Raw genomic sequence first — 144,179 nt, forward strand, 5'->3', positions numbered from 1 at the left:
GCAAGTTCTAGCAGGCTTCAAAAATTAAGGGGCACGAATATGTACCCCAGAGTGAAATGTGCTGAAACCGTGGTCCTGTGGTTATCTTGTGTCACCTGGAATGTCGACGGCAGCTCGCTCGTGAACGGCAGTGCCGTCACGCAAAGGACTAGGGCGCTAAGCGTCAGCGTCGGTAGGCTCCCTCTCTTCTCCCATCCCTAGCGGGAAGCGCCTATAATAAAAACTTTCCCATCTCCCATCCCTAGCCCGTGGTAAGCGCCGATAATAAAGAGTTTTAGCAGTCCGTCTGTTCCATCGTTTACGTAGTTACTGTGTTGACCGAGACCCGTCTGCGCCTGCGCGCGCAAAAGGGTGAGGAGGAAGGGCAAGGAGGCGCACCTCACCATGGCGAATACACGGGCATGGCGAGGTCCGGCCCGCGTCACTAACACCCTACCACGACTAATGCGCAAGGGCCCAGACGGCTCCCGGTCAGCACGGTAACCACGTACAACACGGAACACACGGACGGCTAAAACTCGCTAATAACTAAGGTTTTCGCCGCCTTTCATGCTTTCATTTCACCGCCTTTCATCTCATGATTTCGCCGCCTTTCGCCCTCTACCGCGGTAATTCCTTCTGCCATTTTCTTTTTCGCCGGCCAGCGCCGCCTGCCATTGGCCAGGGGAAAAGCTACGTGGTATATCTGTCGGTTTTCAAAGCAAACTTCTATACCGCTACCCCCGAAGGGTTCTTTCGCGACCGTTCGTGTCAACAGAAAACTCCCGCGAACAAATAAAAGAATTTACTGGCAACGCCAGGAATCGAACCTGGATCTAATAGCGTAACAAAGCGAGAGCCCGGTTGTCTTACCGATTAAGCTACGAGCCCGCGCGGAGACGGGGAAGACAGATGGTGGACTCACCAAGCGCATCTACGGGTTTACCCCCTGCATTCTCGCTGAACGCCACGTGATAGCTTCACGCGACCTCACGCGCTGCTGTGCGCTCCGTCCACGGCACGTCGAGCGGCCCTGTGCACGCCTTGCGCGTGTGCTAGATGTTACAAAAAAAAATAGCGCCAATCCACCCTGTGAATGTGGTTCGAAAGCAAAGCTGTAAACGGCACCCACAACGATTACCCATGCGACGTCAAATAAATTCACTCACGTCGCTCTACAAATAGTGAAATGCACTTAACCAAAGCCTCTATTACTTCAAAGAGATATTGCTGGTAAGGTTAAATTAATGCATTATGCATGAACGGTGGTTGGTTGAGTTGTATTGCACATGAGTGGAAACTCTGTTTTGTAAAATTCAAGCTTAAACCCGGTGTTAGACGATCTCAGTTCGCCGTCTCTGCCGTCGCGGACGGAGGCGACGAGATCGGCGGCAGAGATGGAGGCGGAGCAGGAGGAAGAGGGGGGGGGGGGAGGAAATACTTCTATTCAGATTACTGAACGGCCCAGAGTGCGGCCCATGGGAGTGGTTCCTTCTTCACTGTAGCCCATATTCAGTCCGCGCCGCCTGTGCTCTGTCCACCAGCTGAAGCTGGGTAGGCAGAGAGGAGCGGGACACCAGCTTCTCCCATTGCTCTTGTTCGGTAGTTGACGGAAAGAGAGGAGGCTGCTCAGGGCTAAAGTCACACACCTCGATTATGTGGCAGCGTGCTCCTACTTCTGAGCAAAATTTACATTCAGCATCGTAGCGATTCGGGTGCATTAGGTGAAGACGCCTGGCGTGTGGGAAGGAGCCGGATTGTATGAGCGGTAGGGTAGTTAGTTGTTCTGTGGAAAGGTCAGGTCAAGGCCAAGGTAGGGTCTGCCTCAGAAGGCGATTATGTCCCTGGGTTATGTGCCTGAACGAGACAAGCGGGTGACTGTCCTCGCGCAGCTCGGTGGCACGGGGGGGTAAAAGTGCAGGCTTGGTGGGCGTATTCGTTGCCCTCCATGGAAGCGTCAGCGGGTGTCCAGAAGAGCTGAATGGCGCCTTTTGGGGAGTGGTTTTTTGGCACACGCAGTGCCGGTCGCGACACTAAACCCGACTGGTAATTCCGGTAGGCTTGTTGGGAATCGATCAGTACCTTACGAACCCCTGGTTGAGTGAGAACCAAGGAGATGGCTGCCTCTTCTGCTACCTTCATGTCTTCAGTCTTGAGTGAGGCACAAGCAAGGTGGTTGGTTCTGGAGGTAGACACGATGATGGCGTACTGCTGCCCTCGATGTTGGGAGGCCTCTGTGTAGATAACTACATGATCCCCACCGAGGGTGGGTGGTATTGAGCGCTTGAGCCCGTGCTTGTCGGCGACCCTCGTCGTGTGAGGGATCATATTTCTAAGCAAAGGGAGCAACTTTAGTTCTTGTCACCAAAAGTCCAGGAGTACATCACGTGGAGTGACATTCTGTGCTACCCAGCATATCTGGTGAAGGATGCGGCGACCCGCCGCAGTTCTGCTCATTCGGAGCTTCTAGATAGAAAGATGGCCCTGTCAGCTCTTCTACCGTGTTGTAGAGCCCCGTACTAAGCAGCCTCTATGTGGACGCACTCATAGGAAAACCAATGGCTTCCTCAACCACATTCCAAATAATTACATAAAGCATCTTTATGTCCTCCTTGCCGAGAAGAAGACAGGGGGTTGACGTACGTGATTCTCGAGAAGACAAAAGCTTGAACTAATCGAAAGGTATCGGATTCCTTGAGGCCTCGCTTCTTGGTGGCAACTCGCCTAATCATGTGTATGATTTTATTGATGCTGTGTTTGAGTCGCTGCAAGGATACGTCACTCTTGGTGTGCGCCTGAAGATGTAGGCCCAGGATATTGATGCTGGTGCTTGGAGTGATGGCCTGGCAATCAAGGAGTATTTGAATGTGTTCCTTGTGATGTCGTTTGGCGTGAGGGTGTACGACAAGGAGCTGACCTCGTGTAGAGTGGAACACAGGCTTTAGCACATTGGTGTACTAGAAGTGAGATGACATGGGTTGGTGTGAGTTTCTTTTAATCGCTATCGCCTGGCATTCAGCGAGAATGCAGGGGTTAAACCCGTAGATGTGCTTGGTGAGTGCACCACTTGACTTACCCGTCTCCAAGTGGGCTCGTAGCTAAATCGGTAAGACAACGGGCTCTGGCTTTGTTACTCTATTAGTTCCAGGTTCGATTCCTGGCGGTACGAGTAAATTCTTTTATTTGTTCGCGGAGTTTTCTGTTGACACCAACGGTCGCGAAAGAACCCTTGGGATGTATGGGCACAAAGCTTTGCTTTAAAAATATAAACGAAAACGGCCCCACTTGAGGCGTGTTGTTAAAACGGGGCTCCAGAAATCCTACAAATGCCACCAAGCAGCGATTGGGGCGCAAAAGGCAAGCGCAGACTACAAAGCACTCCATAGCGCTGCGAGGGCATCTGATCTGAAGAGATCAGCAAATATGGCGGCGGCGTCACGGAGTTTAAGGGAACGCGGCGCCGAGGATGAGGAGAAAGCAAAGATGAGGAGAGCAGCGAGAATGGAGGGAGCAGTTGGCGCTACCTTAGATGTTTTACGGGCCATAGTCCGTCCGAGACCACTGTACCCTGTATCAGTGGGTGTGGGAACGGCCTACTATACCTTCTCGATGCAGGACCTACAACAGACGCACGAAAACTCTCGACCCACAGCAGCTCCGCAGTTGCACTCCAGGAGTGCGCTAATGCCACACTTCTCGCGTGCGATCACTTCTCGGTCATGCGTAGCTCCATTGGCGCCCTCACCTCCGCCGTAGAAGATGAGCATCATTGGAAATTGGACGGAGTTGGCGCTGTCGGCGGTCATCATGAACAGCGTGGCGAGCTTGTGGGCGCGGCTCTGGTAGGTTCCGGGTTGGCCGTACTCTGCTCCTTGGCGGTTCTGCACGGGTAAAATATGCTGCCCGTCAGCTTTCTCTTCAGGTCGGTTTGCATGATGATGTGTGGACATGCGGAAATGCACCAGGCGACTGAACCTGCAAATCCCTCTCTTGCCGGAATTCATTTGTGCACTTAGCTGAATACCAGTGGATACAGCTGTACGGGGACTCTTATCAAATTGCATCAGCAGAAACGCCGGATGTACGAGCCCCTCAAACCGCACCGCTGTATAAATAAAAAGGCGTACACCATGCACCGGTTGGAATCCAAGTAAAGCGATCGTCATTCTTGTGGAGGTTCTGAAGTGCACAGTGAAGATCAAGTAGCATAATGTGAAACGATTGTCCGGGACTCGTAGGACAACATTGGTTTGGAACTAACGTGCGCGTGACATTTTACTGATAATGGTATTGTGCTTGGCACAGCTGATTTTCCAGAAGTGGAGGAGTTGAAGGTGCACAAATAAACATTTTGCTGGCGCGTGTTTTCGTGCTCCGTCGGCATACATGGATAGTACGCTGCTCACATACAAGCTCAAAGCGCACAACAGCGCACACGCTCGGGATCAGCGATGGTGGCCTGTGTTAACTCGTGGCTTTGCAAGAACCAAGAGGTTGAGATGCCCGGATGCCCCTCGTCACTCTGTTTGCTCCGGTGGTGCGCAGGCACAAGCTGGCAAAGGCAGCGCGGCAGTGGCAGGTGGGGTACGAGGAAGTATGCATTTCGTGCAGCGTACCCAGCGGCGCAAGCGGCGTACCAAGCGGAGCAAGATTGCAGCAACAGCAGCACGGATAAAGTAGGTAAAAGAAGCAAAAAAAAGCGTCGCTTTCATGTATGATAAGACTGCGTCACTAGACGCGGGAACTAGAACAGACTCGTCACGCATGAAGAACGCCTAGTGATAACGTGCTAATTTTCTCCTTCCTCGCAGGAAACGCGTTTTACTCCAACAACAGATGCTAATCAGAACTTACCATATTTCGTTGGCCAGGTCGCGTGCTCATTCCACTCCGCCCCGTTTCAAGCTTCTTGGTGAAGGACTCAAGGGCTACGGGAGAACGGAGAAACGTAAACAGGCAGCGATTCGGCTGATTCTTCTTCTGGAGCGCGCTTTGCCACGCTCGAGGACGACTCCTCCTTCTTCTACTTTAGTCTACATGCTACTTCGGCGCTGGAGTCTGTCATTGACCTGCTGGCTTTTCTAGAGCTGCTTAACGGCCCGCAGAGGCGCTTGTGAATAATCTCGTCCTAAATCATGAAGAACACATGCTTTGTGGTTTCATGTGTGACCGAACTTTCCAAGTCACTCGACAGATACACTTTGAGAAGCCATATCCACTCTGACAGACGTTCTCCCGCTGCCTACGCTGCTGAATTTTGAAATTACAGATAACAGAACGGTTAACACAGTCTCTAACACCTTACTGCATTAATTTTTTTTTTTGCGTGAAAAAAATTTAGTAGCCTTGATTTGTAACACGAACACCGAAACTAAGCTTAGTATTTAAAAAGAACGCGTGGTTTTGAGTTATTGTAGCTTTTTTTTTTTTCGGGTATCACAAATGATACGCAATGCAATTACGGGTAATTTTTTTGAACCTGAACAAATTCGGAGACGAAGAGCAAGAGGAAGCGTGATTGAAACACGAATCGAAAGTTGGTGAAAGAATATTTATTGCACCAAGGTACTACAGCTTCCGTGAAACTTTATCACAATAGCAGTTTCAGGGTGATGGTGACAACGTTACTTTATGATGACGATGATGATGATGAAGACGCTGCAGAAGCATGATGATGTCACGTTTCTGTGGTGGCGACCCCTCTTCAGCATCTTGATAACGTTTAGAAGCTACCCCTTTGTAACGGGGGGGAGAGGGGGGGTGGTGGCGTTGCACAGCTACCTTAGTCGTAACGCCACTTTACAGTCACTTCGGCAAAAAAATACCTTTATGGAATTTCAGCATCCTCATGATGATGATAATGAGGATGATTAAAGGCCCTCTCTTGGTATAGAGACGTCGGTTGTCACCAACCATGGAGGAAAGAAAAGTTTAGGAGGGAGCGTCACGTGACAATCGTGAAGCATAGTCATAAAAAATAATAAGGAAAGACTGATGGGAGGTGTTCTATTCACGTGACAGGTAAGCGGTAGTTCTTTGCGCCTCATGTGGCCCTTCGCCGACGCTGCGTGCGTGCGTGCGTCTATCCGTTTGGTTGCCGGGCCGTCCGCGTATTCGAGTTTTGGCGACGAGTCGTTGCGCGCAGCTCTGCCTGCAACCCGAAACGCGCAGCGACCTGATCGTGCGGGCAAAGTGGTCGGACGGGAGAGGCAGAGAACATCTTTGTTTACTGAGCTTTCGGACCCGTCGAAGTTCACGCCGCAGTCGGAGAGTTGTGCCGCCGCGTGCAGAAGTGGAAATGATCTTTTCAACTTTGCCGCTCAGGCAAAGTTGAAAAGATCAACCATTTCAACCGTTTCTTTAACCATTTATTGGCAAGGCGCAGTCAGTCCACAATTCAGCAAGGTCCCTCCCAGGCGTAATCTAGTATTCGTTTTTTTTTTTTTTTTTCGTATACGTATTGCACTGATCGAGCGGTCCTCAGCGGATAAACAGCCGGAGTACTGCTTGCGACGCGAGGTGGTCACACCCAACATAAGGGTTCTGAACCCTTTGTTTTCCAGTGCACTGAAGTAGATAAAAACGTACCATCACGCCGGAGCACCGGAAAGGCGAACGTATGCAAAAGCGCGCGCGAAACCAAAGCTAGTCTCACCACCTCCCCGCCAACACGACACTCGTTACGCGCGATAACTCAGCAGAATGCCAAACGCAATCGTCACAGCACACCTGGCAAACACCGCGCAGCTGTAGGCCGCTCCATGCTTCTGAATATTTACGGCGGCGCGTTCGAGCGATCCAACGTCAGAAGTGAAATTCGGCTTGCAGCTCGTGAGGGTGCTTCGTAAGAAGGCGATCGAAGTCTCGCCTTGCTTTGAACAGCGACAGCGGCAGTACTTCCACGATACGAAGCTTGGAGCGCAACGCTGGCGAACAATCTTGTACGGCGCCTTCGGCGACGGCGCTCGCCTCCATCTTCACCGGCAGCCAGCCCTAGTCACTAAATGCTACCGCGGGCCTGAGAGTGGTGCTTTTTCCATAATGCATTGCGCGGGAGGAGCCCGAGGAGAGGAGAATGCGGCGTCAGAGGAGGTTGGCTTGCCAAAGCTGTGCCGCCTGACGTCATGCTCCCTCCTAACATTTTCTTCCTCCATGTCACCAACCCACTTGCCTGTGTTATTCTACTTGTTTGCCCTACCCTTCCCTAACTTATTCCCACGATGCTGAACCGCCATCTGTTGGGAACTTCTGGTACCGTTGTGATACCATTTTCATTTTTTTCCACAACGTGGCCCTGGGGTTTTCGATTCGGGGCGTCAACCGCATACCCTTAACTGCATAGTGTATCTTATGTGGTACCGGTCTAAATGCAGTGCTCACAACTCCTTTCAAAGGGGTTGGGCGCTCAAATTGTCACAAGAGGAAGGCAAAGAACAATTTACCACGCTAATATTTTTGGAACGATAGTATACATGTCAAAAGTACAAAAAAATGAATTCACCAACAAGTCCGGAGCATTCAGAACGCGACAGTGCCTCCACGTGTTGTTGAATACAAATGGGGTTCCAAATAGCTACGGAAGATGGAACCAGTGCGGGTAAAGTTGCAGACAGGATATCAATCTAAGCAAAACGTGGCAGACTGTATTCTTTTCACTCGCGCTCCGCGAGAGACAGACTTTGATGCATGTCACATATTATCGCTATGTAGTAAGGGGTTAAGGGGATAGTACAAAAAAAGCGGCTGGCGATTACGATCGTCCCTAATGCGAAATTTGAGCACAGCTGTTTAGCTGTTTCTGTTGTAAAGAACAAGGTGAGGCAACAAATTTCAGACAGACATGTGTGTATGGTTACGGACCACTTTTATTTTTCACATTTTACTCCTTCAAGACTGTAATGAAGGAGGCCTTGTGGTCGAAGAAATGGACGAATATATGTTAAGATTGCTGGACGAATGTCTGCTTCTCAAAAGTGACGTCTATGCAAGTATTTCACGAGATGGTGATAGTCTTGGCAGGCGTTACCACAGAGAGGAATGGGATGTTCTCTAACTAACGTGGTAGGAAATTACTGTTTGTCCTGATATCTACCTTAAACTCCTCCTCTACTAGCATTGGTGTAGATCGGTGCAGGGTTAACTCGAGGCGCAGGAAGTGCAGTTCGTCTTTGGTGAGCGCGGTCGGTGAGAAAATAGCCACTACCAACTACCCGCTGTAGAAGTTTTAAAAGTTTGCGGCACACAGATCGCCAACTTCATCAGACGCACAAAAGATATTGATGGGCTTTGCAGACCGACCCATATACGCCAGCAGATAGCCACTCCCACCGCTCTGTTGCGATCTCTTCGAGGCGTAGAACTGCTGCTTCAGCGACATGTACTTCTGGATCCTGGAATCCCCGGCGCTATGCCTCCGCTCGGGCGGCTCGTTTTGCTGCACCGGCAGACGGGGGCGTTTCCGATCGCGTGATTGGTGTTGCTATTTTTGTTGTTGTTGTAGTGTGTCTCATCATGACACATAACCGCGCGTGGGATTTTCAAGAAATCAGGCGTAGAGGGCTAATGCACCCTCATAAAAGAAGTGACAATTCGAAAAAATAACTACTTATAATAAAAAAATCAGATCTACATGTGTGAAAAAAAAATAGTTTCTACCAATCTACTTGGCTGTATTAGCGCGCTCATACTTGATATTGTAACTTGTGTTCTAGAGGGGATTACAACGAGTTTGTTACTTGTTTTTCCTACATTATTCCCTACATATTCCCTTATTCCCGTTCGTTATTTTCCCCCACATTTGTATAGTAATAAAACAGGTAAAGTGTGGTAGTTAAAATTATACACCACAAGCTTTTCTGCTGTTCCCGCGCACTTTCACTCATACCGATAGTTGTACTTCAAGCGGGTCAATCGTTGGGACGAACGTTGCGAACAAACATTCCTTCAAAGACAAACAAAATTAAAAAGCGGCGTTGTCAGCGCCTTGGTCACCAGGATGTGCCTATTTAATGCGTTTTTCGTTTGAGGCAGCTGATTATTTCAAGGGTCAGAAATAAAACTTCAGCTGGAATCAGTCACGTTTATGCCACACTTGCAAGCCTCAATGTTTCTCCTATATATAAAGTCCGGACGTTCGAAGTGCGGAACGTGAAGGAGCTAGCAAGCACAAAGGAAAATGCGCTGTGACAAACTGAACAGCTCTCGCCTTGCTGACGAAGAGACGGCATCCGACGACCGCCCAACAACGCTTCATCCCGTGAATCAGCCGGGACATTCGGGCTGTCGAGTGTCACGTAGCAGACGACGACCCTCTAGCCGACGACAAGACAACCGCCCGCAAAAACAACTCAATTGCTACTCTACGAGTAAACCGAACTTGCTGTACATGGGCTAACAGCTATGGTGTCATAAACCGAAAGAAAATTTTACCCGGCCCTGATCTTCGCCCGATAAATGCAGCAAGCGCGCAGCGACAAAACCACGCGCCAAAGCGGCGGCAGCACCCGCATACTCCCGGAGAGCGTAGAGTTCCTCTACTATACTCGGTTACAACTCAAGAACGGCACCACCTCATGTAGAGTATCACTCCGCCAAAGCGCCGGACCCGTGACGTCAGTGCGCGTGCGTTTTGAAAGGGGTTTGCTATGAATGCGTGATATCGTCTGCCTTGTCTCACGCAGTTTGTTTGTCATCACTGGAGTCGTTTATAAGTATATTAAGCCTAAAAAATCACGGGAACGACTCACGCCATGTTCAAAATATTCCCAGTAACGCCCTACTTGCGCCGCGCGGAGAAACATCCGGCTACGGTGATAAGGCACAGCGACAACTTCCGGTGCCGTTCTTAAAGGAGTACTGACACGAAATTTCAAAGCTGAGATAACTATGTAAAATGCTTCCTTTTTATCAGGAGATATCTCCCAGCAAGTTTCAACAGCAACCGTTCAGCGAAACATATTTAAAATCCATTTTAATCTTCGCCCGCACGAGAAAGCCCAGAGCGGGCCGACGTGACATCATCTGCTACGTGCCCCAAACTGCCGACGTCGGGGCTCCCGTGACGAAGCTGACGCGCTGGCTGTGGTTGGCACGCGCTGCTCGGGCGTGTGTACACGTCATGGTTTTGGGACTGACGTCATGCTGCCCGGGCCTGTGGGGACGGCGAAAACCTCGGCCGGTCTGGGCGCGCGCGTGCGCTCGCTAGCGCGCGCTTCCAGAGAGGCAGCGATACGGCAAGAATGGTGACGCCATGTCATACATGCTGTCATGGCGGCCGCTCGGCGTTTTTTTGTCGAAACCGAAACTGGCAAGAATAAACGACGCCGTAAATGAATGTTTACGCTGCGCTCGACCGTCTAATCTGTCATTCTATGCTTAGTGGGCTGGTAGGCACGCATAGCAGCGAAAAAAACGTAACATAAAAATTTCGTGTCAGTACTCCTTTAAGTTGTCACCGAGTATAGCTCGCTGCGGGAGCTATATACAGGGGAAGTCTAGGAGAGGGGGGACTGCAGCGCTCTCCGGCGAACTACCGGTACGCGTGCACCACGTGCCAGAAAAATTACCTGAAGTGTATGAGGCCTGAAGTTTTAATGGCATTAATTCGCTGCTACGCACAAAAATGTAATGTCATTCGCTTTAATGCCATTTTTGGATTAACCAGTTCCGCACAACTCATTCGCCTTCACGATCGCCTTACATCTGCCTACTCTCGAACGCGATGGGCACCCAATGAAACCAACGCAAGTCTCGGCAACAGTGTTGACGCAGAAACGTAGCCGAAGCAAGCCGATTTTTTGGCTTTGTGGTGGCGACCAACGTTTTCTTATACAAAAAAACGTTTTAACCCTTCCAAGACGTTTTTATTCAACTAATGAGTGCATTTGACATTATCACCATCGTACTACACCCTTAATGCCTTTGCGTATTGGCGCGTAGCACGGCCCACCCAAATAATGTCCTTCGCTCTCTTAAAGCCATAAGCACCTAAAGTCATTTTTCTTGCTTGTGTGGCACAGATATTAGACCACTTCTCAAACATTTTTTGACACGTAGCAACTGAAGATGCTCCGATTGTCTCCCCAGGGGGGTGGGGAAATCCTTCTTGATGAAAAAAACTTCCGATGCGGTTGATTTCTCCTGCCGTTTCACTGATTGGTTGCCCGGGTCGCTTTTCGTGACGTCATTGCCCGCGCAGACGAGCACGTGAGACGCCACGACGAATCAACCCCACCTATGGGGCCTCAATTCCAGCGCCACCGGAGGTGCCCATCGGAGGTTCCCACTCCAGCCCAACCAGAAATTTGGTTGTGCCCGGTAGTATTTGCCCCCTGGAGGGATAACGGGGCGTTCGGCAGTTGCTACGCAATTAAAATATTTAAGAACGTGGGTGGTTGCCATGCTAGACGTAATTACTTCTCTGGAGCACGACGGCTTTGCAATTGCTTACGTTAAAGCCACGGTGAAGACAAAGCACAAGTTTGGCTAATGCAAAGTGTCAGACTAGCAATTGAGATAATCTTAACTAAAACTTCCGTAATAATCAATGTAATAGGCAGATGAAGAGGTAACCATTCCCAAGCCACTTTCCCGCTTACCGATTGGCGGCTGCCCACCAGAGACATCGTAAGAGGCATGAACTGTTCGACATAAACAATGCTTTTAGATGCGACTGCATCTCATTCACTCGCCTTGTCCATGCAGCGTCGGCGTTGTTGTCGTCCGCCCCTCCCCCATTCTCCTCGCCGCGCGAGCTGCGCTCTCCGCCGCTCACCCCCTTTCCTCTCCGATACCCCTCTCTCGTCCACACCCCTCCCCCTACACTATAAAAAAAAATAATAGTTAGCGGCGCCCGGTTTCGATCCCACGACCCTGTGGACGGAACGCGTATTTCCAAACGCTTCGCTGCACAGAGCACCCACGTGACATGTCCGTTCGCGCGATAGAGAACGGTAATTCAACGTGGTTATTGGCTGCGCCCCAAGCCTAAAGCGACCTAAAACATACCAAATCACCATTATTAACAAAAACGACGCATAGATTTCAGTTTTGAAAAAAAAAAATGAAATGTAGAAATAAAATAGGCAATAAAAAAAAAACAAGAGATAGACGTGCTGGGGCTCGAACCCAAGCCGTCAGCGCCAAAACTCAGTGCTCTACGTCAAGGCTACAGAGCCAGAACGGCGGGTTCGTTTTAGCAGGCGCTCAAAAGAATAGCCCGAGCAGTGACATCACACATGACATCCACAAGCGTTTGGAAACACGCGGACGGAACGCGAGGTACATGGTGCTCTTCCCACTGCGCCACAAAACCGAGACAGAATCAAATGCTACGAACGCGCCTTATATCCTTGACTCATTCAAACTATGTCAAGAAGCTACTGATACAACGCATGATGGGGCAATGATTAAAGGGACCCTGCAACACTCTTTGAGCAGGGCAAGTAAACCTGCGCGACGTTTAGATTACACTGCCAGGAATACCTGAGCCAAATATTACACGTGCACGTGAAGCGGTGAGCGCGCAAATCGATGTGAAAGACGCGGAAAAACGAACCGCTCTCTCTTCAGTTGTCCTCATTATGCATGGCCTAAGGGACGTCACATAGGCCATGGCTGCCCGATCGGCTGTCACTGGTCAACTTCGCGGCTAGATTCTCCCATTTCCGTCGTCGTCATTGCTGTGTACGAACCTCTTCTATGCCTGAACCTGTAGGCACAGTTTTGCCGTTTCTTTTGTGTTTTGAGTGCGGTGCGCGCGGAGTTTGAGTGATGAGCTCAATACTTCCCTTTCAACGGGACCACTCGACTACAAACGTTTATTGCTTCAAAAAAATTCCCCCGCATTTCCCCGAGGGCGAGAATGTGAAAGTGCGAATGCACGGTTGTCGGCCCGCTTGCGGCGCTTGCGCTCGGCCCCCGCAGCCCACCGCCTCGCCGCCTTCTCTTCCATCTCTTCCATCGGGTTTGTAGTATCACGTGTACACCACGCAGTTATCAAGCCGCTATAACGCCGCTGAGTCGCCAACGCACGCCGCTGACGACGTAGTTTGAATGCGTTAAAGATATAAGGCGCGTCTAACACTGATATCACCGTCGCGTCCGTGGCTTGGTCGGTAGAGCGTCGCGCTGCGGCCGCAAAGTCCTCGGATCGAAACGTGGCGCCGGATGCTGTTTCTTTTTCAAATATAGAGGAGCACTGCGGACGCCAACGCCGCCGGCGTGGATGGTTTGGGGTCGCTTATAAAGTGCACTTAAAACGCCCTACCAGCCCGAGCGCGCACTTGCGAGCAAGCACCCATGCCTGCTTTTTTGTGGCACCAGACCGGAAATAGGCCCCTCCGCGTTGCGGAGAAAAGGAGAAAACTACCCGGCATGTGATATATCGAAGGCCGCCGAAAAGAACGCCGCGAGCCGCCCCCCTCTCCGGGAGAGAGCGCGCAGCTTTCGTCGCGTTCCGCGGTCGAGTTGAGAGGGAACGATTATGCGCGATTTCTCATCGCGCGTAGTTTCGTTAATTGTGAACGGATTTTCATAATTCTTGCGGGAGGAGATTTCTGGCACAATAGACTTTATCCCAAAACACATTACTAGAAGTCCATGGCAAGTGTGGCAGGGTCCCTTTAACACTTGCAATTAAAGAAAAGAAGCTCCCACTTAGAGCAATATTGATGGAGTAAGGCTGCGTCTGCTGCAACCCGGGGCTTCCGAGCCGATTCCCCCCGAACTGGCTGCTGCGCCCCACGGAAGTGACGTACGTCAACAAAAAAATTGCGTAATTGCATTACACTGCAGTTATTTCAATAGTATTGCATATATTTTTGGCAGTGATACATTATTATTACAATATCAAGATTTATTTTTAGCCTGAGTTTATTGTCTTTTAATATGACGTCACCTAGTCACCGTGACGTCATAGACATGCTTTGTAGATGTTTGCATTATACTTCTCTCGGCGAAACTCGAGTTTGTTATTGTTTTTGACACTCGCGTAGAAGAAGTTGTGTAAACAAAGCACTTTTTATAGATTTACAACGGGTTTTACGGATGACCTACGGACGAGCGGCATGGAGAAGAGGCCGAATTCGATCGAAGAGCGAATTTTGGCGTTTTGGCCCCGTACTGGCATCCGTACGGGCAGAGTTCACTCTAGTGCGGGAATCCTCCCTGTTCTGTGGTGCGGGCTTGTCTGTTCCGTGGTACTAGCCACCTTAGTGGTACGTCTGTTCCGAGTTTGTTCCGTTGGCCTGTTTCAAATATTCCGGCTTCGCGCAGTGCCGAGGCAAGCAAGAATGTACGAGCGTCGGCGTTGTACGGAGTCTCTCACGAGTGGTGCGGTGCTTCGCTGTGTTTTCGTTTCATATGAGGCGTTCAGCTCCAAGCCTGTGTATCTTCTGCAGTAATTCACAGTCGTCAAAGTCCGATGACTATTCGTGGCAGCAACGCGAAGTGCTGGTCAGCGCTTGCGCAGAGCGCAATGATTTCATATCAAATACGTACAGTTACGTATCAGAACCAAATGTTGCCCCAAAATGTGCAGCAAGGTACGAAGCACCGTGTTGCCTTCAAAACGTGACCGATGTGTGTGGTGCGTCATAGTTTTCCAGATGTTTATTGTTTGTGTGAAGCTTCTGGCGCCGCAGTCATCGATGCTATCATCACAGTCATCGTTATACACGGTGTTGTGTCGGTATCACAACGCGAGGCAAATACTTTGATACTGCTCCGTACTCGACTTGCAAGTGTCAAGATTCGGGTCGCAGCAGGAGTGTATACGTGAATAATCTAGAGCCCCATCAGTTAGCAATGGTGCGTCGCCGTGACAGCGAGTTCTCGTTCGTGCGCTTCAACTTGCCGTGATCCCTGTCGTTACAAGCGTGGCCAAAAAATGCGCCGGATATCTGTCGTGAGTTACTGTGGCATTTTCCGTGTGTGTTGTGTTCGTGTGCTCCAAAATTTAGGATGTCACCAAACGTACGTGATCGTGCCCATTTATGACAGGCTGGGTGATGCGTCAGTGGCTTCAGCAATATCAGGTGCTACGTGTTGTGTTGAACTGTTATATCTACAGTCTAAGCATACCATCTAGATAACTCTGCGCAGTTGCTGTTTCTATTTGCTCTAACCTCATTTGCCTTGTTCATCTTTTTTGCCGGGTATTTTTTATTTACGTGTGCATGCAGCATATTAGCACTAAATCAACCTTACACACTTGCCTGTACATGCCATAACCCTCTTTGCAATCACGTGTGCATGTGCTACTGTTACCCTGCAGTATTTCGTCAACTACTGTGCATGCTAGCAAAGATTGTTTACATGTCGTCCTGAACCATTGCTAACGGCCTGAATTTCCTTTAGTATTACTAGCATACCTCTTTCTTTCTCACCTGCTGGCTTCGTGTTGCTTTTAAAAGGAATGAATGATTTAACGCTTATGTCGGACAAACTTGTAAAAAACAATACACGGGAAACACCTGCTAAATTTCTTAATGGCACAAAGCACGTACACTGATCGCACAAGCTAAAAGTATGTCTGACGTGCTCCACACTCTTCGTCTGCCCCTCAACGCAGTCATGCTTGATTTTTACCCAACCGGCAAAACCACTTCTGCTCACTGACGAGCCAGGGTCACTGTCACGCCCACTTCACAACATATAGTGAAAGCAGTCTGTTCTGATTTTTTACCCAACAAACCAAACCACTTCCACACACTGACTAGCCATTTAGAGTCACTGTTAATAATTAATCGTTACTAATAATTCAAAAAATCCAGATGTAACTGTAGCGATGGTGAAGGCGGTAGTGAAAGTCCGGGGTGGGCGACTTTGACGGCGCTTCTGGGTTTCAGTGCATTTGGACTAAGAACGGCTCTCACGGGGTGGAAGCCCTAACATCCTTCTGCTCGCAAATCCATAAAATATTTCTCTGTCTCGTTGTTTAATGCAATGCAAAGTTGAGGCCATATAAAAGCACCATCAGAGAAACATGAGAAAGCGTTGCTTTTGCCTCCGTGGAATGAACCAAGGTGGACCCGCTAGGTATATCTGCATCTAAGCATACATTGGGTGCTACTGCGCAGCTGACTGGTACCCGTTGGCAAACCTGCTTCCCACACAACAACACAAACACATGCCTGATGCATGCGGCCTGTGCGCATTTTGTTTGTCTGCGTGGAATGGAATGGCTGCGCCAGCAGGAAATAATTCATGAAGCACTGCAGAGCAGTGCAACAGTCACCAGAAAAAATTTCCATCGGCAGACTCGCATACTCGAATGGCAACTGGCAGGCTCCATGGTTCAACACAGTGGTAATTCCAGTGTGCCACCAATGCAACAAGTCTCTCCATAGTATCAGGAGATTCGAATATAGGTTAACAAGGGCGGTGTGACAACTGTCGCCGTGCTGAAAAATGCCACAACAGGGCTGTATTGTGCACAGATTTTTGTTGCCACTCCCATCCCACCTAGTTGTGCCAGCTTCCAAGTTTACCCCGTATCATTTCAAATTAACTGACGTTTGCTGGTGTTTGATTGATAGATGCAAGCACCAGTAAAGTGTGTCTGTCATCTTTAGCACTAAAATCATGTTCTCAAGGGGAAACCGAGTTTAACGAGGTTGCGGACATGAAAGCTGGCAGTGCTCATGGGGGTCGTAGCAGAAAAGTTGCAGCATGGCGTCGTGCTGTTTTTGCTATGTTGATGTTATAAAGCGCATGGTATTTATATCGGTCATACGTTTCAAACAAGGCACTAGCTGGAAGTCGTTGCTGTCCCTTCCCTTTGTTACACTTTGTAGTCGTGCTCTTTGTTTGAAAAAATTATTAGAAACTAGCTAGTGTAATTACAATTATAGAACTAATTTTCTGTGAAGGAAATGCTGCCTTGTGCCGGCTAAAGGATATACACTGTTTTGGCTACACACATCATAAGACAAGATAGCAATGCAATACTCTACAGAGCCCGTGTACAAGCTGCTGCCTTGCATTGGTCTGACCCACAGAATTGACAGGAACAGCTCCCCAGGACTGATCCCGAGCAAAGGTTCTGGCTCGCTCATGCCCCTCAACTTCACAGAAGTCAATGAAACCTTGTTACACAGGCTGCGGCTTAAAGTAGCATTGACCTGAAAGTATCTGCACACAATCGGACGCGAGGACAGCCCAGACTGCCTTCTGTGTAAGACTGTACAGAGACAATTGATCATTTGCATAGTTTTTGACCAAGGTATACTAGTGGGTGAAAAGACCTTGAAGCAGCCTTACTACGCTTGAATGCTTACCCTCTGTCTGAACGAAAGATTTTTGGCACGTGGGCTGAGACGAAGAAGCAAGATCGAGCTGTCAAATCGCTGCTTGTCCTGTCAGGACTCTTGGGTCTATGTGGTGAAATTTCACAAACTGCGGAACTTTTTCTTATGGTCGGTAAATAAGTTATGCGAATTATGCAGTGATTAGTCTGTTTCTGCGCCCCATACATGCTTTAAGTGTACAAAGTTCATTGGTTGATTTCACTGTCATTTCTCATACCCTCAGTATTCAGTACCTTCCTTGCCCCAGTGGGATTTAAGTAGCAAGCCCAAGTTCAGTTTCTCAGGCTGGCCTCTTCTCCTTTCAAAAATATTTTACTATCTCTACCTCTCTCTTGCCAGCATGCCAGGTGCTTGTAACGGTTTACTAGGATTCGCAACGGTCACCATACGATAAAAATTTCTTATGACTACTTTCATTGCTGAAGTTCACTGCAATCAGTGTACTAGGGTGTTTGGCGCACAATAGTAATTATGACTGCAGACAGCCTACAGTTCTTAAAGCCCACATCGAAATCCTGCCACGGACTCATTCTTGCCTTCACTTCGATAAGGCTGTCACAAGTGGGTTGATCAGCCGAACATGCTGGAAGGGATGTTTTTCTACACTCTGAATTAATGTTTGATCATTGTGCATACATTAAAGCATCTTTGCTGGTTCTTCCTTTTTATCTCTTGACACCCAGTGCAACCAATGGGCTGGTAAAAGCTGTGGCTTGTCATATGTGTTTCCAGTTCATAATGGTGCATTCTGCTTGTTGCCAAAGCCAACTGCAGAAAAGTTCTTCAGCCATAATGCAGTGCTGGCGATGGTCTTTTGTGGGCTATAAAAGCAAAATGTACTGGTTGTTGGTCAAATAAAGTGATCCAATTTTAAATGTTTCTTCCCAATGCCGGATGTGTTTTCTTGGAGGTTGAGTGTTTGCTTAGTCCTTTTGGGAACAGTTGAGCATGTATGGCTCATGTGTTGGCCATGAGACTAATCAGCATTTGAAGGTTCATGGGGCAGGTACAACTTGTACAGCTGGTGAGCGAAGGGATATAACTATTACATTTCCGATTTTCTTGCAACATGTCACTAGCATACAACAATTAGGATTTATAATTTAGCTGCAGTTCTTTTTTACAACAATACTGCTATGGTGTCCATTATAAAATTCATAGTAATTACGACCAGCCGCCATACGTTGCTGGCCGTAATGTGTGCGGCGTCATCAGAAAACATCAAGTCATAGTTACTCTCGCCGTTTACCCCGCACGTGTGAACGCGTTTTGCGATGAGCGTGCGGCATCAACCTGGCTTGCCCGTGGTGCTCGGAAAAATACCAGGAAAACAGTCACGTACGTCTGCGCCACAAGGATGAGCACAAGACACCTCGCAGACGCCCAGCTCGCGAAGCCGGTTCTACCGCGTGCCGACGCATTTCACTTTAGGAGGAATGGGAAAGCCTGCGGACAAAGCAATCCGGGTCAGCCAGTCATGCATGCGGAAAATGGATATGACGATAATTTTATGGACCTCATGACTACTACTGCCACAGTGAGAAGCGACGACGGAACACGTAAATAAACAAATTTCGCGCAATACGTGGTGGTGTGTCATTCAGTGCTTCAGGAGGATCGAAAAAGAAATCCTCCAGCTCGCCTTGCGTCACTTAGTGCAAGTTTCGCCAGTTTTAAAGACGAAGGTGTAACACAAAACGCGAAATATATGTGGCGTCGGCGGGGCCACCGCTGTATGGACTGGTGTACTTGAACTCATTTCGCCAGAGCAGCAGCCAAATCCTCTCACTACGGCGCTAAACCGGCACCTTGGCAGAATGGAACCTTGCTGCCACGTGCTGCCAGCTGCAGGTGCACGTGGCAGCACGTATACGCGTAAACGGATGCGCACACACAGCTCTGACTGCTGGGGAACTTCAGCGTGATGAGCATCCAGTCTGCTTGTCAGAAAACGAACGCCTGTATGCTTCTTTCTTTTTGGACAACAAACGTCACATGGTTGGCCGGTTCTTCATCACTTGCAGTGGTAGGCTGTTGGACAGCTGCTGCTATGACCAGGAGCAACATGCGCACTACTTACATGACGTTTGTATGCAAATTATGTGCAACAACGCTTTTATCAATTTGGTGTTGAGTATATGTGGGAGACTATATTGGCGCTGCCCTTACCAGCGTGTGGTACAGCGCTGCATGTGCTCACGCTGTTTATTAGTTACCAGCGCAATTTTTACAACAGTGTGTGAAGTTGGTGAAATGTGGATTGGTCGGTGCTTCCTGCTTCGGCTTGATTCTTTCCAGGCCATCACTAACAAGGGTGGCAAAGTTGTGCTTGTGCCAGAAGCCAAATTTTTTGACACTTTAATTGTGATCAGTTCTTGTAGCACTGCAGTGTACCTTGTAACTTTGGAAGCTCGCAAAAGTTGGTACAACATGACCAAATATAGAGTTGTAGGCACGACGAAAAGAGGGTTTACTCCAAACATATTTTGTCACATCTAATACAATTCAGGCCTCTTTTGTCCCAGCTGTGCTGATTTCACTCCCCAAAATAAGGCACCTGCTGGTCTTTTTATGCACAGAAAGTATGGTGAGGTTTCAAAACATTTTAGGCTGCTGTGTTCAGCGGCGCGTACTACAGTGCACCAGAGTCGAAGATCAAGTGCACTGGGCACCAGTAATCTAGACCCAAGATAACTCTTGTCAAATGAGGGCCTTCGAAGGTATTCATTCGGCCTATTCTTCTCCCCACAAAAGCCACAGATTCTATGATCTAAATGGGAGCGCAAGCAGCCTTCGTGCAACACTATTTAGACCTTTGCCGGCAGAGTCTTCAGCCAGTGCCCACGTTTGAGGACACAGACCCAATATTCTTCCCTATTGAGCCACAGCAGATCAAACCTGATGGCGTGATATGGGGCGCGCACACACCTTACAAAATAAAAAGAAAGAAAGAAGTGCGGTTACAAAAGCCTGCGAATTTAAACGTGCAACACAATCCTCCGAATCCTCCACTCGGAGTGGTTTTGCCTTGCCCGCCGGTGCGCCGTAGATACTACAACACGTACCGAACGACAGCCGAAGTACCAAGGAGAAGAGTTATCAGCCTGCGCTTACGGCGCGTATAAAAAGCGCGTAAACAATGAAAAGCACAGCCGACCTCAACATGAGTGCCGGCACGGCCGCTTTGCACGGCCGGCATGGTACTTCGTACTAGTTTCGGCGATCAACGATGACGACCAAAACCAAGAAATAATAACAAAAAACAGGTGACGTCACTTCCGTGGGGCGCTCCAGCCAGCCCCGATCGGGCGAGGCTGGAGCACCCCGGGGGAAAGGATCCCCGGGGTGCAGCAGCCTTTGCCATGGAGGCTAAAGGCCGTTGCGACAAGGCAAAGGCTGCTGCACCCCGGGGATCCTTTCCCCCGGGGTGCTCCAGCCTCGCCCGATCGGGGCTGGCTGGAGCGCCCCACGGAAGTGACGTCACCTGTTTTTTGTTATTATTTCTTGGTTTTGGTCGTCATCGTTGATCGCCGAAACTAGTACGAAGTACCATGCCGGCCGTGCAAAGCGGCCGTGCCGGCACTCATGTTGAGGTCGGCTGTGCTTTTCATTGTTTACGCGCTTTTTATACGCGCCGTAAGCGCAGGCTGATAACTCTTCTCCTTGGTACTTCGGCTGTCGTTCGGTACGTGTTGTAGTATCTACGGCGCACCGGCGGGCAAGGCAAAACCACTCCGAGTGGAGGATTCGGAGGATTGTGTTGCACGTTTAAATTCGCAGGCTTTTGTAACCGCACTTCTTTCTTTCTTTTTATTTTGTAAGGTGTGTGCGCGCCCCATATCACGCCATCAGGTTTGATCTGCTGTGGCTCAATAGGGAAGAATATTGGGTCTGTGTCCTCAAACGTGGGCACTGGCTGAAGACTCTGCCGGCAAAGGTCTAAATAGTGTTGCACGAAGGCTGCTTGCGCTCCCATTTAGATCATAGAATCTGTGGCTTTTGTGGGGAGAAGAATAGGCCGAATGAATACCTTCGAAGGCCCTCATTTGACAAGAGTTATCTTGGGTCTAGATTACTGGTGCCCAGTGCACTTGATCTTCGACTCTGGTGCACTGTAGTACGCGCCGCTGAACACAGCAGCCTAAAATGTTTTGAAACCTCACCATACTTTCTGTGCATAAAAAGACCAGCAGGTGCCTTATTTTGGGGAGTGAAATCAGCACAGCTGGGACAAAAGAGGCCTGAATTGTATTAGATGTGACAAAATATGTTTGGAGTAAACCCTCTTTTCGTCGTGCCTACAACTCTATATTTGGTCATGTTGTACCAACTTTTGCGAGCTTCCAAAGTTACAAGGTACACTGCAGTGCTACAAGAACTGATCACAATTAAAGTGTCAAAAAATTTGGCTTCTGGCACAAGCACAACTTTGCCACCCTTGTTAGTGATGGCCTGGAAAGAATCAAGCCGAAGCAGGAAGCACCGACCAATCCACATTTCACCAACTTCACACACTGTTGTAAAAATTGCGCTGGTAACTAATAAACAGCGTGAGCACATGCAGCGCTGTACCACACGCTGGTAAGGGCAGCGCCAATATAGTCTCCCACATATACTCAACACCAAATTGATAAAAGCGTTGTTGCACATAATTTGCATACAAACGTCATGTAAGTAGTGCGCATGTTGCTCCTGGTCATAGCAGCAGCTGTCCAACAGCCTACCACTGCAAGTGATGAAGAACCGGCCAACCATGTGACGTTTGTTGTCCAAAAAGAAAGAAGCATACAGGCGTTCGTTTTCTGACAAGCAGACTGGATGCTCATCACGCTGAAGTTCCCCAGCAGTCAGAGCTGTGTGTGCGCATCCGTTTACGCGTATACGTGCTGCCACGTGCACCTGCAGCTGGCAGCACGTGGCAGCAAGGTTCCATTCTGCCAAGGTGCCGGTTTAGCGCCGTAGTGAGAGGATTTGGCTGCTGCTCTGGCGAAATGAGTTCAAGTACACCAGTCCATACAGCGGTGGCCCCGCCGACGCCACATATATTTCGCGTTTTGTGTTACACCTTCGTCTTTAAAACTGGCGAAACTTGCACTAAGTGACGCAAGGCGAGCTGGAGGATTTCTTTTTCGATCCTCCTGAAGCACTGAATGACACACCACCACGTATTGCGCGAAATTTGTTTATTTACGTGTTCCGTCGTCGCTTCTCACTGTGGCAGTAGTAGTCATGAGGTCCATAAAATTATCGTCATATCCATTTTCCGCATGCATGACTGGCTGACCCGGATTGCTTTGTCCGCAGGCTTTCCCATTCCTCCTAAAGTGAAATGCGTCGGCACGCGGTAGAACCGGCTTCGCGAGCTGGGCGTCTGCGAGGTGTCTTGTGCTCATCCTTGTGGCGCAGACGTACGTGACTGTTTTCCTGGTATTTTTCCGAGCACCACGGGCAAGCCAGGTTGATGCCGCACGCTCATCGCAAAACGCGTTCACACGTGCGGGGTAAACGGCGAGAGTAACTATGACTTGATGTTTTCTGATGACGCCGCACACATTACGGCCAGCAACGTATGGCGGCTGGTCGTAATTACTATGAATTTTATAATGGACACCATAGCAGTATTGTTGTAAAAAAGAACTGCAGCTAAATTATAAATCCTAATTGTTGTATGCTAGTGACATGTTGCAAGAAAATCGGAAATGTAATAGTTATATCCCTTCGCTCACCAGCTGTACAAGTTGTACCTGCCCCATGAACCTTCAAATGCTGATTAGTCTCATGGCCAACACATGAGCCATACATGCTCAACTGTTCCCAAAAGGACTAAGCAAACACTCAACCTCCAAGAAAACACATCCGGCATTGGGAAGAAACATTTAAAATTGGATCACTTTATTTGACCAACAACCAGTACATTTTGCTTTTATAGCCCACAAAAGACCATCGCCAGCACTGCATTATGGCTGAAGAACTTTTCTGCAGTTGGCTTTGGCAACAAGCAGAATGCACCATTATGAACTGGAAACACATATGACAAGCCACAGCTTTTACCAGCCCATTGGTTGCACTGGGTGTCAAGAGATAAAAAGGAAGAACCAGCAAAGATGCTTTAATGTATGCACAATGATCAAACATTAATTCAGAGTGTAGAAAAACATCCCTTCCAGCATGTTCGGCTGATCAACCCACTTGTGACAGCCTTATCGAAGTGAAGGCAAGAATGAGTCCGTGGCAGGATTTCGATGTGGGCTTTAAGAACTGTAGGCTGTCTGCAGTCATAATTACTATTGTGCGCCAAACACCCTAGTACACTGATTGCAGTGAACTTCAGCAATGAAAGTAGTCATAAGAAATTTTTATCGTATGGTGACCGTTGCGAATCCTAGTAAACCGTTACAAGCACCTGGCATGCTGGCAAGAGAGAGGTAGAGATAGTAAAATATTTTTGAAAGGAGAAGAGGCCAGCCTGAGAAACTGAACTTGGGCTTGCTACTTAAATCCCACTGGGGCAAGGAAGGTACTGAATACTGAGGGTATGAGAAATGACAGTGAAATCAACCAATGAACTTTGTACACTTAAAGCATGTATGGGGCGCAGAAACAGACTAATCACTGCATAATTCGCATAACTTATTTACCGACCATAAGAAAAAGTTCCGCAGTTTGTGAAATTTCACCACATAGACCCAAGAGTCCTGACAGGACAAGCAGCGATTTGACAGCTCGATCTTGCTTCTTCGTCTCAGCCCACGTGCCAAAAATCTTTCGTTCAGACAGAGGGTAAGCATTCAAGCGTAGTAAGGCTGCTTCAAGGTCTTTTCACCCACTAGTATACCTTGGTCAAAAACTATGCAAATGATCAATTGTCTCTGTACAGTCTTACACAGAAGGCAGTCTGGGCTGTCCTCGCGTCCGATTGTGTGCAGATACTTTCAGGTCAATGCTACTTTAAGCCGCAGCCTGTGTAACAAGGTTTCATTGACTTCTGTGAAGTTGAGGGGCATGAGCGAGCCAGAACCTTTGCTCGGGATCAGTCCTGGGGAGCTGTTCCTGTCAATTCTGTGGGTCAGACCAATGCAAGGCAGCAGCTTGTACACGGGCTCTGTAGAGTATTGCATTGCTATCTTGTCTTATGATGTGTGTAGCCAAAACAGTGTATATCCTTTAGCCGGCACAAGGCAGCATTTCCTTCACAGAAAATTAGTTCTATAATTGTAATTACACTAGCTAGTTTCTAATAATTTTTTCAAACAAAGAGCACGACTACAAAGTGTAACAAAGGGAAGGGACAGCAACGACTTCCAGCTAGTGCCTTGTTTGAAACGTATGACCGATATAAATACCATGCGCTTTATAACATCAACATAGCAAAAACAGCACGACGCCATGCTGCAACTTTTCTGCTACGACCCCCATGAGCACTGCCAGCTTTCATGTCCGCAACCTCGTTAAACTCGGTTTCCCCTTGAGAACATGATTTTAGTGCTAAAGATGACAGACACACTTTACTGGTGCTTGCATCTATCAATCAAACACCAGCAAACGTCAGTTAATTTGAAATGATACGGGGTAAACTTGGAAGCTGGCACAACTAGGTGGGATGGGAGTGGCAACAAAAATCTGTGCACAATACAGCCCTGTTGTGGCATTTTTCAGCACGGCGACAGTTGTCACACCGCCCTTGTTAACCTATATTCGAATCTCCTGATACTATGGAGAGACTTGTTGCATTGGTGGCACACTGGAATTACCACTGTGTTGAACCATGGAGCCTGCCAGTTGCCATTCGAGTATGCGAGTCTGCCGATGGAAATTTTTTCTGGTGACTGTTGCACTGCTCTGCAGTGCTTCATGAATTATTTCCTGCTGGCGCAGCCATTCCATTCCACGCAGACAAACAAAATGCGCACAGGCCGCATGCATCAGGCATGTGTTTGTGTTGTTGTGTGGGAAGCAGGTTTGCCAACGGGTACCAGTCAGCTGCGCAGTAGCACCCAATGTATGCTTAGATGCAGATATACCTAGCGGGTCCACCTTGGTTCATTCCACGGAGGCAAAAGCAACGCTTTCTCATGTTTCTCTGATGGTGCTTTTATATGGCCTCAACTTTGCATTGCATTAAACAACGAGACAGAGAAATATTTTATGGATTTGCGAGCAGAAGGATGTTAGGGGTTCCACCCCGTGAGAGCCGTTCTTAGTCCAAATGCACTGAAACCCAGAAGCGCCGTCAAAGTCGCCCACCCCGGACTTTCACTACCGCCTTCACCATCGCTACAGTTACATCTGGATTTTTTGAATTATTAGTAACGATTAATTATTAACAGTGACTCTAAATGGCTAGTCAGTGTGTGGAAGTGGTTTGGTTTGTTGGGTAAAAAATCAGAACAGACTGCTTTCACTATATGTTGTGAAGTGGGCGTGACAGTGACCCTGGCTCGTCAGTGAGCAGAAGTGGTTTTGCCGGTTGGGTAAAAATCAAGCATGACTGCGTTGAGGGGCAGACGAAGAGTGTGGAGCACGTCAGACATACTTTTAGCTTGTGCGATCAGTGTACGTGCTTTGTGCCATTAAGAAATTTAGCAGGTGTTTCCCGTGTATTGTTTTTTACAAGTTTGTCCGACATAAGCGTTAAATCATTCATTCCTTTTAAAAGCAACACGAAGCCAGCAGGTGAGAAAGAAAGAGGTATGCTAGTAATACTAAAGGAAATTCAGGCCGTTAGCAATGGTTCAGGACGACATGTAAACAATCTTTGCTAGCATGCACAGTAGTTGACGAAATACTGCAGGGTAACAGTAGCACATGCACACGTGATTGCAAAGAGGGTTATGGCATGTACAGGCAAGTGTGTAAGGTTGATTTAGTGCTAATATGCTGCATGCACACGTAAATAAAAAATACCCGGCAAAAAAGATGAACAAGGCAAATGAGGTTAGAGCAAATAGAAACAGCAACTGCGCAGAGTTATCTAGATGGTATGCTTAGAATGTAGATATAACAGTTCAACACAACACGTAGCACCTGATATTGCTGAAGCCACTGACGCATCACCCAGCCTGTCATAAATGGGCACGATCACGTACGTTTGGTGACATCCTAAATTTTGGAGCACACGAACACAACACACACGGAAAATGCCACAGTAACTCACGACAGATATCCGGCGCATTTTTTGGCCACGCTTGTAACGACAGGGATCACGGCAAGTTGAAGCGCACGAACGAGAACTCGCTGTCACGGCGACGCACCATTGCTAACTGATGGGGCTCTAGATTATTCACGTATACACTCCTGCTGCGACCCGAATCTTGACACTTGCAAGTCGAGTACGGAGCAGTATCAAAGTATTTGCCTCGCGTTGTGATACCGACACAACACCGTGTATAACGATGACTGTGATGATAGCATCGATGACTGCGGCGCCAGAAGCTTCACACAAACAATAAACATCTGGAAAACTATGACGCACCACACACATCGGTCACGTTTTGAAGGCAACACGGTGCTTCGTACCTTGCTGCACATTTTGGGGCAACATTTGGTTCTGATACGTAACTGTACGTATTTGATATGAAATCATTGCGCTCTGCGCAAGCGCTGACCAGCACTTCGCGTTGCTGCCACGAATAGTCATCGGACTTTGACGACTGTGAATTACTGCAGAAGATACACAGGCTTGGAGCTGAACGCCTCATATGAAACGAAAACACAGCGAAGCACCGCACCACTCGTGAGAGACTCCGTACAACGCCGACGCTCGTACATTCTTGCTTGCCTCGGCACCGCGCGAAGCCGGAATATTTGAAACAGGCCAACGGAACAAACTCGGAACAGACGTACCACTAAGGTGGCTAGTACCACGGAACAGACAAGCCCGCACCACAGAACAGGGAGGATTCCCGCACTAGAGTGAACTCTGCCCGTACGGATGCCAGTACGGGGCCAAAACGCCAAAATTCGCTCTTCGATCGAATTCGGCCTCTTCTCCATGCCGCTCGTCCGTAGGTCATCCGTAAAACCCGTTGTAAATCTATAAAAAGTGCTTTGTTTACACAACTTCTTCTACGCGAGTGTCAAAAACAATAACAAACTCGAGTTTCGCCGAGAGAAGTATAATGCAAACATCTACAAAGCATGTCTATGACGTCACGGTGACTAGGTGACGTCATATTAAAAGACAATAAACTCAGGCTAAAAATAAATCTTGATATTGTAATAATAATGTATCACTGCCAAAAATATATGCAATACTATTGAAATAACTGCAGTGTAATGCAATTACGCAATTTTTTTGTTGACGTACGTCACTTCCGTGGGGCGCAGCAGCCAGTTCGGGGGGAATCGGCTCGGAAGCCCCGGGTTGCAGCAGACGCAGCCTTGCGACAACGAAGCCCCAAGCATACCACTTAGAGAGATTGACCAAGATTGGCCAATAAAACATAATAATAATCATAAAACATAATAATAATACGCGTTCCCGACACGTTTCATGCGATTTCAGAATCAATCCAACGGAAACACCAAGTGAACCCCACGATGCGTCGCATCCGTCGCATCTACGCAGGGTTCCCCTCGCGGGGAGGTGGGCGCAATTTTTTAGTTTCGTTTCCCCTCACCACTTGAATGCTAACAAGAAATTCACACAATGATGACTTCGCTTCTTTTATAACCTCTTTAAGGTCACAGCAGGTGTTTATAGCGCGAGTTTTTTTTTTTTTTTTTTTTCACTGGGGATGTCTGAAAATTTTGTCGTTTTTTCGTAAAAACGTCTTTTTTGGCTGCAATGCACTTGAATGTGGTACCAAAATGCCAGCTATTTCAGATTAAACCATGCCAGATATTGTCTTTGTGGTTCCTTTAGAGCGCAGACATCACAGAGATTTTTGCCTGCGACAACGCTCATTGAGGCTTCTCTCCTCAGTTCGAGTGTGTCGTGCTCCGCATATTCGGTGTAACAGAGCGGGATGCGCTAGCGATCCCGCCTGCGTGCGCCGCAGGATCGTTTGCTGTTGCCTGGTTAACTGCGGGTGTGGTTTGGGAAGTTCGCACCTCGCGTTTCCGCACATCTGAGTAATGTCTTTAAAGCTCGTCACCGGATACGGTAGCTCAGCCGGCTCTTCATCGGCCCGGATTGACAGTTCTCGGGCGTGGTGGTCGGCGAGGGCGTTGCCTTCCACCTTCGGGTGAGCCGGTACCCACACGAGCTCGATGGCTCGTCCCGGAGGCTTGTGCTTGGAGAGAATGGCTCGCGCCGCGGGAGAGATCACTCCCCTTCGGAAGCTTCCGTGGGCTGACTTCGAATCTGTGACCACGGTGTCCACGCTCGGTTGCACGAGTGCGAGTGCCACGGCTGCTTCTTCCGCAACGGCTGGGTCTGTCGTCCTCAGCGACGAGCTCACAATCAGCTTGTCGATGGACGTGGCTACCGCAATTGCTCGGTCGTCGTGTTTTCTGAGCGAGGCGTCCGCGTAAAGTACCCTAGGGTTCTCCTCCAGCTGTCGGGCCAGGGCCCTGGCTCGCGCTGTCCGCCTCCCTTCGTCCTTCCCCGGTTACACGTTCCTGGAGAGTGGCTTGGTTTGAATGGCCTCTTTCCACTGCTCGGGAAGGGCCACCTTGTTTGCCAGTGGTTCTACCTGCCATCCTATTTTCCGTAGTACGACCCGGCCGTGCCCCGTTTGACTTAGCCGTACCCTTTGGTTGGACAGGTGAGCCTCGATCAGCTCCCCCACCGTGTTGTGGGCGCCCATGTCCAGCAGTTTCTGCGAGGAGGAGTAGATCGGCAAGCCCATTGTCTGCTTGGTTGCTTTACACAGCATCGTGTCCAGGGTGTCTCTGTTTGCCTTCGTTAGCTGGAGGTACGGGGCAGAGTAGGTCGCCCTTGACATGACGAACGCCCGCACTAGGCGCATTGCGTCGTCTTCTTTAGGCATCTGTTACGGTTAGAGAACCTTCGGATCATGCTTAATATCTGTTCCGAGGTGTTCTTGATCTTCGTGACGGCCACGTATGCTCGTCCGTCGCTTTGTAGCAGCAGACCCGGGATTCTGATCTGTTGCGTCGGTTTAATGGCCATGCCGTCGAAGGTGATGGTCACTTTCGGTGGCAGTTCCTTCTTGGGTCGTCCCGGCTGAACAATGAGCAGCTCAGCCCGCAGGTCTTTGCATATTCGTGTACGGTCGTTGCCACCCTCTGAAAGGCTTCCTCTGCCCAGGTATCGGACCCGGCTCGGTTCGTCCACATCGTAGTATCGTCGGCGTAGAGCGCGTGGTCCACGCCTTCGATTTGCTTGAGTAGATTGGGCAGGGGCAGGAGAGCCAGATTGAAGAGCCGGGGCGAGAAGACTGTCCCCTGAGGGGTGCCTCTGTCGCCGAACTCGACAGGTTCCGACTTCGCTTCCCCTATCCTGATGGTCGCTTCTCGTACGTCATGCACGTGTTCGTAGCAAGGCCGTGGGGAACAGGCTGCTCGGCGCGTCGCCCGTGAACCCCATAGCCCATCTATATTTATGGGGACACCGGCCTCATGGCCGGGAACGAGTTAAAGCACTTCATGAAGAGTGCTTCGTACAGAATGGCCGAAAAATGCCTGTCCATTTTTAAACTGCACAAGGACAAGAGATGTTTTCATCGTGGACTGTAAACTGCCGCGACGTTTCCCCGGCCACACGGTAATCTATATCGTACGTGCCTTTCACTTCAAAGCGCACGTATCGAGGTATCCCAGCGTTAAGACTGGCGTTGGAACCTTAATCATTGAAACCAGTAAAGATAATTTAAAGTGGTAGAAATGAATACCAATATTAATAGATTTATTCCTACTCAGATCGGGCGGAACGGCGCCCTCACCAGTGAATCAATCAAGACATCTTCAACCTGGGTTGCCGAAGAGTTAGCTATCGCTTTATCCCTCATACATACGAAGTACCCAATATTATCACGGATTCCCATGCTGGCTGCTGAAGCTTCTTAGCCGGGAGGGTGGCCCCTTAAGCTTCTACTTTAAAGTTACTACAACCCCACATCAACCCCACTGGAAAGTTATCATCTGGACTCCTGGCCATTCCTCTCTGACGGGCAACAACTTTGCTCATCAGTAAGCCTGCGCCCTCTCTCTCCAGGCTTCAGAAGAGACCACATCGTCAATCCCGCTCGTAACATATCAAGACAACGCAATATTACGGGTCCGACAGACTACACTTTCCTCCTCTTCACCCTGCAGTACTGAAGGAAGAAGAACCGCTGTTCCGCAGACTACATATTAATACCTTTCCTCACCCAGTTCGCCTGCATCGTATGTTTCCAACTCATTACTCTGCTGAATGCCAGTTTTGTTACCAACCCGGTACTCTACCTCGTATTAGAATACAGTGTGGGCGCAATCCCAAACTTCCCCCTCTCTGATCTCCTCTTCCCATTCCTGATCTGTGGGAGAACCTGGTGACCAGCGGCCATCTGGACGTACAGCAACTACTGGCATCGAGAGCCTTAGCGAAGGCTCTCTGCTCACCTCATGGATTCCGGACTAAGAACTACTCCAACTCCAGAAAGCTCACATAAACGTTACACTCTCTCTCTCTCTCTCTCTCTCTCTCTCTCTCTCTCTCTCTCTCTCTCTCTCTCTCCTATGGTGCAAACAAAGAAGCCCTTGTCTGTGTCTTCTCGGTTAGACTACGGCGTGTCGTGCATGGGCCGGCCTCAAAAATCACACTAAAGAGGCTTGATCCAGTGCTTTACCTGGGGTTTCGCCTTGTGTCTGGTGCTATCCGCACTAGGCCGGCCCGGGTCTGTATGTTGAATGTAACAAACGGTTCCTGGAACATCAACGAATGTGCATAGATTTGTTATATGTTTTTAAGGTTTCATCATTGAATAACCACACTTCTAAACCTGTCCTCAGCGATACATACTCTTTTAAAATTGTCCATCCTCTTCTTTTCTCTTCTTTCTGAGGTTGAGAGAAAAAGCTTCTGATCTTTCATTGGGTTTTTAGATGTACACACACCATTTTTTACTAACATTGTACCACCATGGCAACTGCAGCTTGTTTCTTGTGGTTTATCTTTTATGAAACTTGATAAGAACCGAGTGCTAAGAAGCGATTGTGCAGCACTTCTTGTCCTTACAGTATAAATATCAATGGGCACAGAGCTTTACAGTGACGCATCAAAACTTCCATCATGATGTCTTGCGCTACTCATGGGATAAACTTTGAGGCGTGCAGAACCATGAGCATACACACAACAATTTACTCAACGTAAGCATATGGTATTCTACGCATTGCACAACACATTCTTCAACATAAAATTCCAAATTCCATCGTATATGCAGATTCTTTGAGCGTTGTGCGAGCATTGGCATCACGCACGCCGTGCAAAAACTACATTGTCGGTACGGTTTTTAGCACTATCATGTCTTTATACGCCTCAAAAATTAAAAAATTAAACTGCTCCTGTGCTGGGTTCCGGGCCACGCTGGGATAGCTGGAAATGAGGTTTCTGATGAGAGGGCCGTTGCTGGTATACACTCAGGACTACCCTGGACATAACAACGGTACCCTACATCCACGTCAAGCTCCACATCAGACAGCACATGCATAACATATGGCAAACACAATGGAGTTAGCAGACACATAACCAGCTAAACGTAATAAAACCACAATTCGGACGATACACTACCGACACAAACAACAGACACAGGGACACAGACACAGCCTTCGGCTAGGTTACGGATAGGCCACACCCATGCGACACACTCCCATCTGCTCACTGGATCTCAAAGATCCCTGTGTAGCAGGTGTGGAGAGGTCCTGTCCGTAATTCACGTCCTACTTACATGTAAGGTACTTGACACAACACGACACAAACCCTTCAGAGAACTCTACAGACAACACAGGCCAGCGGACCCAGCCTACTTTGAAGGGACATTCCTATGTTTTCTCTGAAACGTGTTTTTATGTTTTAGCGGAGATAAAATTTCCACAGCTGTTGTCATATCATGCCTAATCATCCGGGCCCTATACACCAGACATCTTCATTGTCGTTTGTCTTATTTCGCTTTTACTTTTGCTCACAAGTTTTACATTTTACGGTTACATATCTCATTAAATAACTCTTGTTTTGGAGCTCTTTGCCGTAGTTGGCCTCGCGCCATTAAACATCAATCCATCATCATCATCACACTTGAGAAAACAAGTAATGACTGTGCTCAAAATTTAGGCATCCCTAACTGCATGAAACTGTTCCGCGCTTAATTAACGTGCATATCGTGAGAGACGCGTATTAAATACGTTGAGCCCATCTCGTGAGGTAAACAAAATAAGGATGGCACGTACGGTTAAAGTGACATCAGAAGGTCCCCCTTGTAGTACTTACTTTGGGACCGCTTTCTGTGTTAACCTCACTTATGCACTGTACACTGTAAGTATTATTGAAGAAAGCTTGAAGCTGCTTGGTCGCAATACTCGCAGCAGCTGAGTGGCCGGGAACGCAAAGCCCCTACTCCAGAAACAGATGGTCTCTTTTTTTTTTGCCGGCTCAAAGCAGCTCGGAGCAGCTCCAAGCAGCTCCGTAGTTTATTTGCCCATTTAACAGTTTTGGGCTGCTTGGAGCTCCTCTGAGCTGCTCTGAGCATGCAAAGAAAAGAGACCTAGAATTTCTCCCAGTGTCCACGAGTCCCATTGCGGTGCGTGTGAGGTGATATAGAATATAGCGTGAGGGTGAATTGGCTGTTCACAGCTCTGTCGTCCATCCAAAGTGGGAAATTGAAAATGCGTGCATTTTATAGTCGATTCCGACGCAGGTCAGGGGCTTGAGCCATCTCAGTCATACGTAACGAGGGCGAGTGAAAAACATTTGTCAATATCATCGGTCATTGCCGTTTAGGCCGAGCCCGCTTCCCACCCGCGCACCCATCCCTCAGTAAACGGCATTCGGTGGTCTGGCGACTGCTACAGACCCACTCGTACCCAAATCCCCTAGTGCATAGCTATTGCTACCCAGAGCGCTATTCCCCCCAGTGTCATAGATGTCAGGAACGAGCGGACCTGGCGCACATGCTATGGCAGTGTCCGCAGGCGATCACAAATGGCCGCACAATCACTAACAGTGAGCAGTGGGAGACCGTGCTGCTCAGCTCCAGCCCGGAAGATCAACTCTGGGCCGTCCAGCTGGCTGAGGACGCTGCCAGAGCCCAAGGGCTCATGGTCGACGACTAAGGTATACACAGCTGGCAAATTGCTTAAAGTTTACTCTCTTTCTCTCTCTCTCTCCCTCAAAAGCGAGTAACCAGTCCAAGAGCGACAGCGTCCCCAGGCCGTTAGAGGATGTCAGGAACCCCTGGGCCCTCGCGGTGTCCTCCGCCAGCTGTATGGCTGCTTCCTGAGCTTGTGACCTGAGCAGCGCGGCCTCCCATTGCTCAAGGCGTGTTAGTGTACTGACGCAGACGTACTTTAAAGAGGATAGTCTTTCTCGGTCTACTTGAACGGGAAAATCTTGGTCTTTTTGTATGTCTGTCTGCCTGTTTGTCCCTCAAATCAGCCAGCCAGCCAAAGTGAAACAGAGGCAGCAGCACAATAGGTTTATTACCCCACGCCAAATCTAAACGTCTAAGTACAGTGACAACGTCATCGCTGTTGAACAACAAAACATTGCGCAAAACATGCGGCAGAAAATCAATCCATTAGTAATATTTGCCGTGTTCCCTTATAAAAAATTTATGCACGCTTGATTTTTGCGATAGCAAATGCATAACTACATCCACTGCAATAAAATTCACTCCGTCTTCTGCTTTCGCGCGCGCCACTATAGCTTCTGGCGGCATTCTAAGAAATCAAACGGCAACAGTTACGAAAGGTTCCACTAGAAATGTTCCAGGTTCCGCTTGGAACGCCCATGGAGTAGGGCAACGTGATTCTATAAACGTTGAAGTAAGGCGCCTCGATTCACGCGCGTCTCCACCGTACGGCAGTGCTGGCATCGAGGAAGCCAACCTGGAGCAGTGGAACGTGGTAAATTTAAATTGACTTGAGCACGACCACGCGCTGCGCTGCGTAGCGCGACTTAGTGACGTCAGCTTAGGGATTCTCGCATTTGCTGTCTGCTTCACTGGGGCTCGCTCGCCGTGCTGCTCCGTTTACCCAACCCTCCCACTGCCTGGAGCTCCTCGCCCGAGCTACAGCTCCTGACCGCCACTAGGGCTCAGGATTACCTGGCGCGCCTCCCTCATCTGAGGGACACTCACTAGGACTGAGCCTCGTCAGAAATAAAGTTATTCTCTCTCTCTCTCTCTCTCTCTCTCTCTCTCGCCGTGCTGTTTCCTTGCGCTCGGTTGACTTTTGTAGCGTGAGCCACACTGGCCGAGGTTGAGCCGTTTCGCGTGACTCCTGGAGAGCCGTACTGCGCATGCGCGAGGAGCAGTGACGTCACACGGTGCACAGAACGTTGCTCGCTATCCGGCGTATCTCACACAACCCACGTGCCTAGCGTCTTCGCCGACCTCCGTTCCGCACGTGGCGGTCCGGTCCACTTGATGATCATGCGTGGGGTGGCCGGGTGTGCAACCGATGGCTCGTGCGTCGCAGCAACACCGGCGTGTGCCTGTAAAACCAGCTTATCTACTGTTAGGATTTTTATCGATGCCTAATTCACTGAAAAAGTCGGTGTTCGTGTACTTGTGATTTGCACCCCAGTCAGCGTATGGGGTTCTTTAAACCAAGCTCGTGTAGCTATTATGGTTTAGTTTGCATAAATAACACACAGCTTCCTATTTTGCTCCTTAAAACTGCCCATTATCAATTACCATCTGGCTTCGATCATTTCGTATCGCATGTTATGGATGCTCGCATTGACATTTTGTAGCCCACACATTTAATATCCGCGAAAAGTTTTTTTTTTACATTGGTATATAAATGAAAAGTACAAAATTGGTCGAAACCAATCGCTCTTGTCGCGCGACAAGGGCGTTGCCGAGCGACAAGAGCGGCAGAAATCACTTTTGGTATCTCCAGTCGCAAGTGTAAACCAGCCTTAATATGGTAACGATGGAAGACATTAATATTATTATAATAACTATATTTCTTGTATTATTATTATTATTATTTGTTTCGTATATGTGAGGCGGTGACAAATTTTCCGGGCCCCGGGTGCAAATGCACCCAGCAACGCCACTAAAGTGTGAAAGCTTTCTCACATCAGAACTGCGTAGGAAGTGCGTCAGACCCTTCGCTGAAAGTGCGCCCAATCAATTATCAAACCTTCAAACGTCCAAATCGCTGACTAAAAACGGACCCATCCGGCGATTTCTCGCACGCTAAGTAAACGCATCCAAGAACGATCCAAATGTACAGTGCTCACGGATTGAAACGCGACACTGTGAGCGCGTGGCCGCCGGCACATGCAGCGCCGCCCGTGGACGCCCGTGGAAGCGAGGTGTTGCATTGTGGTATACCGCGAGGGTGAGGGCGGTTTGACCGTAGGCTTAGTGCTTCCGGTTGCCAATGAGCGGAAGTGTGGTCTCCCAGCGACAGCGGGGGGAAGACGTTCGTTTTGTTCAGATGAGCATGACCGTGCCTTACATGCGCATTATCTGAGCCGAATCGGAAGGGCCCGCCTAACAAGAGCGCGCGAGCAGACGATGTCGCGAAATTGGCTGCGCGCACCGCCGGGCGACTACAGTCGGCGCACAAACGCGGTCCAGTGCTCCGGGCTTACAGCGACCCGCTGTCGCTGCGGGGAACCACACTCCCGCTCATTGGCAACCGGAAGCAGTAAGCCTACGGTCAAACCGCCCTCACCCTCGCGGTATACCACAATGCCACACCTCGCTTCCACGGGCGTCCACGGGCGGCGCTGCATGTGCCGGCGGCCACACGCTCGCAGTGTCGCGTTTCAATCCGTGAGCACTGTACAGTCGAACCTCGTCATAACGAAGTAGTATCGAAGCAGTAAATTAGTTCGTTATATCCGATATTCGTTGTAACCGTAGAGGTTGTTTAGGTCTCCTGTGCCTTGGCCCATGTGCTGGTCAGTACTGGCGGCCCATTCGGCTGAGATAAGGCCGGCATTAATTCTGCAGGGCACTGAACTATGCTATCTGCAATGGGTTCAACGCTAAGGACAAAGACAGCACACCATTCAGACGCAGCTAGGAGGTTGAAAAGTTATCACTGTGTCCCTGTGATTTGTAGAAGGCTTTTGATTTTTCTATAATTATTGAAATGTTACTTCGTGATTTGCTTTGGTGTTTATGTCGTCACCACAAACAATGTATGCATTTCTGCAACTTCCCCATGCAGACATAAAGCAAACTGTGCAAAAGGCCAAATCATTGTCAAAGTGACAAGTAGCAAATATTTGATTGATTGTGGGATTTAATGCGCCGACGCAACGCAGGCGATGAGGCGCGCCGTGGTGGATGGCTCCAGATTAATTTTGACCGCCTGGGGATCGATGTTTAACGTGCGCCGAAATCGCTAACACACGGGCGTTTTCGCTATTCGCTTCCATCAGAAAAGCGGCCGCCGTAGCCGGGAATCGAACCCGCGTCCTTGGGCTCAGTAGCACAACGCCATAGACTGAGCCACCACGGTAAGTAATAAGTAGCAAAAATTTCTCCATACTTTCAACCTATGCAACTAAATAGTATGGCCCTAAACTTAAAGTAAAAAAGATGAGAACATGCACTACCGGTAGACTTTGAGCCGTTATTCTTGCGCCTGTCAGAAGCAGAGCTTGGTTGGGCGTGACAGCTAACATGCATTGCCTTGTACCTGTTATATACAGCTAGTTAGATACTGCGTTGTGCGACTCACAGGATAACCTCTATCCTAATCATGTAGGTATGAATAAACGTCAGCTCAGCATCACCCTCCATTTTCATAGCCTGTTCTTTTCATAGTCCCTGCCAATGTCAGCATGTAGTCGGCTTAGCAAATACACCACAGCTCAGCATTCAAGTGTGCTTTGGAAGCGTTTTGCAGGAGGCACATATGCCAATGATTCCATCAAGAAAGGGAAATATTTAAAGATGACTTCCGAGGCAAGAAAGAAACAGAGAGAGAAGAAAAAAAAACATTCAAGATGCAACAGTCGGCCACAAACATTTTCAGGAGCCAATTTCGCGGGCTTTGGAGGGGGTCACCACTCACAGGTGTGCTTAAAACTAGCGATAGTGTGTGTAGTGCCCTGTTCCCCTTCTCCAAGTCATGATCCAAATATCTGGCCCCCCCTCAGTCCTTCCGAACCTTATCAAAACATCTACATGAATCTGGGTTCAGGAACATGCTTCAACTAATACTAGCAGGGAGCCACAAACCAGGTGCTGCATTCCAGCTGCCTTTCTGTGGCAATGTACAACTAGCGGAAGCAACAGCTGGTCTAGAGACACAATGCAGTACAGGCTATGGTTTAGCCCCGTTTCAGTCTTGAACATGCACCAGAATATTTCACACATGTGCAATATTGTTTTTCGCTTCCACCTGAGAAACAGCCCCCACAGCAAGGTCCCAAGAAGGCTACTGGAAGTGCATGTGTGTGTACGTGGGGGGAATGCAATTGTGGACTTCAAAGAGACAGGCCTGCCACATACCGAAGTCTTGATTTTGGCGCGACACGTTAAAGATCCTTTTAGTCGAAACTATTCCGGAGCCCTCCACTATGCCATGCCTCATAGCTCTGGATGTAGCTTCAGCACATTAAACCCCACAATCAATTAGTCAATCTCCACTTCAATCAATCTTCAATCTCCACTGAGGTTGCAATGCGAACCATGCGTCGACAAAAAAAAAAAGCAGTTTATTTTTCCGACCACAACTGCTGGCTTGTGACAGCAAATGCAATAGCACGCAAACTTTCCCATTAGCTTGCAAATCTACTAAGAATTCAGAGAACAGAAATGCAGGATGAAGAGCAGCCAAACCACTGTGACCTAGCCCACACTTTGGTTTGCCCCTCCACACCTCAGAAAGGCCTGCACATGCAATGCCTGTAAACAGTCACCTATATACATCACCGGTGCAAGCAGCACAACCCTCACCACACCATGTGCAATGCAGGTGGTTCAGTCGCAAGCACACCTTGCCTTATAAAGCACTCTTAAACTCTGATGAAGTGCAATCATCCCGCAATGTGGCGCAAAAGACATGCACACAAAAAAGTTCGCCTTACACTGTGCAGTCCTAGCAGTGGATTCTCAGCAACCAGGCTTCTCATCCATTACTGGTTTCCACTTTACGCACATAGCACGGTACCAAAAATTACCTAAGTATACTAACAGACTGGTACCTCAACTGCAGTGTGAAAAAGAAAAAAAATTGTGGCAATGACAATCAATGAATTTTACTCTTGCAAGGACTAGTCGACATGGAACGAATTGGAAAAGCTTGCCACAGACAAAACTATGTGGTGAGGGTTCTCGCAGCCAGCTATGCAGTACCCCTGCCCCTATGGTACAATATGCTAAGATGAGAGTTAGTTGGGCGATCGGTCGGTCTAGGCTGCTCGATGATATCAATTCCCAGGTAGGCCATATGAACCAAGTGCACCCATGCGCCCAACCAAATACTATATTTAATACTATACTATACCTAATGCTATAATACTATACCTAAATACTATACTTAATGCTGAACAACCGCTCGGTGCCCCTTCAGCAAAGCAACTTGAGCTCAATGCAAAACAACAGGAAATTACGCAGCCTTAAAGGGGCCACCAAGACAGACTACAAGTTCAGTTCGTTAAACGTCCCAATAAAAGTTGTGCTGGTTCAAGGAGAAATTTCAGACAAGTAGCCGAGAAATTAATGAGGACAGATAAGTGGCTACTCCCCACACTGTAAGGAGGTATCTCTACGTCACACAAACTCGTGTGATTGGTGGCTGCTGACCACTACCACCGCCAAGAGGAATTACTGGGCGATTGTAGTGGGAACCATAGTTTTGTTTGATCATGACACTTCAATGTTAACATCCAGTTCACATTGATGACCGCGTCTTTAGTGCAACCCCATATGACGTCACTCCAGCCATAATAGTACGTCACTGCAGCACAAAATTTGCAAGTTTTTCCACATTTCTCGCGTTTTTCCAGTTAAAGAAAATGCCTTTGGTGGCTGGAATGCAGGCGAGTGGGTCGACAAAGGCTGGATCGTGCAAAGTGAACAAACATATCTAATGTCTAATCGCTATATAAGGAATTAACTTCCACACACAGCTCTGACACCTGATACTGATCCAAATCAATCAACTGATTGATTGATTGATTGATTGATTGTAGGGTTTAACGCGCCGACGCAACGCAGGCGATGAGGCGTGCCGTAGTGGAGGGCTCCGGATTAATTTTGACCACCTGGAGATCTTTAACGTGCGCCGGAATCTCGTACACACGGGCGTTTTTGCTTTTCACCTCCATCAAAAAAGCGGCCGCCGTGGCCGGGAATCGAACCCGCGACCTTGTGCTCAGCAGCGCAACGCCTTAGCCACTGAGCCACCGTGGCGGGTAAATCAATCAACTGATGACCAGCTTAGTGGAAGACGTTATGAACGAATGGGACGACCTCTGTGGGGGTTTGGGTGTAATCAAACAGACAGCCCGAGCTCAAAAATCATTTCCACCGATTCGCTCACAAAAATGCCAACATGGTTTGATGTGCTTTTCAGTCAAGCGAGTTTGAAATAGCATTGAGGTGAACAGAAACCAAGGGGCCTGGAATAATATGTGCATTAGGATGAAAAATTTTTGAACCAAAAAGAAACAAAAAAAACAGGTTTCACACAAGGCAGCTTTATCATGCTGAAAAAATTCCTGCCCAAGGTAAGGCAAGCAAGCAAGAAAGGTAAAAGCACGAAAAAAAGCAACTTTTTTTTATTCTCCAATAAAACTGAACTGGACAAGAACGCTTTACTCAACAACCACAAGTGTGATATCTCTCATTCAAATTCAATTTCACATTATACAAACATTATATTTGATTAGGTTTTGATTTACACTGTTTGAACAAGTAAAAGGAACCTGCACTCAGTGTGCAGCTTAAACACTAAAGAGACTTAAGACAGGTGCTCCGCTGTTGATGAAGCATACACCTCATCACACATGCAATGACTGAAACTGATGGAAAAAAAACAGCAGATCAATGAACAAGAGCGAATGAGGCCATGTGCAGTCGTTTTTTGCCCACGGCTCGCCAGCAACAGCTGCGATGTGGTCACCTGACCACGGATGCTGGATCATCTTGGCCAGGATGAATAGTTACGAATACCTGCAAAACAGGAGAAGAGACAAATGACTCAAATCCCCCCCATCTAGCGACAACGGTGGCTGAAATGCACCGCAATCAAAGTCAAGTCGTCAATGTTCAAAGCGCAAACCACCCGCGAGTAAAAGTCCAAACTCTGACGACAGCAAACGAATCCCTCACAAGAAAACTGAGCTCCCCCCCATCGTAGTTCAAAGTGAAGCAATCAAATTCCCTTCCCTTGAAAATCGAAACTGCTTCGACCATGCCGGGAGGTGCAATCAGACAGAGGTCAGCTTCGTAACGCCAGGAACCCAGTTTCGATTCCAACCATCCGAAGTGTTTTTTTTTTTTTGTTTTCTGATTTTTTTTTCTTGGGTCATGGTCGTCATGTGCCCTACCATTGTTTAAAGTTCCTTTCCTGCAGTGCATTCAGCCACGAAAGACGTTTTCTCAACTGAAAAAAAAAAAAAAAAAACATCTAAGAAGTATTACAAAACTTTGCAATCTCGTGCTATAGTCGCGTAACATGGGCCAGCAATGAAAAACAGTTACCAGCGTGATCGTATCACCTCAGTGCTAATGCGCAGCTCACAAACAAAACTAGAGGCCCCACCCCTACAACTGCCCACTGGCGCTTCTTGGCAGTGGCTTTGGTCAGTGGCTGCCCGTCACCCAAACACGATTCCATGACACCATACAGACCTCACTAGACTAGTGGCTGGGAATTCGTCACTACTACGTCTCTCTTCCTCAAAATCTGTAATAATTATCCAAAGTTTGTCATACGATTGGTGTCATTGTTATTGGGGCAACGCAGTCTTACTAATGAACCAAGCTTGGTTTTCGGCTTTGTGGCCCCTTTAAAAACATTGTTGATGGAAGGTATGTATTTCTCACCCTCTATTCACCTGTTGCACTTGTCTATAGCTTCTTTTTCACCTTTGGCAGTTTTTATAATTCATCTAGTTCAGTGCTATGAAGCCAGAACCACTGCCACATCAACTGAACCAACCAGCAGGCTAGTTGTTGGCCTCGCGAAAAAGGGAACTAATCGACAACTTGCAGTGGGAGGAGACAGTTCTTGGTACAAGTTTCCGCAAAGGAGAATTCAACTCCCACCACATTAGTTGCAGTCACACAGCAACAGAAGAAGATAGGAGCTGCGCAACTTTAACAGGAAGACACGGAAGGAATTTTTGGAATTAAGGCAAATGTCAACTGTCTTTCGTTTGCAGAAACTGCTCCACTTTGAGAATTTGGGTTTCAAATGGCGAAACTACACGCAGGCCACACTAGACGGAAGGCAATGGATTAGTTTAGACAACCTGGGCATTTCAATGTGGACTGAAATTTTGTTATGCATATCAGCATCATTGCTGTCAAGCAAATGCACACTCTATAGCAGTGGCACGTGGGATACCAGGAACTGCTTCCCGTCAAGAAAGTGACAACATTGTCACAGGAGTGCTGACACAAAATTTCAAAGCTGAGATAACTATGTGAAACACTTTCTTTGTATATGGAGGTATCTCCCAGGCAGTTTCAACAGTAACCGGTCAGTAGAACACATTTAAAGGCACACTGCACTCAAAATTTCGACCGCGCAAAATCACTGTTCCTGCATAGTATGACTAAAAAGACCGTGATGTACGAAGTATGACGCCTAAAATGTGCGTAATTACGCCGCAAGCGACCAGCAAAAATCGGCAATTTTGAAAACGAAACTGGGAAAAACACTGCCATTACGGGCAGGCGGAAGTGACGTATCAGCCGTCGGCGCGAGCGGCCAGATGGCCTGGCGTGAGGGCGCGAGCTGTGCGGACCGGCTGACACCGCGCCCGGCTCAGCCAGCCAGGAGGAGTGTGAGAGCATGTGCGTGCGGGGGTCAGTGCCTGAAACTGAATAACCACTCATTGCACAGAGCTACCGGTCGCGTCGCAGTAGTTCTCGTGGTACCTACTACGCATGTCGAAGGCATTCAGCCAGGGTGAAATTTGAGTGCAGTTGGCCTTTAAATCAAGTTTAATCATTTTGCGCTTGAGAAAGCACAACAAAGATACACTTTTGACACTGGTATCAGTATGAAGCGATAAGCGCTGCACCAAACTGCTGACGTCACGGCTTGCTCTAGTCCACACGTACAGACTGGCAATATAGAGCGACGGGAGCTGTGACGTCAAGGGAACCCTCCGGTCATAAAGCTGCCTTAGAATTTGTTTCATCCAAACTGAAACTGACATGACTAAACGAAGCTGTAAGCAATCATTTACGTTGCAATCAACCCCCTAATGCGCCATTCTATGATTACCGACCTGGTAGGGACCCATAGCAGGGAAAATCGTTACCACGAAAACTGCGTATCAGAACTCCATCACGGTTCCAAGGAACTAAAAAATTTCTCTCCTGTGCCCAACGCAGCTTTCCGGGCACATCAATACACATCATCACGGCTTTCAAAGCAATTTACCCGAGCCGCGTAGGCCACTCGAGGTCTGCGACTCTGCCGCCCACAAGCAGTAAGCAAAGAAATAAAACAATTCAAACTATTTAGTCACTCAAAACCTTCACGGGGTCGAGGAAGAAGCGAACACGTGCCCACCAACCAGGTAGAGTTTGTTGTAATGAACTTTTCCAGTACTGATCCCCCTAGCGGCCCTCACAGCAAACTAGCAGTCAAGGCAGGGAAGATATCGCTGTCGAAAAACTTGTGCATGGAACATTCTCATTGCCCCCCCTCCTCCCCCATCACTCCTACTTTTCCTGTGAAAGCCACAGAAGCAGGTGCACATTACCGAAATTAACCTGCAGTGGCCGAAGGGCAGTTTTCTTTACTTTTTGGGGCTTTGTAACTCACAAACTGGAAGCCATGTGCTTGCTGTGTGGGTAGGCAGCCTTTCTGTCCTTTGCAACTTTTGTTTTCCTACGTGTGTACATACAACAAAGCCACTGCAAACTGTTGAAAAAGCGGGTATGTACAAAAAGGTTCAGCGCCAGAAAGTAGCAAGCCTTCTCCAGATGTGTCAGGTGTTTATTTTTCCTAGGGCAAGGTGGATAGGCAGCTCGCGCATGTGTGGATTGCTCTGGAAAAAAGGTCTATTGGTTGTCTCGGGCTTAGTGGTATCAAAAGCTTTTTTTTTTTTTTTTTTTCGCAAGCTTGCATTTGGTTTCTCTGGTCGCGAAACCATTTAGCTTGCATGGCCGTAGATGAACCTGTCAGAATCTTCAACTGCCCCTAAACCTGTACGAAAATAAGGGCTGTGCCCTCCTCTTCTGCTGTTCTCGCGAAACCAGTAAGCATTGAGAGAACCAAGTTCATCGAATGTGAGATGAAATGTTCTTCAGCTGGAAGGCTTTCTTGTGAATGCGGTACAGTAGACATTCGGCTGCAATTTCAGTAAACGTCCATTTCCCTTCGCAAAAGCTTCACTTTGAACTTCAGTGCAAGGGGCCCGGGTGCCAGAGAGTTGTGTCAGCCAAACTGCTCAAGCTTGTGGTTGTCAGTTCTTTTTCTGGTGCCGCAAAACAATGCCTTTCTTGCATGCACTTTCTCACGCCTGTTTGACTTCTCCGCATGGCGTGCGCTCTACAGTGGGCTTTCTTGCATGACACTAGAGTTGTGCGGGAAAACCAGGCGGACATAGGTGTGCGGGGCAACTTTAGCTGCAAGAGCAAATTCTTACAGCAAAGCTGTATACCTCTACCCACCAATGGTTTCATCTCCGTGTGCAAGAAGGATCTCCATGGGCAAAAACGCCACGGCCCCAAAGCCTAAGACACTGAGCGCACGCGTCAGTCTAATCAGGCATACAGAATAGAGCTCAGAATTAATCGTTAAAGGAAACCACAAAACAAGCATCGAAACCACATTATGGACGATAAGGTGCTTGCAAACAATGTGACCCCCCCACCATGTCTTCCTGGTAAAGATTATGTTGGCAGATTATGTTTGAAGGCTAGGCAGGACTTGTCACTAGAAAGCACTAGATAGAGCAGTCCTTGCCCAAGACGCCGAGTGCACGCGTCTGGCTAGGCAGGAAACAGTATTTGCAAGCCGATTGTAGTATCAGCAGATAAGGTACTTAATTTTATTAAACGGGCTCATGAACTGAAACCCTTCCCGCTCCACAAAGGTATAAATTAAATACATTGAAAATGGATGTTGGGATTTAAAATTTAAAAAATGTAAAAAGGTAATTAAACAAGATAATTACGCAGAAAGAGTACCATCACTGATATGCAAGTCAGCAATGGTGGCCATTTTGTTTATCAGCGTTGCAAGATTGCTGCATCTACAGCCTTGCCGTCAACTTTGATGGGTCGTTTGTTAAAGGAGCCATGAAGAGAAAATACAACTTCGTTTATTTTGAAAGAACTAGGATTCAGTATCTCACTCAGCTCCATTACAGCCACAAGAGATGTTTTTTTTTAAAGAAAAAAAAGCAAGAAGTATTTAAAAACTTTCAAATTTTGCGCCACAGTGACGTGTTGTGAGCAAGAATGACGTCATACGGGCCAACAATAAAACACAATTTTCAGTGCGTTAACTGCACGTTAGCATTCATGTGATGCGGTCAAATGGAACTAGAGGCCCCATTACAGACGTCCAGTCATGTGTCGTCACGACAGGTCAGTTTAGGCAGCCGCCAATCGCACAAACAAGGTTCGGTGACGTCGTAGAAAAGTTGCGGGAAATTGGCTAGGGGGTCGCGACTGCTTCACACGTTTTCTTCAATATCTCCGTTATTTGTTCGAAGATTGCGAAGATATTGGTATCGTTGTTATCGGGACTAAGCAGTGTTTCTAATAAACCCAACTTGTATTTTGTCGTCATGGCTCCTTTAACACTACCGAAGTGCAGCAAAACAGCCTCTTTGGACACACTTCTGCTGATGAAATGCTGTTACACATGTTATCTTTGATTCGCATTCGGAAAGAACAGGGAGGACAAGCTAAGCCTACCAGAGTTAACCGTATAAAACGCATACACAACAAAAATGGCGACGCGCAAGAACCATCACAGTGTAAACTATGTCACGCAACACTAACTGACCAACGATCACGGTGGCGGCATGGAACAATAGAAGAAAAGAGTGCCGATACTCTGTACCCCTTATCTCGTGACACTAGCCCAGCGCAAGCGACAAGCCCGCTGGGACAACGAGAAACATTTCTTATCTTCCTCCATCACCATTTGTAGTGGCTTACAACAGCTTTGCTGGACATCCACGTTCGCAGGACGGGGTGGCGACATATTTTTTTTTTTTACAATTGGGACGTGAATGATCATTCATTGTGGGGTACCCTGTCAACTGGCGAGCCTTGCGACAAGTGCGACGTGGTCACCTGATGGGGAACTCTGGATCGTCGCGGCCCGGATGAGTAGTTTCGAATACCTGCAAGACAGGAAAGACACAAACAAAACTGGTTGCACATCTGCTCGCGTCGTTGCAAATGTCGTCAAAAGGCGATAATCAACTGCCGCCCCTGCCCGTGGGCTACAGCCTTGCATGCACCATCTGCCCACATTAGAGGTTTGTGGTGCTCAGTTTTGCTGTGCTCACACTGCACCACCCCGTCTGTTGGGACTTAGCCCTCGAACTAGTATAAGCACAATGCTCAGGGACCAGCCTTGTTTGTATCTTGTGGTTAAAAAATAGTCTTCAATACGTTTTTTTCCCCCATTTGCTGTCACAAAAATCGAGCACACATGTTTTATTGACTGATTGATTGTAGGGTTTAACGCACCGACGCAACGCCAGCGATGAGGCGTGCCCACGGAGCAAGATAAACAGGAGCACCGACTTCGCTCTCTCCTGCGGGCTCTTAAAGTCCATCACTCGCGGAGCGCAATGTAGATGGCGCAGCGAATAGTCCGGCGGCTAAGCGGCCGGCGTTCCCCGTGCGCCAGCGGGCGCGTTGGCGGAAAACGCATTTCGTCGGCTTTTGTCGTCTGCTTCGGCGACGGTAGTTTTGGGCACGGAGTGTTTTGGGCCTGCGTTGGCGCCGCTTCGCGTTCATTGCGCTCCTCCTTCACACGGCTTGATTAACTTGTTCGACAGCACCTTCTGGGCAACCCGAACCCGAAGGAATTGAGTGGTCGTACGGCACGGCAAAGATGCGTTAAGGATTGGTTTGCACGGCGGGAAAACAAAATGTAGAGCGCACATATAGACATATGGCTGCTATACAAACACTACCTTTTGCGCAGTGCTTGCCGAAAAAGTGACTCCGTTTTGTAAATTTGTGAACACCAATTCGGCTGTGTTTTAACAGGTTTTACAAAAGGCGAAAGGAGCAACTGGTTCTGATCACTAGCGATTATAAAAGTTGCCGCAGCTTTCTCGCCGTTCTCCAACTTACGTCCAAAACAGAGTGTGCCTAGAACACGGACCGGCACTCACACGCTCATCAGAAAATAACAGAAACGCGATAACATCACCCGCGACTGCCCGCGACGTAGCAATCTGCTCAAGATTGAGGCCCTGACAGTGCGGTCTTTTCACAAGCCTTCATTTCGCGATATTTGAATTCGTCCGGACTCTATATCTCTGTCGTGATGACTCGCCAAAAGAAAAGGTTTGACGAGCCAGTTGTTTTGCTGGTCAGCCGCTTAAAGAAAAAAAAAAAAACGCCGGGAACTCTAGGAGAAGGCCCAAAATTGCAGCCATACAAATCGTAGCATTTTATTTGGAGTCCACGGCGTTATCGACGAGATAACACGACCGTAGAGCGACAGTGAACATCAGGCGGTAAGTTGCGGTATGGGTTACAATGAAGGTTGCGTTTGATATTCTTGGGTGCCTTATCAAGATGACAGTGTTTTTGTACACTTATTACAACAGGGCAGCCGTCCAATTCAGTCACTGGCATAGAAATGTGTGTCTCATTGCCGTTTGCCGATGGAGACTCTGGGCGACCCTTGTAAGCATTGTTCGTGCGCAGAAGCGGCATAAATAATTAAGCAGGCGGCCGGAGAGCGGGCCAACAACAGAGGGTAATATTTGCGCTGCATCGGTTTGTCGTAAGCAGAATCACGCTAGACTGCATGTTGTGGCGTTTCATATTAGGTACTCTTGCTCATTCTTTGGTGATTCTAAAGTCGTCGTCGTTCAGTTGCGTCTTACATCTGCTGGGTTAGTACAATATTTTTAGCGGGTCTTCATAATGTCAGAATAAACGCCCCCCGATAGGGAATAAGCGATCGCCATATATGCGGTGGCGTGCGATTATCTGCGCCGTCTATTCCGGCTGCGCACGGGTGCTTAAATTCCGCGCGTGCAGGCATTCCTCCTGCATAGTAGGACTGGCATACGACAGGCGTCGTTGCGAAAGAAACGACACCTCTGGGGAGAGCGAAGAAGGGAAGAGCGAAGAAGGGAAGGGCCGGGAATCGAACCCGTGACCTCGTGCTCAGCAGCACAACGCCTTAGCCACTGAGCCACCGCGGCGGGTGAGCACACATAATTTAATTAACAGAATACTCTAAACAACAGTTGTGCATTGACGCGCTTCCTCAAATGACCCCAATATCTTTTTTTTTTTTTTTTTGCCGGACAATGTTGACGAATATGGAGCATCTTTCTAGGTTTATTAAATTGAAAGTGCTTTGCCTACACAAATGTCTCACTCAAAAACTAATTTCACCTTTTGACCTAGCAAATGAATCGAGGGACAGAGAAAGAGAGAGAGAGACAGTATTCGCATTTAAGTAGCCCAAGAAGCTCTTAAAAAGCTTCAATAAAAATGTCTTTAACAACCCATCCCTTGAGCAGTGGGAATCTGTGCTGACCAGCTCGGTGCTGGAAGTTCAAGAAGCCCTGGTGCAATGAGCCCTGGATTCAATGTAGGCTCATGGCCTCCTTGACATAGGTGGCTGATCACATCCTTGTCGCTATAGCATCTTGCTCCAATAAATGTCAATTTCTCCTCCTCTCCGTCACCATTATGTTAACACTGTTGTTCCTCTGTTCCCAAATTACAACTCTGTCCCCTTAAACCTGAAACCCCCCAGAAATCAGATTTCGGGGGTTTAATTCTCCAAAGCCGTACTTGGGCTACGAGGTGCGGACGAGTGGAGGGCTTCTCCGTATTAATTTTGACCACCTCAGAATCTTTGTCCTTTTGAGGGTTTTCGCCGCATACGTGGGGCAGTGGTTTCCCGTCCCACAAGGAAGTCTCCGTTTGAAATTACCAGCCATAATGATGACGCACGCTCACTGGGAGGTGCTGCCACCTCCTAGGGCTTACAAGAAGCGTTTGAAATTTGATTGTGCTACCTTCTTGAGTAGATGAACAGAGCCCCCTAGCTTCAGCGTGTCACGCGGTCTGTGTCAACATCCTATAGTGGTTTCGATTGATTGATTGATTGATTGATTGATTGGTTGATTGAATGTGGAACACTTGTGGAACACTTGATTGAAATGGAACACTTGGAGGACAATGATGTCCCAGGTTCCACAAACGGACTGGCGCAGAGAAATCCGTGAGGGGGCGTTACATCCAGTTAGGAATTAAGTGTTATCGTCATCGCAATTGCAGAGACGGTGCACACTAAGCGCAATGGCGCAAGGCAACATCTCTTGTTGCGAAGCAGCAAATTCATCGGGATCTCCGGCAGGGTTTCAAGCGCGGAAGCCTCGCAAAAAACACGGGCTTTCGCAGTCGACAGTTTTGACCATCAGAAAAGCTAAAGATTTATCCAAGAAGGCCGGCACCAGAGGACAGATGACCAGCGAAATAAGGTTAGAGATCCCCTGTACGGTGACGTCGAAGAGTCTCTTTACCAATGGTTCTAGACCACTCGTTACTGGAACATCTGCGACCACCACAACAACTGCCACGTTTTCACAACATGCCCTGCAGTCCACAGAGTCGCTGGTTGGTTTCTTGCATGCCAAAGGACTGCCGCACACAAGCAGGCAACAATTGGAAGCGATGTGAGCAGCAATTGTCAAGCTGGGGCTGCCGCTCAAGCAAGCGCAAATTTCAGACTTCTTTAATCACAGCTAAACAATTTTCTGCTAATTCATGTACCCCTGTAATAAAGTGTTCTTTACCATGTCTCGTGCAGTTTGACTCGATTCACCCCACTTAGCGAGTAACTAAGAACATGCACAGGGAAGTACACGAGCATTTTTTTTTTTGTCAGTACACATAACGATAGTTGGTTTACGATGAGATTTTCCAGTTTTGTTAATATTGTTTTCAGTGGGTTGCACTGCACTGTATTTGTTCAGGTGTGTGCCCAAAAGCTGTGTTTGCTGTACTGCCCAGCGCATTGCCCTTAGACAAAAACAAAATGCAATAACCAGGAGCTAGGACGGGTGAGAAGCGCTGTGATCGAAGCCGCTTTTGTCGTGCTTGTGACAGCGCCTCCGTTAATTTAAAATCAACAGAGGTTCTGGCTTTTTTTAATGCAGTTGGTTTATGCTTATTGAGTGTTTTTTTTTTTCGACCACAGGGAAGAGCACAGGCTTGTGCACGGCGCCTGTAGTGTGAGCTTTGTTTCTGCAACATATCGTTAATGCTTCACGCTCCCCATATGCTTCCGAAGAAGTGCCTTACTCTGCTCCGCAATTGTGGTTGCGCCGTGTTTTCGCGTCATGTTGTTCATGCCTGCAAAGTGCTCGCTTTGGAGTTACAAGGCACTGTCTAGTCATTGCCTATGATTGCAGTACAAAAACTACAGTGCAAGTCATTTTTAAAATGCGTGCCGTGTCCGCTCTGAATTTCTGAAGTGCCGCCTCATAGTTGTTTGGCGAGTGGACTGCTGCGACTGAGTGTCGAAAACTGTGTTCTTTTGGTTTAAAAAGAACACCATGACTCCTAAACATGTGAAGTAGCTTCTGGTTTTGCACAGAAAGCAATGAGAGATTGATGCTGAGAAAAAAAATTGACGTTCAATATTAAATTTGATTTTCGGCTTTCTTTCTCATTCGATTCGAAACCTACTGTTTGGTATTCCCACACCTTTACTATTTTGCTATTTTATGTGAATCCCTTCCAGATGCGAGTTAGTTGAACTAAGCTGTCCATATTGCTTATCAACGAATAGTTTTCATTCCATGAAGTTCGGTAGCCGCATTGAGCGATGAAAAAACGCGACAGATACAAAAACTCATTGCAGTGCTCATCCAGCGCAATTATGTTAGAGTAAAAAAAGAAAGAAAACAGGTGCGACAGCTCAGCAAAATATGTGCACATCAGCACGTAAATGTTGGCCATAAAGTCGTTAGCTTCACAAAGAAACGAAAACCATTATGCCCCCTTCCCTTCCTTCCTCCAAAGGAAAAAAACAAAAATTATTCATGATGCACAAGAGAAAAAGGCAACATTATTATTGTCACGAAGACAAGGACGATGCAGTGGTGTTGAATGAGAAACACGTTTATTGGAGCGAACTTGTGCTCCCCTAACAACTCAAAAGAATACAGAGGCGGCGAAGCAGCGGTCAACAAAGTGACTTGCACAGGCGAGTGTCGTTGAATCGAATGCCCCGGCGTCCGCACTGCAGGCTTTTTATCTTTTGGCGCGCGTGGTTCTCGAAACGTCGATTCGCATCGAGAACATAGTAGATCCAAGAAGATTATTCTGGGCTGTTCACGTTAGATCGGAATGCTCTCCCTATCACAACAGATAACACATGCGGCACAGAAAGAAAGAATGGAACACGCGCTTCCCTTGGCGCAGAGATAACACAGACCGGCGCAGCCGGACGGTAAAAGCAAAACACAAATAAACAAACCCAATGTATGGTTCGCGGCATTACCCCCCCCTCTAAGAGTGCATCGACCCGATGCTAACATAAGCGACAGTCCGAACAAATGAAAATAAAAGTTCGTCATCGTCCGTAGAAAGGTTTTAAGCGAACCACGTGGACGACTTCAGGCCGCGTGCGTCGTCGTGATGTGCCGGAGTCACCATCGGGGATCACTTCGTAGGTAAGTTGGCCAACACGTCGTAGAATCTGGTAGGGTCCGAAATACCGTCGCAGGAGCTTCTCACTGAGTCCGCGTCGTCGGATGGGAGTCCAAACCCACACACGATCCCCTGGTTGGTACTCGGCGTCTCGGCGTCGGAGGTTGTAGCGGCCCGCATCCACCAGCTGCTGGTCCGTTATACGAACTCGAGCGAGCTGGCGGGCCTCCTCCGCACGTTGAAGATATCCGTGGACGTCGGCGTTCAGGTCGTCGTCTTCTACGTGCGGAAGCATGGCGTCGAGCATCGTAGTCGGCCTTCTACCGTAGACAAGCTCGAACGGCGTCAGCTGTGTCGTCTCCTGGATAGCCGTGTTGTACGCAAACGTGACATACGGGAGCACTTCGTCCCAAGTCTTATGTTCAACGTCAACGTACATTGACAGCATATCTGCGATTGTCTTGTTCAGACGTTCTGTTAGTCCGTTCGTTTGGGGGTGGTACGCCGTCGTTCTTCGGTGATCCGTGTTGCTGTAGCGTAATACTCCTTGCATCAGCTCCGCAGTAAATGCCGTTCCGCGGTCTGTGATTAGGACTTCCGGGGCTCCATGTCGCAGCACAACTTGGCTTATAAAGAACTTCGCCACTTCTTGTGCAGTCCCGCTCGGAAGAGCGGCGGTCTCTGCGTAGCGCGTCATGTAGTCTGTCGCTACGACAATCCACTTGTTCTGTGATCGTGACGTAGGGAACGGGCCTAAAAGGTCCATTCCAATCTGTTGAAATGGTCTCGATGGGACGGCGATCGGTTGCAGAAGTCCGGCGGGTCTTGTCGGCGGCGTTTTTCGTCGCTGGCAGTCACGGCAGCTCCGGACGTAGTGGGTGACGTCAGAGGTAAGGCCGGGCCAGTAGTACCTCGCCTTGATTTTTCCAATAGTGCGGGCTGTGCCCAGATGTCCGGAAGACGGGTCGTCGTGGCACGCTTCCAAAATTTCGTCACGAAGGTCCGCGGGGATGACGAGAAGGTAATTCGCTCTTGTTCCGGGGCTGAAATTCTTCTTCACAAGGACGGAGTTTCTTAGGCTGAATGCTGGTAAACTGCGTTTGAAGGTCCTAGGAACGGCAACGTTGCATCCCTCGAGGTACTCGATTATGACGCGTAAGTCGGGGTCGGCACGCTGCTGGGCGGCTAGGTCGCTCTCCGTCACGATCCCGAAGAACGCGCTGTCTTCATCAGAGTCTTGTGGTGGTGGGTCGACGGGGGCGCGGGACAGGCAGTCGGCGTCGGAGTGTTTCCTGCCGGATTTATAAACGACTGTAACGTCGAACTCCTGCAGGCGCAAGCTCCACCGCCCAAGACGGCCAGAGGGGTCCTTCAAATTGGCGAGCCAACACAGCGCATGGTGGTCTGTTACAACCTTGAATGGCCTTCCATACACGTATGGGCGAAATTTTGAAATCGCCCATATAATAGCCAGGCACTCTTTCTCAGAGGCAGAATAGTTTTTCTCCTCCTTCGACAGACCACGGCTAGCATAGGCGATTACCCTTTCGCAGCCGCTTTGCTTTTGGACAAGGACGGCACCCAAGCCTATATCACTGGCGTCCGTATGCATTTCCGTTTCGGCATTTCCGTCGAAATGAGCGAGCACGGGCGGGCTTTGCAGGCGTTTTTGCAGCTCGCCGAATGCTTTTTCTTGGTCGTTTTCCCAGCTGAAAGGGGTGCTATCTTTCGTCAAGCGCGTGAGTGGCTCTGCAATGCGTGCGAAGTTTGCGACGAAGCGCCGGTAGTATGCGCACAGCCCGAGAAATCTCCGCACGCCCTTCTTGTCTTTTGGCCTTGGGAAGTTCGCAATGGCTGAAGTTTTTGCCGGGTCAGGTAGGACTCCCGCGGCGTTGACGACGTGGCCCAAGAACTTGAGTTCCCCGTATGCGAAACGGCACTTTTCAGGCTTCAGCGTCAACCCCGACGTACGAATGGCCTCGAGTACAGACTCCAACCTTGCAAGGTGTTCGTCGAAAGTCCGGGCGAATACCACTACGTCGTCGAGGTATACGAGGCAGGTGTGCCACTTAAGGCCAGCTAGCACAGTGTCCATGACTCTTTGAAACGTCGCTGGTGCTGTGCACAGCCCAAACGGCATCACCTTGAACTCGTATAGGCCGTCTGGGGTTATGAATGCAGTCTTCTCTCGGTCTCTCTCGTCCACTTCAATTTGCCAGTAGCCGGTCTTCAGGTCCATCGATGAGAAGTACTTCGCGTGGCAGAGGTGGTCGAGGGCGTCGTCGATTCGGGGGAGGGGGTACACGTCCTTTTTCGTGATTTTGTTCAGTCGCCGGTAGTCAACGCAAAACCTTAATGTGCCGTCTTTTTTCTTTACGAGTACGACGGGCGCAGCCCAGGGGCTTTTCGATGGCTGTATAATGTCATCGCTCAGCATGTCGTCGACTTGAGTCCGGATGGCTTCCCGTTCGTGTGAAGAGACGCGGTACGGTGACTGTCGGGTAGGTCGGGCTCCATCTTCGGTTATTATTCGGTGCTTCGCTAGAGGGGTCTGACGTAGTTTTGCGCTCGACGAAAAACATTCGCTATAGCGACGCAGCAAAGCCAATAATTTTTTCCGTTGTTCTTGCGGTAGCGCCGGATTCACGTCGAATGGCTGCGGGAGCTTGAATGTTTCTACGGGTGTGCGTTCAAAGTCGGCGACTGCGATCACATCACTTGCTTCTTGCGTTTCTTCGAGGAACGCAATTGCAGCTCCCTTGTTTAAATGCTGGTACTCTTCGGTGAAATTAGTGACCAAAACGTGAGATTGGCGTTGCTTAAAGTGCGCAATGCCTCTTGCGACGGAGACACCGCGGTCGAGAAGCAACCTTCGATCACTCTCTACGATAGCGTCGATGTCAGAAGCAGCATCCTCACAGTAGACGGCGATCATCAAGCTTGCGCGGGGTGGCAGGGTGATGTGATCGTCGGCGATCCTGACAGCAGCACGGTGATCGGGTTTCGGCTGCGGCGTCGTGGAGTGATTGGAGGAAAATGTTATCGACTTGGTCTGCAGATCAATTATTGCGCCGTTGTCCGTCAAAAAGTCCATTCCGAGAATCACGTCGCGGGAGCAGTTAGGCAGAACGACGAACGCTGCAGGGTACGTTGTGCCGTCTATGGTGACGCGCGATGTGCACGTTCCACTTGGCGTCACGAGGTGGCCTCCTGCTGTGCGTATGTGCGGACCGTCCCATCTGGTCATAACTTTCTTCAGTTTAGACGCAAATGGTCCGCTCATTACCGAATAGTCAGCTCCCGTGTCTACGAGGGCGACTACGTCAAAGCCGTCGATGGACACCTTGACGTCAGATGCAGTCGTCCTCGAGTTGCGGGTTCGTCGGGGCGTCGTATCTCTGCTTGTACGTGTTGATGCTCGGGCACTGTGCATCGTCGTTGTCGTCGTCTTCTCAACGGACGTCTTGGTCAGGTCGGGTACGCGTCGCGCCGTGTAGCTGTCGTCGTGTTCAGGAGTCTCGTTAGGGCTAGGTCGGGTCGTCGGGATGAGGGCATGTCGTGAATGATGGTCTTCAGCGAGTCGCTGCGTCGTTGGAGGGTTTTCATTTTTCCGCCGTTGTGCAACTTTACCTCCCGAAGTTGCTGCTTTTAGTTTCCCCCGCGTGGGCTGGGTGACCTTCCACGTGAGAAGTCAGCAGTGCTGCGGCGGTTTGGTGACTGAGACGGGTAGGGCGACGGTGAACGGTTGAAGCGGGCTGGTCCTCCGTTGGTGTTGGAGAGGTATTCTTCGATCTCAGCAGGGCGCTGGCCGTATCGGGGGCGTGGGGCGTCGACGGAGAACCCTCGCAAACCGAGCCTTTTGTAGGGACAGCGACGGTAGATGTGGTCGGCCTCTCCGCAGTGGTAGCACAGCGGGCGATTATCGGGCGTTCGCCACACGTCGGTCTTCCTTGGCGTCTGGTATTGGTCTACAGGGCGTCGGGCGGGCGGCGTTGGACGGCGGTATGGCTCAGCCTCTTGACGACGGGTTGGAGCAGGGCGGGGTTGACGAACAGCCGAGGAGTAGGTCATGGCTTGTGGTTCGCGGGGTGCTTCCGACGGCGTAGAAGTTCCCAGTGCGTTTTGGACTTCTTCTCGGATTACGTCGGTCAGGGAAGCCACTTGAGGTTGCGGCGTCGTTGGAAAAAGCTTCCGAAGCTCCTCCCTGACCACTGCTCGGATGGTCTCTCGCAATGTATCGGAGCTTCCATTTGCAGCACCGATGGTCTCCGAGAACAGCGCGTTGACAGGGCGGTCGTACTGCCTCGTTCGAATTTCTAGCGTCTTCTCCATCGCGGCCGCCTCAGACGCGAATTCGGCCACTGTCTTCGGAGGGTTACGGACTAGACAAGCAAAAAGCTCTTGCTTCACTCCTCGCATTAGAAACCTGAGCTTCTTTTCCTCGGTCATTTCAGGGTCCGCACGACGAAAAAGTCGCTTCATCTCTTCAATGAAAATCACGACTCCTTCGTTGGGGTGCTGCGTTCGAGTTTCAAGCAAAAGCGCAGCTCGCTCTTTTCTCACCACGGTAGTGAAGGTCTTAAGGAACTCCCTCTTGAATTGAGTCCAGTCGGTCAAAGAGCTCTCATGGTTCTCGAACCAAGTTCGAGCAGCATCTTCTAAGTAAAAGAAGACATGCCGGAAAGTTTCTTCGTCGTCCCACCTGTTGAAGATGCGGACGCGCTCCAACTTCTCCAACCATTCTTCTGGGTCTTCTGCGGGGGCTCCTCGGAACGATGGCGGTTCTCGGGGCTGCTGCAGGATGATTGGCGACGTTGTTTCTTGCACCATGGTGTTGGTTGCAGCGTTCCTTCTCTTGGGCCCTTCTGGCAGAAGACCGAACTCGGGCGGTAAATCTTGCAGGCGGGGGCTGGCTCTTGTTGGACTGGCTTGGCGGCTTTTCGAGGTTGTAGTGGGCATGAAGGGTGCGTACCCCGCACCTCCACCAGATGTCACGAAGACAAGGACGATGCAGTGGTGTTGAATGAGAAACACGTTTATTGGAGCGAACTTGTGCTCCCCTAACAACTCAAAAGAATACAGAGGCGGCGAAGCAGCGGTCAACAAAGTGACTTGCACAGGCGAGTGTCGTCGAATCGAATGCCCCGGCGTCCGCACTGCAGGCTTTTTATCTTTTGGCGCGCGTGGTTCTCGAAACGTCGATTCGCATCGAGAACATAGTAGATCCAAGAAGATTATTCTGGGCTGTTCACGTTAGATCGGAATGCTCTCCCTATCACAACAGATAACACATGCGGCACAGAAAGAAAGAATGGAACACGCGCTTCCCTTGGCGCAGAGATAACACAGACCGGCGCAGCCGGACGGTAAAAGCAAAACACAAATAAACAAACCCAATGTATGGTTCGCGGCATTATTAGCAGTTGTCCACAAAATGCTCTCTCATTTCTCCTGCTTGGAATAGCTAACAAGATTTGAGACACGAAAAGGATTTCTTCATAAATAGCAAATACAAACAACAGACTGCCAGTTTATAACTGGATCCCCTGCCTTCAGCTATCCAAGGCATTTGAGTCATACGTCGGTTGGAAAACTGTAGGCACATACAACAGAAATCTCAGATCTGTCAATTGTCTATCACCAATGACACGAGGCTATAACATGATCCTTCATTTTAGATGCGACACTCAGAGCATCTCTTGTCGGCGGCCCTGTCCTTCCTGCGTGCGTCCGTTGTTGTCCGCAGCCACTCTCCCCCTCTCCTCTCCGATAGCAGACACTCTCTCGCGAGGGGCATTGGATTGCATTCAATTGGATTGGCTTGGATTGGCTTGGCTTGGATTGGATTAAAGTGGATTGTGTTGCGCCATAGCCGCGGCACTCTCTCTCTCTGCGGTCTCCTCTTCTTCGGGCGCGCTGCGCATATAACCGGTGTGCCGCTCTCCGGCGGCCTTTCGGTCGACGGTTGCTCTCCGCTTACGCTTGAACCCCCCTCAGCGTCGCATCACACCAGGGTTCCCGCGAGGGGAGGTGGGCGTAATTTTTTCACTTTTCTTCTTTCTTTTCTTTTGGCAATTTCATTGGCTCACTTATTGGCATTGCTACAGGGCACTGAGAAAGTATTCAGACAGCCAATTGCTGGACTTCAATGCAGATCACATTTTATGAAAGTAAACAAGTACGCGAGGCATCAAATATGAGCCTCTTGCGGTGGACACGCTCGTGGTGGTACCTTCAATACCAACGTAAAACAACTCCTAGGCCTTTGCAGCTTGTCTGATGCATGCTCTGGGGTTGCAGTCCAAAGATTTCATTAATAAAAACACCCGACTTACGCCGATAGCAAGGTTGAAAAAGTCGTGTCAAATCATACCTGTCCAGGCACTGAAAGCAAATACCCACAGTCCATAAGCCTGGGGTGAGCAGCTTTCAGCTTACTGGAAAAGTTTTCGCAAAGCGGGCACCAAAATTGTTTGCTATGTCTAGCAACAGCTGCTCTTAGGTACTAATGCTGTTCCAGAAATCGAGAACCTCCTGCACACCTTAAAGCATCGTGCTGAGCCAACCACACCTTCCATTTGATGCTTTGCAACAGTTCCAAGGGCATTTTTGTAAACCTGCTTTTGTAAGAACTGGTTCTCTACTTTATTTCTAATCATTCCTAACAGAAACAGGCTTGTTAGCACGTTTCCGACTGGCTAAAGGTGGTCTACAGTAGCAAGAAAAGAAAGCGAACAAGGAAATGTCACATTTCGGTGAAACATTGGCTGAAGTTGGTGATGACAATTTTTTGACAAAAAAAAAAAAATAAGCAGTAGGCACCGACACCCCCCCCCCCCCCCCCCGCGCACAATGCGAAAAAAAAAAAGAAAAAGAAATGCTTTTATATTGCGAGGCACCCAGGCTCAACTACAACCACAGGAAACATTTTTTTTTTCTTTGCAATTGGCTGCGCATGTTATTGTTCTCCACTGCCACTAACCCCGTACTCCTCGGGCCTTTGGGGTTGTAGCCCAGTGGTTAGGTTTACAGTTTCGCGACGTAAAGATTCCGGGTTCGAGTTCTGTGATTTCCCTAACCACATTTTTTTCTTCAGGCTTCGAGGTTTTTTGGGCCCGTTGGATGAATTTGTGTTGGCCTGAATAGCTCTGCTGTCAAAAAAAACTTACACTGGTGTGCTAAAAGAAACTGCTGGCCTTCAGCACACTCGTACCATGCTCACAACATACGATAAAGCATGGTTCACCCTAATCCCACCGTGTAACAATTTTCTCTTGCACCTGTAGTTGCCCCGTGACCCCACCCCCTCTACCTTGTGCCCGGCTTTCCTGCACAGCTTTAATGTTGTGCAAATAGCTGACTTTTAAGCACACAACAAACGGAGAAATCAAACAGACGCAAGTGCATGCGTGACTTGCGCATGCAATGACGCAGTGATTACCGTTGTGACGTTGAAATAGCACGCACGGCTCTGATGCTAACACCTCCGGAGTCTGTAAGAACATAGTGGGGACCCGCAGCAATGGCTCGGTGGCTAAGGCGTTGTGCTGCTGAGCACGAGGACACCGGATCGATTCCCGGCCGCCGCGGCCGCTTTTCTGATGGAGGCGAAAAGCAAAAACGCCCCCCGTGTGTACGAGATTCCGCCGCACGTTAAAGATCTCCAGGTGATCAAAATTAATCCGAAGCCCTCCAATATGGCGCGTTAAACCCTACAATCAATCAAATCAATGTTCTGCATACTGGACTGTTGGCTTGTTGGATAAAGTAAACCCGTCTGGCCAGTGGTCAAGCCTTGATGAAACCTTCTTTGGACGGTCGTTGTGAGTGAAGATAATTCATCCATCGGCGTGTTAAACCCTACAATCAATCAATCAATAATCAAGAAAATAAGTGGGGCCTCGGCAGTCCAACTGGCGAAGAATCAGTCCCGATGTCAGGAGGAACTTGAGTGGACAGAACGCGGCATGCCGTTTTGTAGTCCAGAGAAGAGGCGCCACCTTTCTAGAGCAGCTGCGGGAGAGGACCACCAATGTCCCCAAATCTCAGAACAAAACGACAGAAATCCAAACAAAGGACCTGAAAACTCGTCAGATACTTGAACAACTGTGGTTCCTCAAAGAAGCCCCTCATAGCCTTAGCCTTCTTCAGGTGTGGTGGCTTGCCTTCTTTGTCGACCAACATTCAAGCGCGAGTGCTTGGAGGTCACTGAACCATCATTTCCTAGAGTTAAGGAGGATGAGGCGAGCCTTTTTTCACACAGTCGAGCACAACCGATAGCAAGACAATGTGTTCAACTAAAGTGTGGCCAAACATCACGGTTTTCCCCGTTTAATTCCTCAGAAAATTGCGTCTGTGCACCACTCAACACTCGCAGGCACACTGCACGGTTCAAAGTGCCCCACATTACATATCCCGTGTAACCAAAAGTACTTCTCTTACTTGCTCAGGGTGCGCTGCAATTTGCCAAAACCCTAACCACAAATCCTCACGTGAAAATCGGAGGCTGAAGGAAATTCGAGAAAGCAAGTACACATCCTTTGCAGCGACTGAATTGAGAGCGTGGCAGTGGACATAAAACCTCCAGGTTCCATCTTTTAGCCTCGTGCGTATTACAGGAGCTGCCCATGGAATGCAATATATTCCCAGGTGACATCTTGTGTCAGCACCTCCTGGACTCAATCAGCTATGCTCTTGAGTTCCTGAGTATAACTCTGAATCCCGGTGGAAATACCCTCTAAGTTTTTTGCTGAATCAGGGTAGTGGACCCAATGCTAAACATGTGATGCAGAAATAAAGAGGGTCGGTTGGCTGTCTTTGGCCGAACTAAAAACTGGGGGGGCACTTGGCAAAGATACCAAGTAATACGCGGTGTTCATCAGGACAAGGCAATTTGTCAATCCTGGCGAGCGGTTGTGAACTATTTGACAGAAGTAGAATTTCTAGACCTAATTTCATACCACGCATAACTACAACCTGGCCCTCTATGCCAGCCACCCTCACTGTCCTCGACTGATTTTACTTTTGCTCTTGCTAACCTATTTTAGTGCTTACGTTTTCATCCTTTTCTCATATATAACCACTGCTTTGGTACTCTTTGCCCAAGTTGGCCTTGCGCCGTTAACATCCAACCATTATCAGTTGTGATTTATCGTGCTCGTCCAAAGCATCAGACAAAGCCGAAATCTTGAGTGAGGGATACTCGTCGAAACTCGTCGAGGGGAACTACACCATCAGAGAAGAGAAGCACAGTAAAACCTTACTATAAGAGACACACTCTCGAGGAAACATATCTTTATGCGATGGGGCTAACATGGCAAACATTGGAAAACCAACCAAACTGTTTCCTTCTGATGTCTCGCAAATACAAGTGTCTCTTGTAACGAGGTCTTACTGTACTTCGGGGTAACATATGCTGCCACAAAGAAGCCGCAGATAAGAGCGATCAGCTCCCTTAGTGTTCTGTCTCTCCGTTGTCGACACCTCGTAACGGTGAAGCAACACCTTTTTTGCTGGTGCCAAAGCCCATCATCATCATCACCACCAGCCTATCTATGCCCACTGCAGGGCAAAGGCCTCTCCCATAGATCTCCAATTATCCCGGACCTGTGCTAACTCCGACCCAATTTATCCCCGCAAACTTCCTGATCTCATCTTGGCCAAAGCCCAACCTGGCTGCTATTCCAAGGTCCCGGGTACCGTAACAATAATATACAAATGCTTGCGGTGTTCCGAATGAGTGGCTGCGCAAGTTTTCACTTCTAAAATAGACGGCGTATTATTTTTATTTATTTATTCATTTTTTTGCAAGCAACGTTTAAACAAGTGGAACAATCCAGAGGAAGTTGTTCATTGGGATGAGGACTTTTCTGCTCCATTTCTACAAGTGGCTGGGGGATAATCCCAAATATTTCACTGAAGCACATCCGTTCCAGCGGCACACACCTGTATAACATAGCACCGGGGTCAATCAGCCACACAACATTAAAGAATCAACACAGGGAAATGTTTCGTACGAAGATGCGAGCCCCGAGCCACTATTCGAACTCCGTCATCACCACCTACTCACACCAAGACCCTGAACACCAAAACTTGGCCTTCATTCTATCCACCATCTTTAGCTCCCCAAAATGTCCTACGTGGAGAAAAAAAAAAAAAAAAGTTGGCATACCAATTCATATGGTTCGGGTTGAGGTGCCGACTCCGCAGGCTCTTCCACATCGGGCGTCGACGTCCGAGCTGCCTCGCACTCGGCCCCAGACTCCAACCGGGCGTCACACTCGGACTTCAAAGGTTCCTCGCACACAGGTGACGACTGCGGGAGCTCCTCACCGCCAGGCATCAACTTCAGAGGCGTCTCGCGCTCAGGCGTGAGCTCCACAGGCACCTCCCCATTGAGGCTGCGGGGCTTCCTCCTGAATATGGCAATCTGACTGCAGTGTCCCACGTCCTTGTACTTTTCGGATGGCGCATCCCCGACGCCGCTGAAGTGGACCTCGTAGCTGGGGTAGCGCTCCACTATGTCAGCACACCTGCGCATGTGTCAACGTCATCACTGTCATCAGTTCCTCCTCCTCCTCCCAATCATCATCATCATCATCATCATCATCATCCTGTCTGCACCCACTGCAGGGCAAAGGCCTCTCCCATATAGGTCTCCAATTAACCCAGTCATGTGCAAGCTGCGATCAATTTATCCCCGCAAACTTCTCGGTCTCATCTGCCCACCTAACTTTCTGCCGCCACCCGCAGCGGTGGCTCAATGGCTAAGGCGTTGTGCTGCTGAGCACGAGGTCGCGGGTTCGATTCCCGGCCGCGGGGGGCTGCTTCTCTGATGGAGGCGAAAAGCAGAAACGCCTGCGTGAACGAATTTTCGGCGCACGTTAAAGAACCCCAGGTGGTCAAAATTAATCTGGAGCCCTCCACTATGGCGCGCCGCATCGCCAGTGTTGCGTCGGCGCGTTAAACCCAACAGCTAATCAAAACGTTCTGCTGCCCCCTGCCACACTTGCCTTCTTTAGGGATCCACTCTGTTGCCCTGTAGTGACCAACGGTTATCATGCCCCGTCCACGCCCATTTCTTAACTTCTACTGATATGTCCTTAACATGCGTTTGTTCCCTGACCCACTCCACTCCCTTCTTGTCCCTTAACGTTACACCTATCATCTCCCATTGCAATGCTCGCTGAGTCGACCTCAACTTCAGTTAGTGCATGAAAATACAGGTCCGGGGCATCATAGCTTTAGTGAGGAAGCCGCCAGGCAACGAATTCTATTTTCGCTTACAATGACCATCCAAAGAAGGTGTCATCAAAGCTTGACCACTGGCCAGACCGGTTCACCGAGTGAATATGCAGAACAGTGGTCAGTCTTTTACGTATTGTTTGCAGAGTAAAGGCACACTGCTTGAGGCCTAGAAATGACCAGTTCGCGATGCTTGAAGCAAATTACTCTAGTTCTTTTCCCACAGACTAGGCGGCAGGTCAGTGCAGGTGGCATTGATCAAGGTCGTCTTTACTGCTACATCGTGTCTGCATCTTTTTCTTCACTTTCACGTCTTTGTCTTTTGGTCCCAATTACTTTGACGGGCAGAGGATGGTGCAACTTCACGCCATCAGAATCGGCAACTCTTGTTCCGCTGCTGACAATGCACTGCTGATGTAACTTGTTGTGAAAACGCCTTTGGCTTTTACTGGGGAGACCAAGGTTAAATTCCCACGTAAAACTCCAGTGCGCCAAACTTCCTTTTGAAACAAATTAATTCACTTTATCGAAATTAACCTATATATGCAGAGAGTTAGAAATTGACATTTTTGGCACTGCTTTCGCTTTTTACAGTGGTGACTGTTTTCTGTACCACACATTACAGGAGCCACAAAGACAAAAGCAAAGTATGGGTCGTTAGAAAGCCCGCTTTGTACTGATGATAACAGCGATATCTATTTTATCGCAAAGTTCGCATCAATACTCTTAACCACACCCACTGGCAAGAAGCATGACTGGGTGGTCACAGTGGGGCCTTTGGTTCCGCTTGATTGCGTCACTTGAATACTCGCATGCAGTGAAAACATTCGTAACTCTGTTTTTAGTGCTGACCTCTATTGCATCGCTGTAGCACCAAATCTGAATTTTTTTCAATATTCGTTACATTCTTTTATCTCAAAAGTGTCTTCAATGGCTGAAATAACGACGACTTGCCACAGGCTACTACTTCTTTCAAATTGAACAAGGTTGCATTTTGTCTTCATGGACCCATTAATGCCACTTTCGCACACAGTGGAACCCTCAAAGCTTCCACATTAAAAAAAAAAAAAAACTTAAGCGACTTAAACACAGTGGTTGCACGCAGCAAGAGTTGTGCTCTTTACCCACCTGCAAGATGCAATCGGTTTCTCAGAGCTAACCCGCACAAGTATTGCTGGCAGTTTAAAGGGATCATAAAGACAACGTACGACTTTGTTCAATTTGAAAGAACTCTCCTCTTGTAACAAACTCCATTAAAACCAATAAAGATGTTACTTGAAGTAAATTGAGAAATATTCAAAAAATTCCCCGCATTTCCCCGAGGGGAAGAATGTGAAAGTGCGAATGCACGAGTTGAATTTGCGCGGTTCGGTAATGTTCGCGAAAGAGAGATCACACACACACACAACTACAAAGAAAGAAAGATGCATTTATTCACAGACACCTATTTGTGTTGTCGTTGTACGCGATTGCTAGAGCGGATCTCAGCTTTGAAATTTCGTGTCAGTACTCCTTTAAGCGGGTGCATTAGCCCTTCTCACGCCCGATTCCTGGCCAATCCCCCACGTGGGTATGTGCCATGTCAGTCAGCGGCCAGGCAGTGCGCGCCCATCTCCCCCCGTTGCCAAGGAAGACGAGGAGATTCCTGGCCAATCCCCCACGTGGGTATGCTATGCGGACATCGCCGGTGGACGCAGGTTCAGGGTCGCTTAAGAAGTGCATCGCACTTAAAACTCCCAAATTTCACACCACAATGACACAATATGGGCAGCAGCGACGATAGACAAGCCAGCATTGCAAAAATAGAAAAATGGAACGCAGTTATGCCCAGAGTGAAACTCGTGAAAACAGTGGAGCTGTGGTTCTTTTGTGTGGGCCCAAGCGTAAGCCAAACTTCATTCAAACGTCAGAGAACAGCAGCCCCATCGCTGTGCAAAAGATTCTGCCAGTTTGACGCCTGCCCATCGAGGTACCCCAGCCCCTGCGAGACCACTGCGGCCCCTATCGGCAGAGTTGGGAACGTGCGTGACGCGCGACATACAGCAGACGGACGAAAAGGTTTGACCTACAATACAACATCTCCGCTGTTCACAGTTACCAGTGCGTTAACGGCACGTTAGCAATTAAGTGGTACAATCAAGCAGACGTAGAGGCCCCACTACAATCCCTCAGCCAAGTTTCTTGGTAGTGACTTTGGCCATTAATGGCACAAGCAAGATTCTGTGACATCAGAGAAATTTCCGCAAAATGGCCGGGCAGTCACCTGTTTTGCTCATCAGATTCACCATTTGCGATAAGATTGCGATAAGATTGGTACCACTGCTATTGAGATCAGTCTTTTCGAAGGACAAAGCTGGCATCTCCTTCAACCACCACCAGCACTCACTCACCACTTCTGGAACTGCTGCCTGGTCCACTCAAACTTGTGGTCCCAGTGGCGCATGCCGTCCATTTTGTCGAAGACCACGTTGAAGTCCTGGTTCGGGGTGGTGATCACGGCCAGCCGCGGTCGAACGAAGCCGAATATGGTCTCGGGCATCTGCTCCAGGGCCTCGCCCTGCAGGTGTTCCACGCTGGACATGCGCAAAAATCAGGGAAATTTTAGACGAATAAAAATTTGCGAAAGTTCCCGGGTTTCCAAAGCACACCTCTGGCAAGAAAGCAGGGAAGAAGCAGTACACACACACACACTGCTTTCAGCTTGCTCGATTAATCCAGCTGAAAGCCACAGTGCACAACAGAGGTGTCAATAACACTGCTCGGAGCTTTTCACCAGCACCGCTCACGAAGAACACCAACTGTAAAAAAAAACACAAACTAGCGGTTACAACTCCCATAATGAAAATCACTCAACAGGGTTCGGGGACTAGCCCTAGCTGAGTGATAGCAGGAATCTGGTGCGAGCTAGTTGGTTCGTGATCTTCAAGTAACTACGAAGCTTTGAGGCATGTAGGAGCTCCTGAAACCGCAGCGCAGTGGATGAGGTATTGTGCTCACACAACAAGGGTTTCCATTTCCAGCTGCTGCTTCTCTGGTCGAGGTCAAAACTGCAAATGCTGGTATGGAGGACGGCAGACGCACATTAGCCAACGAGTGGTCCAAAAATTCAGTGGCCACCCAGTGAGCTACTCAACTATGCATTTAAGTGTGGAATTTCTACTTTTCAACAAGGCATCATTCAAATGTATCGAAGTTTATTAAAACAACTGCCCATATGCATCCGCAGACATCCCAATATTTCGGAAATATATTCAAAATTTGCTTCAAGATAAGTTTTAAGCAGCCCTAACTCCAATCTTAGTACAACTACCATCAATTTGCATTTTCAAACTTCAAAATATTTCGAAAATATGTTCTGAATTTGCTTGAAGATAAACAGTTTTCCAGCACTGAGAGTGGCCACTCATGTCCTTGAAAACGATATTAGTTTTTTTCTAGCAGGCACTGTTCAACGCTAAATAAATTCTTGATTGATTATGAGGCTGAAGGCATCGACACTAGACAGGCGATGAGGTGCGCCGTGGTAAAGGGCTCCGGATTAACTGGGCACCTTCAATGTGCGCCAAAATTCCAAACACATGAGCAAAAGCTAAAGAAGTTCGAAACTGGGCCTAGTGCATCCAGAGCTGCTCACTAGAGGGCTATTGAGTACCGTATTTTCGCGTGTATAACCCGCACCAAAAATGCGAAAATTTCAGTGGCAAAGTAGGGGTGCGGATAATACGCGGGGTTTTTTCCTTTAGTTCAGCTTCATGGCAATGCGCATTGTGCCGCAAAGCGCCTACGCAGTAACACTGACTAAGCCTTCCATGGCAGCGATTGCGCAAAACATACAAGGAAGAAAAAACAAGGACGAGCGCACTCACAATTTCATTAGTGAATTGAGAGTTTCACCTTGCAGTAAGTGGTATCCTACTTGCTAAATATTATACGCTTCTGTCTTCACAGTATGTGATGTGTCGCTTGAGCAGTAGCTTTGGTGCAGCTTTTCCTGCATCAAATGTGCGTGCATTACGCAAATATTTTTTTTCCTTTTCCGGCGGGCTGAAAGTGGGGGTGCGGATTATATGCAGGGGCGGGTTATACGCGCTGAAATACGGTAGTTGAGCCACCTCCTCGTAGTTCCTAATCTGCGTCTACTATCCTCAACAAGAGAAGTTTTCGTTTTCACCTCAGTCACTGAAACACTGGTACGTAGTGGCCAGAAATGGAAGCCCCGATTCTGAGCACCACACCTCAGATACTATGGAATCTTGAAGATGATGATGATGATTTAGGGTTTTATGGCGCAAGGCCGACGAGGGCAAAGAGCGCCATGACCATGGTGGGATGCTGAGGCGATATTAAAATGGAATCTGTAAAGAATCCACTACATCAAAATTAAACTATGGAAGTTGGTGTATAAGGCCATAATTAAAAGTAAGAAATATTGGTATGCAAGTTGTTAAAAACCCCACAATACCGCCATTGTTTGGTGGCGGAACATGAGGACAAGTGAGACCATCGGGAGTATGTTATGTACTTTAAGAATTCAACATCAGCAAGGTAATTAAAGACTCTTCTGTAAGAAAACATGGGACTATCTGATAAAAATAATGAAGGGTGGAATCTTGAAGATGTTGGACTCAGATTCAAAAAATTTTCAGAGTTGGGCAAAGCTGCGGAAAGAAAGCTCAAAAGGTTTGATTCCCCCCCACCTCTCAAGGCTGCGTTTTTCACATGAAGTCTTCACACTGGCTCGAAAAGCCTGGGGTTTGTTCGACACAAGGTGATGCGTTTTGATTGCCTCAGCTAGCAACCGAACGTGCATTCAATGGGACCTAGCTGGAATTGGGACAAATTTATACGCCTGAATAAAAAAGTCTACCGCAAATCAGGTGTAAGACTCCAATAAGCACCAATACGGTGAAAAACATCATTACAAGAGACACTCACGGGACTCGGGAAAATGTATGTGTTGTAACAAAGGCCTCTTGTACGCGACGTTGCTAACATGGGGAACATAGGAAAGCCAAGCAAACTGTTTTCATTCGAATGTCTCCTATAACCAAGCGTCCCTTGTAACGGTGTCTCTTGTAACGAGATTCTACTGTAGCTTGGGTTGTGCAAACAGTGCTTTTCACCTTCGAAGCGAATGCAAAATGAATAATAATTTCCTCTGAACAGTTGCAAATCAAGGCAAATGCTTATGAATTATTATTATTATTATTATTATTATTATTATTATTATTATTATTCAGGTTATTCCTAAAGGCCCTCTAAAAGAGGGTATTATATAGGGGGTGGGGTGGGGGGACAATACAACATGGTGTGACAAAAAAAAAGTACAAGATACAATACAACCTGACAGCCGCAACAAAACGCAAACCATGAATACGGGCAGCAATTGCATGGCAATATACAATAGTTAAAAAATTGGCCAGAATTGGTGCTAAGGTGTGCTAATATCTAGCAATTTCTAATAAGGTAACTCCCAATTTCTCAACCACGCTTCAGTAACTAGCCTGCGGAAAAATAAAAAGCTCACTTACAAGGGTTCGCAAATTTTTTCTGCAGCATCAAATACACTCAGAAGCTAGCGTGTTGCTTTCAGGTTTATTGATGGAATGGCATTTCATAATCATCTCGAGTGGCAACCTCATCTGCAAAGGCTTCGAGGTAGTTGTGTAAATAGGATATAATTGCATATTCTGACAAGCTACATGATTACGACAGTTCGCTTACTAAAAAATAAAAGTACTACAAATGCGGTTCAATGAACTTTTACGCCCGCTATAGGGCAAAACTCTGAGTATAAGGCAACGCAAGGCATAAAAAATTAGCTCAATTTGTAAAGCCTTTTAGGCACATCCTAACGGCTTGACGGTACCCCCACCAGGAAACGTGAGCGAGCGATTGTAGCGGGGCGTCCAGTTTTATTTAACTGTATCAACTGAACGATCATGTGCACTTCCTGCACTGATAAATCTGTGTCCACTGCTGGCCAACATCGCAGCACTCTTGGCCGTACTACATCACTGGACTGCAAAATTTGAAAGTTTTTCAATGTTTCCTCACTTTTTATTGACAAAAAAAAACTTATTTTGTGGCTTGAACGGGGCTGACTGAGCTACAAAAAGCTAGTTCTTTCAATGTGAACAGAACTTTGTTCTATCTTCATAGCCCCCATAGCTGAAATCATCAATAAAGTTATGTCCCAACGTCGTCATCGCTACAGTTAATACGGTTATCTGTATTAATAGTAATTACTAACAGCGACCATGGACAATCAGCGAGCAGAAGCGGTTTGGCCAGTTACATAAAAAAAGCCGACTTGACCTGGGCTGGAACTCGTCGTAACTTCGGCGATGATTATAATTATGTCTAGCCACAGCCTTTCAGAAAAAGTGCTCCAACAAAACAAGCTCACTTCAGTCGTAAAGAACAACTTCAACTGCGGGAATGCTTTGATCAGTGTTTTTTTTTTTTTTTTAAGCCCCAACCACATGGAGCGATTTTGCAAGCGACTTGGGGAGCGACGCGACTAGCGACGAACTACTTTTCGCCGCGGACCAAGTCGCTCATCGAATCGCTCGGTTCTGGGTCGCCAGAAACAGTCGCTCGCCTCCCGGAAGTGGCCTCAGCGACTAGCCAATAGGAGAGCCCCTACGTAAGCACGCAACCTCCGGTTTTGGAAGAGAACGGGGGGAAGACTTTGCAAATCCACGCAGACGACGTTTGCGGTGCAGCGGAAAAGAAAGCTTCGCGTGGTAAAGCTTGTGTACACGCTGAAGCAGGAGCAAGAAGGCTCCCGCACACACTGGGTGAGACCCGTGGGGGAAAAACGACGTCAAGAAAGCGAATTCTTCACGGCGTTCATGTTGGAGCCGAGAAACGAGGCGCAGAAGGAAAAGCGTGCGCTATCGCTAACCCAAACCAGTTTTAGAGATGCAATGAAGTGCAAAAAGCAAGGTAGAAAGGCGTAATACTTTTTAGTCATGCTTTTTATGACAAATGAACAAAAAAAAATGTTTGCAAACATCCAGCGTACCAAGCGCGTTACTATGCGCAGTGCGGTAACATTGAAATCGCCATCCTCAGTCGCATGCTCAGTCGCTCGAGCCGTCGCTGTCATGTGGTTGCCTCGGCGAGCGACTTCGGTTCGGCGACTGCGGATCCTAGTCGCGTCGCTCGTCGCGTCGCTGGAAAAATGGCTCCATGTGGTTAGCGCTTTATTTAACGGCTTCAGCCTGATTGTTCAGTCTAACATGTTAAACTGACAAGTTGATTTTTACGAAATTACAACGCAGGGTAGAAATTGTACTTTTGGTAGGTCGTAGTAGACTATCACATTAAAGGAAAGCATTAAGTGACAGTTATTTTACAAAGGGCTACATATGCTGCGGCACATGAATGCGTTACCTAAGCAGACGTAAATTACGCAACTTCCAGTTTCTTGAACAATAGCTCACAACACAATTGGAACCACGGTATCGTGGCCCCTGCTAAAAACTCGAAAACAGGCTGGGAAACGATAAAATCCGGGGGAAAAAAAGGGTAAAACGATGAACGATAAAAGGCACTCACAGTTCGATGCAGGTGACGGCGTCAAAGCCGAAAAGCCTCGGGTCCCGGTCGGCGACGCTTCCCTTGAAAAACTGGCAGGTGAGCGTGTGATACCGCTTGTGCATTAAATCCCAGGCGAGGGGTCTTGCCTCGCGGTAGGCGCTCTCCAGGCACGAATAGCTGATGTCCACGGCAGCGTAGTGAGTCAGCTGCTGCAGTTGCTTGAGATGAATGAAGAACCTCCCCGTCGAGCAGCCGAAGTCAACCACCTACGAAGGTAAACAACAAGCTCGCACCACGAAGGAAATCAAACAACGGTTGATGAATTGTTAACCGCACCTTTTTCAGCGTGACATCTTTTGCGAGGAGCATAATGACGGCTTCGTACCGTTGAAATGAGACCGGGGGTGAAAATCTAACGACATTGCGCTCTTCGATGTCGGCGTCACCCATTGCGCCGTTTCGAAACCGCAGCGGCGTAGCCCTTCGTTGAAGGGGAAGACTTTACCTAGGAAAATACTAGCGTCAAATGGTACGCGCTTGCTAGCATTCTACGAAGTAAGTTGCATTGGATAAAGCAAATACTACTGACAGTTTTAAAGGCAGCGCGGAAGGGCTGTCAAAAGTTAACGCCAATATTCACGTGTTCACAATCACTGCTCACTCCGTGCACAACTTCATTTGAGCCGCGCGAACGGTACGTATTTTTGTCGGCAGATAGCAGCAACACCGCCAAAAAATAAAAGCTGTTGGTTGAGCGTCAAAATCCACAAAAACAAAACTTTATTATTGCTTTCTTGAAATATTCAACTTATTGCTACCTTGCTACAAAAAGTAGCCTATAAACATCATCATCATCATCATCATCATCATAAAACAACTGCTTGTTTGCCATGCTTGTTTGTGAGTGCGTAAGTTTCGTGAGCGATTTTTGTTGCGGCTCGGTCCCACCAAATGCAAGCGATCAAGTCATTTGATGACTTTTGGATTGGTGAAAGGGATCAAAATTGAGGAGAAAGTTCGCACTGCAAAAAGGGAATTTATGCCCGCCTCGGAAAGCTCTTGGAAGCACGACATGAGCGCGGCAGCGTAGCAGACGACGCTTTCATCCCTTCCTTATGTTTGGCCAAGGTCATTTAAATCATACAATAAGTATAATTCGCAGCGCTCTGAATTCTTTCGGGCGCTGTCGTGCAGGTGATATACACCAGAGTTAGAATACCCGGTTTCGCGCAAGGCTTGCGTGCGTTAAGCTTTTTTGCACAACGTCGGGGTCATGCGAAAAATCCAACCCAAAGGGGCAAGCCGTGCGGCAGAGCCAACTTTTACCCCTATTCCAAATATTTGAAATACGGAATATTTGAATAGTTCAAACAGTAAAACTGCACTGCAATCGAATTGCATAGCAAACACTATTCGGTAAGTATCGAAACTTCCGAATATTCGCACACGTCTAGTAACCAGGGGTTGAAGCCATAGAGTTTCAGTATATTAGTATGAAACTGTATGGTTGAAGCACCAATCTAGGCGATACCCGTGGTAGGAAGCGCACCCTAGTGAAAGGTTAATTTAGACCACCTGGTTTGGTTAGGTCGTAACATACGCCAGAATATTTCAAATATGCATAGCCGTGCCCGCAATTATAAACTATGGTGCATTAAGAAGCACCGTGTTGGCGAGTTTGAGGAAGGCCTGCCTCAAAATGGGGCCCCGAGTATGTCCCACTCAGGGCCGTTTTTGGCACTTTGGTCTCATTGGTGGTCCAGAGAGCCTTAAATATCGATAAAGAAAAAGAAAGAATAAATGCTTCGAACTACCAGAACCTGCTTCAATTTTTCCCACACGCATACCTTCTTTGTCTGTGCCAGTACGTCACTTAGAGCATCACGACTTTGTGGCTATTGATGTCTCTGGTCATCGCCTAGTTAAAGGAGGCGTTGCTCTGGTTCAGGTGATTCCAGATTTTGTCACAGTTGCTCAACCACATTTTTTTTTTTCTCCCGGAAAGCAAAAGTGGCTCCGCTCCGATTGAGATTTCTGTTCGAAAAAACCCAACAGCACATCATCCACTGTACGAGTGGTTTCACGTTTCTAATTGCCACAACGTATAATTTTCGGGATAATTCCTGGGAAAAAGACACTTACGTGGGTTGGACAGCAGGCCAACATAATACTTGTAAGCACGTAGATATCTTACCTGAGGTATGCGTGGGAAATATAACCACGTAAAAATACAATCAACATATGTATATACGTCTGCTGGTTCGAAGCGAAAGACTCAGAGACGGGGGAGAGTTTTCCCATATTCTGCTCGGCAGATGCAAGTCGAGACCGACAGAAGAAGTGGAGGTCTAGGGTAACGTGTTACAGTAACTCAACAATAGCGACAGCTGTTTGCCCAGTCCTGGCAACTTAGCTTGTGCTACATTGCACTGCTCTTACCTGTCTCACTTGCACCACTGAAGCTCTCCAGGCTCATATCTTCTTGGAATAAACAGCCTTCAGACGGTATATGCAGTTAGTAGACAATCTTACAGTGCATGATCTTGACGAGCAGTCGATATTAACTTCAATGGTAGCAAAGAAACACGCCCCTGTATGGCTCAAACGGTGTGCCCAAACTTCGGGGGTCATTGCTTTGGTGCCTTCAACTCATACTGCCAAGTGACTTGCTCTGAGTAAGTGGTCGGAAGAGCTCGGCCAGAAAAAGTGTCTTCTCATAAACGAATACCGCCCACACTCCAACTGAGGCAACTTTCATGCCTGTGTTTTGGTCGAGCGTACTTTTGCGGTTTTCAAGAACTCCGAAATATGCGCTCGGATGACCAAGATAAAAGAAGGTACTCCAGGGAAATGTCCACAAATGTCCGCTACTTTTTTTAGTTTTCTGTCTTTCTTCAAGAAGGTACAGAACGGTGGGGTGTTGCACTTAAAGCCTTCCACATGCGGCCAGACTATAGTATTCGGAAAGCTCAAGTACGAGAGAGCTTCTGCAAGCTCTGAGAAGCGTACAAAACAAGTTCACTTCATAGAAATTACATCACTGCCATCACTGAATGATAAGGGTGAGGGCATCGATGATTCTCTTCCACCTGAAGGGCAAGGCAGGAAGTTTGCGACGTGAAGTTGAGGATGGGTTGGAGAGACGACATCCATGCAGATGGTGAGTGAGGAAAGCTTAATATGAAGGCATTTTCCCGCCCCCCCAGAATGACTAGAGTGTGGTAATCACGTTGAGATGCTCAGACGCGTTTTGGTGTGACCCACCGTCGTGGCTCGGTGGCCAAGGTGTTTTGCTGCTGAGCCCAAGGACGTGGCTTCGATTCCCGGCCTAGGTGAAAAGTGAAAACGCCCGTGCGTTGAGATTTTGGCACATGTTAAGGGTCGGGACATGGCTGTTAAAAAAACGTGTGTTATGTTTGAACATTGCTCTGTACCTCGTCACTTGCCCTCCCTTATGTAATGCCCTCGGGCCTTTAAGGTTGAAATAAATGAAATGAACTCTGCGGAACTTGTCAGTCTCGTTGCTTTCTTTCCACTGATTTCAAGTATGCCATTATTTTTTGAGCCAGTTCATTACTTCCCAAAACAATTAGAGATTAGTCGTTTTTGGAGGAACAGTAGACAAGACAGCGCTAGTCACAGAACTGTAGTTTTTATATTTTCCACTACTATGAACCCTGGTGAATGCAATAAGAGAACCGTTTTTTTGATGCATCGCTTGAAACTAATTGCACAGCTCATTAAACTTCGGTGTTTGAAGTGGGCCTTAAAAATGGTTCCTTGCCACTGGTGCCACAGGTGGTCAGAGTTAATGCAGAGAGCCCTAGAGTGCGGCGTGCCTCATAGCCCAGGGGTGGCTTCAACAACTTGTTAAACTGCCAAAAGTACTATGTTTCTGCGTGCTCTAGCCTTGGAATGGGTGGCCCAATGAGTCTATTTCAGTCACCATTCTCTGTCGGGAGTTTCCCCCAGATGCAGCACGACACCAGTGCAGCGGTGGGTGTTAGCGTTGGCGGAAAAAGGATTCGAGCAAAGCAGTTCACATCCACCCCCTTTTACGCCACAATTCTTCTCCCCCATCGCGCATCTCCTACTCAAAGAGCCACAAAAAGGGAGCCAATAAACACCGGAATCCAAAGGGAGCATCGTATATTACGGAACAGGGTTGTGAAGAAAAAAACGGAATCGGGAAGACCAAACAAACGTCGAACCTTGGTCGAGAGCCAGAATGACATGCAAATGTTCCAAGGCTTACCTCATGCTCAGATAACACAAGACGGGAGTGGTTGGATATCTTGTAGCAGGTAGCAAAGCACTCACACTAATGATTTGCACTTTCCCAAGCGCGTTGATGAAATCAGTCTCCTCTAAAAGACAAATAAAAGTTCTTCTGCTGTTTTCTCTTTTTTTCCCCCCAAGTTTTCGCTGCTTTAGTAGTGTGGGGATCCTGGCGCCCGAGGCATTGCGCGGCGCTTTTCCCCCTTTCTCCTTCGTCTCCTTCGAGTTGCCGGCTCGTCTCGGCGCCGCTGTGTAGAGCCGAGCCGTCTTCTAAACTCCTGCAACCGTTGCGGCGATAAAACACTGTCACGCAGCGGGGGCTCCTCCGCCCTGGTGTTGGAGCTAACCTCACCTCATTGGCCCGTTTGAACGATGCCCGAACACCACCCTCGCCGGGACGCGAACGCACGCCCTGCGCGGGGGTTCGTTCGGGGAGACGCTCAGGAGGACAGCCGAAGGTGCGTAACTATTTCCTCACCGCCCGGTCGCAGCTCTTTTGCGCTGGCTCTAAGCCCGCTAGCCCTTCCGGCTGCCGGCCCGTGCCTTCGGTTGATCCTCAGTGTTGTTCACTCACATATTAGCCGTACCTGACACTCGACGATCGCGCCATGCGGTACGCGCCTGGGAACGGAAGGACAGTGTCTTTCTATTGCGAGCCCATCGGCCAGCACCCCAGATTTTGCCCTTATTGCTGAGCCCACCGGTTCAGCGCGCCGAGGACGCGCACACTTGCGCGTGGCGCCAGATCGCCCATCGCCCCTTTTCACCCACGGGGATGCTGAAATGTAACTGAAGGGGTTGGCGCGAATAAACGCCTTCTGATGTACTACACTGGGCTTATTCCTTCGTCGCCCACTACTCCACTTGCCCAATAGAGGCGGTGTTGAGCTGGCGCGACGGCGTCTCAGTTCCGTGAGCGCTCTCAAATAGCTCGAACCCGCGGTGGCTCCTCGCAATGTGCATGAGTGCATGCCTTATGCAATGCTAGGGTGGTGCATATTGTGAGGCATAAGGCATGCACTCATGCACATTGCGAGGAGCCACCGCGGGTTCGAGCTATTTGAGAACGCTCACGGAACTGAGACGCCGTCGCGCCAGCTCAACTACAGCTGAAGCAGGTGTGTGTTTACTGATGGCGTACGTATATTTGTTGCAACTGCGGTACAAAATCTCACAATCTTCTGGAAAAAGTTTTCACGAGGTTCAGTGCAAAAGTACTCGATCTGAAACAAGCCAGAAGCTACGAGTTTGGTACCTTTCTTTTCACCTCACTCAACTCAACTATAAAAATGATTAAATGTGAAAACACCAGCCGTGCTTGGAATGTGCCACGCATAATGTGAAGCGTTCAGGGTCCCATAAAAAGAAAAACCTCTTGCACACACTTTGCTTCACCTGCACGCACATAACTTTAATTTTCCCCAGTGTACGAGGTGAATTGACTACAGTGGTGAATTCACAAACATTTTTTTTTTCACAATTGCACGTATGACTGTGGATGCACAAACATGCGCTATGATTCCAGTGAAGCAATCAGCACAGCTGTTGAGTGACTACCCAATGAAGGTGGACTGTACAAATCGTGAACCTGCATGCATTTTAAGTACTACAGATATACAGGACCGTTATTACTGGACGTTTGCAAATATACCGTTTTTCCCACAAACAGTCCTTTTCCACTTATACAGATATCAAACAAGCAAACACTTCCAGGTCTTTAAAGAATACATGCCAGCAACATTGGCACAATTGTCATACGAATAAATACCACAACATTACTCAAAGTGGACAAATCATGGGGCTGAATTGTAGCAACCACGAAACCGCACGCACTTTATCGACAAAATGCAGGTCTCGGCAGTGCCCTAGGTCCACGCTAGCATTCGTGTAGCTCTCTTTTTCTTGCATCAATGATCATGATATGCACCCTCCAACATGCCAAACTTGTATTTAAAGTTATACTTTCAACGTAATCACCGAAGCCGTCATTACAGTGAATATTTTAATCCTCAAAGCATATTTAGCAGTTAAATCTTAAACATAAAGCCTAAAGCCTAAACCTACTCACATAGACAGACAAAAGTACTACTGTAGCACTTAAAACCTTCCGAACCCACAGAGGAAGCTTGCATTCGCACTTAGTGTGCACCGTTGGATAATCTTGCCCTACCAAAGCAGTCAGTCATATTGCAGCGTAGATGTAGCGACTCATCAACAGTAAGGAGTTGGTTTAATTAGAAAAGGTACCAAAAACCCTATAGTGGTCTATTAGTGACTCTGCTGGCTGAGGGAAGCCCGCGAGAGAGAGAACGTCCTCTTCTTCTTCAAGCCGGGGTGTTTCCGCACACACCCAATCTCACGCAAACGAGAGATTGACGGCACTCCACTCTGCGCTGCTTGAATGCCTCTGAGCTCCCGTCTAATGACTTGACTGTGGCAATATGTCCTGACGCTAAACAGAACACCATGGAATGAGATTCCCCTCCCCCCCCCCCCAAAAAAGAACAATTTTGTGAGGCTTTTAAAACTTTTTCCCCTAAATAACCAACAATCAGCAAACCCACAGGAAAACAAGAACAAAACCTCTGCTTAAGAAACATTACCCCTCACCTTACTCCTTAAGCATAAGCGCAGAAATTAATGATGGCTGTCAATTTGTGGGCACTCAGCAACCCTTTAAAAATGTATTCTACCAGTACATCACGAGCCTGTTCTCCCCAATATGCTTGAAGGTGAAACAATGACACAAGTGGTGCAATTAATCAGAGAATAAATGATCTATAAGCCGCACAACTTAGTAATAAATATCCCCTTGGATTTTTCTGTTTACAGAAGTTCTGAGCTGATGAAAAGGCCAAATAAAAGATGGCTAATAGGTCAGGACAACAGCAACAACAAAAGTTGTCACATTTTCTACCAGCTTTCATCCACGGTTTTTCTCTCTGTAAAACTATGCACTCAAACCAACCATGCCAACTCTGTGCTTTCTAGAAGAAAAATTAGAACCCTGAAACTTGGAAAGGCACGCAGCGTTAGTCCTGTGTGCCTTTCTTTTGTCCTTGTGTTTTCTGCTGCACTTTAGTTCATCACGGCACCATCATTGAGTAATCTAGCCAGGGTGACCATAAACTTTCTTTCAGCTTCGACGCTAGCTGTCTCTTAACATGAACTTGCAGCAGGTTCTTTTACAACATGTATGAACCATATTTACAAAATGCCTGTCCCGCTAATTTCACACGGTGTAGCCGCATCTTTCTGTACAGATGCGTTCAAAACTTGCACATCATTGGCACATACACTGGAGTCTTAAGGTGTCCTTTGATTCCTCTTACTCGCCTGTTCAGAACAGTCCTGAATGGTTCGTGGGGAATCCAGAACTGTTCTTCCAATAGAAACTCTGAGGGGGAAAAAAAAAAGTATGACCAGCCCAAACTGACAAATAAAAGATGTCTTATGGTATGTCACTTGGAAGTACTCAGAAGTGCCCCGGAAAAGGTTCGTTCTAATTACCGTTATTATTTTACTTTGCTCAGAACTGTTCTGGGCAAGCAGGTAAGAGAGATAACGGTCGGCAGGCAGACTTGCAAGCCCCGCTGCAGCAGCCAGGAATACAAACTCATCCCCTTGACAGACATGCAACTGGCCAGGGTGGCACCCTCTTGCCTCGGGTGGCACGCTGTTCCTGTCCACAGCGTGCTCACACTGAACTGGTCACTTCGGCAGGAGACCCCACACACCCCCAGAGTCATGGCCCAGACGCAAAAGGCACGGAGAAGCACCACTGCCGGGGTTCGGGCATTGTGATGTTGGCGGTGGTCCACTCTCGAGCGGCGTGGAGGCGCGCCACAAGATGTGGAAGAAGCATAAAAGGTGCCGCTTCACCGGCGGGGCTCGGGCATGCCGATGTTGGAGGTGGTGCGCTCGAGGTAGGCCAGGGGCCCCCCCGGCAGGCCCTGGCCACCGGCCATGACGGGCCCCTGGACCCCCTGCTGCTGCTGCATGGGGGGCATGGTGCCCTGTGGCGGCTGGGGCTGGGGCGGCCCCCCTCCTCCTCCCCCCATGCCTGGGGAGGGGCTGGTGTGGTCGCTGAGCAGGCTCTGCCAGTAGTGGATCTTCTCGTTGTACTTCTGCAGGAGCTGCTCCTTGCGTGCCAGCTCTGCCCGGAGCTCCGTGTTGTCCTGCACACATCCGCGAGACCTTCTTAACCCTCTGCCGTTCCACGCCTTTACCCACTATCCAGCTGTCATGGTCCAAAACTATCTTGCCAGTTTCTGGCACCCGCAAAGAAAAACTGACAGGATATTGATTTATTTTATTTTTTTTCTCTTGCATTCTGCGTGCAACTCCTTTGTTGATATTTGAGCACTCGCTTCAGTCAAATCACTGGCATCACTAACTGATGGAGGCACGCAATTCCCTTCCTCATTATAAAGATGTCATCGTTTCCGCCAAGTGCACCGGCGTTTTTAAAATGTAAGTGGTGAGAAAGCGGCCACGCTTCTCAGCGAACAGCGCGCAACTGAGAATGTTGAGATCCAGAAGGCCCGTGCTGAGCATTGTGCTGTACATCACAGCAAAAGGAAGAAAACTTCAACAAACGAAGTTCACTTATCTCTCAAGACATGCCACATCATGTACACAAACAATGCGGGCACATCGCAGTGAGAAAAACAGCGGCATTTGACCCGAACACCCTTGTCGGGTGGTGCCCAACAGCAGACCACTACGGCCACATAGAATACAAAATAAAGAATATTCCGACCGCTGGAGAAAATAAAACAATGACGTTTCGGCCCCCGAACAAGAGTGTGAACAAGGCTCCCGTTCAGGGGGCCGAAACGTCATTGTTTTATTTTCTCCAGCGGTCGGAATATTCTTTATTTTGTATTTTCATGTCATTCCCGACCAGACGGCCGTCCGTCAAAGACTCTATTTTACGGTTGTGTAGAGTTGTAGGGCAGGGCCCGAGAACGGACCACAAAGGCTTAATTTGTTACTAAGGCAAAAGCTCCACATGTACCATTGGAAGAGAGCTTCGAACGACCTTGGAGTCAGTGGTGCAAAAATCTCACATGGCCCCAGGAAGGCCAAAAGTGAAGCTACCGACGCATGCCAGCAGTGCATAAGAGATGATTGACGACTATCAGATTTAAGTGAGCATTCACTAGCAATTGATAGTACCAATCAGTAAGGTAGCAGTAGGTGGATTACAGGCAACTGCAGTAGATTGATTGATTGATTGTAGGGTTTAACGCGCCGACGCAACGCAGGCGATGAGGCGCGCCGTAGTGGAGGGCTCCGGATTAATTTTGACCACCTGGGGATCTTTAACGTGCGCCGAAATCTCGTACACACGGGCATTTTTGCTTTTCGCCTCCATCAGAAAAGCGACCGCCGCGGCCGGGAATCGAACCTGCGACCTTGTGCTCAGCAGCGCAACGCCTTAGCCACTGAGCCACCGCGGCGGGTAGCCAACTGCAGTAAAATTTCACCTCAGCCAGATTCGTTTGGAACAAACGCCAAGACTACATTTGAGCTATGAGGTGTGCCGTAGTGGAGGGCTCCAGATTTATTGTGCCCCTGGGCAGCTTCGACATGTGCCAAACTCTTAACACAGGAGGCGTTATCGCTTTCCGCCTCCAGCTGTAAAGCAGCCCCCGAGGCCGGGAATTGAACCCGCAGTGTCCTTGGGCTAAGCAGCACAACGTCTCAGTCACTAAGCCGCCTTGTTGAATTTTAAGCCAGGTCCTCTCTCATGCACTTGGGAAGCAAGGCCCGGCAGACGCGCACCAATTTCAACTGTCCTAACCCATGCCGTCACAAGTCAGAAAAAGTGCAGCTTAGAGGCACAATGAAATGTCCCTCTAGACTGCACTTTTTTTTCCTTAACTCCTTTATGCACCTATGTATTTGTTGTTTGCCTTTCTGTGACCTTCTCATCATCCTATTGCAGTATCAACAAATGGATAAATAAATGAGATGCTCCTTATTTTATCGGCTCATTGTGTGGAGGCCGTCCAGCACTTTCCCGGTCAATTTGCACCCGCCTTTTCTCATTGCTGATCTGGCGATGCTGACAATGGCAAAACAATGGCACCTACATGGGGCACACAACATAGCGGATTTAAGCCACGCAAGATGTGTGTCAACAAAGAGTTGGTGCTTACTGCAAGCTGCGTGAAATGCTAAATTTTAGATAGCGTCAAACCACATAGCAAAGCAGTGTGGTATCACTGTGGCCTTACATAAGGTGGGTGTCTCTCACCACAGCCATTTCTGCCGTTCAAGTGTCCTCTCACATACAACCCACAGCACTGAAATTCTTCCGCTAACAACACAGCCAAATCACATGACAATTTCGCTGACAAAGAGTAGGTAACCAGGCAGGGCAGAAGAACTCTCTGTGGGAACCGTTTACCTTCAGATAAGGCCAGCACGTTTCTTTTTTCACTCACAGCACAGGTGTCAGCGCTACCTCAGGCAGAACCTTTCTCAATCGTGGTTGACATAGGGGAAAAAGAGAGAGAGAGAGAGAAAGCCTGCTCTTCCCTAGTCGGAAGAGGAAGTTGCATGGAATTGTGATTACTCCATCACTCCCCCAAAGCCTACTGTGAACAGTGCGATAACACTTCCGCTCCCTTCTCTGCACAGTGAGGATTTGCGCTCATGATCATCATCATCCTCCTCATTATGCCTACGTCAACTGCAGGGCGAAGGCCTCTCCCATAGATCTCTAACTATGCTGGTCCTGTGCTAACTGCAACCAATTTGTGCTCATAGGTGCCTCCAATCACAAGCCTGCTCAATGGTTGACGATTCTGTGATCAAGTGGCTGTCAGGTCTGACTGACTATCCGTCGCATAAAACATGCATCCAAGGACCACACAGACCCACCAAAACCACTTTCCCGTGCTCATTCTCCCTCGAGAATCAAGAAAAACAGGCAAGCAAGCTCTTTCCCTGCAGCTCTTTAGAGGGGACATGCAGACAAAACACAAGTTTGGCTCATTTGAAAGACTGCCTCGTTAGAATCATACTGGCACCACTTTTAACGTAAACTTCACTCAAATAAGCTACATAATCGGAGGAAAAGATGGAACGGCCATGCGACCCTCTAGCTCATTTCCCCACAACAAAACCTATGATGTCACATGTGCCCAGCTGTGCGATTGGCTGAGGCCAGCAGAAGCAAACGCAAATTAGGCATGGCTAATAAGCTTCAGAACGAGCTCTTGGCGCATAAATGTAATGCATATTCATTTTACACCAGTAAGAATGGTGAGGCAAACAATGAAAGTTACGAAAATACACGTAAGCATACAAGTACCAATGCGCACTGCTTTTGGTACTGGGCGCACTATGCTTGTTTTAGCTGCACAGCAGTCTGTTGCTTTGGAGTTGTCTTACACGACACTGGCCGATTGGTGTAAGCGACAATGTCTTACGTGACCCTGTTTGCCGAGTATGCCCCGTGTTCCACGAAACGATTACTTTCTACCGTAACAAAAACAAGCCAAGTGCAACTACGGTCAAAAACAAAGCAACGGCAGACAACGGTCCGCAGAAGAGCATGGTAGCGCCATCTGGGAGGACTGACTTTAAGCAAGGCTGCACAGCCTAATGGCACACTGGAAGGTCGTTTGAATACCCGCCCTCATGACGTCAGGGCAGACACCACGAAAACACACGATTTTAACAGTTTCTCAGTGAATACGGCCTCATTTGCTGCCGGACAAGCGGGGAAGCACAATGAAACAAAATCTTTCTAATAAAACGAACTTATATTTCGTCCCCATGGCCCCCTTTAAGGCAAAGGCCTAGAATTGCATGAGGTGCAAAGAGAAGTTATGTGAGCAGCCTGAGCATTGTGGCAAAGCCGACTACAGTCAAACCCCGCGATAACGAAATCCCACGAGTACGAAATTTCTGCGGCAACGAAATATTTTCGGAAACCCCGGCTCATGTCCGTGGACACCCATGTATCTCACTTCTCACGCAAACGAAACGTTTTCAGAAAGCGATCCCGCGTTAACGGAATTTGCTGCAAGTCTGGTAGACATTTTACCTGCCCATTTGAGGCTAACATTGTCGAAAAAGTGCTCAATTGCATTTTCTTTTTCAGACTCAAAGTGTGTAAACTTTTGCCTCAGTGCACTTGTGGGGTCGCCACCATATTTGTTCACAAAAAGATCGTGCAGCAGGCAGCCGTTGAGGCAGCCTCGCAGCAGCACCACCAGGGGGCGACACATGGTGACTCACGGCTTTGGTTTTGGCTACGCTAGTCAGCTACCGCAGAACAGCGCATGTGCGTTTGTTAAGTGTGCGGCAATCGGCACGTTTGCTTTTAATAGGATACCTCCGCCAGCCCATGTTTTTATCTCCACAAGCTACGGCAGCCATTATTGTCCAAGTCAGTGGCCCAAGTGGAGGAGGGGGGGGGGAGCGGTGATGAGTTCGGGACAACCTGCAGCTTGCTGTACCATTTCGAAAAGCACGGACGCCACTCTTTAATGGCACACGTGCGCAAAACAGAACAGTGACGGCTGCGGTCTTTTCGGACTTTGACAAAGCGGTGCTCACTTGGCTTTGCGAACAGCATTAGAACAACGAGGCGCCACTCTCTGGCCACAGTTCATCAACAGAAGCTGGACTTTGCTCTGCATGCTCGTACAATGCTCAGTGCTGAGGACCAAGGAGAAAAATGTGCAGAGAAGGCAAACCTGCGGGATGTTTGTTTTGGATGCATCTGAAATGACTCAGTCGTTCTTACGCAAGCACATCGGCCAGCAATGAACTACTTCTTGTAGTGTGAGAGCTAAGCTGTGAAGTTCCTGCAAGGTAGGGCTCGCAAAGTTTATAACCTACTCTTGGAAATAAATTTTCGCCTCGGCGACTTTCCTGTCGTTTGTGTTTCATTCTCTCAGCAACGAAAATCTCGCAAAAGTGAGTTTTCCGGCTTTCCCCGGTGGTTTCGTTACTGCGGGGTTCAGCTGTATTTGCTTCCCTGGTGGTGTATGGTGGAACCAAGAGGCACAATCTACACCAGAATGGTGTCCACACTGATCCCGAGGTCTTCACTGACCTGTAAACCATGGCCTTACAGTAATGTTTCTAGGGTGCATCACAACATGGCAGCAAGGAGTAAAAATCAGCAACATGAATTTCAACGAGAGAACTCCATAAACGTCAACCATATGATCTGTAGGAAAACCGACCTTCATAATTGCAATTCAAAAGAAGATAACATGCCAGCTACTGCAGGGAACATAATACACAACAAATTTAACGGGAATAGTTCCAGCATCTATATGTGGCACGATCCCAAGTAGAAGGAATAGCCGTCCTTGTACAGCCTGCCTCCTAAAAACTATCAGGTTCTCGGGCGAGGCTCTAGAACAGCGCGTCATAAGTAGACGACATTGAGGTCGATGGATTTACACTCATCTCTGAGGTGGCATCCACCAGTCTGTTTCAAACGATTATTCTTAAAGCTTACACTGTTACCAGAGGTGCGCCATCTTGTATGATTTCAAATGCCCCAAATTCGCAACTTCTAGTGTCAAGCAGTTAAACATACCGCCCACGTTGAGAGGCATAAATTTCAAGGTTCAGAGAAGGCACTACGTTTGGGCCCAGAATGCGACTGAAGCTTAGGTTTCAAAAATATTTACCTGTGCGCTGGTAAAACCTTCCCACACCTCTGACCTTACTGCTCTCAAACAAAATGCGTTTTAACAGCTGGGCTGTTTAGGCAGACGCAAATCCGTCCGTTGCACCAAAAATTCTCGGATCCCCCAAGAAAAAATGTGGTCAGGGAGGTTTCAGGAATTGAACCCGGGACCTTTACACTGTGAAAACAGCAACACAATTTACTGGGCCACCTCAAAAGCCCGTGGGAATGGGTTAGCCGAAGTGGGGAACAATAACATGTGCAGCCAATAGGAATGGAAAGAAAAAAAAAAAAGGCTTCTCGTGGTTGGAATTGAACCTTGGTCCTTTGTGTTATGAAACCGGCGTCGATCTGACTGAGCTACCATCACATAAAGGGAGCGCGGCATTTCCTCTGGGTTCGTAGCACGGGCATTGGACTTTGCCACGGGTTCTAGTGCGTGCCAACGCGGTCCACTTTTGGAGAAATGTGAAATCCCGCGGACAAAACGATCCTGGCCTGCCAGTCATGAAGAACTTTCAGCGGCGAGTTCATTAATGAGAGGGTGATGACACGTGGAGCTGAGACTTGACACATCACTGGACAACTTTAAAGCAAACTTAGGTCGGCAAAATGTGACATGGAGAGAACAATTACCGCAGTAACACTAGAGACAGCTAGGAAGCGGGCTTCCTGGATCAGAGAACAAACTAGAGCAGAAGATACAGTACAAACAGAGACAAATAAATGGGCTTGGGCTGGTCACGTAGTGAGGCGAAACGACAATCCATGGAGTACCAGGGTGATACAGTAGACACTGAGAGACGGGTCTACAAAAAAAAAACATCCCCCTCGCGAGGGGCACGATCAAATGCAGAGCATTTCTGCGGGGGGGCGCGCCTGCAAGTCGTATGGATTACGTATTGGTTGTTGTTGTTGTAATTGTTGTCTTCCAGCGTAGACATTGTCGATGAAGTCGATGGTGAAATGTGCCGTGAACCCCCTGCCGCGGCTATGACGCAACGTGGAGCGGCTATGACGCAACACAATCCAACACAATCCACTTTAATCCAATCCAATCTAAATCCAAGCCAATCCAATCGAATCCAATCCAATGCCCCTCGCGAGAGAGAGTTATAGCGCCGAAATCGCCACCACGCGAACGCGTGATGCTGACGTCACGATCATGCCACAGATGTTAGCGACCGCAGCGCGCGCGAACGACATATGTGGTTTAAGCGCGAACCGACCGCGGCGAGAGAGCGCGATGCGAGCGCCCCACCTGTTCTTGCGCGCGATCCTAACGCGGCGAGAGAGGGTGTTGCGAGCGGAGAGAAGGCGAGGAGGACGCGGGGGAGAGGGCGCACCTCTGGCTGACGGTTGAATGAGTCAAGGATATAAGGCACGTTCGTAACCTTCCGTTCTGTGTCGGCTTTGTGGCTCAGTTGGTAGAGCACCGTGCACCTTGCGTTCCGCCCGCAGAGTCGTAGGATCGAAACCTGGCGCCGGCAAGTATTTATATAGTGTAGGGGGAGCGATGCGGACGCGGACTACGGACGCCAACGCGGGTGACATCGTGAGTTACTGAAATGCTCTGCATTTAAAAGAGGAAGACCATTAACCCAACCATCATCATCAGCCTATCTACGCCAACTGCAGGGCCTCTCCCATTATTTTCCAATTACCCCGGTGATGCAGCAGTGGCATAGAGGTAGAGCATCCGCCTCGCGTGCAGAAGGACCGTGGTTCGAATCCCGGTGCCGGACAATTCCCACCGGATTTAAAAAGAAAAAATCCGCGTATTACTGGAATTGCAGAATGGGGCTTGGGGTGCGGCCTGACCCCAGCGACCATTGCCGGTAACGCACTCCCTCTCCAGAGCAGGATCGGCCACCCTGGTGTAGTAACGGCCACAACCTCCCATGAATACGCCAATTAACCCAATGGAGGAAGGAAATAGGGAAATTCAGTGCCCAACAGTGGACGTGATAGGCGCGATACGAGTGGTTGGAGGTCGATGGGAGAGGCCCTTTTCTTGCAGTGGACCAGAGTAGGCTGATGATGATGATGTAATGGCTGGGTCTCCGACAAAGGGAGAGGGGCCACCAGCTCTGCTGTTTTTCAACTTTCCATCGCTAGCCCTTTGCGACACGGCGTGTACAATTGTACGCACGACTTTTAAGAGCATTATTGCTAAACCGCTGAGCCAGCATTCGCATTTCCCGCTCTACGGAGCAGTGCTGCCATTTCGTGAATGCCGCACCTTTACCATCCACCAATGCTTTACGCGAACAAGAGAGCAAGATGAACGAACGCCTCTGTGTTCTATGGGGCTTCAAGTAGGTGTTCTTGGTATTACTCTTCTGTCTATTTCAAACGTTTACTAAAGCAAAACTGAAGCTGTCAGATTAATATATAAGGGCTACAGATCACAATATCGTGCATATGTTTTCTATTGTAGCAATGGTTTTAGGAAACGGTGGTCACGTTTATGATGGCGTGTTTATGATTAGGACCCCACCTTATTTGTTAGCTACTTTTGAGGTTGAGCTCTTTACGATTTTTAAGTGAAATTTCAGTTATCAAAAGCATACATAGGCAGTTACAATTTTTTCTGACAGCTACATTCTAATGCGTGTCGCCAAGGGCTAGTGCAAACTGCGCCTATCTTTTTTTCCCTTACAGAGGTGATTTTAAATAGTGGATGACCCCCTTGTGTTGGCCCCTTTGGTTTAGAGAATACGGCTAGCTTGAGTGGGTCTCAGTGACATCTAATGTCATTCAAAAAGTTGCACGTAGAATCGTCCACATCGCTAAAAATGCGGTGCTTCCACAGCGCCGTAGCACGTGCTGTCGACACAATCTCCATATCATTCGAGCACCCGTCACACGACACCAGCGGTGCTTTGAAAAATTGTGGCACGCAGAAAAACAAACAAAAGAGGATGTAAGTGTGTCTACCACTCAGTTGACGGTGCCAGTGCTCAGGGCACACTCGGAAAGCGCCAAATTCAAACGAGAAAACTATAACGTTTCAACTTGAAGACTATCAATTTGAATAGACGTGAGCAGAGACGTGTTAAATACCCTTCAAAAGTTTCTGTGAAACAATGGCAGCATTAAACAGACTCTTCTCACCTTTCTTTCAGTGGAAACAAAAAAAATAAATGCAGCATTTCCTGAACACAAAATGCTGACGTGCTTGAGAATGCGTCTACGCTTGGAGCTCACGTACGAGTGATGCGTGCCACTAGCCCGCCCTGAATAGCTCGCTTGTTAATCAGCTAAATTGTTTTTGCTCACGCACAAGCTTACTTTACTAGTGTTAACCAAGAGATGCTCACTTTAGCTTCTAGGACTGCCAAAATAAAATGGTCTCTAGCAATACTTATCTGAGGTCTCGAGGCAAACATTGTTTAAAACCAACTTAGCAGGCAATGCCGCACACATGCTGTGAATGCGTGACAACCTAGCTGGCTTCAGCCAAGGGTGATGGGCACAATGCCAAGTTCAAAGCTAACAGGCTCACGTTCAAAGCTAAAGGTGCTCTGAAGCTGTGGATGTAACTGAAGCCTGTTGCACAACCCTCTCAAATCGAAGCAATGCATGACCCTAGGCGTGTTACCGCTGGCTTTTTTTTGGCACCACAGTATGAAAAAGGGGCACGCCTACTTATTATTTTCAGGGTTCGTACAGGCTTCAAAAGCAAAAATTCAAGGGTTTTCAAGGACTTTCAAGGACCAGAAAACACATTTTTAAGGTCCCCATGTAATATTTTATCTGGGATTATTTAAACTTTTCCAACACAATTTTTTATTGCACAATACCTAAGCACATTAGTTCACATCTAGATAGGTGCTAACGGGTTCGTAAATGCTCCCCCAGCTTTATTTTTTTATTTCATGGCTCGTATTTACAGGTTTTTCTTTGTGTTTTTCTGAGGCTGTTTGATTTCAAAACTTAGTTAATGTTGCCTGCATCTCCTGCTTTGTCAGCAAGAGTATCAGCTGAAATTAAATCGAGCAAGTGTTGCTTCAAGGCAGGATGAACTATGTACACGTCCACCATTTGCACGTAAAAGCAAACGTAGATGGAGCGTATGAGGCACAGTAAAGATGCAATGAGCAAGCGCCCACAGACTAGATGCAAGATAGAGAACAGAAGCTGGCTTTTACTGGATTGTATCGTGATATAGATTGGATTGACAAGTGCCAGCTCCCAATGTTGCCTTGTAATAATGAAAATCCACCAAACTTGTAATTTCACGCAATACACTGAAAATTGATTGTTACAAAGTTTCTTTACATTTGTTAACACCTAAAATCTATGACAAGCACTTTAAATTCTTGTGAAAAGACAGGGCCATTGATTCTCTCCGGAAAAATCAAGGGTTTTCAAGGACCATGCAAAAATTCCAGGACTTTCCAGGCCTTGAAATTGACACTTCTAAATTCAAGGGTTTTCAAGGTTTTCAAGGACCTGTGCGAACCCTGTATTTTTCTCCTATCACTACCAACTCAACAGGATAGCTGAGCAGGTAACAAGACGACGTCACCTCAAGTAAACGTAACAAAACAAGCCTGACGTAAAGAAGGACTTTAAAGGGCACCTCATGTGCATACGTTTAGGCACTGCATTTGCTCCAAAATTTACGCCCCTCTATGTGCTTCATCACAAGGATACCCGCTTTACACATACCATCCACCAGATAACAGTGATCAACAGTGAGGCACCAGGCTTGAGCAGACAAAAAAAAAAAAAAAAATCTACGACTCGGTTGTACCGCTACAATCTCAAAATAATTAAAAAAAAAAAAAGCGGTGTCTACAACTTACTTTTTAAACGCCCGATAAATTGAGTTAGCACAGGACCAGTATAACTGGAGATCCTTGGGAGAGGCCTTTGCCCTGCAGTGGGCATAGACAGGCTGATGATGACGATGACATAAGCTAGGCAAACAGAGGTCAAATGTGGCGATAACATCGGGGGTGGGGAGGAGTCCCCAGCGAGAAGCTCACCTCCATGACAATCTGCTCAGACTTCTGGGCGGAGAGCACCAGCCTCTTCTGGAGAAAGAAGCTCTCCATCTGTTTCGCGACATCCAGGAATCGCTGGATCGTCTGCTCCACGCCTGGGGAAGAAGCGCACGGTGAGTGTACAACTCGGGCACTTGACCAATGTATTTTACGCTCTAATGCATCCACGTCATGCCACGTTGCAATAAACCACTCCTACCAGTGCACTTATGAACATAATCGCTGCTAAAAAGCTGAATGGAACACTTACGTTACTTACTGACACTGTCTAGTCTATCTTCAGTTTTTTTTCTGCCAATATAAAAGCATTTTCCCATGGAGAAATGTTTACTTCAAATCACGACTGCCTTCATACACAACGAAATCATCACTGGGTAGGCATGGTGAGGGCTGTCAGGTGGTGCTAAATTTACTCCTCAACTTCGCCAGTTTTGCTCATAATGCAATCTGACTTTCAGCAGTTGCTCAGTGGCTAAGGCGTTGTGCTACTGAGCCCTGGGCACGGGTTTAATTCCCAGGCTTCAGGATTTCAGCGCATGTTAAGGGCACACGGTAAGGCGAAATATAAAAAAAAAGTGACTGTTCTTCTTCACAATTAAGGAAGTTCACCTTCTTATGCACATATTCCATAATCACACTTATCTTAGAAGGCTGTATTTCTGGCTCAAAAACAGTTTTTCCATAAGCAAATTGTAAGTGACCACGTCCCATTTAAGAATGTGTTCCATGTTTATTGTAATTTTTTCCATCAAGAAACTCCCAGCTCTAGATCAAAATGCTAATCTGTTACCAGCTGTACTAAGAAATTGTTGGGCAACCACTGCATAGCTGATATTTCCGCCAAGGCAATCCACAGACGCTGTGCGCGTCTTTTCCACATTTGTGCTTCGGAGCCGCCTGCCAAAAAATTTCATTCTTGGGCTTCACACTCTCAAGATTGCTACAATGGATGCTGCCCTTTCATTGAATGATGGGAGTATCGCACGAGCCAGCATTTCGAATCAATTCAGACTTAACCCTGGGTGCAACACTGCCATCAAGTGGCTAAAAGAGGTTGACCCCAAGTAGCAATACCTTGCGAAGAGAGCTGCACGACAGCTCACAAAATAGGCACGGCAGGACAGATGACAGGCCGGAAAGCGAAAAAATTACTTTGACGGTGATTGTGAAGCTGGTGCTTACTACATAAATGACTCTAGTGGTGTCTGTGGCAAAAAGGTATTGTTTTTCACCTCTTTTCTTACTTGAACCTCAATTATCTCAAAACAGTGTTTGTTGTTACAGCGGTGCCATTATTTCCTATATCTCCCAGGTTAACTGGCTGCTTCTTTTTTCCTGTCATTTACATAAGTTGTCACATCTACTGTGCTAGAATTGAAAATATGCATGCAACGTTTTTTTTTTTTGTTATACAATGTTTATACAAGCTCTGTCTGCCCACACGCTAAATTTTTCAGCAACCTGCCTTGTGATTTTGTTTACACACAGCTTCTGCTCCAGCCAAGGCTTGTGTACCAGCACAGTTCCACCACATGACGCAAGTGGACTGGGATCGGCTTGAGGCTATTAATAGGGCCGCCATGCGCACCATCACCGGCCTCCCCTACTTAACGCCAATTCCAGAGCTACAAGCAGAAACACTACAAAACACGCTCAATAAAATTGCTCATTGTTCCGCCCGCCTGCTGAAGCGTGGACAAGTTTCCAGAGGCGCCAGCTCTCGCCGTGATTCGCATCGATGTCAGCCTTTTCCACCGCTAGGCCGCCCTGATCCCAGCATCAGGTGGCGGACAACAAGCCTCAGACAAGGCTCCACGTCCGTACCTCTGGCCTCCATCAGCCCCCCCGACACCGTCCATCATGTCCTAGACTGGGTGCCTGTGACGCAACCGGTTGCCCAGGCCTTTGTAGACACCGGGGCGTACGACTGCATCGTCAACACGATCTTGACGTGTCCATCTTACCCTGCTTTGACACAAAGCTGTGCGTACTCTTCCTTTTCCCAACAGGCACAAAATAAAGTTGTTCTCTCTCTCTCTCTCTGCGTGTACGAGACCCTTTGTGCTCTACCTAGCCTGCTAGTAGAACTTACTTCCATTCGGGATGTACTAGTAGCAGTAATAGTATGTGTTGTTGGATGAGGGGGACTTAGACTAGCATAACTGCCGGCATGGCGCACTCCTAGCTTTTGGAGATCACGGAAAAAGTTTGTCCGTTCAGGCCTGCAGGCACCTGCATCGACAGTGACTAGTGGGGTGAAGCTGGAAATTTTCACATACTCAACGGCAGCGATTTGGGGCTTACGTCGTGTTGCGCGGTGTACAAACCTGGCTTCATGCATCCGCGCAATTATGGACACCTACCCATGCCCTGTCTGTGTTTTGTGGATTCACCGGGACACGCTTCCTGTCCACGCAGCGGCAGATCACACCTGCCACAGAGACCTCCCAGGGCCACTACCACTTCTTCCAGTATCAACCGTAGAAGAATTGTTGTTGGAAAAGGGCAACCTCCACCGCGCCACGCGTGCTTTACTTCCACTGCATTGAACTGACCTCCCCAGTGGGCTCGCTTGCTGGGAGGAGGTTCTGCTGCAGAGGCTTCGAGTTGGGGTGGCGTTATCCCAAGCCGTTACCCCCAATTGGCCCACCCGATATCACACCCCGTTTGCGGACACCTGCCCCTTCTGCATGACTCTTGCGTCCGAAGCTGACTTTGAACAGCTGCTGTGGACTTTCCCTGGTCTCAGGGACGCCCGAATGTGACCCCTCCGAGGGACAGGGATCCATCCTGGGAAACCCCAGATCTTAAGCATTGGATATAAGGACCACAGCACCAGTCTCTTCTTGCTTTTTGCGTGAAACGGGTGCAATGTTGTACCTTCAAAACCTCCTGTTATGCCGTAGGGCAGTCTGTCTCAATTAAAAAAAAAAAAAAAACTTTGTTGAAGCCCCATCAGTTTGGCATAAATACAGGGGGTGTTTTTTTTTTTTTTTCTGCACCGAACAAAGCACTAGGGATGCTAACTTCTCCAGTTGCCATGGCTCCTACACTAAAATAGTAGAAGCCACGCTTTCAGCAGATCTCATCACAAAGCTGGGTATGACAGCCCACCCCTGTCAATTCTGCGATGAGAACTGCAGTTATTTCAATAGATCATCTTCTTCAACCACTGCTGCGCATCATAATTTGCTTTCTATCACCCCTGCCACACGGGCACGAATTGACATTAAGTGCTTAACGCCTTAAGAAACCGAATGGCATTACTCGGGCGGTCTGTACTATACGCCAGAACCCAAAGGCATTAAATGTGTAGGCATGATGGCGGTAATGACCAAAAAGAGAAATGTACTCCTATTTTTGAAGTCTTTAAAGTGGAGAAATACTTCCTAGGAGGGTTAAAATTGCTTTTGTGAAAGAAAACTAGTGCTTTCTAAACAAATGGTGTGAGCCATTTCTAAATGTGGCTTCAGAAGCTGCCGTCGCCTCTTAGTGGCAGCCAAACCCGAAATTTCAAAACAAGAAGTAGCAAGGCGTTCTGCCTGCTGTTTTAGTGAACTTCGTCTTTTTCAGAACTTTGTCACCAAGAGTGCACAAAAAATAATCTTATTTCGAAGTTCAGCTACGTTTCTGAATCAGTACTCTGGTGCTGAGAGTTTCGATGGTTCCATTTGGTGCCCATCGCATTCGAGAGTAGGCACATCTAAGGCGTTCGTGAAGGCGAATGAATTATGCGGAACTCCTTAAACTGAAAATTAAATTACAGTGAATAGCATTAGATTTTCAGCGTAGCAGCGAATTAATGGCATTGAAACTTAAGGCATTAAGCACTTAATTTAACTTTTCGTGCGCATGAGGCACAGGTATAACACTACAGTAAGAACAACAAATAAGAACCCTTTATTTTAAACACTCTGTCTAGCCACAGCATGTGCGCGTGCTCTCCTTGCAGAGCCGGCGAAGACTAAACCCAACAACCCAAGGAAAAGATTGAAACCATAACTACAGGAGACTGAGGAAGTGCGCATAGCCAACGAATAAGCTGCTCAGCCTGTCTAGCTGTGTTTTTTTTTCTAACTTCTCTCCGATTCCGCTGCACCAAATAGCACTACATTTGACCTCCATTTACAAAAAAAAGTTAGCATGCAAAAGGCACAGGCACACATGTATACTGAGCTCAGTCGTGCTGAAAACTGCCAATCTCTAACCACCGCGTGGTTCATCAATTTTGTGATGTCGACTGTGGCGGTCACACTGGCGTGCTCAGAGGCCTTTTAAAGGCCGAGAGCTTTTAAAGAACGCCAACTATTCGTGCACAAACTGCCAATATTAACCATCAACTGCGTGAACGTCAGTTCGTAACACTGGCATCCAATCACATTGCAAAGCAGTAGTGTGCCAATGGTGTAGCGAGGAAATCGGCCACGTACGACCTGTTCACCGTTTCTTCTTTCCTCCATAGCCTCACAAATCAATTAGTTCTCTGCACTTCTCTGTAACGAAGTGACATTAGTTCATGCTTGCAAAAGCAGGTCTTTAAAACAGACGGGAACGAAGCAGGATCAAAACAAAGGACCTCGCCTTTACAGTTTCCGACGCCTGCGGGAGAAATTTTTGAGGGCCCCAATTCACGGTATATTGTGTACGCGGGTTAAGAGCCTGTAGTGGACAATGTTTGTTTTTGCATGTAATAACACACCAGACACACTCAAAGGTAGCGCGATACGTTATCACAGAAATTGGGAGGGTTCACAGCAGCTCCTAAAGTGTTTTCGTTCACCTTTACACACGTTCATCAAAGGCAGCATAGGCGCGAAAACGTACGCCACGCACGAGCCAAAGTTTCACGCCACCTCCTACGCACCGTAGAAGCGATGTTAGTACAGTTGCTCATTCTACAAAGTGCGCTTCTTCGTGAAAACGCGGGTGGTGCGTTTAACCACATAGTCTCAACTGCTACGTAACAACTAGGAGCTCGAAATGTCGCGCTCCACCCGCTCCATCTACAACCGTACAGGGCATTTGTGATTGAACTTTCTGAGACGTCCGATCGTACCTGTCTTCACTTCTTCCGAATCCCGAACGTAGAAGTAATCCGGATTGGTGACCGCCGCCAGACATGCCTAGAGAAAGAAATGCAGCGACAACTGAATGGGTTACAATTCGGCTACTTTGATCAGCTGGCATGCAGTGATTTCTACGTCGTAAAAGCCCAGATGCGGTAACACGAATAACATACCTGAAAGGAGTTTTCGAAATCGTCAACGATGTGATTTGAAGAAGCCATCTAAATCTGCAATCGAGCTGGGAGCCCGCAGATATTCAATACTACCAAGAGAACTGCTGTCACCCTACCAGCGTCCATGCGGCGTCCCTGAGCCTGAGCGATTGTTCGCACTGCTCTCTGCGCATGCGCCCCGTTGCTACAGCAACGGAGGCGCGTTGTCTGCTTTCAGGACGCCGCGGCGCCAAATTCAAATGTGAGGGCGCCGTGGTGTCGCACACGGCACGTTGAAAAGCGCCGTCAGCTGGGAGAAGCGTCATCGCTGCATATACGATTGCGATAAATAAAATTCGAACGTACACAGCGCTAGTCATTCGACGCATTTAGCTCAGTCGAGCGAGGAACAGCTGATGTGACGATTCGTCTCAAATTCCTGTATGCGCTGGCTAATCGGCGCTAGCATGGGCTAAAACTTTTAGGGTTGGGCAATGATTTAAACAATAGTCTGATTAATCCTCAGGTAATAACAAATTAATTGATCGTTTATTCATTTGGTGCCAAAAACTACATTTCGAGTTCGAAGTTGGCGAATTCCATTGGGAGAACAGGAGCAAGTGGGGCGAGCAGCCAGAGCAGCACACGGGAGTAACGGGGACGTGTGCTTTCGTTCTGCGAATGAAACATTCGCGCTGCTCCGGGAGCAGTGAAAAGAGGGGGAGGGCGTGATGTCAAGAGTCATGTGACCAAACTTTTCCCGCTCTCGCTTCCCGGAGCATTTCGCGCGCTCGTGTTGTCCGTACACTGTTCCTCGCCAGTTTTGCCAGATACGTGCCGGTGGTTTTGTGTCTGCCTTCCGCATGGCGACGAATGAAGAAGCCTAGGGGATGTTCATGTCCATGATAGGGTCACCATCGTATCTCCCACAAATTAGCTGCGAACGATAACAGATTCCGCCGTCTTTTCCAGATACGACTCTACCTTCGGTCGCTGCTCCGGCGGGGTGAACAGGTGTTCGAACATAAACTCATGCAATGTCAAATCGTCGTCGTCGTCGCTGCTGCTGCTGCTGTCCGATGATGAGTTTGCGCTTGAATCTGTGGTGCTTTCATCATCTAAAAGTAGCAGCATCGTCCAGACGGCCGCGCTTAGCTGCTGCCATACGCACTGTGCGACTATCGCGGCTGCTGGATTCCGCCATTTTTCCTCCGCCACCCGGGGATAAAACCAGAAATGACGTAAAAGAGGTCATGTGACTTCCTAGGTGTTCCCTGTTACTCCGCCGCTGGCGACGGAGCACTGAGAACTGCTCTCGGCTGCTCCCGGCGCCAAAAAAGTGCTCCTCCTCGACCAATGAAACACAACGCCCCTGCTCCTGCCCGACCACTGGAAGACGCCAGAACTCGCGAGAGCACTTTGGGTGCAGTTAGAAGTGCTCCTGTTCGCCCACGGGCACACCGTGCCCACGGGAAAGCGCTCGACATGCAGCGCCCCTAGCGGCCGACGCCTCTGGTAGAGTGAACTCTACCTCTACCTCTGGGTAGTACAAAAGCAGACGACCCTCGCCGCCCTCCATGTGTTTTCAATTACAAGCCACAGTGAAAGTTGGTTGTGGCGCTTTGCGGCGTGTTTAAATGACTAGATCGGGTGCTTTAACTGTTTGACGACAGTTACAGTTTTTTTCTTTTTGCGTGCGGTCGACACAGGAAAGTTCACGAGTAGCATAAACACGGAATGCTGCTCATCTTACATCCTGAGGTAACTGCAAAGCTTTAAGCGAACGCAAGAATTGCGCAGCCCACTCAGCTGACACTGCTGGCCTGGCACCGCCTTTGAAACGAGTGGAAATTTTGTTTCGTATTATCGCAAACTAAATGATTCTTGCGTAATGTTTTACGCCGCACGATTTACGAACGTCAGGGTACATGTATACTAGCGAGTAGGTGGGGCAATACCGCCAATTAAATAAACAAATTAAGCGCTATTAAAAGACCCAAAACACGCACCAAATCACACGCGCAGCATAACATAACACAGCCTCATACACGGCGCGGGGCCCCGAATATTTACATGCGATTATCACTGACTGTGTTGGTTTTCTAGTGCAGGGGTCGACGAATCTGAACGCCGACACGACAGTTTTGACTTCAAATGGAGTTAGACAGCGAGACAAGAACAGAGAATTGGTGTCCTCCATTTAAATTGCCCCCCCCCCCATGTTCCCACTTCGCCAGATTATTGTCAAATATTATTAGAAATTCGCTGAATTTTTTCTCTTTGCATTCAGAGCCCCCACCCCCCAACCCCTCCCTATTTGACGTCCAGCCCTCCGCCGTGTCGGCTGCATGGAACTCGGCCGTTGCTGACCCTCATTCTAGGCTATTAAGTGCGAACTGGGAATGTATGCTGCAAGAGCATAATTTAATAAGGGAGAGCAAACAAGGAAAGCGAGCGGCCTCGTAGTTCGCCCGACCACTTTGTTTTAGGGCCACTAATTTCGGAATCGCAAAACAGATTTCACGCTTCTGACGGTCGCGGCATTTTGTCACTAAGACACGCAACAAAACGGCATGCTAACGCTGCACCATGTATTCGTAACGGTGACGCAAACGAGCACTGTTTAATGAAAGTGCACGCATATATTGTGCAGGTACGCAAAAGAGCGGCGCACCGAAGCAGGCGAGCCTGCGGTCCGCCGGACTCGCTGGCTTTTTAAAGCGCGATCATCGCCGATTGCGTCACTCTTCTTTTTTGATCGGCTGTTTTTGAGAAGTCTTTGTCACCTAGAGTATTAGTTTAAACTAGAAATTTTACTTAAAATTTCATTTCGTACGATCATCGATCGGTGAACCTGCGAGTAGCAGACGCCGTCACGGTCCCGGCACTTTCGTCGGCGCTGTAAACGTGTTTAGCGCTGCAAAGATTTTTCCCCTAATGCCAAGTTGATCGCTGAAATAGATCGGACGCGTCGGGGATGAGCTGGTGACCACGTCGCAGAATAATCGGGAGCGTCGAGCTCATTTTGCTTCTGTCAACACGGGATCCTATGGGACCCACGCAGCTTTGTACTACCCGGAAGTACTGCCCGGAAGCCGCTTGCGCAGCGCCCCCTGGGCAGCGCAGGAGGCCCATCGTCAGATCAGCCGTTCGTCACGTTCGTCGCTAGCATGGTCGCTAGGCTGAGCAAAATGTGCCGAATGACTCGCGCAAGGTTCGAATTTTTCACAGCACGATCGGATATGCGGCGGTAACGCTTCTCGCTGCCGACGGCGTGTTTCGAGGAGCGACGAGCCGAGCCCTCCGGATGCCTTCGGCATAGAGTTTCTCAATAGTGAGATACTCTATGGCCTTCAGGGCCAACGATACTAATACAGTCGAACCTCGTTATATCAAACACGGGTATATCGAATTATTGCTTATATCGAACCATTGTAAGTTTTTTAAAAGAATTACATGCATTTTTAATTTTCTGTATCGAACTCGGTCGGTTAAGAAGTGGTTATATCGAACTCAGCGCCGGCCGAAAGCGCGCGCTCCGGAGACAGGCCGCAGGCTTTCCCGCAACGCAGGGGAGAATAGCGGTGGCGCAGCAGGCCTTTGCGACTCAAACGCATGCCTGAGGCGCTGGTAGCGCCATTCAGGCTAGGCGGCATACGCAGTTGGCTGACTCAGGCTCAGCCGGTTCACCAGTTGGATCAGTTGTTGTTCATCAGCTTCAGTCATCGTCTTGCCTTGTTTCAGTCGATAAGCTCAAGCCTCAACGCCTTAACGAACTCTTCAGCGTCGTGCGTTGTTTAAACTAGCGGACACTGTTCGCGCAGTTACGTGACTGTGTTTGCAAGGCGCTGTGTCAGCCGCGTGCGGCGTAGTGATGGTCAACTCCAAGAAACAGTCAACGCTGCTTTGGTTTTTTTTTCCCTGGGAATAAATAGTTCACTTTAACGCTTCATGTGAGTAGTCATTCTTGTCGTTGCCTTTTTAGTGATTGAATCGCGATGCATTTTGACGCGTTTTTGATCAAATTTTATATATCGAATTTCGGTTATATCGAACTATTTCACGGTTCGCGCACTGTTCGATATAACGAGGTTTGACTGTAAACGTTGTTCGGGGCCGCGTCACGTGGCCGAGACGGCCTGGAAGCACAAAAGCCGCGCTACCGCGCCTCTGTTGCATACCGTGGCGCCACCTACGAATGACGTCACTTGTTGGACGCCGCGTCTGCTACAACACATTTCCTGGTTTCCTGTGCGTACGCGACCGCGCGCGCGCGCGCGTGTGTGTGTGTGTGTGTGTGTGTGTGTGTGTGTGTGTGTGTGTGTGTGTGTGTGTGTGTGTGTGTGTGTGTGTGTGTGTGTGTGTGTGTGTGCGTGCGTGCGTTTTGCCACCGTCTCACCCTTTTTGTGGATCTGATGCAAATTAAGTGGCTGATGCCACTTAATTTATTTCGATGCATGAGCTTCAGTGCTTCCGCAACCATCCTGAAGATGTTCCTATCCTGCTTTATAGATACTCGACCTCACCACGTGTGCACTGCAGGAGTGAACTCTCTAAGGCGCTGCGTGGTCTGTGGCAGACTTTCGGTAAATGATGCGGTCTGGGTAGTGCACCATTAGGGCGCACACCTGAAACCGCGAGGGTTAGGTCACATGTGCTGCCGCCTCAGTGTGGGCCAGTTGCTTGCAGGTGAGTCGCATGAGGCCCAGTCCATGTTGGTTACAGAACAGCACCTCAGGGAAGTCATCCACAGTGCGTCGACAGTTTTTGCAGCTGAGACTGCGCGTAACGAGAACTTTATTAGCCATTGCACATGTCCAGCGCTCCACACAGCACCATGTCGCCTACTGGGACCAGTTCTCCAAGCGCCTTGCCACGGTGTATCTGGTGAAGGGGGTAGAGCTCTTCCAGGATCTAATTCGCAGTGCCAGGGAACCAATGTGGAGCTGCGCCACTGCAGAGGGGGCTACGATGCCGGAGCTGAGGCTACTGCAACTGAGAGCAGGAGTCTTGTTGCTGAATGAATAATAGCCTACCGGCACATCACGTTGCCTGCAGATTCCCTACCAACTGGCTTAGCAGACAGGGATGGTCCAAACTGCGCATTGGGTTGGAAGTTTGCCCGCGCGGTGGCAAGCTCTGGGGTACCTTCCAAGCTAGCAGAGGCCTCAAAACAACCGGAACACACTGGAAGTGGTGTGATTGGCCCACGTCATATTAAGCGGTTTGGGAGCATCAGTGTGTCTGTATTGGAGAGAAAAAAAAAACGCAGAAGCCAAAAGGTTATTTCAAAGCAATAAAAGTGGGTTGTGGAGCGGAAAGAAGCATGCTTTGTGGTAAAATGGGCTTTAGCATAGGGAAGGAACCCACAGTAACATCCTATATAAAGTCCAAACCACTTATAACAATGCTACTGGATATAATAATGAACAGTCGCGGTACCATGAACTTCGAAACCGCTTATTAATTACAATGGGAATTTTCCTTATTACTTGTTATAACAATTGAGCCTGATGGCATGAGCCTACGTTAAATATAGTATTTGGAGATCTGTGAAAGATCATGGGTGCATTGTGTGTGTGACCAGGCCGTCATCCATTTTGTCCACCATTTATCAGTTACTTTGCCGAATTTCAGCCTAGCAAGCCAATCAATGCTTTTACATATATGGTGCACAGGAAGAGAACACCAGACATCAGGGACAGGACCCTGTAAAACAATGGCTGTCATTTTGAAGTGATGTGGCATTAATGTGCACGTCTTCCTTAGGGATCGATACCTATGGAGGAGCACGAGACTGAATGTGCATTGTTTTGCCTGTCGTTTTTAAGGCCTATTAGAGGTACATAGTGGCAAGGCGCACTGTGATTTTTACAATCTCTCGCTCCTCTGCGGGACTTTCAAACCAAAGCACACGTGCATTTGTGCACCAGTACCGGGTCACTTCAAAATGATGACCATCGTTTTAGAGAACCTGATGTCAATTCAGTCACAGTCAGATACAGATAGGCGCTCAACGGAAACGCACCGATTGAAAAAAAATTGCAGTGGCTTAGCTCGGCTATGCCAGGATATACGTAGCGTGGGTTAACGTTGAGCTGGTGATTCTTAGCTTTCCTGGTTGGCTAGGATTAGCTTGATTATCATGCTTACTGCTGCTTCAATGACACACACACGGTATACGCATTATTTGACACATGTTTATTTATCAAGCGGCTCCGGCGCAGCGTCACCAATCGCCCCAGAGATAAGCTGGTTCCACAGGCGCATGCCGGTGTTCCTGCGACGCACGAGCCATCGGTTCCACACCTGGCCACCCCTCGCATGATCATCAAGTCAACCGGGCCGCCACGTGCGGAACGGAGGTCGGCGAATACGCTGGACGCGTGGGGTGTGGTTCCACAGGCGCTCGCCAGTGTTGCTGCGATGCACGAGCCATCGGTTCCACACCCGGCCACACCTCGCATGATCCTCAAGTGGATCGGGCCGCCACCTTCCGCGCTTGCGCAGCACGGCTCTCCAGGAGCCACGCAAAACTGCTCGACCTCGGCCAGTGTAGGTCACGCTACGACAAAAGAAAAAAAACCTCATTGCTAAAGACCACAAGGCCCTGAACTGTCCAGCTACTGCAGCATACATTCAATCGGACTACGGTGGCCACCCGCTGCCCATAGCTTCTCCTCCCATACCAGTTTCCTCCATTGTTTCAATAAGCGTTTACATCAAGACTACGTATGTGTGTTTAATCGTTGCTCTTGAAAATATATAGCTGTCCTTTATCTCTGAAGTGAAGGCAGTGCCAGCAAAAGTGGTAGTCACCATGCTGCAATGAGAAACTGAAAGCTGCTTTTGAGCAGCAGTGCAGTCCTTTTGCAATGCTGAGAGGAATTAATACCATGAGAAGGGGTGGAAGCGAGCTTGAGCCTTTTGTAGCAGCTCAGGGACCATGAGTATTGCTGTTTTGGAGCAGCTTTGGATCACCACAAGGCGGATTTTGGAGCAGTTTAAGTCTGTTTTGGGAGCAGATTTCTGGAACGAAACTTCATTTATTTGCACTTTTTAATTTCTGGTAAGCACAAAAAAATTTTAAATGGCTTTTACCCAACATTCAAACAATACTGAGCATACCACTTTTTCAACAAGTTAGAAAAATACACGTCTTCAGAAATGAAGCATCACACCTGACAGAGCAATCGCTCACAAAAAAACTAGAAATAAGCAACGCTTTAAGCAGCTGCACCTAACTGGACTTCAGACAAGTAAAAAAAAATTCCCCCGCATTTCCCCGAGGGGGAGAATGTGAAAGTGCGAATGCACGGTTGTCGGCCCGCTTGCGGCGCTTGCGCTCGGCCCCCGCAGCCCACCGCCTCGCCGCCTTCTCTTCCATCTCTTCCATCGGGTTTGTAGTATCACGTGTACACCACGCAGTTATCAAGCCGCTATAACGCCGCTGAGTCGTCAACGCACGCCGCTGACGACGTAGTTTGAATGCGTTAAAGATATAAGGCGCGTCACTAACGCTGATATCACGTTGCGTCCGTGGCTTGGTCGGTAGAGCGTCGCGCGGCGGCCGCAAAGTCCGCGGATCGAAACCTGGCGCCGGATGCTGTTTCTTTATAGAGGAGCACTGCGGACGCCGACGCCGCCGACGCCGGCGGTGGATGCTTTGGGGTCGCTTATAAAGTGCATTACTTAACAAATGACACTGTGGCGGCGCCCCAGCAGCTTGCGTCGTTTGCTGCCGCAAACGGGCACGCTCCAGGAACGATGACGCTGGGGCTGAGCCACGAGTGGCGAGTGCTGACCACGCGCTTGCGGTGCGCGCTGGGCACGAGCGTGGAATAAAGCGGGGACCCCAGTTTGGGTCCACGGCGCTGTAGCGTGCAGACGTGTGTCTTCGCTTCTCTCTGTCGCCGTCGCGACATTGGTGACCCGGACGTTGCAGCGGAGCCACGTACTCGGAATGGACCCTCCCCGCGACGCCAGCGGTCCTTCTGTGTCCTCCGCTGCCTCTTCACCTGGCATCTCCGCCGTCGCTTGCCGTTTGCCCCCCTTCAGCGCTAAGCACCCCGACGTGTGGTTCCTTCAAGCCGAGGCAAGCTTCCGAGTGAGTCATATCACGTCGCAAGAGACCCGCTTCAACTATCTACTACAGTCACTGCCTATTGAGATCGCGGTCAAGGTTCGTGACATCCTTGCCAACCCGCCTACCACGAACCCTTACGGCACGTTGAAGGCTGCCATCTTGAGCCGCACGAGCCCTTCGGAACGGCAGCGTTTCCAGGGGCTGCTTTCTGCAGAGGAGTTGGGTGACCGTCGACCTTCGCAGCTCCTTCACGAACTGCAAACCCTGCTCGGCGACGCACCTTCTGCCACGGACTCCCGTTTGTTGAAGGAACTTTTCCTGCGACGGCTCCCCTCTTCTGTGCAGATGATCCTTGCGACTGCTTCTGACCTTCCCTTATCCGCGTTGGCCGCGCATGCTGACAAGATAATGGAAGTCGCCACGTTGCATCCGCCTTTGTCCACGGTGGCATCCGCTCAATCTTCCGACCATACCACTGTGGCGGCGCCTGCTACTCCTTTGCCCTCAACGCTATCCGACGACCTCGCCGCTCTCCGAGAGCGTATGCAAAACTTGGAGGAGCTTGTCGCCTCGGCTGGTTACAGCTCGCCGCCGCCTCGCAACCCTCGAGCTCGCCGGTTTTGCCCTTCTCGCCGTACCCCGTCTCCGCAAGTATTTCGCCAGGAAGGCACAACGCGCCAGCCACCTCAGCCCCCTGATTGATTGTGCTGGTACCATCGCCGCTTCAGTGCAGCGGCGCGACGTTGCACCCGTCCTTGCGGCTGGCCGGGAAACGGGACGGGGGATCGTTAGCGGCGGCGACCGATTCCCAAGCCAGCGACAGTCGCCTCTTCTACATCACAGATGCAACCAGTGGTCAACGTTTCCTAGTTGACACTGGTGCTGAAGTGAGTGTGCTCCCCGCTAATTCCTGTGACCGCACTCAAGCACCACTGTGCCATCTCCAACCTATTAACAAGTCCAGCATTCCCGTGTACCGAAAAAAATCCCTGATGGTAAACATCGGCCTACGCCATGCGTTTCGCTGGATTTTCCTCGTGGCCAACGTGAGTCACGCCATTCTAGGAGCCGATTTCCTTTCGCACTTCGGCCTCCTGGTTGACATGGCCCGAAAAAGAATCCTGGACGCCAAAACCGGCCTTTCTGTCATCGGCAAATCGTCTCCAGTCCATCCGTTCGCATTTACGCTTCTTTGTGACCTGCCTTCTCCGTACCGGGAATTGCTGAACGAGTTTCCTTGCCTGACTGCCCCTCCAGACTGGACAAAGCCAGTGAAGCATGACGTCGTTCATCAGATCATCACCACCAGTCCACCTACGCACGCCGTGGCGCGTCGACTGGCTCCAGAGAAACATAAAATCGCGGAACAGGAATTTCACCACATGGTTGAAATCGGCATTGCTCGCCCGTCATCGAGCAACTGGTCCTCGTCGTTACACATGGTCCCGAAGAAATCAGGAGACTGGCGACCCTGTGGTGATTACCGCTCCTTGAACGTGGCCACGGTACCCGACAGGTACCCCCTACCTAATATACAGGACTTCACCAATAACCTCAGTGGATGTACCATATTTTCAAAGCTTGACCTCCAAAAAGCCTACCACCAAATCCCCGTAGCCCCGGATGACGTCAAGAAAACAGCCATCATTACACCGTTTGGCCTCTTTGAATTCACTCGGATGCCTTTCGGATTACGCAACGCAGCTCAGACTTTTCAGCGCTTCATAGACGTCGTCCTCCGTGGCCTACCTTTTGTTTTCGCCTACATAGATGACGTTCTTGTCGCCAGTTCATCGCTATCTGAGCACCTGCACCATCTGCGGATAGTTTTCGAACGCCTAGCAGAGCATGGCCTCATCCTTAATAGCGAAAAGTGTGCGTTCGGGTTGCCGTCGTTGGAGTTTCTCGGTCATTTCGTTGACTGCAATGGAATTCGCCCTCTGCCAGACAAAGTGAAGGCCATAATCGACTTTCCCCGACCTGAGTCCTTGCGCCAACTTCGCCGTTTCCTAGGGCTGGTGAATTATTACCGACGGTTCATCCCGGACTGTGCGGCCATTGTTCAACCTCTCGAAACTTTCCTTCAAACTTCCAAGTCTCCCGAGTGCAGTCTTGAATGGTCTGAAGCTGCTGATCGCGCATTCACTACCACCAAGGAGCGCCTGGCCTCTTCTACCCTCCTCGTGCACCCGCGCCACAACGCTCCCACAAGCCTGATGGTAGATGCTTCCCACTGTGCGATTGGAGGTGTACTTCAGCAGCACATCCGTGGCAGCTGGCACCCGCTCGGTTTCTTTTCGAAGAAGCTTTCTCCCACTGAGCAACGGTACAGCACTTTCGGACGGGAACTCCTGGCGGCATACCTCGCTGTGAAGCATTTCCGTTTTTTCCTCGAAGGCCGCAGCTTCGTGATTTTCACGGATCACAAGCCTCTTACGAACGCCTTCAAGTCATCGAAGACTACATATTCTCCCCGAGAGACGCGACATTTGGCTTATCTTGCAGAGTTTACGACGGACATTCGGCATGTCAAGGGAGTTAACAACATTCCAGCCGACGCCCTTAGCCGTATTTCCGCCATACAGCGCTCCGCTTTCAGTTCTCACGAGTTGGCCCAAGCCCAAAGCGATGACGAGGAGCTCCGAACTCTACGTTCTTCAAACAGCTCCTCTCTGCACCTCGAGGACATTCTATGCCCTGATTCGGGAATCAGCATCGTTTGCGACATTGACCCGGTCTCAGGCCGCAGACGGCCGTACCTTCCTGCGTCTCTCAGGCGCATTGCCTTCAACTCTATTCACCGTCTCTCTCATCCTGGAGTTCGTGCCTCACGGCGTTTGATTGCCGAGAGATACGTCTGGCCGGGCATGAATATTGACGTACGCGCCTGGGCCCGTTCCTGCCTCGCCTGCCAACAATGCAAGGTCTCTCGGCATACCACATCGCCTCTGGCTACTTTTCCACTACCGGACTCAAGGTTCTCCACAATTCACGTGGACCTTGTTGGCCCACTACCACCATCTGAGGGCTGCCGCTACATCTTGACAGTGATCGACCGTTTTACCCGCTGGCCGGAGGCTTCTCCAATCGACGATATTACGGCTGAGACTGTTGCTTCCACGCTTATGTCGACGTGGATCGCCCGTTTTGGCGTGCCGTCGGAGATTATCACAGACCGTGGCCGCCAATTTGAGTCCACACTCTTTCGCCGCTTGACATGCCTACTCGGTGTCACTCACCTAAAAACAACGGCCTATCATCCTCAAGCCAACGGCATGGTCGAGAGGTTTCATCGTCAGCTCAAGGCCTCGCTGATGGCTCACGAATCACCTGAGCAGTGGGCAGTTCACCTTCCTCTTGTGCTGCTAGGATTACGCACTGTCATCAAAGATGATCTTGGTTGTGCCGCATCCCAAATGGTCTACGGCACGTCTTTGCGATTACCGGCAGACTTCCTGGTCCCTCCACGGCCTCAGGATAACCCTTCCTCTCCTGGCCCATCCTACGTACAGGATTTAACCCGGTTTTTCAGCTATATCCGTCCCCAACCGCCACGGCCGTGTTCCACAAAACCCACTTTTATTCACCCAAGTCTTTCTGTCAGCCAATACGTCTTCATCCGTGTCGACAGTGCCCGCCGGCCACTTCAACCGCCCTACACCGGCCCTCATCTCGTCATTTCACGCGGCGAAAAGACGTTTACAGTTCGCGTTAACGGCCGCGACACTGTCGTTTCCATCGATCGCCTCAAGCCCGCTTTCACCGAGGCCGAAACGCCTGCCTTCGACACCACCATCCACCACTCCACCCTGAACACCACCACTCTCCCCTCCGTTCGCAGCCCCACCCGTGAACATCCCAGCGCAAAGACTGTCCGTTTTGCCGACACTCCGTCTGAAGAGGGGGGGCTATGTGGCGGCGCCCCAGCAGCTTGCGTCGTTTGCTGCCGCAAACGGGCACGCTCCAGGAACGATGACGCTGGGGCTGAGCCACGAGTGGCGAGTGCTGACCACGCGCTTGCGGTGCGCGCTGGGCACGAGCGTGGAATAAAGCGGGGACCCCAGTTTGGGTCCACGGCGCTGTAGCGTGCAGACGTGTGTCTTCGCTTCTCTCTGTCGCCGTCGCGACAACACCATTTCAGCCATGAGAAACAACCAAGAGAAGACCAGGGCTAGGCGAAATGGTCCGTCTTGCTCATAAGATAGAAAGTTCACCCTCATTGTACACCTAACAAGACTACAGACACATAAAAAACCCTGACAGAGGAAGAAATTAAGAGGAAAAGAAACTAAGAAGAACTAGAGATAATCTGGACTAATTCTGACTAAGATTCCAGAGCAAGTAAAAATAATTAAATGTCCACGTTCACAAAACAAAGGAGATAAACCGCCCTCCCCTCCCAATTTCACGACTCTCTCCTCTTTTGCTCTCTTTCATCGTTTGCTTTTGCTTTCACTCGTCGGTTCAGGCCATCGTTCCCTCGGTTACGCCGACAACCGGCTCAGCGCAGAGACTTCCGCCAAAGGGCCGCGCCCTAAAATGCACTCCCATCACTGACCAAGTAATACACATGCTTCTAACTAAGCAAAAATACTGTGCAAGTGCGTCGTGTTTATCGACATATCGAACATACAAGTGTTCAGCAACTTGTTTTTTCGACCGTAAACAGCGGGGGGCTGCCTGGAGGAAGAATAGGGGAGAGGATGTTGCTCCCCCTACTCACCCCCCCTGCAAGAGAGAGAGAGAGAGAGAGAGTAAACGTGTTTATTGCGAAAAGGAATGAGGAGGAGTCCTCAGTCCAAGACCCCTTGAGCTTTCCCCGCCTCAACAGCCCTCAACACCAGCAGGCGCTGGTCATTGAGGTCGGAGTGGTCAGAGCTCTCTCCCAAAGCTCGCGAGAAGGAATGGAGGGATTTCGCGAATGTAGTGGGGCGTGCGCGCAGCCCCCTACCACATGAAAGAGCGTCCCGGGGGCTCCGCAGAAGCGACATAGCGGGGAATATACGGTGGGGTGCAAGATATGGCATTTAGTGTGATGGGGGAAAGTATTCGTCTGGAGTGCACGGAGCTGCCGTTCCTCCTCTTTCGTACGGTGTTTATGCGGTGCTGGGTAGGTGATACGTCCCAACTTGTAGTGCTGTGTTATTTCGTGATACGTTATCAGCGGGTTTGGCCTCTCCTGCTCGCTTCCCGGGGCCCGGCGGGATAACTCTCGGGCCAACAGGTGGGCGGTTTCGTTGCCCGGGACGGCAGAGTGGGCGGGTGCCCATGTGATCATGATAGATCTGTCTGGTGGACGCTGGCAGATGATTTGGTGGGTTGTCCGGTGAATTCGTCCTCACGAGAAGAAACATGCGGTATTAGGCAAGACACCTACGGAGCTGATTACTTGCAGAGAGTGGCTAGTTGAACCTAATCTCCCCTCTAGCTTGTGCCAGGGCATCACCTGTTATCTAATCCAGGTGCACAGGGCATGGTAGCATCTAACCTACGGAATTGCAAGCACACTCTTCATAAGATATCTCATCCTGGTGGACAGGGCATGGTAGCATCTAACCTACGGAATTGCAAGCACACTCTTGATAAGATAAAATGGCGAGGGTCCGACTGAGCAATAAGAACTACCTTAGTCTAAGAAGAAAGATTGCAATTGACAGCTGGTGCTCATGCATGCATCATGGCGCAGCACGCAGTACCGTGAAGTTGCACTTCGAGCCAAAGTTTGCCCATAACCTGCACCCCAAGGACTCCCAACTACCGTGAAACTGCACCACCATTTGGAGGCCGGGAAATTGTGACAAGTAACTGAAAGCTCCGAATATCCTTTAGGGAGTTCACTGGTGCACACAACGTCGTGAATGACAGCTAAATGAGCAAGTGCCTGCTGTTCCATACTCAATGCGACTGGCACTCAACATCACCTCAAAGTTCCCTCACATCTTGCGCCACCTCTTTTTAGCAGTTTCAGCGCAATTGCGCCTTTTGGATCAGGATTGAGCAAGAAAAGCGAATTGGAGCAGCGTAGAGCTACCGCGGAGGCGAGGGCTCGGGAAGCCGCGGCAAAACGACAAAAACGCCAAGCGGATCTGGAGTTGAGTGCTCAGGCAGCAGCGGCTCAACGGCAACGCCGACAACAAGCTCGCGTTGTCAGTCATTTACATGCGCGAGTGGGAAATGTCTCGGGTGATTTACGGTAAAAACGATCCCCAGTGCTTCGCCCACTCGTCATGATACACTTCGTGGAGATGTGTGAATTTTTTAAAGGATACTTTGGATGTACCCACGACATTTGTTGAGGATACGTTGGACATATTGTTACGTGCCGCAGGACATGAACCATGAGATGCGGACGATGTATTTTACACTATTTACTCCTCCATGCCTCTTTCCCCTCTTCCCGTACTTTGGCCGCATGGTCTTCCCTTTCAAATAAAGGTTTACAACAACAACAATTTACATGGCGGCCATCTCAGATTAAAAATAAAATTGTTCCAACGCGGCGTGCGAACTAAACATACAATTCCCACGTGACGTGCGAATAGGGACACCCCGTTCGGCGGTCGGGCTCTACGGCTCAGGTGGTTCAGCGGCTCAGTTGGATCAGTGACTCTGCTGTGGCCCGCTCAATTCGACACGGATCGCTGAGCGGGCGAGAAGTGGCTCACTCTCTCCGACAGAGCGGCCACTCACTTCTACTGAGCCACGGCTCACTTGCTCTTCAAAAACAGCGGCTCAAAGGATCCGGCTCGCTCCTGAGCGACGCATCTTTACTTGGCGGTATCTGGAGTAACAAACTACTGCCGCCTTCACGAAGTTTCGGACGTTTGAAATGTGAAGTCACCGTTTCATGTCATAGTCACGCTTCTTCATGATGGCGAGATTCCGAATTACCGAAAATGTTATCTGCGTAACAATGTTCAAAGCGTTAAGCAAAAAGAGTCAAGCAAGATTGGTCCTGAAAGTTTGGGACGCTGCGTAACATTTTGAAAAACTTGTAGTTACAATTTATTGCCCGCATCGGTTACTATGTGGGCAAATGCGAAGAGGACGTCATGTAGAGAAAAGTTTGCGTGAATGCAGTTTCGGACACAGTGTCACTGCAAAAAAAATCTTCCAATCCCATTTCACCACCACAAAAGTTTGATATGAAAGGTAAACATAAAGTTTGAAAAGCTGTCCATTCTATTCTGCTTCTACTCGTGCGTTCACTGGAAGAAACGAAGGAAGCTTTATGTCGAACAATTGTAAAATAATATTAGAGAAATATTTCATGCGACCAAGCTCATGAAGCAGCGCAAAGAAATTCATGATCATAGTCATGTGATATCTGCTGTCCCTGTCTGAAATCAGAGTAAAATCGTTGCTGGCGAGGGAGACTGACGTTATGATAAACGGAGGACTGCTTGCGTTTCAATAAAAGAAACGGGGCCACCGGCTCGTAAACACCAAATGTTTTGCCTGCTGTTTAGTATTCGCGCCACGCCCTCCTCCATTCTGAGAAGAATCAATGCACAAGATAGCACCTTCAAACAATTCTGTGGGAAACGCCTCTCTCGAAGGACAGCTGCGGGGTTTGGACTCTAAACTCTAATGGGAGCATTTTCTTCTGAAAAGTAATCTATAGGTGGGGTCGGTTGAGTCGCTAGAAGGGACGTGGAATGATGAGAAAAGGGCCTTCGGCCTATTTCTTGAAAGAAGCATTTGCGTTCGTGACATTGCCACGTGTCCACTGAGAGCTTCTCAAATTTGGCATCACCACTACGCAGAGGCGGAGAAGTGCACGCCAATTTAGCTGCACTGCTTGAAGGGCACATCGACGTAAGTTATTTTTATCAGGACGTCGTAATGTCAGCTTCACTAGGCAAGATACTTGTTTGGACAGTTCGCTTTTGGTGCCTGAACATTCCCCCAGGCTATGTCAACAAGCGAGATTGCATCAGTGCTTACGGAAATGTTGGGAGAGACACTAACGTTGTATGCTCTCAAGGGGGATGGAAAATTGGATGCGGTGGCATTTTTCGCGAGCTCCCTTTTGCAGCAACAACTTGGCTACTGAACACACGAAACATAGGTCAGCAAGTACTTCAAAAGAGTCCTACAGAGCGCAAAATCATGGCAATCGTGGTTAACCCAGTGAACATAACCGCCGCAATTCGTACACTGCCGGCCGAGAACTCGCTGGCGAGATGAGCACGAAAATTTTGGGGGGAAACATGTACCCAGCAAGCACTCCTTTGGCGTGAATGGAAGTCTTTGGGAGAGGCTTTCGTCCTGCTGTGGACACAAACAGGCTTATAATGATCGTGATATATATATATATATATATATATATATATATATATATATATATATATATATATATATAAGCGGAACCTAGCCATCCTGATGTGCTGGCTTGGGGCTACAGCACCGCGCGACACAAGCGCAGACACCGAAACAATTAGGCATGTGAGCTTAGTAATTCCCATTTATGCCGATTAAAACTAGTAATTATAGTATGTTTCAGAATTGCGAGAAAGCTGGGGGAACTTTTATACTCGCTATTCATCGGAACCAGTTGTTCCTTTCACTTTTTGTAATACCTCATAAAACCCAACCGAATTGGTATTCACTAATTTAGCAAACGGACTCCCATTCGTGGCAAGCAGTGCGCAAAAGGTAGCGTTTCTCTAGTGGCCACATGTCTGTATATGGTTTGTACATTTTGTTTTCCCGCCCTGCAAAGCAATCCTTAAAGTATGTTTGCCGTACGACCACTTAATTACGTCGGGTGCGGGTTACCCTGAGGGTTTTGTCGAACAAGGTAATCAAGCCGTGCGAAGGCAGCGCGCAATGGAGGCAAAGCTGAGCGAAAACAGCCTAAAACACTCGTCGCTAAAGCAGGCGACAAAGCCGTACCGCCGACGCCACCGCCGGAGAGCAGGTATTTTTGCGGGGGGGAACGCTGGGTAAATTCGCCGCGCCATCTAGATTGTGCTCCGTGTATATATATATATATATATATATATATATATATATATATATATATATATATATATATATATATATATATATATATATATATATATATATATATATATATATATATATATATATATATATATATATGTATATATATATATTGAAGCGTGGTTTATTGGACCACTAACGAGCAGTTAGAGCTGCGGAGAAGCCGCGATTCTGCGTACTAAGCAAGCAAGGTCCGACGTGATACAGGATCGGCCCGTGCGCCAAGCGCTTCTTCTGCCTTCTCGTCGTCGAGCGTGTACCAAAACCGAATATCCCCAACGGGGAATTGTCCTTGCATAGACGACTGTGCCAATTGCTGATATCACGTCCATAATCAACGCTACAATATATATATATATATATATATATATATATATATATATTGTAAGATGGGTTTATTTGCGAAGGCAAGGCAGCAGGACGCTCAGCGAAGGCAGTCCGAAGCAAGCGGGGCAGACGGCTAGCTCTCACGCGCTCTTCTCGCAGTCCAGGCTGATGATGATCCCTGTCCGGTTCACTGGTTCTTCATCTTCCTTGAAGCTATATTATCATGGCCAATCTCCTTGAAAGGGTAGGAGATACTTGTATCTCTTCCGCACTACAATTATCCCCCCGCGGCGAAGGGAGCCACCCTGGCGACTAAGGGGCACGCTACGACAACAGGATCGTAATAACACTTGAGGCGTTGCACGTAGACTGTCTCGCGGCCTCGGCGACGAAGGTCTGAGGACGGGGTTAGCGGCTCCACGACGTAATTAACAGGTGACGCGCGTTCGACAACGCGGTATGGGCCGTGGTACTTGGATAGCAGCTTGCTGGAGAGACCGGGAGTAGTAGTCGGTATCCAAAGCCATACCAGGGAGCCGGGAGAAAAAGTCGCTTCTGGGCGGTCACCATCACGACGATGTTTTTGGTGTGACTGGTCTTCAGAAGTTAAATCGCGGGCAATCTGGCGGCATTCTTCGGCGTGGCTGCAGAGTCGAGAAATGGTCGAGTGCTCAGAAACATCAGGTCGATAGGGGAGAATTGTGTCGAGAGTGCAGGATGGTTCACGACCGTAAAGAAGGAAAAAAGGGGAGAATCCCGTGGTAGACTGCATCGCGGTGTTATAGGCATACGTCACAAAGGGAAGAATCGTGTCCCAGTTGGAGTGGTCGGAAGAGATGTACTTCGCGAGCATATCGCCAAGAGTGCGGTTAAACCTCTCCGTCATCCCATTCGTATGCGGGTGGTAGGCAGTAGTGGTGCGGTGAGTCACGTTGCATTTTTCCAGGAGAGCTGCTATCACTTCCAACAAGAAGACACGCCCTCTATCACTTATAAGTTCACGTGGTGCTCCGTGACGGAGGATGAAACGCTGTAGAAGGAAAGTAGCAACTTTGCTTGCCGTGGCAGCCGGTAGCGCAGCGGTCTCAGCGTAGCGCGTAAGGTGGTCGATAGCCACCACGGCCCAACGGTTTCCGGCCGAAGTAGCTGGCAGCGGCCCGTATAAGTCAATACCGACCCGATCGAAAGGTCGCGCTGGGCAGGGTAAAGGCTGCAATGGACCGGTTTGTTGCTGAGGCGGAGACTTCCGACGCTGGCAGTCTTCGCATGCCCGAATAAACTTCATCACGAAGGTGTACATGCCTCTCCAAAAATAGCGCTGTCACAGTCGTTCGTACGTCTTCAGCACGCCTGCATGGGCACAATGCACATCCGCATGGAAGCTTTCACAAATGGCAGTCCGCAAGTGACGAGGGATCGCGAGCAACAATTTGCGTCCTTCTGGGCGATAATTGCGGCGATAGAGCAGTCCATCACGCATGGCGAAGTGCGCAGCCTGACGTCGTAGCGCTCGGGGAGCGGTACACTGCGTAGGATTAGAAAGGAGGTCGCAGAGTGAGGATATCCAGGGATCCTTCCGCTGTTGCCCCGCCATGTCCTCAAATGGTTGGAATGTCGGGGTAGAGTCAATGGCCATAAGATCTGCCGTATCCGTGCCCAGAGGTGAACGAGAGAGTGCGTCCGCATCATTGTGTTTTCGACCAGACCGATATATCACGCGGATGTCATATTCCTGGAGGCGGAGAGCCCAGCGGGCAAGGCGACCAGAGGGATCCTTTAGTGATGTCAGCCAGCAAAGGGCGTGATGGTCTGTCACGACATCGAAGGCACGGCCGTAAAGGTAGGGGCGGAATTTGGCAATAGCCCACACGATGGCCAAACACTCTTTCTCCGTGACGGAGTAATTGGATTCCGCTTTTGTAAGCGTACGGCTCGCATAGGCAACAACGTACTCGTCAAATCCTGGCTTCCTTTGGGCAAGTACAACTCCAAACCCGACGCCACTGGCGTCAGTATGGATCTCGGTGGGCGCATGAGGATCGAAGTGGCGCAGTATAGGGGGTGAGGTGAGCAACCGACGTAACGTCAAAAAAGCTGCCTCGCATGCAGGAGACCAGGTGGACAAGTCATGGCTTCCGCCGAGGAGCTTGGTCAGAGGTGCAGTAACGGATGCAAAATGTGGAACGAATCGCCGGAAATAAGAACAAAGGCCAATGAAACTGCGCAGGGCTTTTAGAGTGGTCGGTTTCGGGAAGTCGGCCACAGCTTGTAGCTTGGTCCTTTGAAACCACATGACCTAGAATTGTCAGTTTTCGGGCCGCGAAATGGCACTTCTTCAAGTTTAGTTGTAGACCAGCATCCGTTAGGCAATGCAAAACTTGCTCTAGACGAGTAAGATGGGTGTCGAAATGGGGGAAAATATAACGATATCGTCCGAGTAACCTAAACAAGTTTTCCACCTGAGGGCACGCAAAGTGTCGTCCATCATGCGCTCAAACGTGGCGGGCGCATTACACAACCCGAACGGCATTACGTTAAATTCGTATAATCCGTCGGGGGTCACAAAGGCGGTTTTTTCACGGTCATCGTCTGCCATCGGCACCTGCCAATAACCGGAGCGTAGGTCCACCGATGAAAAGAACTCAGCTCCTTGCAGATAGTCTAAGGCATCGTCGATCCGGGGCAGAGGGTAAACGTCTTTCCGAGTGATCTTGTTAAGTCGGCGGTAATCCACACAAAATCGGATAGATCCATCCTTCTTCGTAACAAGCACGACTGGAGAAGCCCAAGGGCTATTAGGTGGTCGAATGACGCCACGCTGGAGCATCTCGTCAACGTTGCTTTCGATGACGGAACGTTCTTTGGACGAAACGCGATACGGTCGCTGGCGCAAAGGACGATGAGAGCCAGTGTCGATTCGATGAGAGACGGTGGATGTGCGACCCAAAGAAATCTTCTGAGAGTCAGGGGTGGATTGAAAACGCTGAAGAAGGGTCAGAAGCTGGTCGCGCTGAACAGGATTGAGACTGTCGTCTACGGCGGTAACGAAGACAGCAGTGTTAAAAGGTAGAGGTCGGCTCATTTAATTGATTGACAGAGGGGCTGACACATCCGGGAAGTCGACGAGGTGGCCATCAACAGCTTCCAAACGCCCAAGGGACTCACCACGAAGCACAGTTAATGGGGAAGGAGATGCATTGCAGACAGCCATAGTGCCTGCCCCATTCTCGATAGTAAGGACGGCATAGGGGAGAGAGGTACCTTTGCGGTGGGAAAAAAGATTAGAGGGCGTGAACACGACTGTTGCCTCGGAAATTGTGTCACAGGTCACTGGTATCAGAACAGCAGAAGCTGGCGGAATTGTGCAATCGTCGGCGGCGCGTAGCTTAAAAGAAAGTGGAATACTGTCCTTTTCGGCGTCAAACAGAGGAAGTAAAGCAAGCTCGGCACGGGCCCACTCAATAATGGCGCTATGACGTGACAAGAAGTCCCCCCTAAGATGATGCGATGGGAACAAGAGGGCAGGACGAGGAACTCGATGATGTAGAGCTCATTTTGTACTAAAATCCGGGCGGTGCAAACTGCGAGGGGCTCGACGTAGTGCGCTGTGACAGTACGGAGATGAAAACCGGAAATTGGCGTCCTCACTTTTCTTAATTGGCGGCAAATCTCTTCGTCCATAACTGATACAGCAGCTCCTGTGTCAACCAAGGCGCAAGTGGGGATTCCTTCCAAGTCTACTTCAATCGTGTTCGCAGGGGACAGACAAGGGCTTCGGTATTTCGACGGCGCCGCAGTTCTTGCCTCCGGAACTGCGGCGATTAGTTTTCCTCCGGGGCAGTCGGATGACGCCGCATCGGCGAGATGGAACGGCGTCGAGGAGAGACGGACCGACGGGCACCAGAAGAGAGTTCGTCACGAGAAGGCGGAGAATAGGGCGGCTCAGCATGGGCGTCGTTGTAAGGGCGGTCAGGAACATACGCGTTATCAGCGTAGGCTGGCCGTCGGTAAGCGTCTCCTGGCGGCGGAATCCCACGGCGGGAATAACGTGCGACGTGGCCAGGAATTCGACAAGAGAAACATATTGGCCGGTTATCAGGCGTTCGCCAGGGGTTGGCGTGGAGCGGCGACGGGCGAACCTGAGTAAGATGTGGCGGCGGCTGTGGGCGTCGTCGAGGCACATAAGCGTGAGCCGGGGTCCGTGCCGCAACTTCAGCGTAGCAAAGTGGCGCCGCAACAGGCAAGGGCTCGGGAGCAGCTGAAATGGCGTCAGCGACTTGCTCCCGGATTATTTGATGAAGTGGCGACGACTGGGCAGGATCTTCTGTCGGCGACGACTGCTGCGGTAAACAAGGCAGGAGAGAGATCTGCCGGGCGACCTTCTCACGAATCAGCTCTTTGATGCGCCGCAGCAGGGACGGGTTTCCGTCGACTTCCAGCGCACAGAGTGGGTCGTCACGCTGCGACAGTCGGCGACGAGTCAAGGTGCGCTGCCTGCGCAACTCGTCGTAACTTTGGCACAGGCTGACGACTTCGGTTACGTTTTGGGGATTTTTCGCAAGCAGCATCTGAAACGCGTCCTCGTCGATGCCTTTAGGATTGTGCTTGACGGTGTCTTGCTCAGGCGTCGATGGATTCGCACGTCGGCAGAGATGTACCACATCCTCAATGTAACAGGTAAAGGTCTCACCGGCCTGTTGAGCCCGCTCTTTTAAGCGCTGCTCCGCGAGAAGCTTGCGCACAGCTGGGCGGCCGAATACACGAGTAATGTTCGTCGTAAATGCGGTCCACGTTGACCTATCAGCTGGATGGTTCAGAAACCATTGTTCAGCCACGCCCCTCAAGGAGAAACCCGCGTTACTGAGCTTCGTGACCTCGTCCCATCGATTGTACGCGCTTACTCGCTCAAAAGAAGAAAGCCAGTCCTCGACGTCCTGGTCGTCCGCGCCACTGAACTGCGGCGGGTCACGTGGCGGGTCGCGCCGGAGCAGATGACAGCCGGCTGGAAGGTGGCGCGGTGTGTTGGGCATCACCAGGCATGGTTGACTCAGTGGGAGATGGCAGGGTACGACTGCGGAGCTCTAGTCTCGAGGGTAGACGGGGTGAGCTGAGGCGGAGAACCCGCACACTCCACCAAACTGTAAGATGGGTTTATTTGCGAAGGCAAGGCAGCAGGACGCTCAGCGAAGGCAGTCCGAAGCAAGCGGGGCAGACGGCTAGCTCTCACGCGCTCTTCTCGCGGTCCAGGCTGATGATGATCCCTGTCCGGTTCACTGGTTCTTCATCTTCCTTGAAGCTATATTACCATGGTCAATCTCCTTGAAAGGGTAGGAGATACTTGTATCTCTTCCGCACTACAATATATATATATATATATATATATATATATATATATATATATATATATTGTCACGAGAGGGCCAGATGGTTGCCAAACAGGAGACTAGTTTTAATTAGAATCGAGCCCACAGAAGGTAGCGAGCAAGCAGGCAAAGCGTCTTCTTCCTCTAGCCAAGTCACTGGCTCCGCCTAGTGGTCATGGCGGTTTCAGAGTAGTCGGCGCATACCCTTGCGGGGATAGTTACCGTTCATAGTGTCTGTGGCACTACCCTCCCCTTCAAAAAGCATCGACTCGATGCGAAAGAAAAGTGGAAACAATGAAAAGGAAGGCTCTAAACACCACACAATTGCTACTATAGTTCTGACAGTCCTTCACAGTCTTGGAGGCGTCTTTGGCACTCCTCCAGGAGGGAGATTGTAACTTCAGTAGCCGGAAGTCCATCAAGTCTATTGAACGGGCATCGGCGCTCACCGTGAGTGGTACAGCTTCATCCTGGCTACATGAACAACTTCTGGAAAAGCCCTCCGTCGAGATCGAACAGTTCCTTCGGGAACTACCTGATACGTAACCTCACTGAGTTGACGCACCACTTTGTAGGGGCCGAAATAGCGGCGCAACAGTTTTTCGGATCTCCCTCGAAGGCGGACAGGGCTCCACACCAAAACCTGGTCTCCAGACTGGTAAACCACCTCTCTGTGCTTGTTGTTATATCGGCGGGCGTCGATTTTTTGTTGGTTCCGTATTCTATTTCGCGCGAGGTTCCGAACTGCTTCGGCGCACCTAGTGAATTCTTCGGCGCCTGAAGTGGGTGCTTCAGTTCCACTGGGCAGGAGCATCGAATCAAGCATTGTGGTGACCTCCCGACCATGAACGAGACGAAAAGGAGTAAAGCCGGTTGTTTCCTGTGGAGCCGTGTTGTACGCGAAAACAACGTAGGGTAGTACCTCATCCCAGTTCTTGTGGTCATCGTTAACATACATGGAAATCATATCAGCGATGGTCTTATTGAGCCGCTCGGTCAGACCGTTGGTTTGCGGATGGTATGCAGTTGTGCGGCGATGGTCGGTGTAGGTAAGTTTCATTAATTCTTCAGTAAGCGCTGATGTAAAGGCAGTTCCTCGGTCGGTAATGACGACTGCTGGGGCACCATGGCGGAGCACGATACTGTGGAGGAAAAATGTAGCAATTTCCGCTGATGTTCCTCGTGGTATTGCCTTTGCTTCGCAGTACCGTGTAAGATCGGTTCGGGGGATCGATAGACTGTAAGAAGCCGGCTGGCCGAGTGGATGGAGATTTGCGGCGCTGGCAATCCCGGCACGTTGTGACGTAGCGTTTGATTGTCGCGGCTAACTTTGGCCAGTAGTACCTCTGGCGGATGCGCGCCATTGTGCGAGCGAAGCCTAAGTGCCCCGACGAGGGCTCGTCGTGGCAAGCGTGTAGAACGTCGCCGCGCAGGCTTGTCGGTACAACCAAAAGGTATTCGGATCCTGTAGGCTGAAACCCTTTTTTAAAGAGCACGCCGTCCCGGAGAACGAAAGATGAAAGTGAGCGCCTAAAAAGTCGTGGGATAACCGCGCTACGTCCCTCGATGTACTCAATGAGTGGCTGGAGCTCCGAGTCGTCTCTCTGTTGCTGGGCAAGATCTGTAGCTTCCAAGGCTCCGAGGAACGTATTGTCCTCTTCGAGTCGCCAGGATTACGCTCAAGGGGAGCTCGCGACAAGCAGTCAGCGTCTGTGTGCCGCTTCCCGGATTTATACACGATGGTGACATCGAACTCCTGAAGCTTGAGGCTCCACCGCGCAAGGCGTCCCGACGGGTCCTTGAGACTTGCCAGCCAGCACAAGCAGTGATGGTCACTAACGACGCGAAATGGCCGGCCATACAAGTAGGGTCTGAATTTTGTAATCGCCCATATTACCGCCAAGCACTCCTTTTCTGTCGTCGAGTAGTTTTTCTCCGCCCGTGACAGAGTGCGACTTGCGTAGGCAATCACTCGCTCAACTCCCTCTTGCCACTGTACTAAAACGGCGCCGAGACCAACGTTGCTTGCATCTGTGTGCAGCTCAGTCTTGGCGTCTTCGTCAAAATGACCAAGTACAGGGGTCGTTTGCAAGCGCCTCTTGAGCTCCTCGAAAGCTATGCACTGTTCTTCTCCCCACACGAAAGGTACGTCGTCCCTTGTCAAGCGGGTTAGGGGCTCTGCCATTTTTGAAAAGTCGGCCACAAATCGTCGATAATAGGCACAAAGACCCAGGAATCGGCGAATGGCACGTTTGTCAGTTGGCGTTGGGAACGATCTTACCGCAGACGTCTTCTCGGGGTCTGGGCTCACGCCCTCAGAGCTCACCACATGTCCAAGAAATTTAAGTGTTTCGAAGGCGAAGTGGCACTTTTCTGGCTTGAGGGAGAGACCGGCTGCACGGATCGCATGAAATACTGCGCGGAGGCGTTCGAGATGTTCATCAAACGTCGCCGAAAAGATGACTACATCATCCAAGTAAACGAGACAAGAGTGCCATTTGAGATCCGAGAGAACGCTGTCCATCATTCGCTGGAATGTGGCAGGTGCAGAGCAAAGTCCGAATGGCAGCACTTTAAACTCGAACAATCCGTCAGGGGTAATGAAGGCAGTCTTTTCACGGTCTCGTTCATCAACTTCAATCTGCCAGTATCCGCTACGCAGGTCAATGGAAGAAAAATATCTGGCATGGCGGAGTCGATCGAGGGAGTCATCGATACGTGGCAAGGGATATACATCCTTTTTCGTAATTTTGTTAAGTCTTCGGTAGTCGACGCAGAAGCGGAGGGTACCGTCTTTCTTAGCAACGAGAACGACAGGTGACGCCCACGGACTTTTAGACGGCTGTATCACGTCATCCCGCAGCATCTCCTTGACCTGGCGTTGAATTGCCTCTCGCTCTTTTGACGAAACCCTGTACGGTTGTTGCCGAACAGGTCTCTCTCCATCTCCGGTTATAATGCGGTGTTTAACTAGGCCAGTGCGCTTTACCTTGGTCGAGGAGGCAAAGCAATCACTGAACGAGCTGATGAGAGCCTGGAGTAGGTGCTTTTGCTCTTGGGTTAGACTGGGGCTAATTTCAACAAGACTGGTAGGCTCAGCAGTCGCTGTGACTGTAGAAATGTTCAAGACGTCTTGTCGATCTTGATCCAATGTATTCTGTACAGTAGCTATTTCATCGATGCCCGCTATTTCTGCGAGATAGGCTACAGCTGTGTCCTGGTTAAGATGCTGGGGTGCGGCACTGAAATTCGTTAGGAGAATGTCCGTGCGATAGTTCCGGATTTCAACCACTCCCCGGGCCACGCTGATCTGTCGTTCCAACAGAAGGGGCACGTTAGCTTCGGCTATTCCGCACGTAAAGTCACTGTCGCACTTGACGGAAACAAACACACTTGCTCGGGGGGGCAGTGTCACGTGACCATTGCAAAGGCGTAATGCCATACAACGCGGCTCTGCTTCGGTTATGACAGCTCGGTTGGTAGAGAACGTGACCAGGAGCTCCCGCAGGTCGATGATGGCCCCATACTCATAAAGAAAGTCTAGTCAGAGGATGAGTGGCTTTGAACACTCTCGCAGGACAAGGAAACAGGCCGGGAAATACGCGTCTCGTATCTTAATTCTGGCCGTGCAAACTCCAAGCGGTGTAAGGAGGTGGCCGCCAGCCGAGCGAATCGCGGGGCCGCTCCATGGTGTTACCACCTTTCTTAACCGGCCAGCAAGCTGGCTGCTCATTACAGAAAAGTCCGCTCCTGTGTCCACTAGAGCCGTCAAAGGGTAGTCGTCGGCTGAAATCAGAATTTCGGCGGATACTACGCCAGCGTTTTCATGGTGCGTTTCTGGGCTAGGCGTCAAGTCGTCTGTTCGAGTCGCTGCAAAAGCGGGTTCGGGGTCGGGTCGTCGCGGTGGTGAGGCAGGGGCGTCGGGTCTCGCTTCGCGTCGTAGAGCCGGTGGAGGATGTTGCGAAATGTGAGCGGCGGCAGCCCTACCCCCGGAGGACGCCGTCCTCAGTTTCCCCGGCGGGGGCTACGGGACCTTCCACCAGCCTCGGCGGTCGTTGTAGTCGAGAGTGGGCGTCGAGGGGACATGAAGCGTTGCGGCGAAGGTGATCTGGACTGGCGTTGCTGCTGCGGCGGAGGGAGCAGATAGGAGGCTAGGTACTCCTGAATTTCACGAGGTCGTTCGCCGTAGCGGGGTCGAGGGGCATCAGGCGAAAACCCTCGCATGCCCATCCTGCGGTAGGGGCAGTAGCGCCGAACGTGGCCCGCTTCCCCGCAATGATAACAGAGGGGTCTGTTGTCCGGAGTGCGCCATATCACCGCTTTTCTAGCAGGCTGGTCTGGATCCATCGCCGCAGCGCTGCTGGTGAACCGCTGCTGCCTGGGTGCAGTTGGAGGCTGATAACGTTGAGGCCCATAGGGAGGTCTGCGCAGAGCGTCTGCGTACGCCATGACATGGGGTGCAGGCACGTCGTAAGTTGTTGCATGGGGTGCAGGCACGTCGTAAGTTGTAGCGTAGGTGCTCTGCTGTGGCGGTGTGGGTTGCAATGCCTGACGTATCTCCTCGCGGACTACGTCGGAAAGGGAGGCCACGCTTGGCTGACGACCAACGAAGTTGGCTTTTTGGAGCTCAAGTTCCTCGCGAACAATGGCTCTTATAAGCTGACGCAGAGAAAAGTCATCCGTGTTCCCCGGCGCTAGAGCATGGCAGCTTGATGTCTGGGGATGAGATTGACGGCCGTACTGCATCCCACGTTGCTGCAGCGCGCGCTCCATTGCTGCTGCTTCTTTAAGGAAGTCAGCAACGCTACCCGGTGGGTTCCGAACAAGGCCTGTGAACAGCTGCTCCTTTACACCTCTCATTAAATGCCGCACCTTTTTCTCCTCGGGCATGTCGGGGTCGGCCCGTCTAAACAGTCGGCACATGTCTTCTACAAACATGGCCACAGTCTCGTTTGGACCCTGGAAACGTGACTGAAGGGCGATCTCAGCCAGCTCCTTTCGTTCGCCACTGCGGTATGTGGCCAAGAGCTGTCGCCGAAATTCTTGCCAAGTGTCCATGGTGGCTTCATGGTTTTCAAACCAAGTCTGAGCTGAATTCTCCAAAGAGGAATAAACCATCCTGAGTTTTCGACGGTCATCCCATTCATTGAATGAGGCCACCCGTTCAAAGCTCTCAAGCCAATCGTCGACGTCTTCAAAGCTATCCCCGTGAAATGCTTTCGGTGTGCGAGGCGTATGCAGGACAAGCGGTTGAGCCATTCCTGCCGTCTGGCTAGTTTGGCTCGCGGTAGAAGTCATGGCTGACCTCATGGCTGACCTGACAGGTGTGGCGAGACGCCCAAACTCCGGTTCCAAGCCTTGCAGGCGTCGGCTCGCCTTGTGAACTGGTGTTGTGTCCACTGCGCTGGGGCTTGAAGTAGCCGGGTCTTCGGCACCGAAGTACATGGGTTGGATACCCCGCACCTCCACCAAAACTGTCACGAGAGGGCCAGATGGTTGCCAAACAGGAGACTAGTTTTAATTAGAATCGAGCCCACAGAAGGTAGCGAGCAAGCAGGCAAAGCGTCTTCTTCCTCTAGCCAAGTCACTGGCTCCGCCTAGTGGTCATGGCGGTTTCAGAGTAGTCGGCGCATACCCTTGCGGGGATAGTTACCGTTCATAGTGTCTGTGGCAATATATATATATATATATATCTATATATATATATATATATATATATATATATATATATATATATATATATATATATATATATGTATATATATATATATATATATATATATATATATATATATATATATATATATATATATTGCGACAGAGAGAGAAAGAGAGAGAGAGAGAGATCTTCCTAATGTTGACTTCAGAGGTGCGACTGTGCTAATGAGTGAAGACTACCAATAGCGTCTTGGTGAACAATAGCTTGCCAATTAATTAATGTAAGAGGTAGCGAAATACCTGGTATTTGGTATCCTTCGCATCGTCTGCAGGGTAGCAGCAGTCTCCGTCACGGGCATAAATGTCGGCCTTCGCATGATGGTATTTTCGAGGATTCTGTCAAGTAAAGCCACCCTCACAGTGTACAAAGTTGAACGGGTGATTTCGAGTTGGCGGGTTGACCAGGCACTCTTCTCCGCCCAACCGTTTTACAGATGCACAATTATAACATGAGTTTCAACTGTGGGCAAACCTTCCGATGGTTTCATGGAGACTTTTTTGCCTGAGCTTATAACAGCAAAGAGTAGAATGGTAACAGCGGCATAAATAAAGACTATGCTAGCCGAATGCACGGTTTTGCTATAATGAAATAACCATGGCTTCTTACAGGCAACTTATACGAAATTCAATTTCTGTCGATGGGTCAATCTTAAGTTCCGGCGAAAACAAACAATAAAGCACGTCCGGGAATTGCTTTCCAAGCGAGGTGTCATTTTATGCAAAGTTGTAACACGTTTGCTACAGGCAACAAGACCTTGCCAGCAGAATAAACATCGCATCGGTGAGTTTTCTGCTACGTCATTTTACGTACAGGAGACCTTGAACGAATTTGTTTTTGAAGCCTGCAGTGAACATTTTCTCAGTGGTATGTGCAATGAATATAACATGTACTTGACACCATTGTTCATCAAGAAAAAGTTTACCTTTGTGTATGCTCTTTACCCGCTTTCTACTTTAAGTATGTAAGGTATCGGTACGGTTTGAAAAACGCAGCAGAAAAAACTTCGTTCAATACTAACAAAAACCACAAACTGAAACCCTTTTGTGTGAGTAGAAACGCAGGCTTCAATAATGCATAAGACCATCCATTTTAGCCCAGCTAACATCGACAGACTTCATTAAAGATCGCTCTCTCTCTCTCTGACCAACGAGCCGCGATAGAGCCGCGATACCTGCCCTTCAGGGATTAAGGGTGGCTATATATTTCTAGGGGCAAAGAGTAGACATACAGACATGGTGTTGCAAACGTTTATTGAAGCAATAGACGAAAGTGGTATGGGAGAAGAAGCCATGGGAGCTAGTGGTTATATTAGTCCGATTGACTGTATGTTGCAGTCGCCGAGTTCAGGGCTTTCTGGTCTTTCATTCAGAGTCCAATGAGCCGCGATAGAAGCACGAACTCACGGGTTCGCTTGGAAAAACACTTGGGCGTGTAGGCCGATATCATGTTGCACAATAAATATCTCCAGGGGCATGATTTGCCGATAGGCACCCGCCATGCCCAGTTCTGCACACTACATGAACACTTTCTTGGAACAAAAAGGTCTCTGATCAACGCTGTGAAGGTCGTTTGACTGTGAATCTGTAAACGACACCCACAACGATTACCCATGTGACATTACCTGAGTTCTCACACGTGGCTTTATAAAGAGTGAAATTAGAGGCAAGGAAAATCTACTCAACCACACCTTTTATTGCGTTACAAGACATTCACCACTGCTTTATGATCATTGCTATACACACTGAGATTTTCAGTTCTTACGGTGGAAACATTCTTTGCCATTGTTAAATCAATGCATGGTCTATGAATGGCGGTTGGTTGAGTTGTATTGGCGAAGCACATGAGTGCAAACTCTTCCATCGAATTGAATAAACCCCTTGTTTTACGTTTTTGAGGTATCCACAATAAAGTACTCCACAATGATCACGGGTGTGGCGTAATACATCGCCAATGACGAGAAGTGCTTTCGCATAAAGCGCTTGATGTCACGTTTGGGTGTATTCGGTAAAACGTAGACCGTGAATATAAGATTAGATCACTTTAAGTCGCGTAACACACATCCCTTCAGTTGTCACGGTGGGCTTGTCGCTTGTGCTCAGCTTTTCTGGCGGCGTATGCTGGGTCCGGCGTATGCTGGATCCTGCATAGCCTGTCGATTGCTCTTTGCGTCTTGTGTGAGAGCTGCTGAGTTTTACCTACGACGCCGTTGAGCGATACAGTTTTGTTCTTTTCGTCGAGCATTACTTTCACGCTATTCTTCTGGTGTCTTTGCTTCCCGTGGTGTACCCATGGTATACCTTGGAACGGCTGACGCTGGAGGCCACGCACCACTGATGAGGATTGTGAAAGGAGTCGGATGGTGATAATACTATGCCGTTGAGCGAGACAGTTTGGTTTTTTCGTTCAGCATTATCTTCACGCTGTTCTTCGGGCGTCTTCACTTTTCGTGGTCTACCCAGGAACCGATGATACTGGAGGCAACGCACCGTGATGATTATTGTAAAAAAATGGCATGATGGCAGCCGCGATCAACGCAGGGAGAAGGAACGTGCTTCGCAGCACTCACAGACGCCGTTATCATAAATTATGCGGTTTACATTTCACACGAGGGCTTTAAATGAGCACAGGTGGTAGACAGGCCACTGTGCTTGTTGAGTACACCGTCTCCTTGTGTGGCCAGTCCCCCTGGGTAGGTGTGTGCCTCCCTTCTTAATAACGATAGATAGATAGATAAATAGATAGATAGATAGATAGATAGATAGATAGATAGATAGATAGATAGATAGATAGATAGATAGATAGATAGATAGATAGATAGATAGATAGATAGATAGATAGATAGATAGATAGATAGATAGATAGATAGATAGATAGATAGATAGATAGATAGATAGATAGAAACTTCATTGATGATGGAATGGTGGGGCGAATCAGCCGCCTCGGTCCAGGAAGCCGCTGAGGGCCCTGATGATATGGGCCGCCAGTTCCCGTTGCTCTTGGAGACTCTCCGCAACAGCCAGCCACTCTCCGGTGTAATTGTGTGGTTGGGTAGGGTTGTAGGGGCAATCCCACAGAACGTGGTTCTGGGTAGGAGGAATAAGGCAGTGCAGACAGAGTGGGACAGGGGTGTCTGGCGTGCGTTGTAACGATAGTTTTCTGCTGACATCACCACAAAAATCGGCTTGGATGGTAGAGGTATACTGCTTAGCGGAAAAGTGCCTTGCGAGAAGAAGTCCCTGCGTGACAACATGAAGTGGATACTTCGTACAATTCCATGTTTTCGATTTATGAGCTGAAGGTTGCTATGACCACATGTAAGCCTTCAACTGCTGGTGCAGATAAGATCGCATGCACCATGCATGATACAACACCTAAATGCAGACACTATTGAATCACTCCTACATTTATATAACCCATACGGCTTCCGCGCCACCTTCAAAGGTGTTGCAGGGGTGTCATTGTAGAGGTTTTTCAAAAGGAGAGGAAATATCCTTCCTTTCTTGCAAGCTATCGACCCACCTCTCCGTCAAGCTGCCTGTGAAAACTGCTCGAGAAGATAATAAACAGGAGACTCGTGCACGTTTGGAATGCAATGGTCTTGTCGAGAGCTGCCATGCAGTCTTCAGTGCGCGGCTATCTACGAGCGACCACCTCGTAGCACCTAAAACATATATCAAGGATGCCTTCAACCATAAAAAGTTTAGCGTAACGGTGTTTCTTGATTTCGAGAAGGACCGCTTGGCATAAAGGAATCCCCAGTGACCTGAAGTCATTTGGTGTCTCTGGCAACCTGTGAAACACTCTTGCTAGGTAATGTCGGAGAGAATATTTCGCGTGAGGGTTGCTAGTGCACGTTCAAACGTTCACGTGAAAGAAAGCGGCGGGCCTCGAGGCGGCCTTTTGAGCCGCACACCATTCATAGTTAAGGTGAACTCTCTTGGGAAGCGATTGCCATCTGCAATTTGCAATTGCCATCTGCCATCAGCGATTACCATCTGCAATTGATATCTGTGTAGACTACGTAAAAATATCTTGTAAATGATGTAACATGGCAATCTGTGAACGTCAAGTCCAGCGCTGCGTCAAAACCCTTGCCGGCTGAGAAGATAAGAACGGTTTTAAATTCAGCCCGGAAAAAGGACTGACATTCTGTTTTCCAGGAAGCGCGGAATTCAGCCAGACCCTAACATTACTCACAGTGGCGTTTCAATTTCTAAAAAAAGGGGCGCAAGATTTAGGTGTTGTGTTGGACGGAAAACTCGCATTGTTTTCCCAATGAAACCATCAATATCTAAAAAGAATGAATATGCTCCCCATTATTTCCTACCAATCTTACGGTGCCGACGAAGAACTCGCGCTCCGTCTTTGTGGCCCCTTGGTACAGTCTCGTTTGGACTACAGGAGTGTCGTGAATGGGTCGGCGTCTAAAACAGCAATGAGAATGCTTGACAGAGTGCTACATGTGGGCTGCGGCTTGCGTAAGCGCTATCCGCACTATCCCAGTCGAAAGCCTGTATGTTGAATGTAACAAATGTGCCTAGAGGATCAGCGAACGTACGCGGATGTGCTTTATGCTTTAAAATTTCATCGCTGCAGAACCATCCCTATAACATCACAATACTACCACACCCAGACCTCAAGGCTCACATCAGACAACATCTTCGTTACAAATGGCAAGCACAGTGGAGCGAACAGATAGACAACAAATTACGCGTAATAAAATCACACTTGTGGCCATACACAGCTGACTGAGACAGCAGAACGACTCAAGTTGCCATATCCTGATTTTGGACAGGTTACACACATGCAACACACTCACACCTGCTTACTCGCTCTCCCAAACCCCTGTGCAGCAGGTGTGGAGAACATCTATCCGTGATTTACATTCAAGTAAATTGTAAGGCAGTCAACAAAACACGAAACAAACACATTTCGGAACTGCACAGACAACATATTCCACCATATCCAGAATTCTTTTTCGCTGATGATCCCGTGTTTTTCATTAAAAACGTTTTTTATCATATATTAGAGGCTAATTTCTTGCAGCTTATTTCATATCATATGGCCATTTACACTCGGCCCTTTACACCGACTATCATTATTATCCGGCTTACCCTTACTGACCCATTTTATGTTGTACACCAATGATATATGCGTTTTTTTACGCTCTTTGCCATCTGTTGGCGTTTCAGCATAAAACTGCAGTGCTCATCCTCATCAACCATCTATATCATCCTGTCATTGATGATGCATCCACATCCTCACTGTTTGTAATCACCCATCGGTTTCTCTGCCATTCTCACGTTTAGGTATCACCTTATTTCTTTTAGGTGTGTGCATATCATCTTTTAGGGCATTTTTTCGCCTTGGCAACTTCTGACTGTTCTTGTTAGGTTATATAAAAATTTACAAGAACAGGGCACCAATAACTGCAATTTTGCAGCACCTTTTGCCCTTGCAGGATAAAGATAACCTTGAGTAAGTTGTGTCGTGCTCTTTATGGCCCGCACTTTAATGTGGGCGGAACCATGAGCGTACACACCACTACCTTCTCATCGGAAGCATGTGGTATTTTATTCTTTGTACAACACATTCTTCAACATCACATTCGTAAGTCTATCATGTGTACAAATTCCTTCAGCGCTTTTCGGGCACTGTAATTTGATACGCCCCGCAAAACCCACATTGTTAATCTAGTCTCTAATGTGTGTTTGTGTATGCTAAGAGAACTCACGCATCTCCTCGAAGTGAATCATGGCGGGTGGGCGAAGCGCTAGGGTACGTTCTTACCGTAAATCACTCGTAACATTGCGCACTCGCGCATGTGAGTCAGTGACAACGCGTGTGTACAGTATATACAACGTTTTATTTGTCATAACTTTTTTGTCCTGTTGAGTTGTGCATTCCGCTTTCTCTTCATTGGATTGAATTGAATTTGGATTGGATTGGATTGGATTGGGTTGGATTGGATTGGAATAAAGGGAATTGTATTGGAATTGGAAATCATTTTAGCAGCAGTGATCCCTCTCTGTTTTTCTAACCTTTTGTAAACCTTTTATTTTGTTGTTGTTGACCTTTTGTGAACCTTTTGTTCACAGATGTCTCGATTTACATGGTGCTGTGCGTCTCTCTCTCCCTCTCTTTCTCTCTCTCTCTCTAACCTTTTGTGAACCTTTTATTTTGTTCTTGTTAACCTTTTGTGAACCTTTTGTTTACAGATGTTTCGATTTACACGGGGCTGTGCGTCTCTCTCTCTCTCTCTCTCTCTCCATCTCTCTCTTTCTCTCTCTAACCTTTTGTGAACCTTTCAATTTGTCTTGTTAACCTTTTCTGAACCTACTCTTCACAGGTGTTTCGATTTACGCGCTGCTGTGCCGTGAGCCCGGACGCCGGACGGACAAGCCTCGGCCATAAGGTGCTTCGCCCCTAAAGTTTAAACTGCTTCTTTGCTGGGTTCCAGGTCACGCTTGGATCGCCGGCAGCGAGTTCGCACACGAAAGGGAAGGTGCTGCTTCTTTTAAGAGCACAGTGGACATTTCATTTCATTTATATTATTTATTTCATTTATGAGATTTCATATCATTTATAAAGAGATTCCATATCATCAGGAACACAGTTGACATATCATAGCTGATTTCATATTATGCATAATCAAAAACTGGCCCTTTGCACCAGCTACCTTCATTGACTTTCAATTCGTTTCAGTGCATATGTCCTCACATGTTTTAGTGCGTACATTCCCTCCACTGACATAAAATATCTGTAGCAGGGTGGCGAGTTGGGAGAGTTGGTGTACTTGCATCTTGGGAACAGCGCCAACTAACAGGGACACAATAAGAAACAAGTGGGCAGGACTAGCGCTGAATTTCAACTCGATTTATTATCGTTGTGACATCGCTGACTGCCCGAACGAAGCTTTGTAGCCAGGTCAGCGACCGAAGCGGTGTTTGTGTGTGTGTGTGTGTTGTGGGCTCGTTCGCGATGAAATGCGACGTTGTGTTTCTGCGGGTGGACAGTGCTTCCTATGCTCTGGATTATCTATCAAGCCCCTTACATAAACCTCACCAAAACATTAGAAAATCGCCTGGATACACTAATCAGGAAAGCAACAAAACTTGCCCTAGGAATTCCCTTCAGCGCCAGCACAACGAAGCTTCTCAGCACAGGGACTCTCCATACCACCGAAGAAATTATAACCACACAGCGTCACAACCAACTAATACGGCTAAACAGCACTCACGCGGGACGAGCTATACTCACAGAACTCGGATACGAACCAAGCCCCACCCAGGTCGCTACAACCCCCATCAAGCAAGACATCCTCAAGCACATACAGGTGGCACCCATCCCACGGCACATGGACAAAGAAAGGAATCCATCTCGACGACAAATTAGAGCGGCATTTTATTCAAAGAAGGTTGTCAGAGATCCCCACCAAAAACACATATTCACGGATGCAGCCAAGAGAGGACCTATGTGCGGAATAGCCTATACGAACCTCAAAGAAGACGAATGCTCGACGCACACCAGCTGTACCACTCCGGAAGAAGCTGAAATGCTAGCCATAGCACTCGCAATTGGCCAAACGACGACCCCCACCACACTTACAAATATTTACACGGACTCCAAGAAGGCATGTCACCTAATTGCAAGCGGAATCGCCTTTCCACCTGCACTGCAACTTTTAGCCACCGGAAGAGGACAGGCCAGAATTCACTGGGTACCTGGACACATGGGATTAGCTGGGAACGAACGAGCCAATCAACTCGCCCGTGAAGCACTCATCCGGGCTCCCGCTGACCATGTATGTACCCTGAAATCTCACCCCTAACATCGTATTAAAATGAGACAGTACCTCCACGAGAGGATGGAGTATCCACCCCCCCATCCTTTGTTGGACAGAGAAGAACAAACACTACTCAGACAAGCACAAACAAACACACTACAAACTCCGCCATGGTTACACCGCCTAAGGCATGGCACCACCAGCCCACCTTCCCAGTGCAGCCACTGCAACGCCACACTTGACCAAGAACATATATTGTGGGAATGCACTAACACCTCAGCACTCAGAACACATCACACTAAGGAGTGGCTGGCTACCGCCTGCAATCACCAAGATCAACTCGGACCTGGTGGCCTTCATCCGAAGTGCTACCAGCAGCTGCCTGGACGGAGGCGGCTGACGGATGCCACCCCAACCACTGCGATAATAGACAAAAATAAAGTTTTCTCTCTCTCTCTCTCTCTCTCGAGCGACGTACGACTCAACCTCGCATCGGGTATGTACAGTGTGCGTGGCTAAAAGCCCTCTCGGCTTGAGCGCCAGAGTTAAGTGACTGGCTGTTCCTCCTCGCAAACCGCGCGCGAGGTGAGTGCCGAATTTACGACGGGCAGGAGGAGGCAACCGATCGCCGGTCGATCGCAGTTCAGACTTGCAACGCACGTCGTGACGTTGTGTTCGTTCGAAACGCCTCTTTGGATTGTTTTGAAGTTGAATAAAATGAATGCGTCAAACCCGAGCATTCGGTTCAGGGCGTTTCGTGCGATTGCACGAGAGAAGTTCCGCGGGACTTTTTTTAGATGCAGAGCATCTGATTCACTCGCCTTGTCCCTCCGGCATCGTTGTCGTTGTCGTCGTCGTCGTCGTCGGCATTGTCCACCCCTCCTCCATTCTCCTCACCGCGCCAGCTGCGCTCTCTGCCGCTCACCCCCTCTCCTCTCCGAAAGCGAACACTCTCTCGCGAGGGGCATTGGATTGGATTCGATTGAATTGGCTTGGCTTGGCTTGGATTGGATTGGATTAAAGTGGATTGTGTTGGATTGTGTTGCGTCATAGCCGCGGCACGTTGCGTCATAGCCGCGGCAGACGCGCTGGGGCCGGCGCATGTGCAGTACTCTCTCTTCCGCGGTTTCCTCTCCTTCGGGCGCGCTGCGCATATAACCGGTGTGCCGTTCTCCGGCGAAGCAACATCCACGCTTGGCTCAAACACCTAGAGTCCCCGCCGCTTTACAAGTACGCCAACGTCGTCATCGACTGGGACCGGCTTACGCAGTCCCCTCAACGTTATGCGCGCTATAAAACGCGGTCCGGACCCTTCGCCGCTCCGCCTATGCGTTGCATCTACACAGGGGTTCCCGCCATGGTAGGTGGGAGTTTTTTTTTTTAATTTCGAGTTTTTGCCGCGCGGCATATGAGAGGCGGTTTAAAGATTGGAGGAGGGAAGAAAGTAGGAAGGAAAGAGAAAGAAAAGAAAATCGGGAGAGAGGGGCTGCCAAGAGCACACAAGGTCACGAAACCGACAGGTTTTCAAGTCTACAGGTATGCATGCAGTCCAGTAGCGTGCAAAAAGTCCATCAGTGACCTGCAGTATTTATCGTCCTGCACCCAGCGGTTGTAGCCATCCGGTTTATCCCACCGGAGACCAACCTTTCAGAGCGCATCGTCTCGAGCTGTCCTTGTTCCCGCACACGTCCACAAAAGATGCTTGGCGTCAGCTTTAACCGCCGGAGACGGACACTTGGGACACGCTCCTGGGTCGTCTTGTGAGTGCCCCAAGTCCAAGTGACTGAAGGTGTGAGGGCCACCCTAGCTTGAAGCCTCCTGAGAGAAACTTCCTCCACCCGGGAAAGATTAGGGGACAGGGAGCAGACTCAACGGTGTCTTTATGGAGCTTACTCAGGTAAGAGAATATTCATGCCGTGCTGTGGCCGTGTTGCATTCAATACTAACGGGAAAGCGTTTGTTTACAATTGTTTGGATAGTCGTAAAATCTGCAAGTACTCCGGCACTGCGCTCGCAGATCAGCCGGCGAGTCATTTCGAAAAACATTGGACAGATGGCGCCGTATGCATTAGCGTGCCGCTACGCAAAACTGATGAGACGCTCTACTAAAACTCCGCTCGCGGTGTTTACGTAGCGGGACACAAAAATTTAGCGTTTAGTGTACGCAAAGTCAACAAACGCTGTACTAAAACTCTCTGTTGTGTCCCTGTTAGTTCGCGCTGTTCCCCAAGATGAAATTTTCTGGTGCTCTTTGCCCATAGGTGGCCTACTGCCATAACACTCCCATCATCACCATCACAATGGCGTGCGTTTGGCCTAAATGGTGTTTCAAGCCTTTTTAAAAACAGCAATCAGACCTTTTAAGTGCGAATGCACTTTATAAGCGACCCTGAATTCCGGTGACCGCCGTCCTTCCACATAGCAACAGCTGCGGGTGCGCGCGCTCCTCGTCTTCCTTGGCAACGGGGGGAGATGGGCGCGCGCTGCCTGGCCGCTGACATGGCACATACCCACGTGGGGGATTGTCCAGGAATCGGGCGTGAGAAGGGCTAATGCACCCGCTTAAAGGAGTACTGACACGAAATTTCAAAGCTGAGATCCGCTCTAGCAATCAAGTACAACGACAACACAAATAGGTGTCTGTGCATGGCACATACCCACATGGGGGATTGGCCAGGAATCGGGCGTGAGAAGGGCTAATGCACCCGCTTAAAGGAGTACTGACACGAAATTTCAAAGCTGAGATCCGCTCTAGCAATCAAGTACAACGACAACACAAATAGGTGTCTGTGAATAAATGCATCTTTCTTTCTTTGTAGTTGTGTGTGTGTGTGTGATCTCTCTTTCGCGAACATTACCGAACCGCGCAAATTCAACTTCTGCATTCGCACTTTCACATTCTTCCCCTCGGGGAAATGCGGGGAAATTTTTAACTCCATTTTAGCTGGGGTGAGGTCAGACGTTTCGGTGTTAAGCGGGTAAGAAAAGTTTCTTAAGGCGAAGTGTTTGCTACTGAAGCAATTGCTTGTTTTGCGTTACTTCCGCCCTTTGTGTTAGAATATAGCGGCAGCCGATGAGCTCTTTCCTACACCGTCTTTGCATGTTTCACGGTATAAAATTCTACACGGACATTTTCAGTATATCACGTAAATTTTCTGCCTATAACATCACGCATTTCGGAAAAACCTTTTTTCTTAAATTTTAAATTGCTATCCATCTTCTGGCTTAACGCCAGTTACGTGAAGACACCGGGTTAAACGTGCAGCGGGAAATTCTTAAAATTTTTGTTGCGAAGCGATGCGATAAACACGAGCTGGGTTATATTTGTGCGCCAGGAAACGAAAACAAAAATGGTAGTGCAAATACTCCGCAACGTTTCTGCCTTAGTATGCCATTTTTGGTATATTCATGCCGAGTTAAGTGTATGCCAACCTTAACCAGTGGAGGTGGTAGTCGTTCTTTCGTTGGATCAAGCGGTGTTAGCCTGGCAAGGTGTGCTGGCAATGGCTCTGCCCGAGCGCCACCTAATGAGTCAGTAATATGGTCCTTTCACCATGAATCCCGACTTTCGTAGCCGAGAAGAAAGCACGAGGATGAGTAGACCATGTAAAGACCATTTTTCTGGCGTTAGTGGCTTCACAGCAAGCCGGCCTAGTTGGAAACGATTCATGATTGGACTTGCGCAAACCAAACGGGGACGAGCAAGGAACGACAAGGACGAGCGCACTCTAACAACTGGTTTAATTTCTTGGAAGACATATATACCCCACAGACCTGCGTACAATATCTCAGTAAAAGCTTTACAGCGCACACACATCACATTAGTAGATCGGCGTCTACAAAAAAGGTGACAGCAGCGTCAATTCCTTATCTAACAAGGCCATAGAAGGGTGGCTGATGCACTTGTATTTGTGCTGTGAGATTAAAAACGCTTCCACAATCTCTCTTGAATTTTGTTTAGGATTCGAAAACAACACCGAAGTTTCCTCTAAGCTGGGTGCGCAATCAGTTTTTTTACATTCTTTACAATGCGTGGCCAAGTGTGTGTAAGGCCTTCCTTTTAAACTTGTAGCATGTTCTCTTAATCTTATATACAGGCACCTTCCGGTTTGTCCAACATACACGTGCCCACATAGCAAGGGTATCCTATAAACCACGTTTTTTACACATTCAACAAATGGAAGCTTGTGTTTGACATTGCATACATGGTTGTATTTGTCTTTTCCTTCATATTTCTGTTTTACCCTTGAACACACACTTCCGATTTTGTTTTTTGCCGAGAAAACCACATTCACATCATAGTTCTCTGTCACCTTTTTTAGACGGTGCGAAAGGCCATGTACATACGGAATAACGGTCACTTTGGATCGTTGTGCGCATTCTTCAGGTGTAACTTCCTGTACGTGTTTCAGCTTTCTTAGTAGCCTCTCACACGAAGCCTGCAACACATGTAAAGGATAGGCGGCTTCCCGCAAACGTGACACCTGTAGTCCAAAGGCCTCATTTACCGAGTGAAAGCACGATTTAAACAAAGCGGACCTGAAGCACGCTACCACTAAGCCATTCCTAACAAGCCTAGAATGATCAGATGAACAGCTTAGAAGAGGCTTTCCGGTCCTTGGCGAATATACCCAGACAACATGACCTGGTTCAAACTTCAGCAGCACATCAAGAAACTTCAACTTATTGTCCACAGGAATTTCCGAAGTGAATTTTAGCCCATTTCTTCTTAAAACGAAGGCGTCAAGTACCTTTTCCTTCAAGGCAACGATGTCAAATTCGGAACCCAAAACTAAGTAATCGTCTACAAATCTTAACACCTTAGACACAACACCATCTAAATCTCTGCACAACTCTCTATCTACACGACTAAGAAAAATGGTGCTAAGAACAGGAGCAACCTTCGAACCGATACAAACTCCTGTTGTTTGCAGGAACGTCTTATCACCAAACCCGACGTGAGTGTTGTTAATGTAGAAATGCAGCAACTCCAAAAAAGATTCTACCGTCATTCCACAAGTGTTTCGGAACGCCACCTCGTCGTTGTCCTCCGTGATGCATTCACTAACGCACCGCATGAGAGGTTCGTGTGGCAGAGAATAGTAGAGATCTTGGACGTCGATGCTAATACCGCAGTTACAATTGACGCTTCCAGACGACAAATACTCAACAAGGGCATCCGAATTAGCCAATTCATAAGGATCATCTACAGTCAGGGTGTTCAACATTTTTTGTAAAAACCCTGCGACAATCACTTGCCAAGAACCCCGCTGGGAAACGATTGACCTAAACGGAATTCCCTCTTTATGTGTTTTTGCGCTGAAAAATACCTCCAGCTTCATCCCTTTCGCATTCCTAACATCTGACGCTAGCTTCTCTTGGTTGCATTGCTTCAACAAACGCAACGCCCTATTCTTAACCTTATGGACGTTCACCTTCGATTTTGTGAAGCACTTTGTCATTGCCACCGAAGCCTTTTCCAAGTACAGAGCATCAGGTAAAACAACAACCATCCCTTCTTTGTCAGACTGAACAACACGCAGGTTATTGTCGACCAAATAACTTGCGACCTTACTAACACTTGGTTTAGTCCTTGTACGTACCGGTGCCTTAGCCACAACATCTACACACTCAACCAAACACCGATCTTTTTCTTTTTCGGGTACGTACCGGGCGACGTCTCTTGTGAGTGCGAGCCTGTCGACGATGTCAAGACGTGGCTCTACGCAGAATTTGGGTCCCAACTTGAGGACCTCCTGTTGACGTTCTTCCACCGTGGCCTCCCCTAGTACTAGAAGTCTTCGTTCGGAAGCCACTTTCTTCTGTTTCTTCGGCAAGTGTGGTCGAGCGTAATTCCAAAGAGCCTCTGTCAAATTGTTGGCTTGTCTACGCCACTCACAGAAGGCCTTCACGTTCACAAGTCCATTCGTCGTATACGTGCATGCAACTTTCAGGCAGTCTGTGAAATGCCTGACCTGTCTCCAGCTCTCAGATCTCAATACAACCATGCAATACAATACAACAATACAATACAAATACAACCATGTATGCAATGTCAAACACAAGCTTCGATTTGTTGAATGTGTAAAAAACGTGGTTTATAGGATACCCTTGCTATGTGGGCACGTGTATGTTGGACAAACCGGAAGGTTCCTGAATATAACATTAAGAGAACATGCTTCAAGTTTAAAAGGAAGGCCTTACACTCACTTGGCCACGCATTGTAAAGAATGTAAAAAAAGTGATTGTGCACCCAGCTTAGAGGAAACTTCGGTGTTGTTTTCGAATCCTAAACAATATTCAAGAGAGATCGTGGAAGCGTTTTTAATCTCACAGCACGAAGACAAGTGCATCAGCCAGCCTTCTGTGGCCTTGTTAGATAAGGAATTGACGCTGCTGTCGCCTTTTTTGTAGACGCCGATCTACTTATGTGATGTGTGTGCGCTGTAAAGCTTTTACTGAGATATTGTACTCAGGTCTGTGGGGTATATATGTCTTTCTTCCAAGAAATTAAACCAGTTGTTAGAGTGCGCTCGTCCTTGTCGTTCCTTGCTCGTCCCCGTTTGTTTTGCGCAAGTCCAATCATGGTTAGTGGCTTGATTCGCCGTACTTTTTCAAGAGTTTTAATGGTCATTTTGTAGCTCCTTACAAATACTTTTACGTTTAGGTTGCACCAAACGTTGAAGTAGCGTGTATTATTGGATCGTCAAGTATCGATTTACTGGCGAAAATCCTCCCCATTATACTGAGTAAGCAGTCCAGGGCATGCGAATACATGCGAAGGCGTGCATTTTTTCCGAAATAAAAAGTGTGCTCCAGGCAGCGCTTGCATGGTTATTGTCCTGGCGTTACTCATACAACACAATTACGGCAAGATGTCAGGTCGCAAGCAAGTTTTTCAAGCTCGGCTTCATGTAATGCATATTTTTTCTACAGGGCCCATTTTCTTCCATTTTCTTTATGATTTATAAAGTATCTTTTTTTTTTGACAATTTAATCACATTTGCCCATAGCTAGGGCATGAAGCAGTCCTTAATTGAACACAGGAGGAAAACGAGCAGCTCAGAATTTCGAGGTAGGCAAAGCGAAGGTGTCCGACAATTTTTCGTATTGAAGTACGTTTGTTTTTGAAAGCAAAAAGTGCAAAGAAACATGCTGCGTGGCTGGGAGCCGAAACCATCGCGTACCTACCTTATTTCCTTCCTTCCTTCCTTCCTTCCTTCCTTCCTTCCTTCCTTCCTTCCTTCCTTCCTTCTTCCTTCCTTCCTTCCTTCCTTCCTTCCTTCCTTCCTTCCTGTTCTTGACGGCGGGCTTTGCCTCAGGTATTCTCATTAACGGTTCAAAAAATCGGTTGCAGGAGAAACGTAGGTCCCTAATTTGTACAAAATAATATATGACATGGACGATATCCGCATTTACATGAGGTTCGAATTTCAGTAGTAACAAACATAAAGCCATCACTAATATTGCGTCGTGTTTCCACTTCGAGGTTTATTCAATCAAATTATGTTAGGAGACCTAACTCTAAACAGATGTGGTTGTAATTGGCATTGGTTCATATGCATGTATAAAAGCGCACTATCCGTTAAGAAGCATGAATCTCGATCATCTGTTTTCCACGATAATTTGCTGACACTACTTTCGCGAAATGAATTGCAGAAGCGTCATAAGAGCTAATTATCCACCTATATGTTTTTTTTGTTTCTCTGTCGGTAGTTCCCCTTTACAAATTATGTGCTCCACCTTACGCTATGCCCTTCCATGGGCCTGTAAGGTATCCTGAATGAATAAATATGCTCGTGAAATTGACCTAGCTTAAGGTTGTCAACTGAAAAATTTAGCTGGTTGTAGGACGTCAGGCTCATACGAAGTTGCATAAAATTCAGGGCGATTTGAGGGTGGCTTGAGACGAAAAAATGAAGACCTACACAACGGCAGACGTGTCACAATGATTGTCAAGGTCACCAAGTTTGCTTATCGGAATTGATGCACATTGATTATTTGTTTTTTCTTTTAAAAGTTTCTTGTGTAATACTCCGAACAGAAAGAGACGGGGGTTGAAAGGCCCTGCAATAAAGTTCACGAGGTCAACAAGTTTAAAACATAAAGGGTATTTCTCGAGTAGTATGTCAGAGGGGAAAAAGTAGAACGGACGCAAGAAACGGCGCTGTTACCTGACAGCCACCGAAATACTCTGATTCATTATGAGGTTTAACTCGCCTGCCCTACACAGACGATGAGGCACACCGTAGTGGAGAGCTGAGGGTGAATGTCGACCGCCTGGTTATCCTTAACGTGCGCCAAAATCTCGAACACACGGTCGTTTTAGGGGGCAGCCCTTTGGCGGCCGTCTATGGGCCGAGCTGCGTTGGCAGCGTAACCGAGGGAACGATGTCAAGACCGACGAGTGAAAGAAAAAGCGAACGATGAAAGAAAGCAATGGAGGAGAGTGTCGCGAAATTGGGAGGGGAGGGCGGTTCGCCGTGGCGGCGCGAGCCAGCGCTCTCCGAAAATGTGCGGTGGGGGAGCGGAGGGGGCAGTGTGCTATGCCCAAATGAGGCGCTCGACCGCGCGACGCTTGGCGTTCGCTTAAACGTTCGCTGAAGACGCAGTTCGCCGTCCTTCCCGATACGCATTTCACGCCTCCAAGAGGCTCATCATCGCTGCCGTCGAGAGAACGCACGAGTGAGTGCTGCCTCAGCGCATTGCTGCTGCGCCTAAACATCGCATCAGGGAGTATCATCATCGCCAGCCAATTTCTTGCTTTTCTCCTCCATCCGAAATACTCTCTCCCAATGGCATCCTTTGCCGGAAAGCAAGCAGGTAAAAACGTGAACCCTTTATTTTTGGGGAACGGCATCACCATAACAGACAGACAGACAGACAGACAGAGAACTTTATTGAGGTCCAGAAAATCCGTGGCAGTCTTAGTGACTGCGTCCTGCGGATGCGGGCCGCACTTGCGCAGGGGGCGGAAGTCCTTGTTCCTCCGCTCTCTCGCAAGCAATCTGGACAGCCCGGAGTTGAGTCATGTACTCATCACTTTGTAGGGCTTCTTCCCACTCTTCTTCTGTTATAAAGTCACCGCGCAGTAACGCAGGGCATTGCCAGAGCATGTGGTTTAACGAGCATGTGGTGCTACTACATTTTGTGCAGGGCGGTTGGATGTCGTGTGCGAAGTGGCTAAATACGCTTCTCGAGGGGAATGTACCCGTTTGGAGCATTCTAAAGGCAGTGGATTGTGATCGCTGAAGCTTGGTGTGCGGGGCTGGATATTTCTTTCTCTCTAGCTTGTAGTGTGCCGTGATCTCGTTGAAAGTTTGTAGCGGATCTCTATACTCTTCCCAGTCGCTGGTCGTCGAGCGTCCTACGCTGCCGCGGCGGGTGATTTCACGCGAGCAGTCGTGGGCCATCTCGTTGGCGTTGGGAATGTTCTCATGTATTTCATGTCCCATGTGGGCAGGGAACCACGTAATGCAGTGATAGCAGTCCTCGCTTCTGTTGTTAATGATTCACGCGAGAAGCTGCTTTGCGGACGATTGGACGGGGTCATTCGAAATAATGTTAAACACAAAGTTGCCGTTCAGTCAGGGGACAGCGAAAGTTGTTATTTTCGGCTCAATGTATTCGAATGATTGAACTGCTTTCGCTTCTGTTTCCGCCATTCGTGACATTCACGTGTTTGGTATGGCCAATTCAAAACTAAAAGATTTTCTTGCAGCCCACCACAGAAATTTACTGCTCGGCTGTCTGGAAATTACGCAGAGTCCTGCGTGGACGCCTTTTTTGTTATGAGGGTTGTTTTATGATGAGGAGGTTATGGTTTGTTAGGCGGAAATGACGTGAGGCAGGTTTGGCGATGGACAAAAGACACGATATATTAGCGGGACGAATAACTAACAAAACAGATAAACGAATGTGGTGTCCCGTCGGCGACGGCCCCGAAAGGCGAAGCAGGAGACAAACGCCCGAGTCAGATTCAAGCCAAAGAGCATTTATTCCCAGTAACGTCATATATAAACAGGAGGCGATGCATATATACCCACGGCGTAGCCCCCTGGTGGTAGAACCACCGAAACGCTGAGATGCGAAAACCCCGGATACTACATACTTTCTCCCTCGAAACAAACTCCCCTTGGGAGGAAAGGCTAGATACAGGAAACGAAATAACTCAAAATAGCGACGCAAACTCAATTAAAATGTAGTGTCTGTTCTGTCTACCCTTCCTTCGGGGACGATTGACTACCCGTTGCAGAGTTTATAAGTCCCTACGAAACACTTTCTCTATAGTTCATTTGCACTCTCTGCACAGCACTGCACTTTCACGGCACGCACACAGCACTGTTTCTGGCGAACCCCCTGTCACCTTCGTCTCCCCCTTTTCTTTTTCGTCTTTTTCTTGCCCTTATCGGCGGACTCATTATATTCGACGGCCTGGATCTTGGGCTTGCTCTGTTTGTCGACCTTCTCGGCGTCTCTCTGGAGCTTTTCGGCTTCGTCGGCCTTTCCGGCTTCTCCCTCAGGCTTGTCAGCTTCTTTGGCCTTCTCGGCTTCTTTCAAGATCATGGACTTTCCCTCTTCGTGGGCCTTCTCGACGCCTCCCTCAGGCTTGTCTGCTTCTTTGGCCTTCTCGGCTTCTTTCAAGATCATGGGCTTTCCCTCTTCGTGGGCCTTCTCGACGCCTCCCTCAGGCTTGTCTGCTTCTTTGGCCTTCTCGGCTCCTTTCAAGATCATGGGCTTTCCCTCTTCGTGGGCCTTCTCGACGCCTCCCTCAGGCTTGTCTGCTTCTTTGGCCTTCTCGGCTTCTTTCAAGATCATGGGCTTTCCCTCTTCGTGGGCCTTCTCGACGCCTCCCTCAGGCTTGTCTGCTTCTTTGGCCTTCTCGGCTTCTTTCAAGATCATGGGCTTTCCCTCTTCGTGGGCCTTCTCGACGCCTCCCTCAGGCTTGTCTGCTTCTTTGGCCTTCTCGGCTTCTTTCAAGATCATGGGCTTTCCCTCTTCGTGGGCCTTCTCGACGCCTCCCTCAAGCTTGTCTGCTTCTTTGGCCTTCTCGGCTTCTTTCAAGATCATGGGCTTTCCCTCTTCGTGGGCCTTCTCGACGCCTCCCTCAAGCTTGTCTGCTTCTTTGGCCTTCTCGGCTTCTTTCAAGATCATGGGCTTTCCCTCTTCGTGGGCCTTCTCGACGCCTCCCTCAGGCTTGTCTGCTTCTTTGGCCTTCTCGGCTTCTTTCAAGATCATGGGCTTTCCCTCTTCGTGGGCCTTCTCGACGCCTCCCTCAAGCTTGTCTGCTTCTTTGGCCTTCTCGGCTTCTTTCAAGATCATGGGCTTTCCCTCTTCGTGGGCCTTCTCGACGCCTCCCTCAGGCTTGTCTGCTTCTTTGGCCTTCTCGGCTTCTTTCAAGATCATGGGCTTTCCCTCTTCGTGGGCCTTCTCGACGCCTCCCTCAAGCTTGTCTGCTTCTTTGGCCTTCTCAGCTTCTTTCAAGATCATGGGCTTTCCCTCTTCGTGGGCCTTCTCGACGCCTCCCTCAGGCTTGTCTGCTTCTTTGGCCTTCTCGGCTCCTTTCAAGATCATGGGCTTTCCCTCTTCGTGGGCCTTCTCGACGCCTCCCTCAGGCTTGTCTGCTTCTTTGGCCTTCTCGGCTTCTTTCAAGATCATGGGCTTTCCCTCTTCGTGGGCCTTCTCGACGCCTCCCTCAGGCTTGTCTGCTTCTTTGGCCTTCTCGGCTTCTTTCAAGATCATGGGCTTTCCCTCTTCGTGGGCCTTCTCGACGCCTCCCTCAGGCTTGTCTGCTTCTTTGGCCTTCTCGGCTTCTTTCAAGATCATGGGCTTTCCCTCTTCGTGGGCCTTCTCGACGCCTCCCTCAAGCTTGTCTGCTTCTTTGGCCTTCTCGGCTTCTTTCAAGATCATGGGCTTTCCCTCTTCGTGGGCCTTCTCGACGCCTCCCTCAAGCTTGTCTGCTTCTTTGGCCTTCTCGGCTTCTTTCAAGATCATGGGCTTTCCCTCTTCGTGGGCCTTCTCGACGCCTCCCTCAGGCTTGTCTGCTTCTTTGGCCTTCTCGGCTCCTTTCAAGATCATGGGCTTTCCCTCTTCGTGGGCCTTCTCGACGCCTCCCTCAGGCTTGTCTGCTTCTTTGGCCTTCTCGGCTTCTTTCAAGATCATGGGCTTTCCCTCTTCGTGGGCCTTCTCGACGCCTCCCTCAGGCTTGTCTGCTTCTTTGGCCTTCTCGGCTTCTTTCAAGATCATGGGCTTTCCCTCTTCGTGGGCCTTCTCGACGCCTCCCTCAGGCTTGTCTGCTTCTTTGGCCTTCTCGGCTTCTTTCAAGATCATGGGCTTTCCCTCTTCGTGGGCCTTCTCGACGCCTCCCTCAAGCTTGTCTGCTTCTTTGGCCTTCTCGGCTTCTTTCAAGATCATGGGCTTTCCCTCTTCGTGGGCCTTCTCGACGCCTCCCTCAAGCTTGTCTGCTTCTTAGGCCTTCTCGGCTTCTTTCAAGATCATGGGCTTTCCCTCTTCGTGGGCCTTCTCGACGCCTCCCTCAGGCTTGTCTGCTTCTTTGGCCTTCTCGGCTTCTTTCAAGATCATGGGCTTTCCCTCTTCGTGGGCCTTCTCGACGCCTCCCTCAAGCTTGTCTGCTTCTTTGGCCTTCTCGGCTTCTTTCAAGATCATGGGCTTTCCCTCTTCGTGGGCCTTCTCGACGCCTCCCTCAAGCTTGTCTGCTTCTTTGGCCTTCTCGGCTTCTTTCAAGATCATGGGCTTTCCCTCTTCGTGGGCCTTCTCGACGCCTCCCTCAGGCTTGTCTGCTTCTTTGGCCTTCTCGGCTTCTTTCAAGATCATGGGCTTTCCCTCTTCGTGGGCCTTCTCGACGCCTCCATCAGGCTTGTCTGCTTCTTTGGCCTTCTCGGCTTCTTTCAAGATCATGGGCTTTCCCTCTTCGTGGGCCTTCTCGACGCCTCCCTCAAGCTTGTCTGCTTCTTTGGCCTTCTCAGCTTCTTTCAAGATCATGGGCTTTCCCTCTTCGTGGGCCTTCTCGACGCCTCCCTCAGGCTTGTCTGCTTCTTTGGCCTTCTCGGCTCCTTTCAAGATCATGGGCTTTCCCTCTTCGTGGGCCTTCTCGACGCCTCCCTCAGGCTTGTCTGCTTCTTTGGCCTTCTCGGCTTCTTTCAAGATCATGGGCTTTCCCTCTTCGTGGGCCTTCTCGACGCCTCCCTCAGGCTTGTCTGCTTCTTTGGCCTTCTCGGCTTCTTTCAAGATCATGGGCTTTCCCTCTTCGTGGGCCTTCTCGACGCCTCCCTCAGGCTTGTCTGCTTCTTTGGCCTTCTCGGCTTCTTTCAAGATCATGGGCTTTCCCTCTTCGTGGGCCTTCTCGACGCCTCCCTCAAGCTTGTCTTCTTCTTTGGCCTTCTCGGCTTCTTTCAAGATCATGGGCTTTCCCTCTTCGTGGGCCTTCTCGACGCCTCCCTCAAGCTTGTCTGCTTCTTTG

The 144,179-nt window shown here is 48.9% G+C and overlaps 3 protein-coding genes across 4 annotated transcripts; all 3 read right to left on the reverse strand.

Moving 5' to 3' along the window:
* Window positions 1-40,174: 40,174 nt before the first annotated feature.
* Window positions 40,175-70,902, reverse strand: Hen1 (Hen1 methyltransferase). Of its 2 annotated transcripts, none has more exons than XM_077680380.1 (6): window positions 70,565-70,902; window positions 70,247-70,494; window positions 65,071-65,253; window positions 61,608-61,968; window positions 45,863-45,912; window positions 40,175-40,540 (listed from the first exon to the last, which is right to left on the reverse strand). In XM_077680380.1, the coding sequence occupies exons 1-6, from the start codon at window positions 70,676-70,678 to the stop codon at window positions 40,531-40,533; spliced, it is 966 nt and encodes a 321-aa protein (XP_077536506.1). In that variant the 5' UTR covers window positions 70,679-70,902; the 3' UTR covers window positions 40,175-40,530. The 2 variants fall into 2 exon arrangements, with proteins under 2 accessions (XP_077536506.1, XP_077536507.1); XM_077680381.1 differs by having other exon boundaries at window positions 45,821-45,912.
* Window positions 70,903-78,232: 7,330 nt separating this feature from the next.
* Med28 (mediator complex subunit 28) lies at window positions 78,233-94,591 on the reverse strand. Its single transcript, XM_077681721.1, has 4 exons — window positions 94,431-94,591; window positions 94,248-94,314; window positions 89,174-89,286; window positions 78,233-78,684 (listed from the first exon to the last, which is right to left on the reverse strand). The coding sequence occupies exons 1-4, from the start codon at window positions 94,476-94,478 to the stop codon at window positions 78,385-78,387; spliced, it is 528 nt and encodes a 175-aa protein (XP_077537847.1). The 5' UTR covers window positions 94,479-94,591; the 3' UTR covers window positions 78,233-78,384.
* Window positions 94,592-134,535: 39,944 nt separating this feature from the next.
* On the reverse strand, window positions 134,536-136,707 carry LOC144148261 (uncharacterized). Its single transcript, XM_077679823.1, has 2 exons — window positions 136,303-136,707; window positions 134,536-135,183 (listed from the first exon to the last, which is right to left on the reverse strand). Exons 1-2 carry the CDS (start codon window positions 136,705-136,707, stop codon window positions 134,536-134,538), a joined length of 1,053 nt encoding a protein of 350 aa, XP_077535949.1.
* Between the last annotated feature and the right edge of the window lie 7,472 nt (window positions 136,708-144,179).

The sequence above is a fragment of the Haemaphysalis longicornis genome, unplaced genomic scaffold (genome assembly GCF_048455015.1).
Source record: "Haemaphysalis longicornis isolate Haplotype H1 unplaced genomic scaffold, Haemaphysalis longicornis Haplotype H1 scaffold_8, whole genome shotgun sequence".
Classification (NCBI taxonomy): Eukaryota; Metazoa; Arthropoda; class Arachnida; order Ixodida; family Ixodidae; genus Haemaphysalis; species Haemaphysalis longicornis.

Coding starts and splice junctions, on each gene's coding strand:
- Hen1 (XM_077680380.1), bottom strand. CDS start 70,678: ATGGGTGACGCCGACATCGAAGAGCGCAATGTCGTTAGATTTTCACCC. Junction 65,254..70,246: donor GCCGTCACCTGCATCGAACT/GTGAGTGCCTTT, acceptor GCGCATGTCCAG/CGTGGAACACCTGCAGGGCG. Junction 61,969..65,070: donor AGGCAGCAGTTCCAGAAGTG/GTGAGTGAGTGC, acceptor ACACATGCGCAG/GTGTGCTGACATAGTGGAGC.
- Med28 (XM_077681721.1), bottom strand. CDS start 94,478: ATGGCTTCTTCAAATCACATCGTTGACGATTTCGAAAACTCCTTTCAG. Junction 94,315..94,430: donor ATTTCGAAAACTCCTTTCAG/GTATGTTATTCG, acceptor TTCTTTCTCTAG/GCATGTCTGGCGGCGGTCAC. Junction 89,287..94,247: donor TTCGGAAGAAGTGAAGACAG/GTACGATCGGAC, acceptor CTTCTTCCCCAG/GCGTGGAGCAGACGATCCAG.
- LOC144148261 (XM_077679823.1), bottom strand. CDS start 136,707: ATGGTTGTATTGAGATCTGAGAGCTGGAGACAGGTCAGGCATTTCACA. Junction 135,184..136,302: donor ATGTTGTGGCTAAGGCACCG/GTACGTACAAGG, acceptor TTTGGACTACAG/GTGTCACGTTTGCGGGAAGC.